The sequence below is a fragment of the Abrus precatorius genome, unplaced genomic scaffold (assembly GCF_003935025.1).
Source record: "Abrus precatorius isolate BTA unplaced genomic scaffold, Abrus_2018 Scaffold3, whole genome shotgun sequence".
Classification (NCBI taxonomy): domain Eukaryota; kingdom Viridiplantae; phylum Streptophyta; class Magnoliopsida; order Fabales; family Fabaceae; genus Abrus; species Abrus precatorius.
The window spans coordinates 12223712-12344310 of record NW_020874373.1 but is presented as its reverse complement, the minus strand read 5'-3'; the positions used below and the strand labels follow the sequence as shown (position 1 = coordinate 12344310).

Below are 120599 nucleotides of genomic sequence, written 5' to 3'. Positions count from 1 at the left end.
AAATGTGAAACGAAACACACACTATATAGTTATTGATTTACATTTATTTCACCATTACTAGTTGTAACTTCTCTTATGGATTTATGTATTTTCATTGGGAATCTAAACACGCACTACATAAGCGGCAGTTTAAGCATTGTGTCTTTTGATTTTGTAAGAGCCATGCCAAAAATAACCTTGGAGCATGGGCATGGGCATGTCATTTTATGCACCATCCATTATAGGTAATCTGAAAATCATGTCACGTGCAAGTGGTCAAATAATTCAAATTATTACAACATTTATAGGAAACTGCATGTGAGGTAGACAAGAGGAAGCAATTTGATAAGGGAATAGCTGATAATACTTTATTACTCTTCTATTGTTCTTATGTCGAAAACAGTTTCAAGGAGTACATTAGATACCAACAAAAGTAGTACTGCTATACATGTATAGAAAACATCCTCCATGATATTTTGCTTTGTCTTTTGCTGTTACCTCATGCCAGGGCCATGAAGCAGAACCATAGCTTCACTTCAGGGATTGCCCACTGACAATTAAGAGCCAATTGTAGTATAGGGATAAATTATCTTTAGCTTCTAAGTTGTGTCAAGCCTCATCAAAACCGGATACACTTGTGGAATTTTACCCTTTAAGGGTTAACACGTGGGTTGAGTCTAGCTGGCCTTCATTCGTTTGGCTTTTATACCTGAAAGTATGGAGCATCCATAATCATATTTTCTTAACTCATATAAGGTTGATCATGGACAGACAATATGGTGACAGAAACCATCATTAGCCTTATTTCTAAAAGTGGTTATAACTCTGCAATGTCAGGATGACCAAACTAGAAGCTTGTTCTTGAAAGGCTAATTTGTGTACCATGATGCTAAATTTAATTTATTGCAGCCAATCTTTCTCTCTTGAATTTTACAAATTAATTGTTGTGTTAATTTAATTATTTTACTATAGCCTTATGGGCTGTACGTACTTATCATATTTTCTCAATTTCTTAATAACAAGATGCCATTACTTTTTCCTGTTGGAATTGCTGGTTTTCAATTTCGTGAATTGGCCATTTTATTATTATTATTACTGTTATCATCATCGTCACTTCTCTATTTGTTATTTTTCTAGTCCATAGACTTGGGGAAGACAGAGAATCATAAACATTCTACACCACAAGCCGTTGAGTGTGATAAGTGCAATGAATGTGTTCAGTAACATTCTACACCACGAGCTGTTGAGCATGTTTCATTTAGGTTTATTATTGGTTTAATAAAAAAAAAATATAGCTTAATTTCCATCATGAATTGAAACATTGAATTTTAGTGAAAGTAGCGTTCATTTATTTAAAATTTTAATAAAATTAATTTTAATTTATTAAGCATAATTAAATATTTTTTTTAAAAAAAAACTCTATCATCCATGATAGTTGAACTCATTCAAACAAAATTATCTTCAATTAAAAATACACTTCCAAATAAATTTTGATCACATCTTTTTTTCATTAAAACATCTATCATAACATGCAAAATTAGTCCTAATTGTATTCGAAACGGAGCTTTAATGTCTGTTAAAACTTTGGAATTTGGAATAACGCTAAAAGCTTAGAAAAGCATCATATAGTTCAGAGGTCGGTGTAGCGATACCATGGCTACACGTATCAACTTGGTTTAGACTGCCCCCGCCCTATGGAATTATTTTGTTTGCAATATCTTGCAAGTAGGCTTAGGCTTCAGTGTAGTATATTCCTCAAGAACCCAAAACCATTGCTTAATATGTAGGAATGCCCAGCAATAATGGTTTATATAAGAAATTCGTACTTAACTTTATATAGCTCATAATTTCTTCAAGATCTCTACGATGCTGTAATGATAAGGATTGATACACGCTGAAAAGGATAAGACATGTATGCTTCCATGTCTTTTAGGTGTAATTGGGACATCCTTTGATATTTCGTACAAGTAAATGTGATTCACATATATATCTCAATTCCTTAGAGACATGTATTAACTAGGTTCAATTTTGGTTTATGTTTAATGGTGTACATTCTTGTAACGATACCCTTCATTTTGACAAACCTTATGGGTGCAAAATAGGATTGTAAAAGTTGAAAATTTATAAATGAAAATCGTTAAGTATGAGGTTTGTAACAGGTTTAATTTAAAACTTGAATGTAGTCTCACTGTCAAGTTGCATCAAGCATGGTCACTATGGATCCGAGCCACAAAGATCGGTAATGAGGTTAGCGTGATCATTGGCTTAAAATTACTCCATTCAAAGAATCTTTGAGAAAAAGAGATGGTTGAAGATCTGCCTCATCATCAATTAATATAGAATCCTTATCACCCATTCTATCTATAGTACACTGTAACATAAGGACATTTCTACCATTACTAGACGATTCCTTGCTCAGTGGTCCTTCGTTCGGTCGATTTAATTGTTCCCCTGCTAATCAACTTTTTAATTGAATTGGGTTCAATAAATTAACTTAAGAACTAAACTTTTTTTTTTTATTCAATTCAATACGTTATTTGCCGCAGGTTAGATAGGTTAGTACAAGAATTTACTGTTCTTTAGTTTTTTTTTTTTTTAATTACTCCATCTTTAAATTAATAATATAATATATTTAACCGGTATATTATATATATATATATATATATATATATATATATGTATAATTTTTTTTTTGTTTTTGCATTCTAGTGTTATTACCATGCATGCAGTTTGTGCTCTCTTTTGTAATATTACGTGTAAATATTTAATATATTTATAACTTGATGAAGCTTACCGATATGATATACCATTAAACTTTTTTAATTATTTTTTTTTCACAGGAAAATATAAAAAAATTAGGCTGAATAATTGAGTGTCCAAAACATAATAATAATAATAATAATAATAATAATAATAATAATAATAAATGTGCTAGCAAGCTGACCCAGCATATTACAAGCTTAACTCACATGCGGGAAGTTTACTTTCCAGCAAGGTTATTGGAATAAATTTAATTGGAATTGAATTTTTGGAATCAAACTCACAACATATCATATATCGGCCTATCCCATCCACTTGAAATTATATAAAATATTAAAATAAAAATTAAAAATCAAAATATTTAAATTATAAAAAAAATATACGTAATTAATTCATTAAAAAATTTAAAATATAAATAATAAGAAATATGTCTAAAATCATATTAAAAATATATGCATAATTTATTTAAAAGAATTTAAGTTTAAAATATAAAGAAAAGAAGTTAAGGACGACATATGTAATTCCCTGTGAAATAGTATGCTAAGAAATTAAGTTACTTTTAGAACAATGTAATTTAATTTCATGTATAAAAAAGAAATTTACTTCAAAATATCTAATACTTGATATAACTAATATAAGTATATGGTTGTCTAGAAAATTTGATATTTGAGTAAAAAACAAATCTTAATATAAAACAACTAGTGATTTAAAAAAAAAAAAATGCTGAATAATAGTAAAACGAAGATGTGCTTAGTTCCAATAATGAGCAATCAAGTTTATAGCATAGGGAAAAAACGAGGAAGTCCTGACTGAATTAGGAGCATATAACTTTGAAGATTTACAAACAAGAGAACAAGAAGAAATGCTGTTTTAAATGAAGAAACTAGCCATGAGTTTTGATCGATGAGATAGAACATGTAAAGTAATTGTCTCATTCTTAAAATTTGAGATTCTAAAATGTTACACAAAGGTAGGCTATTCACGTGGATGATTGATGGAATTTCACTGGAGTGATTAGTAGAGAAGTATATTGAGTTATGTTATTTAGGCAATAACTTTTTTTTCCCTTTTCTATAACTTTTTTATCTTATATTCTCTTTTTTATTATATAATTTTTTGTACAAATTTTTTTTAATATAAATACAAATTCTCATTGTCCGAAAATTATATTGGGCCTTTTGAAATTATTGCAGTGTAAGGAACCGGGAATATTGAAACTTTAAGAGAGATGGAAAATGCCTGGCATCTAGTCTGGTCCTAAATTGGCCGCAAAAGCATAAAGAGAATGTTCTAAATAAATGGAATATTTGGTCAATGGAGAAGGTTCTGTAATAAAGTGGTACGTAGTTTCTTTCTTTGTTTCTTTGTTTTTAACTCTAAGAGGAACATGCATAACATATTCTGCGCATAACCACAAGCAATTTGTTTCGACTAAAAATTTCATGAGAATTAAATTAACAAATTGTTAGAAGCAAATTATGTTGAACTCTGCATGTAACATAGGATCATGAAGAAAAAAAAATGAAGAAAAATAGTTGAGTTTTTTTCTTCTTTCTAATTTATATATAAACACGAATTGCAATTGAGGGTCTCCATGTTGGAATTCATGGGGATAAAATGAAGCCAATGGATGGAAATACCTTAATTTCTTTCTGTACGTAGGGTGCTAGCAGGTTTTTCCCTGTTGGACCCTTTTGATTCTCTTATGCTTGCACTTTTGTCGTTCTTACAAAAGTTGAAGCAAACACTTGGATCCTGTCTCCTTGGTGATTCCCCATAATCAAATGTGCTCTCCAAAATGACTCTTCTGCTTCATCTGTCCTCGTGAATTTCAGGATTGTTATAATCTCTTCTGGTTACTGGGCAGTTGACATCATACTACACCCATCATGAGGCGAGAGTAAGTTTTGGATTCTCTTAAAAGTCCTTTTTTTACATTCAACTAGGGTGGATTTAAAAACATAATTTAATTAAGCCTTTATTAAACTCTTATTACACAAAAGCATGTATCCTATATTTGACCATCAAAATGTAAAAATAAATAAAAATTGATCCAGATACCCATACTAAATAACTTATCAAAATAAGGTGACAAGAGCTCGTAAGAATCATAATCTATTTATAAACTCTTTTAAATAGTGTCTATAATTAATCTCTAGTACTTTATTTAACAATGAAATGAAACTTGGGTTGCTCTTTCAATAATTAAAAGAGAAATATCAACTTACCTATTTTTAATTATTAATTAAAATTTATAAAAAATTATATAAATATGAAAGAAAAATATTAAATTAAAAACAAAACTCATATAATTTTTTTAATTTTTAATAAAATGTAATTATTAACTAAAAATATATTACTAGCGTTTATTAAAGTTAAATTATATAGCTGTGGTTGTGATGCTAACTGTAGTTGGGCCACATGGTGTAACTTAACCACATCCGTAAAACATGGGCCGTTGGGATGGGGTGCATGCCCCCCACAGCAGGGGTCCAATTTAATTAGTTGGGCTATGGGTTGGTGGTACTTTGGTCCAGAACAATAGCGGCTTAAGTAACAAGTGAAAAACAGTCTTTCTCGCAAGTATTAAATAAGAGGTGTTTGGGATTGTTTTTGACAGTTTTTTCATGTAAGCTGTGGGGTTATCAGAGGAATTTTTAGGGGTTCTCTATAAAACTCGTTCGGCCTTAATTAAATACTATAAAGAATCAACATTTCTCGTTTTCAAGTGTTAGACACTTATTTAACATGTGTTGTTGAATATTTTTCAATAAATGTCTAATTAAATAATATTTTTTTGTTAATCTCAACATCTGAGACAACTCTTCAATATAAATAGACACACAACTTAACTTCAAATATAGTGTAATATTAAAATTAATGTTTCTTTTTTTCTTCTCTAAGCCTTGTTATTATAAAAGAAAAAAATTAACTTAATATACTAGTTTGAAAAGATGAATGTGATATACTTTTATTTTTTAATATTTTAAAAAATTAAATTTTTATGTAATAAAATATTATCTTTTAATATGTTTTTGATATTTTATATATATATATATATACATATATATATATATATATAGAGAGAGAGAGAGAGAGAGTAGAGATCAAATATCTACTCTTCTTAATAGCTCTATATAAACAGTAAATTTTGTCATTCCAATTATCAAATTTTGTTATGCTCCATGCTTATGTCTCCAAAAGATCTTGAAATAATTTACTTCTGAGCTATTTTGGCTAAGCACTCTAATTAGGAGGTGGGAAATCTTTGTTATGTATGTGTGGATACTTCTGAAACTTTTCTTAAACGTAATCACTATTGTCAGAATTTCTTCAGGTCTCAATCTACTACTTACTTGTTTGTTAGACAAATTATTTCAACTGGATCTTGACAAATATTCATATATCAGTTGTGATGTAAATGGATCGATTTGATCAATTTGTGAACTAATTGCTCAACCCAGTATGTAGCCTTTACCTAAACAATTTAAAATTTGCAGTACATAATCATGAATTGATGAAGTGGGACCTTATGATTAAATTTTCTAGTACAACAAAATATTCTCGCTATGAAACTCGCCAACATTTCACAAGAGATGTCTACATTGTCCAAAGGAAAGAACATTACACCTATCATTTAATTTTTGTGGGTCTGGCTGATTTTGTGTGTCTACGTCTATGAGACCAAATGCATCAAATGTAGTAACCCTCCCGACGTACAATTATTTTTTCCCACTAAAATTTAATGCTATGATTACACTGGTCTACTAAAAAAACTTTGATTCAGCTAATCTGAAAGAGATCCTATTGTAAATCTCACTGAATTTTGTCTAGGGATCATTATCCAAATTTCTTTAGTATGAGCCAAAGATTGGGTATACCAAGCAAGATAAGTTTTCTGATATGCGGGACAAAATTACCATAATGACCTCTTCTCCTAAGGCATATGTCATCTGAAGTTCAGGGCACTTTTATGATTGGTTATTGAAAATAAAATGGTACCTTTAGGATCAGCTTGGCTAAAAGAATCTATAAAATGGCACGAAAAGTTGGTTTGTGCTTCTGCAAAGTAAGGCACCTTGTCATTGAAATCAAGTCCTTTCACTATCCTTCACAATTAAAAAAGAAAAAACAGAAAAGACCTTCACTATGCCGAAGTATATGCATAGGTGACTCGGGATTCGGTCACTTATTTCTGTTTGTCATGAATTCTAATTTTCAAGGGCATTACAAATTGACAAATCAAAATGTGATTTACTGTATTCATTCGAGTTTCATAGAAGGATAAGCAAGGCAAAAAAACAAAGAAGTTCACATTAAAATAATGTCAACCTTTGTCTTTGAAGCTCAATTTAAGTAACTAATAGTAATAAGTTTTATTAAAAATATATATTTATTATACTTTTATGCAAAAAGAGAATGGCTATCCCACCAACAAAGCATCGGTACTCGATTTCTGCAGAAGCCATGAGAAACCGTAGAATTGAAAGAGGGAGAAAAGGGAAAAGAGAAGGAGTTTGCCGGCGGATGTTAAGTTTAGGGGCATTAGTCGTCATCATCCTTGCGATGCTGGCGCTACCCAATGACATTTGGTGTCTCACTTATTTCACCTCTGTCCTAAGCAAGAGTTGCAGTTCAAGGGTCGCTCTGGGAGACTGGGACTGAGACTCATAATCAACACGCACAAGCTTCTATTCAATGAGAAAGAAGAGGGATGATTATGGTGAATGTCGGCGGGAGCTGTATGGAGTTCGAGAGTAGGCTCAGAGAAGGTAAGGTTCTTATGGAAGAGACTCTCAAGGCTATGAAAGCGGTTTTTAGAGAGAGGCTTTTTGTTCTCAATGTTGGCATTCACAAGGATGATTGCTCTCTTGCTCTTACTGGGATTTACCCCAACTTTGGTACATCGAAGAAGGCCCTTCCTGCTCCTTGGAAATGCTATGTTGATATGTGGAAGCCTTACTCTACTTAGTTTCTCCTTTTTGCTCATCTTTACTTGTTTGTGTTTATTCCTCTCAATTATTTTCTTTTGCTCTTTCACTTTTTCAATACCCTAAGCAAGGAAATAGATTAATCCCATTTTTGCATGGTTAAATCATTCACCATTTAAACATGCATTTTTTTTTTGGGTTGAATTTAGTGTATTATCAGTTGAGTGGTAAGGTTTGCTATAGTAGAAATAGTTTGTGCCCTGGAATCTAGATCTATACATTATGTGCCGATTCTTGAAAGAATCTAAGGTGTTGTGCATTTAGCTGTGTTGCATAATTGGAGGAGAGATGTGTAGAAATGATATAAAATGAGATGATATGAATTAAAATATGTGCGGATAACATTACTCAAACGTAGAATACAGAGTCATTTTGCTTCCTGATTCTTCATCACTGGTTATTCACTGATGTCAATTTAAAATCTAAGTTCACATATTTTTTTTTACAGAGATCAAATATCAAATTGGTTAAAATGCCCTTGTAATTGAAGCGGTTCACAAGCATACACAATTCAGAAAGAGTTCGAGTTCCATCCTAGAATCAGTCCTTTATGATTGAGGAATACGGGCTATGGAGAGGAGAGACTGAGTTTAACCTTTACGCCAAGAATGATGAGTTTGACCATTGCGCTGTCGAACCATAAGAGAGCGAAGGAGGTGGAAGATATTCATGGAATTTTTGGATTAATTATTAATCTTTAAAATAATATAAATATTTTTTAAAATATTAACTTTTAAATAACAAAATATTAAAAATAATATGAACGGGCAAAATAATTTCAAAACGTTCGGGACTAAATTTTAATAATATTGTTATAGAAATTAAATTTCAAAGGTGGAATATTCTTAGAAATAAAAAATAACAGGCACCTTTAATTTTTTTTTATTATTGTTTCTAAAACTTTTTTTTAATTTAATATTGTATCTAACATTTTTTTAATTAAAAAATTCTTAAAATTCTTTTCTAAACTCTAAGAAATGCTTTTAGTTTTTAAAAATATTTACATTTGAGAAGTGTAATAAAAATATTTGTAGTTTAGTCTTTCAGTCTTTTTAAATTTTAATTTTTTTCACTTTTTCACTTTTTTTTTGAGGGATAACATCACAAAATTTCACTTTACTTTTCTTTTTTATCATTCATTTTATTTCAATTATTCTTAAAAATATACAATAACTCTTGAATAATGATTTTCTTTTCTCTTTTCATTACTTCATAAAAGTTTAAAAAACTCATTGTTAATAAAAAATAAATTAAAATATTTAATTATAATTTATTTCATTTATATAACTTTTAAAATTCTTTTTCTTAGGCTTGTTTCACTTATACTTAGTTTGAAGGATGAGTGTGCTACCTGAATTAAAGAATGTCGAGTAAAATATTTATTTAATGTTAAACTTTTTTAGTTTCTTATCCTTCATCTTTAAATATTTGATTTATTTCTTCTTTCAAATTTAAATTTATTTTTATCAAATTGATATTAATTATTATATTATTCTTGAAGTTGAGGTGACAATGAGACAACTATTTTAGAGGATTGAAATAATAGTAAAAATGAATCATTCATTATTCATCTATCATTTGCTTACAAGAGGACTGTAATATATTTAGTAATAGATAAGGTCATTGTTGAGTTGTAGGTGGTAATAAAAACCTGCTGAAAAGAAGACTCATTCTCCCTGTCAAGTTGAACGATGTATATCATGAAGACCCAACTTAATCAAGATAGAATGGACGGAAAAAAAAAAAGGGGTAGATGTTTGGTGAAAACATCTACAAGTTGAGCTAAAGAAGGAAGTGACAGCAAATGGACAAGTCCAAACTTAAACTTTTCGTTAATAATATGAAAATTATTTTGATATGCTTTATGTTCTTAGAATAAAGGATTATGAGTCAAGTATATGGCTGACTTGTCATAGAAAATTAAAGGTAGGCTGAGAGAGAGAGAGGGATATAAAATCTTGCAATAAATATTATAACCATTGAAGTTCACAAAGAAGGCTAACGAAGATCCTATATTCAACCGTAGAGGAGGACTGCTCTGCTTCTTAGATTTTAAAGATATAAGAGAGAATCTAATTAGTACACAGTAGCTAGTGATGAACTTTCTTAAGTCCAAACAACATGTCCAATCTGATTATGCAGCTAGATACCTTAAGAGCAGAATTGCTAAGAAAAAACAACCCTTTTTCCTAGGGAGCCTTTGAGGCATTTAGGAACTCTAGTAGAAACTTGAAAATGGGATTTCATGGGTTGAGACATGTATTAACTAAGTTGTTAGACATAATAGGAAATATCATGTTCAGTAGTACAATATAAGAACTGATTAACTAATATCGTATAAACAGGTACATTAGAACAAGGCTTTCTTTTTGTTAAAGTTAGTTTGATTGGGTTTATGAGCAAGTATAATTGTTGAAAAGTAATAAAAGCTTCTAAAGTAAGTTCTTGAGATATCTTTCTACAAAGATTATTTTTAAGTATCAAGAACATCTTGATTCAATTATTTAAACTAAAAAGATGTGAGGTAAATTAAAACAAGAAAAATTCAAATTCAAAAAGTAATTAAAAAGACAATAATGTAATTCTTGACAGAAATTAGATGAGATGAGTCTAGGGCATATGATTTCACCTATTATACTTATCTATGTTTTTCTTAATTTAATTTCAATATTAGTTTCCCTATATTTACCAACCACTCATACTTATTCTATTAACACTCAATGATCATGCAAGACAAAAGGTTGAGAAAGTATAAGAACATATAAATTTCTTAATTTAATAATGTTTGAAAGAGAAAAATTAAGTTTGATCTGTAACATCCTTATTTTATTCAAAATCATAAGAAAATAAGTTATTAGTTAAAAAAGAATAATTAATTCAAATGCATTTGCGAGTCGAGTATGAAGCATGTAGCTATAGAACATTTCATTTATTTTACCTTATACTTATAAAAATTTAGAAAACAAATCCATGGAAATTAAACAAGTTAAAAAGGAAACATGAAATAACATTAACAAATATATGGTTTTGAAGAGTTTATAGTGGACTAATCTTATCAAATATACATCAAAATACATTAGGACTCATTTTACAAAATACAAAATATGATAAGTTCTATCATCGCGATATTGTCGGAGTTAAGATCATCATCTGTCTTGAGATACAGATCACCAGGGTTCGCAGTAACCTGGGCACCAATGATCCTCTCAAACATCCAATGAGATGGTCTCTCAAGATGATTGTGATCATGGTACATAAACAGGTAGGTCAAAGCTGTTGGGGTCCTCACAGTACCAGGAAAGATATATACACAAAGAGTATGATGGATTCTACTTGAGGAAAAATCAAAAGGGACACTAAAAACTAATTCCTTCCATCATAATAGTATCACTAGGTACATCATTTACATCAATAGTAATATTAAAGAAACAAAGTCTTTGATACTCATTAAATACATAATTCAGTCTATTAGTTATAGAGCTATCTAATAATCTAATCCTTTTGGTAGGTGCTACCATCTGGATTTCCTGAAATGTTTACGTAAGGATGAGTCTCTATTCATATTACCAAGCATACATTCACAATTATTCACACAGTAAAATAAAGATAATACAACAATCAATCATATTATAAAGTCATACTCATATTCATGTAATAATATTTAAGTATTTAACTTATTACTCTTCATCTTTTTCTTAATACTTGAGATTTTCATTTCACTTTTATTGCCCCTTGGATCTCTCGAGGTCTTCCTTAGCATAAATAGTTGCTGGACAACTGCAACTATACGGATACAACGTGTGCTGACCCGACTCCTTTTAGCAAAAGTATAGTCAGAAGTATTAGTCAGGAAATGGGTGTGAGGTCTGTGGTACTTCTACTCTTATTTTTTTTGTGCAATTCAATAGGAGCATTCACCACTCTCATTTCTCCAAGACTTCTCAATCGTCTCCATCTTCCACACTCCCAGTGTACCTCTGAACTATCTATACTCATCCTTATCATATTCCATTCTCATTTCACTTCTCCCATCTCATCTCTATATTTTTCACTATCTGTTTATTAACATATTGTTTGTGCGTTTATCTCTTTCTTTTACTCTGGTTCATTATTATATCACACATTAATCAATCATTGCTGAGAGTTAGTCCCCTCGGACTCAGTCCACCATTTAAATGCATATACAGTCAAAATAAAAAATCATACACATCATCAAACACCACAAAAAAGGCTTCAAACATAATAAAAATATGTTCTCATCCAACATATATTTAAAATCATGTATTTCATCACAACATCTTCATGAATACAAGCATACCACTTCTTTAGTAACAAAATAGAGTTCTCCTTACCTTAAAATGAAAGTTTAATAAAGGATTTTCGAAGGATTTTGCTCAAAAGACTGAGTTCTTCCTAAATATCACTAGAGTTTTTCTTTAGAGGAGGAAGAACAAAAAAATAATCAAAGAAATAGAGAACAAAGCTCCAAAACTTACCAAAGAACAAGGGAAGTGATCTTCTAAACTTTGACCGGTAAAAAGTTGGGGTTTTTCGAAAGATTTGCTGAGAAAATGAGGAGAGAAGTTAGAGAGAATGTATGAGGGTCGTGACTTTAATTATAATCCAAGTTTCTTAACTTATAAACCCTTAAATACCCCTTAATTTGTGATATTTTTGCTACTGCGAGCCAATTCTCGCTATCACAAAAAAATCAGACAAAATTGTACTTTGTTGTTTGTCATTCTAGCTATAACGAGAGCTCCTCGTTACAGCGAGAGCATCCTCGCTACAACAAGAGAGCATTAGAATGCCTAATTTTGGATGTTGATTTCTCGTTACAGCAAAAAATCCTGCAACTTAAACATCTAAAACTCTCCTAATTTCAAGCAATACATTAACAACACATACCAAATACAAAACTAATAAATAATAAAAATAGAGGTGTTACATAATCCACCTAATCATTTGTCTCATTTTATTATTTTTTTTACAAAAATAAAATAAAATAATTGCGTATTACGTATGTATCCTAAAGCTAATTTGTTTACATAAATGTCCTATTTTTTATATGATAAAAGTCAATAAAATTAACTTTCATACAAAATATTTCAGTTGCAGTTATGTCAAATCATACAAAAAGTTGACTAAAATCTTTTTACTTATAAAGTAGAAGTCAATTATAATCAACTTTTGTGTGAAAAAATTTATTCATAAAAAAGTTGATTGTAATTTAATTTAATTTATATATAGAAATTGATTATAATTGACTTTTGTATATGAAAAATTATGTATAAGAAAGTCGATTAAAATTGTTTTACTTATAAAGTTGAAGTTGGTTATAATTGACTTTTGTGTGAAATAATTATGCGGCTTTAATTTATGTACAGATTGATTTTTAAATAGTAAATTTTATTTATCATAATCTTTTGTTAGTGAATCTTGGTGTGGTTCCAGTTACAGTAACACAACAAGTCTAGTATTTTATCATTGTCGCTGTTGTCGCAATTCAGTGGAGGAACAAATAACCTAGTTGCTTGGAAGATAGACCAAGACCCTTGGTCTTGCCCTGGGTGCGATTGCTGTGCCTAGATAGGTTGGGATGAGGAAACACTAATACTTGTGTGCAGGGTGTAGAAGCAAAGGTTTACCATTGATGTTGTCACTGTCACTACCCCAATGATTGATCAAGACCATTAATGGGTTTTTATACATACGATGTGTTGTATTCACATATGCTTAATGAAAGTGATAATCAAATATAAAATTATATGAGTTTGCTGATAATAAAGGCTAGTTAATGGTTCATGAAAGAAAATGGACATTGAATGTCATCCTGAAAAAAATAAAACTTAACATATCAGTGAATTATTTTTGGGTAACATTATACGGATTTGTTGATAATAAAGGCCAATCGATTGTATTTGGGTAGCATTTTCTCAGTGAATTGCATTAAAATGAGCCTTTATTATTTTTCTTTTTGGGCATGATTTTGTGAGTTGTTTAGTTTTGAGGGTGTGAATTGGAAAACATTTTAAGGTAGAAGAGAGTGAAAATATAATAGATTATTTATTTATCCTTACTTGTTGTTCAATTGCATTCTCTGTTTGAAAGAATTATAATTGACTTCTATGCATAAATTAAAGTCAATTATAATCGACTTCCTTGTATACAATTCTACTTTATAAGTGAAACGATTTTAATTGACTTTCTTATATGTAATCTCTCTTACACAAAAGTTGATTATAATCGACTTTTACTTTATAAGTTTAATGATTTTAGTCAACTTTTTACATGATCTGACATAATTGCAATTGAAATATTTTGTACTAAAATTGATTTTAATTAACTTTTATTATATAAAAATAGGATATTTATGTAAACAAATTAGTTTGAGGATATATACCTATTATGAATTTTATTTTATTTTTGTAAAAAAAATTCATTTTATCTTATAATTTCATTAATTACATGTGGTATGATCGTTTAAGATGCAACTAATTATGAAATGTTAAGGTTGATCAATTTTTAACATGTAAAATTCAATTCAATAGGATAAAAATCAAACATTAAAAGAGCCCAACATTGTCATTAAATATAAAATTCATATATAGTATGCAATGAGATTCACCATAACCCTATTTATAAATTTAGTTACTCATAATAAAGTAAACAATAAAAAATATAGTAAATAAATCCATAAAAATTCAAAGGTGTCATATTCTCCCACTTATTATTTGCTGGGTTGTTTGGAATATTCAAAATGAAAAGCGCTTCAATGGGTGTGAATATTCCATGTGGGAGGCCTTGTACCGGGTATGTACTCTGCATGTTGCCATGTTGAGTGCGTTTGCTGCTACGGGTGTTGTTGCGCCACAAATCAACCTTCATGTTGATGCTAGCTCAAGGGAAGAATCGGGTCTTGTTGGGCTTGGAGGTCTTGCGCATGACTCAAATGGTAAATGGCTATGGGGTTAGAGGGGTTGATATCTTGGAGGTGGAGCTTCTTTCCATCCTACATGGACTACGACTTGCTTGGAGGAGGCACATTCAATTTGTGTTATGTATTTCTGATTCAGCCATGGCTGTAGAGTTTATGAAGCAAGATATTTGGAATAATCATTGGCATGTGATGATTCTTTACTCAATTAAAGAGTTGGTGCATAAACCTTGGACAATCTAATTTATGCATTGCTTTTAAGAGGGGAATTAGTGTGTAGATCTTTTGGCTACAATGGGTTGAACACGGAGTTTGGAGGTTGAAGGACTAGTTTCTCCTCTGCTAGAGGTGGAGTCTCAATTGTTAGCTGATGTGGTTGGTATTCTGATCCTTCGGGTGTCAATTTTTTTTTTTGCCATCATTACCCAAAAAAAAAAAAAAACAAAAGAAACCTACAAGGGAAATAGGATACAAGAAGTTCTCATTCTCACTAGATGTTCAATCATTTGTTTAGATTCTAAAGGAACGTCGTCGTCGTTTGTGCCAATGATCTCCCACTCTTTAATAACTCTCAATGGCTAATTAAGTCAAAATTTAGAAGACGACGGTGATGAAGAAGGGATGCCTTTGTCAAGAGCATAAGACTTTTTTATATAAGGTGTGGAATAACCTTCAAAAGATAAGCTTCATCTTTAAGAAAGGAAAATAATTTTGCCAACCTGCAAAAGTCCTAAATGGAATCTTTGAATATTCAGATCTCCATCTAAATTAAAACTCTCACAATTTTTTAAAAATAAAATTTAAATTTTAAACTCAGATTCAATCAACACTGTCGTGCATATCCTACAACCTAGTCGTGCTTTAAGCTATGAAGCACATCCATGATAAGTTGTGAAGCATGACCATGCTTACTCACATATGAGACTTTAATTTCAGCTGAATTTATACAATTTTTGACTGGAATATTTCCATAATACAATGGTAACTGTTTCAAGCTCAACTGCAACAATTAATAAAAAAAATTAGTGTAAAACACAAATAAAATAAGTTTCAAGTATATAAATATAAATCATAAAACATATCAAATATGAACTTATTAGATTGTAGGATTGAAAGAGGTGTCAATTGGATTAAAGCTTTAGATTACCAGTTTCTTCCAACAACTCCAAGGTGTATTTTCATTGATTAAGCATGATTCTAGACTTAGAAAAAGCAATTTTAAACCCCAAAAAGCATCTTAAAAGGCCAAAATATTTTATTTTGAATTGGTCATTTTAAAAAAACTTAACATGTTGAAATTCATCAAAATCATCTCCAACTAAAACAATATCATCAACGCAAACTAATAAGACAGTGAAAGAAGTGGAAGTTACTTTGACAAAAGATGAGTGATGCATAGTTTATTGAGTATAATTAAGTGAAACCAAGGCAACTAATAACTTTGAATATCATTGTCAATTGGCTTGCTTTAAACCATATAAGGACTTGTGTAGTTCGCAAACCTTGGTGGGATCATCACAATGTAGGCTTGGTGGAAGACACATGTATTCTTCTTCATGGAGGTCGCTATGAAAGAATACACTATCAACATCTAATTAGTGTAAGAACAATCCTTGATGGTAGTCAAAGTTAGAAGAACCCTCATTGTAGTTAGTTTAGTATTGTGGATTTTAAACTCTTTAAAAAGTGCAAGTATACATCTTATCTTAATTATAATAAAAGTGAATGTTTTAAACCCTACTATTACCATTATCACAAAAACTATACCCGCAAGTACCTATTACTAATATTCCTTAAATGTTAAGTCATGTAATTGATGATGATATTTAGATTGAAAAATAATTAAAAGAAGTTAAAAAGAAAACAAAATGAAGAGAAGTAATTATCAATCATTTAATAAATTGTTATCATTATCCAATAATCATGCAATAATAATAGTCTTATTATCTATATGTTACCCTAATGACCATAAAAAGTAACAAGATAAATAAGACTATTAAAAATATTAGATTTGTTAAAGTCAATTAATTGATTAGAAGTTTATGTGATAGATTGATCCTTTTTAACTCCTATACTCAAATTACCTCTTAGTTTTGTTAACTTATTAATGGTACATTAATCACTTATTAATTGATTAACAAGGATTTACCCTTGAGTGGTCAATTCAAAAATAATAATAAAATAAAAAAGATAATTATAATAAACAAATAACATCAATATCATAATATCAAATTAGAGTTAAAAAAAATTACATCACAATAATTCACCTCATCCCATGACAAAATGTATTTAATTACATATAGTTATAAAGATGAAAACAAAGGTAACTAAATAGTAAACAATAAGGAAAGAAAAAATTTTATGACCTATATACTTTGATGGAAGCATAACTCTATAATGGAGAAAGACAAAAGAAGATAGAGGGAGGTATTGGTAAATTCTCAAGTGTATAAGACACTTTATATAGAGTGTAGAATCTAAAAGATATGATTTGACCTCCAAAAAAATAGAATTTATCCATAAAAAGATATAATTTTTTGTTGTCAAATTTAAATTTCACTAATCCAAATTTAAATTTCAACTTAAAAATTTAAATTTAGAATTCATTCATTCTTTGTTCATTTCAATAACTTATTTTCATAATTTGGTCTTTTCTTTTTACCAAAGTTGTATTGTTATCACATTGTACAATAAAATCAAGAGAAAATTAGCCAAGTGAAAGTGATAAAATAACAAGTTGAAAGAAAAAATAAGTAAATTTTTCACAAATAAAGCAACATAATAACAATTTATCACTTAGTCATAGTATAATCCATAGTGATTAACCCATTTGTAACTTATTGGGCTTTTGGAGAAGAAAGTCTACAATAAATTAAGTATGATTTTACTCCAAAGTAGCTTATTCAATTTGCATGACCTACCGCTAAAAATTTACTTTGGAAGCTTGTTGATATGTTTTTGTTTCTGTGAGAGTATTTAGAGATGGATTAAAATCATTATAGGAAATGAAGCATTTGGTATAGCTAAGAATACAAGAAAAAAGGTAAGAAATGTTACCTTCAAAAGAATGAAAGAGATAGTTGTAATATCAGAAGTTGAGATAGAATGTGAATTATATTTAAAATTACTAAGAACATAAATGAAATTATCTAAATCTATTTCATTATTGGTTAAAATATGAGGAATCACAAAAACATAGTTTCATAAAAATAACATTTTTGTAAATTAAAAATTAATGTGAATGCAAGTCATAAATGATATAGCCTTTATTTACTTCTTAGTAATCCAAAACACAAGTTTCCTTGTTCACTATTAAAATTTGATTATATAAGTGTGCAAAGTGTTAGCATAGCTTAAACATCCAAAAACTTGTAGGTGAATTAAGCTCGAAGTTTGTTTTTAAAGTAGCTCATAAAGATACTTGTTTTTAAGTAAGAGTGTAAATAGTCTATTAATAATATGTACTATGTGTTGAATTGTAAAATTTTAAATTTTTTTAGCAACTTAGCTTGGTGAAAAAAAGCATGAGCCACATTAAGAATATGTTGATATTTTCTTTTAAAAATATCATTTTGTTGTGGTGTTTCAACACATGTCTCCTTTACTTTTTAGAAAAGAAATAAACTAGTTAAGAGAAACTCAGTTTTATTATCTATACGAATGGATTTTAATTTGGTGTTAAATTAATTTTCACGGAAAGAAACAAAATGAGTTATATGTTGTTTAGTTTCATATTTCATTTTCAAGAGAACAACCTAAGGAAATTGAGAAAAAGTCATTTGGCAAAGTGACAAACTATTTATGTCCAAAAGTAGAGGCAACAAAATATGGTCAATATACACTAGCACATAATAACTCAAAAATTTAATAGGTTTTAGTATTGTTAGGACAATATGGAAATTAATGTTGTTTAACATAATGACATATATCACAAGGAGAGTGATCATTAAAGGAAACAAAGGAAAATTATGCAGAAATGAATTTCATATTTTATGTGGAAGTACAAGGAAAATATATAAAGATAGGTTGTTTCTTATAGGTGCAATAAGTACAAAGAGACCATGTTGCAACTTAGGTGAATCAATCATCCTCTCGATACCATTCTGCGTAATGCAACAATAATTATGAGTAAAAGTTAAGTGACAAGAAATAGTTAGAAAAAGCTTTGCAACTAAAACAAAAATTAACATGAAATTAGGAACATAAATTTTTACATATTTGGACCAAGAAGATTAAACTTGAAAATTGTTAAGCAATGTAATAACAATTGGAGTTATGGTTTGAGAAGTGAGAAAATTAGTAAAATCAAAAGTAATATGATTAGTTGATCTTATGTCTTGAAGTCATAAATTGGAATGTTTACTTGTGGTTACTGGTATAATAGTTCTCACAAAAATTATCCGTGTAAAGATGGGTAGCATTTGATTGTTTAGACTATTGCAGGAGATCAAACAGACATGCATATTGTCCTAGTGTAAAACTAACTCCTTCCTAGGTTAATGTCAATAGGGAATCCATGTATGAAGTAACATGTATTGATGATGTGATTATTTCTGCCACAATATGTGCATGATTTGTTATTTCTTTGTATTCTTCCTTTTGGTCCACAACCCAACTTGTAGTGTGGGGTCCTACGTTGGTAGCAAAAGTGGCTTAGAAAAAAAATAAACTATTATAGAGATTTGTAATTGTCTTTCTTGTTAAATAATCATAAAGAAATATTTGTTGATATTAAGATGAGGATCAATGAGCATGATTTGGATCTTATATGGGAATATTGCTTATTAAATTTCTTTAGAAATTTGAGGACATAATTATGTTCCTTATACCTTCTTATAATATTTACAACCTCACATGAATAGGAAATGAGGCATTTAGATGGTGGTAGGGTCTAAAATTATCAAGTTCATTCCAAATGGTTTTTAACTGAGTAATAAAATTATCAAGTTGATGATTGTCCTCTTGATGTTCAGGTATATGAAATAAATTACTTTATGAAAATCTATCATGGTGATCTACTTCTATAGCATGGTTAATGTAGAATATGACTTGATAATGGATTTTGATATTGAGTGTTAGAGTCAAGATAAGACCATGATGTTGGCATATCTCCTAAGCATAATGATGGGAATTTGTAGTCAATGGCATTGTTATGCTTCCATCTATAAACTTGATTTTGTTCTTGGACTGCAAAGTTAGCTTCATTACTCAAACCTGTGATTGATAATTTCTTTCATCCAAAGAAGGATACACAAGCACTAGAGAAGGATTCTCACTAGGACAAAGATAGTAAGGATTGGAGGGATTTTAGAAATAATCCAAAATATTATAATTCTTACTTTAGCTAAATTAGATAATAATAGTGTACTGCTAAAGGTGGAGAGGTGAGAAATAAGAACCAAAACTTATCTGATACCATCTTAGTATTGACGTGATGATGTGACAATCAATTTAGAGAATTGAGATAAAAGTATATATGTAATGCTACAAACAAATATTTGTTAAATTGTAGGCAATTATAACTATTTGTTAAAAAAAAAAGAATTCATTGAACCTAATATTAGACGTACACAAACAAACAAAATATACTAAACATAATTTATAAAATAAAAAATGAATAATATTATTATGATAAGACTTATTGTTATGATTATAAAATAATCTTTTAAAGAAATAAAATACAATCCGTGCATCAATAGATTTATTTATTAGTTTTCAACTAACTAAGAATGAAATTAAGTGTGTCTAGATTGAATTATTATTTATATTGATTATGTGGAAAAAAAGTAAAAAAAAATTATTTATTTTTGTTTAAAAAATAAAAAAAACTTATTTAAGATAAATAAAATATTAGATCTTATGATTAAAAGCTATCAACTTATTTTCTTTTATTCTTAATAACTAATTATTTCAAATATAAACTAATTATTACACATAATTTCATATATTTGTTTTTTAGTTTTACTTTAAAAAAGGTTTTTATCTTATTCAGTTCCAACAAATTAAATTATTTTACTGATACTTTTCAGGTAAAATATTCAATCATACAACTTATTTTATACAACCAATTACTATAATATTCAATTTATACCCCATAATCAATTATAATTTTTTTTTTACTTTTTTCAACTAATTCAAACACACGAAATTAATAAATTATCAACTAGTAATTAAAATATCTAATGCAAGTCAGCTTAAAAATATATTGATTTGCATATTAGGCCTATCTAAACCAAATTAATAGCTCTATAATTTCATGTCAACAACTTTCACTAATAAATTTTCAATTTAACCATAAATTGTAATAAAAATAAAGGATTGTATAAATTTTTGTCATTGCTTCGTTAACTCAATGAAGTATTTTTGAAATAAACGTAGTTATAAAGAAGGAGGAATGTATAAGATTGCTATGCAATGTAACATCCTATAATCTTCTAATAAATTGCCTACCAGAAATTACCATTAAAAAATCATTTCTTAATAAGTAAAAATTATCAAATATCATAAGAAATTTTATTAATATAAATTTTGCTTGTCAACAAAATTCATTAATATAAATCTTAAAATTTTATATTGACAAATAATACATTATACTAATATACAATATATTGATAGCATGTATTAATATTTTTATTAATAAAATTATTTATTAATATAATATATTATATTGTTAATATTAACTCAATTTCTATGTCAACACTTTAACTATTCTTTTTAAATAAAATTATACTAACTAGCGATAGTTTAGTAAGAAAGTGTTAGTAATAATATATTTTAATATATTTTAGTTGTTATTGTTGTTATTATTAAAAAAAAAATTTGCTTAGTATAAAATATTTTGTGTAAAAATTGTAGGAATGATCTAAATACTGGTTCACTGTAAAAATTACTATTTGTTCAACACAGCTATTTAGTAAAAATTTGATTCCATACTTATGTCGCAAATTAAAATAGATAATTAATAAATTAGATAATATTTAAAATAATAACTATAAGAAACCATTTCCAAAATTCATGCACACTTTTTTTTATTATTATTAAAACTTACCAGTAGTCTATCTTAGTTTGTCCATTATTTTACTTTGGAGGATTTATGTAACATCTTTAAATTTACTTAATTTAACTTCTTTAGTAAATTAATTTAAAAGAGGAATTTTTTTTGACCTAATTTATAAATATATTATTAGAATTAAATTATTAAAAGATTAATAGGATTTTATCGTTGAATTTCTTGAGGAATAGTAGTCTTATATAAATCAAAAGAGGATTTGTCAAATTAATTATACTTTATGTTTTGGCAAGAATTTACAAGAACTAAGGGACAATAAGTAAGTAAAAACAAATTGGAACTAATTGGACGAATAAAGTAAATTAGAAGTAAATGATAATTCTTAATTTTTGTAAACACTATAATTCTTAATTTTTTTCTATCCTTAAAACTTTTTCCTTTTTTTTTTTCAAACCCTAAAAAGCCTAATTAATTAATTTTTTTTTAAAAAAAACCTAAGAGTCCTGATTTTTCTCTAACCCTAAAAATGTTATCATTTTTTAACTCTAAAAAATCCTAATCCTTTAAAAATATTTTTTTTTCAAATCCCAAAAATCCTATTTTTTTTTTAAACCAAAAAATCATTCCTTTTTGCGAGCCCTAAAAAAGTGAATTTTTTCACTCCAAATTTTTTTTTTCTTAACCTAAAAATTAAAATTTTTTAGATCTTAAAAATCAAATCCTTTTCTAACCCTAAAATTATTTCTTTTTTTCCATCTTTATCTATATATATATAATATACATGTTTTTGTTCAGTAAACAAAAAGAGTGAGTTTTCTAAAATAACAAAAATTATTAAAAATATTTTAAATTCACGCAACAACCAATCAATTTTGATAGAGTGGTAAATACACCTTCAACGTTGTTTGGATCGTAAAGATTTATTAAGTAGTCGTGTGCTAACATGAACCCTATACAGGAGTAGATTTACTTAAAAAATAATATAGAAAAATCAAGTTTTTTCTCAACAATAAAGGAAGAAAATCTTTGAAACTTATCTAAAACTCAATTTTTAAAAAAGAACAATGTGGCAGCTTTAATTCATTTGTACTCACGGAGGATACTAGGAATGGGAACCTAACCCATCAAGTCCAAAATTCTTTTTTAATTTTTTCCAAGTTCAAAATTTTTTTAAATTTATTTTAAACTAAGAGTAATTTCAACCATATTTTATTTATAAATAATAAAAACCAAATTTTTTATTTTATTTTATAAAAAATAAAAAAATAAAGTGTCAAGATAAGTTTTTTTTTTTTACAATATGTTTCTTTAATACAAAAATGAAAAAAAATATACTTAATTATGTTTTTGGTCCTTAGAAACATAGGCATTTTTGGTCCTTATAAAATGGGTAAATTAGGAATTGGTCACTATCATTAATTCTCATTCTAGTAAGTGCTGAGCTAGTTAACGGAGAGTCAATTCAACACTCCACGTGGCTTAAAAGAGTCATGGTCAGTTGCCTACATGACTTCATCCTTGCTTAAGTAGTTTGCTGAGATGGATCTGAGGAGGTGGGCCACTTCGTTGTTTTAGAAATAAAAAAATCCCAAATAAAATAAGCTCACTTTGATGTTTTATGTTTAGGATAGACAATGAAAAACCCTAATCTCTTGCTACATGTCGTCTTCTTCCTCTGCAATATCGAAGCCATTGAAAGGATAAAAGGTACAATACAATTTTGGAGCAACAAAATTAATGGCAACAAAATCACGAGCTTCAACATCTTCTTTAGCAGTATCGAAATGACCAGGATAGCCTTTATGTATTTGTGGAGAATTGTTGGTCCTATTTACCTCCAACAGCAAGAAAATTTTGGAAGGGCATTTTGGAGATATCCGAATTGGAAAGTAAGTAATAAATATCCTTCATGAGTAGGTTTTGTATTGTTCATTAAGTTCAAAAATATTTCTTACATTTGGTGTGTGTGAAATGTGCAGTTGAAGGAGTCTTGTAAGTTCTTTGAATGGGTTAATGAAGAAGTTTCTAAGGGAGTGAAATGCCTATGTTCGAATAAGGTTCCAGCAATCATTGAAGAGCATATGCGTAGGATTGTAAAGTTAGAAATGAAACTTGCATGTGAGAAGGCAAAAAGATGGATTCTGTGTTACACAGTTGGAGTTTCTTGGGCCATAATTGTTTTGTTGTTTATGTATTTTGCCATGAGAGGTTAAAATATAGTTTATGTCCACTACAGTAATATAAAATTGCAGTTTTAGAGTTCCGCAATTGTGTTTAGTTTTTGTATTTTTAAGATTTGCACTTGTGTAAATGTGATTAAGTATTATTAATTTAGGTATGTATTTGATGGTGGCTTTAGTCATGTAACCAAATTTATCATAAATGAAATACCTTTTTGTAAATGTCATATTATTGAACAACTGTAGGGGTGTAATGTTTGGATTGTTTAACTGTGGTGTGTAAAATAACCTTATATTCTTTTGTACATTGTTCTTAAATAAAAGTTGTCCCAAAATAACATGTACATCAGGTGTCCAATGTTAATATCTAATTGCAATCTGCTAACAAAATAATTTGTACATTTTAAAAAAGACGTTTCAAAGTTCTGTCAACAGAATACTTGCTATAAGTACATCCAAAATAACCATAATATATTTTGTACATTGTTCTGGGATAACAACTCATCAAAATTACATTCACACCAACAAAATGACATGCAAGTTTGCAATATTATTATCTAACTCTGCAATCTACCAACAGAATAATTTGCACATGTAAACAAAGAGGCTTCTCATAAGTTGTGTCAACATAATATTTTTCATAAGTACATCCAAAATAACCTTAATATATTTTGTACATTGTTCTGGAATAAAAGCTGTCCCAAATAACATCTAATTGTACAAAATAACTTGCAGTAGTCCAGTGTTAACATTTAACTGTGCAAAATAACACTAATTTTGCAATTACATTCAACTGACAACAATATATCATAGATTACATACAACTGTTTTGTACATAATGTTGCATTTGCACATCCAAAAAAAAAATCCTTATTCCCTCTAAGTTAAGCTAGTTGTATCAGGATGTGCAGCAGAAATTGGGTCAGCAACAACAACATTAGATTGGCTTGCAGTAAGGACTAATGATTGTGATCCTTGTGGAGTGTTTTTTGAACCAAGTTGTGCTCCCCTTGGTCTTCCTCTTCCTCTCCCTCTTCTTATTCCTATTCCATACACTTAGTTCAATGGTTCCTATAGGAAAAAAGATAAATTGTTAATAATATGAAAACAAAATATAAAATCATAATGCTATCACTATTAAATTGTTTACCTACCTGCTGAACTGAAGTGTTTGGACAAGCAGTCCTGTTATGTTCAAACATTTGACAATTGCTACATTTATTTTGGGAATGTGTCCTCCTTAGCCTTCTTGGATTTAGTTCTTCAATAGGATCCTTTCTCCTCTACTTTTTTGGCCTGCCTGATCCCCTCTTGTAAGAAGGTGGTAAAATGACACTCTCTTCTATCTGTGGCCATCTGTTTTGACCATTAATTGAACTAATATAATAGTCATAACATCTCATATATGCTTCCTTACTATAATATTGGTGAACATAATGGATTGAATTTTCTTCCTTATAGAAATTTGTAGCACAAGCATGTATACATGGAATGTCAACCAAACTCCAAAAGTTACATGAACAGTAATTTGAGCTGAGGTCAACAACAAATTTTCTATGAATAAAGTAAGTGTGACCTCAAATTTTAACTCTCCAGTCCATGTAGGAAACCGATTTGCACTATGTTCTATTTCCCTTTCAAGCCTTCTCTCTTAGGTTTAGGCATGACACCCTCTTGCAATTTATTGTCTTTCTCTCGTAGAGTGGAGAATATTCCCATTAAATACAACCTAATCCACTCTAACATACTTATAATAGGTTTATCTCTAGCAAGCAAAATAGTGCTATTGAAAGTCTCACATAAGTTGTTTATATTAAGATCACATCTAGAATATGGACTAAAACAATATTTTCACCAACTTTCTTTAGGGATGACAGACAACCACTAATAAGCTCTTAAATCTAATTCTTTTATTTAACTCATTTTCTCCTCCCAAGCTTCTAAGTAGGTTGTTTTAGATGCCCCTATATAATAATACTGTATAAGTGGCTAACATAATACTAATGCTCTACTCCCATTACCAGTTCATCAAAAACTTGGACTAGACCCCAAAAATAATAATAATAGAAAAACAATGTTAGTATTTAGTCCTTCAATAAATAAATATTTTAGAATTTAGTCCATATAGCAGATTGTACATAAAATTGATACTAGAAAATCATTACACTTGCCTTTTGTGCCTTGTCACAACTATACTGGATTTGACTTTCTTTTTAAGACGTTTTTAACTATCATCTTAAAACTTTTTAAGTATGAAGTAAGGAGGGAGTGGAAATTTTGTAGCTTGAGCCAAATTTTGTTTAAACTTTATTTGTAGTTATGGGTATGTTTATATGTTGAAAAGTCATTACTGATTAAATACTCCCAAGAGAAAGACTTAAAGGAATTTTGTTCCCCATTAACTTAAAATATTTATGAAGTTCTATTTTAAAGAAAAAATAATACTGCATGCACATAAAGGTTATCTTGTTTGAAGGAATAATAATAATAAATAAATAAAAACCAAGTTTAATCATAAATGTGCTTTAAAGAGTTGAGTTTGTTTGGATGCTGACACACTAGTAATAACAAACATAAATTTCACTTTTGTAGGACCTCCATGATTATGAAGGAAAACTAATGTTTCTTGAATATTAAAATGGAATTGCATAATTTTTTTTTATTTTAAAGCATACTTTTGATATGTATATATAAGAAGAATAATAAATATATAAATAAAAATAAAAATAATTATATATTAAATTATGTACTATTTTTTTCTATCTAGTTTAATTTGGTCCGATCTAGGTTGGACACCTATATATGGTGGATAAATCTATTACTAGTAAATTTTTTATATATATAAAAACTCAAACTAAAGATATTATTTAAGTGATACTGAGTCACTTGCCATTCAAATTAACTTCTGTTAGTATGTATTGTTATTTTTTAGAATTTATTTAGTTATTCACTAGCATAAATATTTGTATTTTAGGTAGACAAAAAAGTTTATATATTATATTAAAAATTATATTTTTTTATTGAATTTTCCGTTGAAATTCAATTAGTTTTATGAAATAACTTAGATCTCTAATATTCATGTAAATATTGAATAGAATGTTGACAAGAATTTGCAAAAGCTACTGAGCTAGTATAAGACAAGGCCCTCCCTGGCCTCCACTGTTTTTCACACACTACACAGCACTCCACTCTCACCCACCATGTTTCCTCAGCCATGGATGTTGGTAGCTATAATCAGTGCAACCTTATTACCCATGTCCTCAAAGGTTATGTCCTTTCCACAAGCTGATAAGGTGAAAACATTGCCTGACCAGTCACCTGTTTCTTTCCAACAATTTGCTGGCTATGTAGCTGTTGATGACAAGAATCAGAGAGCTCTTTTTTACTACTTTGTTGAAGCTGAAACCAACCCTTCTTCAAAACCTCTAGTTCTCTGGCTAAATGGAGGTCAATCAATATCTATTGTCAAACAACTTTATCTGGGCTTTATCCACAAATTTATTATCAATCTTGATTATTTCGTGTCACCATTTCTTTTTTTACCTAGAGCTTTACATTAAGCATGAAGTTTTAGAATAATTGATTCATGATTTTTCATTAGAACCTTTATGACCATGTAGCCTAAAGTTTATTAGATTAAGCTTTTAGAATAATTGCTTGAACCTTTGAATTGCTTTATTGCTCTTGCAGGGCCTGGGTGTACATCTGTTGGGATTGGAGCTTTTACTGAACATGGTCCTTTTGTTACAAACCAAGGAAAGACTATTGTGAAAAATCAGTATAGTTGGAACAAAGGTGCTGCAAATTTTCCAACCTTATCTCTATGCCACAAACTAAGCTAATTAGCTAGGCTTACTACCTGAGCTTCTTGCTTTTGTAGAGGCAAACATTTTGTACCTTGAATCACCAGCAGGCGTTGGATTCTCTTATTCTGACAACCTGTCATTTTATCAAACACTTAACGACGAGGTCACAGGTTCACTTTCTTATCCCTATGCAACCCATTTAATTTTATTATTTTTTCTTTATTTTCTGTTTTGAGCATTTATAGTCAAATTTTAATAAATACATTAAAAAAAGAAAAGTAAGTCAATTGAAACTAAAAAGCTCATATACTTTGAAACGGTATGTGTCCGTGTGGTATCATGACGAATATGTATTTATGTTCCCTTCATGGATACTTTTATTTATATTTTATATATATATTTTTTTAAAATGAACTTTTATAGCAATAAAGATGAAAATATTATAATAATTATATAAATGATTTAATTTTATTATATCTAAAATGACTTATACTAAAATTTAAATTTTCTTTTCTTAAGATTTGTATTTTTATATTATTTTTTTTTACTGATTTTATGTATTATATTATAGTCAAACAGTCATGTCGTGTCCTATAATTTTTAAAATTTGCTGTATTCTCGTATCCTTGTCATATGTATATGTGTCTAGTATTGTATTCATGCTTCTAAACTGAAAGTACTTTTTTAAAATAATAATGTTTATAAATTTATTTTAACTGACAGGAAGTTTAATTTATTTTAGTTTTGAATTTTTTACAAATATATTTTAAAAAATTATCCAAACTAATCTATCTGTTCTTTGGTGGGTGCACCTTTCGATTTTTCTAGATTCCCTTCACGAGTAGAATAAAAAACTGACATTATGTCTATAATGTTATTTGTTTCTCTAGCCCAAGACAACCTGGTTTTCCTGCAGCGCTGGTTTGCCAAGTTCCCAGAGTACAAAAATAGAGATTTTTATATAATCGGAGAGAGTTATGGAGGTAAAGAGACAATAATTTACACTGAAATTTGCATATAAAATCTATGATTTTTCTATTTCATGTAATATATGTATATAGGTTACGAGAAATTAAACACGTTGTATTAAATGCTTTTTTAATTACTAAAAAAATAATCGTTAAATGATTTTGAATTTCTGATATAGTAAATATTTTCTTTTTCGAAAAAAAGCTTTTTATATCATTCCCTTTACCTCTCATGCATAAGACAGGATAATATCTATAGCTAACACTGACAATGTTGGTTTTGTGGCAGGTCACTATGTACCTCAACTTGCTGCACTCATTATTAAGAGCAAAGTGAATTTCAATCTTAAGGGCATAGCAGTGAGTAATAAATATGAGCCCTTGAGCCTTTAATTTATTCTTTTTTTTCTGATTATTACCCTTGAGCCCTTGAGTGTTTATCTAAGAGCGTGTTTAGATTTACATTTAAATAATAATAGGCTCATATTTTTTTAATGCTACCAACTGTAGCTTCTATATTGAATTCGCCTTCACAGATTTTTGGCCTATTTTAAAACTGAAACTGAGATAATTATCTCAATTCTCTCCTTCCAGATAGGAAACCCTCTTCTGGATTTTGACACTGATATGAATGCAGTTGATGAATATTACTGGTCTCATGGAATTATAACTGATTATGCTTACAAAATCAGGATCTCTCTATGTAATTCGTCTAGAATATTCAGAGAAATCTTGAGTGGCCAAATTTCCAAGGATTGTCTGGTTGCAGCTAGAAAAGTCTCAGAAGAATATTCTTTTACAACTTCCATTGACCCATATTATGTTACTGGAGATAAATGTCTTTCTTACAATGTTTCTCAGGCAGGTTTTCTTAGGGAAATGCTAAATTCAGGAATGTTTCAGTTTAGGAAGTCCCTTAATGTGCAGCAAATTGAAGAACCTGACCAGGTGACATTTCTCTAATAATATAGCTTTTTTATTGCATTCTAACTTTTCCCCAACATCTAAAGAAAATAGTGTCGTATAAAACCAAATCATTCTTATAACTTTTTTAAGACTAGAAAGAAAAAAAGGGGACAAATTTTCATGTACGTACTAAGAACATTTATCAACACACATGCACAAATTTATGTCAAAATTACTTTTAGTTTTAAAATGTCCATGTTTCATTCTAATTGAAATTTGGATGGTGCAGCAAATTGATGAATGTTATCTGAAATATTCAGATATGTACTTGAACAGAAAAGATGTGCAGGAGGCTCTTCATGCCCGGCTGGTGGGAACCACCAATTATCGTTTATGTAGCAAGTAAAACTACTTTTTCAGTCTCTTGATGAATCCACTATGTTTCAGTGTGTTCTAAATTATTTCACCGTTTTCATTCTGCTATTTCAGGATCGTGCAAACGAATTATGACCTATTAAGCCGAGAGATATCAACAATTAATGTTGTAGGCTTCCTTGTAAAATCAGGCCTTCGAGTCATTGTTTACAGGTAATCTATGAATGGCCATTTGATTAAGCAAGTTTCTACTTCATTCATTATTAATTAATCCATGTTTCACATACAACAGTTGTTATCAGTAGTAATTTGAAATTGAATGAAATGTATAGTGGGGATCAAGACTCTGTGATTCCATTTATGGGCACGAGAAGATTGGTTGATAAACTAGCAAAGAATCTGGGACTTAAAACATCAGTGCCTTATAGTGCTTGGTTTGTGGACAAGCAGGTTCATATATTCAATTTTCTTAATTTAAACAATTTTTACAATGTTTAATTCAGCAATAAAGCATATTTGAACATTGTTTATGTTATTTTTACGTGCAGGTTGGAGGATGGACACAAGTTTATGGCAATCATCTGACGTATGCCACAGTAAGAGCAGCTTCACATGCCACTCCAACTACTCAACCAAAGAGATCTTTTATATTGTTTAATGCGTTTCTTCAAGGGAAACCACTCCCTAAAGCATGAAAAATTCAATGCTCAGTGGTAGGGTCACATCCAATAAAACCACCAGGTTATTCTAGAAGGCGTAGGAATTAAAATAAAAATTAAAATAAAGTTTGTTTGTGTATCCAAAATGTAACGTGTAGTTACTGGAGTAGACACTTATATATTTAAAATATAATGTGTAATTTATGCGTAAAGCGTAAAAATAATTATGATAATATTTTTCTTTTTTTTTTTAAGTGGAATCATGATCTATAGGTGTTTCTAAATGTATATGACAATAACATTAATTATTGTATTTATGTGTTTTATTAAAATTTTTATCAACTAATTGATAATGTTCTATTAATTAGTTTGATTTATCATGTCAAATAAGATTACAATATTAAAATTTTGTCTAGAGTTTAGAAAAAAAGAAAAAGAAAGAACTTATAAAACTTAAGAGGTAAGGAGAAGGAAAGAAAATGAGATTAAATCACTCTTTTAGTTGGATGTTTAATATTGAAAGGGAAAGATAAATGGAAGTTTAAGATGTAAATGATATTATTATTTTTCTTATGTTTTTTATTTATATATTTTTTTATCTTTTATTTTTTTTCAAAAAACACATAAATTAAATTTTTTTTTCTCTAAAATTTAATATTTTTAAAATTTCTATTTCTATATTTTATAATTTTTTAAAAATTATCACTAATAAACTAACATTTTTTGAAAAAAATATTTTTTTATTTTTTATTTTCTTGTTATTTTATTTTAGACCTTGTTAAATATTTAATTTAAAAATTAAAAATATAAATAATAAATCTTACTATACGAGTCACTAAAATTCTTTAAAATAATTTTTTTTTAAAAATTAAAAAATTTTAGAGAATTTAAAAAAATTCTTTAACCATTACCCTCATATTTAATTAACTTCTAAATAAGAGTTAATAATTATTAACGCTTTTTTTCTTCTTTCCTCCACTCTTAAACATGAAATTCGAGCTTAAATGGAATTCCTTTAGGGGCCTTGATAGATAATGAGATCAACTACAACTTCGTTCACACAGTGGTGGCTTCAACATTAGAACATGAAATAAATAAAAACAATGAAATAGGGCTGAGGATGAAATTGGGAAGTATGGATATCATCGTGAATGGTTATATTTTAGATTTGAGAGCCATGAGCGTGATTTTAGGTGTGACATAACTTCAAATATTAGGAAAAGTTCTAGTTGATTGGAAAACAAATTGACTATGACTTTCCATCAAGAAGCATAAATGATATAATTACAAGGAGAAATTGGCAAAAAGAAATTTGTACAATGGACACTAGAAACTTTTAAGAGGGTTTTGGAAATTTTAATGTATAAGATTGAAGGCCTTTTACTGAATAAAGAAGGAATAACACTTGAGCAACACGAAAGTACAATAAAGATAAATCAGAATAAAGAATTGAAAGACGTATAATAGAGTTGTTTAGGAGTTTTCAAAGAATTAGAAGGGTATACTGCCACACTAGAATTTAATTCATTCAATTACATTGCAACACGAGACCTGTAAATGTGCGTCCTTATTAATATCCTTGTCATCACAATAATGAAATAGAGCAACAGGTGCAATCTATGCTCAAGCAAGGAATAATTCGTTCTAGTAGAAGTGTTTTTGTCTAGTCTTTTTATTTTGGTACAAATTTTTTTACATGGTTTATGTTCATTAATTACTAATATAATTATCTCAGGATATTACTTTTACTCTATTTTTTCTACAAATAATTTAATCAAAATTATAATATTTTTTAATTAATAATAATTTTAAAATAATTGTTTCTACCTCATATATTGTAATTGAAGCGTCATGGCATTAACTTTGTCTTGAATAGTTATTTTTTCTTCAATAAAACTTCTGTGCATAACCACTCCAATCACATCTATTCATAAAATAAATAATTTTAAGAAACTAATTGATAATTTAAATACAGATTATATAACAAATTTTACTGCAAAATGTCTATTAAGACTTTATTTCCATAATGACTTTTTAGATTTTCAAAGTTCACAAAACTCTAAGGTATAGAAAAGAATGATGTTATCATCATTTAATTCTTTAATAATAGTTGTGACATAGAATTATAATATGAAATGATTATTTTCAACCACAATAAAATCTATCTTTATTATTTGTTACTGAAAATTTTGGTATAAACTATATTTTTCCTTCCTTTAATATATCTTTGAACCTATAAAAAATAACTTGTTCTATAGAAGCATGTGCATAATTGTTCTATAGAAAATAAAAATTAATCAATTAGAAAATTTAAAAATAAATTAAGTTAGTTATCATAGAACAACATATAAAATACAACATAATTATAATTTATTAAAAATAATAAATTCTTAATAAAGAAAATTTAAATCTAATACATTTTCATTAATTAGTACCATATCAGTACTAATTAACTTTTTCTTATGATATATATTTAGTGTATCCCAACGTCATGAGAATCACTTTTATTTTTCAATCATCTATTGTTGAATTTAGATCGTTAAGAAAAATACATTTCTCTTTGTTGAAACTTGTTGTTCTCCTACAAAAGCATGAAAAATATAAAAGTAAATAATTACTTGTGATAAATATAAAAAAGTAATAATAAATTTGATACAAACTAATCAATTAAAAATAAATTTTTTTAGTATAACAAAATAAAAAATATCAAACTCGAAAACACATATACTTACATGAATAGATAATTCTTGATCGTTGACATGATTGCAAAATATAAAAAAAAATTACAATAAAAAGAATGACGAGTAAGTTTTCAAAAGTTATGTAAGCATTACTTATATAATTAGAGATTAAGTCCTACTTGAAAATATGAAAAGTTAGATAATAAAAAATTAATATAATAAAAATTTTCTTTTTATTTGTATTATAGTTTACTTGTCTTTTCATTAAAAATTTAATTTAATAATATATAATATAAAACAATAATTAACATTTAAATATTAAATAGAAGTTAAAATAAATATACATTTTTATTTTTAATTAAAAAATAACTCTAGAACTTCATCAAATTTTTTAAAAATATTTTTATATAATTCAATCAATATTTTTTTCTATTTTTAATATTTGACATTGAAAATCTTGAAATTATTTTGTTTATAATAAATTTTAATAATTTTTTTATTAAATATCATTTAAAGTAGTTTTGTTATTTTTTTTTTAACAATATACAATTATCAATTCTAATAATTTTTTTCTAAATACAATTCAAAAGTAATAAATATGAATTAATTATAATAATAATTCTTAAATTATGCAACTTATTATAATTAATAATTTTTATTTAATATAATTTTAAATTATCTTATCTTATCTTATATATAGTATTTTTATATGTAAATTTATCTTTTTATTAAAAATATAATTTAACAATATATAATATAAACTAATAATTTTGTAAGTATATTTTTTTATTTTAAAATAAATTTTAATTTTTGAAATATATATTAAACTATGTATCATTAAAAACTTAATTTAACAATACATAATATAAATTAATATTTTTATATATATAGTTTTTTTATTCAAATTATATTTTAATATTATATATAAATATTAAAATATAAATTATATTAAACTAATTAATAAAAAATAATATAAACTTTTCTTTTCATTAAAAATTTAATTTTATAAATATAATTTTTAATTTAAATTAAATTTTAATATTTGAAATAAATATTAAAATATAAATTTAAACTATAAAAAATATCATTAATTTTAATTTGTAAATTATAAAAAATATTATAATTAATTTTAATAAATGAAATTTAATAATATAATATAATCATCAATTATAATAAATATTTTTTAATATAATTTAAAGATAATAAATATAAATAAAATATAATTTTAATTTATAAGTTATAAAATTTATAAAATTATTTAATGTGATAAATAAGATTTCATGACAAAATTTATAATGCAATTTGACTTTAAAATTTCATTTATTAATAAAATTCTTATTTTTGAAACTTAGAGTAAATTATTAAAAATTCTTATTTTTAAAAATTTAAATTTTAACTGAATTTAATGACATTATATGATCTATGTAATCGATTTTACTTTGATTGTTGTTGTATGTATTATGTATATATCTGTTTATATGAAACAAGATTTAGTGACATTAACTTAGATATTTATATTAATGGTTTTTTATAAAATAAAATTTATCAATTTAATAATTGAATAATATAATATTATCTTTATGATTCTGTATGATAAATTTTATGTATTTGAGTAGATATGTTATAAAATATTTAGTATTTATTTATATTTTAATATTATATTATGTGTTAAAATAAAATAATATGATAAAATATTTATTGATTTTATTAATAAATAAAATTTTAAAAATAAAATTTACTTAATAAATTTTTTAAACTAATGATTAGATTAATTCATTTCACGTTATATGAAAAGTAAAGTTATATCATTAAATTTAAGTTATATATAATTTTATGTACCATCATATTGATCTGCAAAACAAGCAGGGTGGTCCAATTATAAAAAAGAGAATTAAGATTTGTTAACACTGCTCGTTAAATTTAGCAAAAAGGCCAATCTATTAAGCTCTGTTCTAATATTAATTAAAAAAAATTAATTTAGCCTTAAATTATTTAGGGCATCATAGGTTGGCCCAAATTTTATCCACAGAATTTTTCGTTACTCATTTTAGCATTCTCACTTGTAATATCTCCTGGTGTTGTCACCAAAAACCTTCCCCGATTCTTGAAAAAGCAACTTTCAAGGGCTCGTCGCATCGGTGAATCACTTGAGCCCTGATACTTTTTCGGTGCCATGGAGCTAGACCAGTGAGCTATTACGCTTTCTTCAAAGAAACCCTAATCCCAATTCTCTCAATACTCCCAAATCCGCAGCAGAAGCACTGTATACTCCCAAGGAAAATACGCACCACGTGGGAATGGCGTATTGACGAGGGAGGTGGGATCCGAGTGAAAGTCTCCCGTTTTGGTCTCCTTTATTTTATTTTATTCATAAATCAATTGATGTCCGGATTGGAGTCACTCCTCCTTTTCTTTAAGGAAAGCATTCCGTACCAGTGGCACGAGATCTAGTTCAACAGAGACACGTCAAGATTGTAACCCCTGTTTGACAGGTCCGAGGAAGAGGGAGAAAAAGATGGTCACCGTAATCTACAGTTCCGTTTGAGGTGCCCAGTAGCCACAGCTCCCTCGCATCCAACCCTCCATCGCAACAAGGAAACAGATCCCATCCCCTTCAACGCTGGGAACGTTGCACGACGAGCAGAACCCTGAGCAGCGAACTGCGAGCAGAACCTCCTGCAGCAGCAAATATTGCAAACGAAGCAAACTGCAAGCAGAATCTCAACCAGCGGCACCCGTGACGTTCTGCAAACTGCGATCAGAACCTCCAAGCTTCAACTGGTTTGTGTGAACACAGCTTCCTGCAGCAGCAAATTTTTGCGAACAAAGACAAACAGGTTCGACGTCCAAACTTACTTGTATTTGTGTGTTTTTAACATTGTTATTAAGTTTTGATTCATTATTTTGAAGGGATATTCATGAAATAACCAAGCTATCCTGTAAATAGGTTGGTTACAGCTGGTTGAGTTTGTTGTATTATGTATGTGCATATAATGTCAGCTCTTGAAAAAGGGATCACTAATTCATTGTGAAATTTACAAGCTTATAGACTAAGAATTTTTTTTCTCGATATGAAGTCAGACTTTATTTAAAAAAAAAAAAAGCGAAACTACGACATTTAAGGTTGGCACAGGGAGCCGCTCCGAGTGTGAGAATCCGATGCGGGGTGATGGGAGGGGGGTAAGAGAAGCGATATGATTGTATGCACGAGGAAAGAGGAGATTGTTAATAGAAAGCTAATAAGCTCTTTTTGTTTTTGGGCTTCCCCTTTTTCAATCACCTCCTACCTTATGGAAAGCCCACTATAGGTTTTGGGTATAGAACCATTTCAAGTGAGGATGGTCCTTTGTCACAGAACCAGAATGAATGCCATCATTGATCAGGTTGTAAGCACTGTTTGGGGATATGGGCTCTGTAGATATCATTAGTTTGCTCAGAGGTTATGGTCCCAAGAATGGGAGTGAAGTTCCAGTTCTTCTCAGCATCAATGATGTTAGCAACCATAAGGTTGTTGTTGTTGTTAGTGGCACTGAGTTTACCACCAATCATTAAGGCATGAACAAAAATCTAAAAGGGATCTTTGCATAATCTATTTCAAAGCTTATAGGCATTAACCCATATCTTGGTGTTATGGGTGATTAGTGCGGAAGAGATTGCATAATCTTTGCAAGATTGTATGACTGAAAACTTAAGATGCGGAGAGATGAACTCTCATAAATTATAACAGAAATTTCATGTTTTATTTCAACGGTAAATGGAGCACTGAAGCAATAAAAATACTAGCATAAAGCAAATTGAAGATGCTAAAAACTGCAACAGAAATATTGTAGAATAAAATGAGTGGGGACATTGTTAAAAGCGCACATTTAGCCTTTGTTGATGGTCAAAGAGCCGAACCTGGTCAATGCTTGAATTCAGCGCACGATGTAAAGAAACTATATTTGACTAGGTACAGAGGAAAGATATACAAAATCAATTGCATAAATAAACATGTTAAATAATTAATATACTGAATTGCAGATCATAATGTGCACTTTGAAACAAATTAAAAAAATGAGAATGTATGATGTATATGAGAGATTTTAAAATCAATGAAGTAAACCAAGTTTCTCCTTATTACTAACAGCAAATCATATCATATTTTATTAAGATGACATAAGGGATACTGAGATTTTTAAACTATAGGAACATCTAAAGATCAGAACAGTGTGTGTATAAATATGATAGGGAGAAACTACTTTTTAGTGCATATGCAACTTTTGTTTGGTGACAATCTTCTATTGTCTTGTTGAGAGTAGTAGAATAATTAAAGAGGGGTATAATAAGTGATATAGGGGGCATCAGGGCATGAGCTTAGTGTTAATGAAAAGAGAGAAGCAGACCAAAATGAGGTTTCCTTATGAAGAAGTTTTCAATCTAGCTACTTAGCAAATTAATTATACATGTTATCCACATTAACCATGGTGTCTGATGATATTGTTTTTGCTTACTGCTTGCATGTGTTTGATGCTAACCTCACTAATCAAATGTTACCATTACATATGAACTATAAGACTTACATTACTCTTAACTTTTCCTTTGTTAAAGCTTCATTATATCACTCTTTCCTTCTCAGTTTTGGTTACAAATTAATGCTCATTCAAATAGTACTGAATACACTGCATTTCTTGGTAACTCAGCATAATCATCCATAATCTTTTCCGCACTAATTTTTTTTAAGTTTCCTAATTTATTTTCCTAATGTGATTATGGGAAAATGTCTTGATCTAATTCTCTGTACAAATGGGTATTAGTGCTTCATATTTTACGCCCATCAAATAAATCCAATCGCGTAATATTCAGGGCTATTTTCTCTTGTCTGCAACTTTAACAACTAAACAAAAAGTAGAATTGGCCTAGATATTCAACCTGTTTTAAATTACAATGAAGCAAGGAATTATGGAGTAATGATGTAATCTGATGCACTAAAGTGGACAGCTCCTTAAAATTATTCACTTTTGCTGGTCTACATTGTCTGGCAGGTCTAAGAGATTATATATGCAAAGGATGTAAGTTTCAAAAGTCATGCAGCTTAAGGGACATAAGGCTTAATATCAGCATTATTATTTCTAGGTGATTTGAAAATTAATTTGAGAGGATGGGTTTGGGCTGCTGAACAAAGTTTTTTTTAATCCACAGATCCTTCCATTTTGCTCAATCGGGTTTTGACTGGTTGATCATTTATTTTATGACTTGATGATGAAAAGTAAAGTGCCTACATGTAATAGTTGTTAATCTCGGTTAGCGGGGTGTAGCTGACAACCCTCAAAACGCTATTGTGGGATAGTGCATAGCGGGATTGCCGCTATTTTAAAGTTTTTTATCCATATAAAAGTATATAAATATGCAGATAATTATGTATATAATAATGCTAAACAAATATGCATAAATAGCATAACATAGATGAGTGACTCTACTGGATTGGAGATTGTTGCAAAGCATAACAGAAACAGAGACAGAGACAGAGATGGGAGGAGGGAGTGTCAAACAGAGAAGGGAGAGAAGAAAATCAGGGTAGAAAAAGTGGGGTTTCGTCATGTGTCTCTAGTTGCAAAGCAGAACAGCAATAGAGATGAGAGGAAGGGGTGTTGAAGAGAGAAAAGAAGAAAAAAAAAAACGGAAAAATGAGGTTAGGTCTGAAAACTGAGAAGACTATTTCGCCTTTAAAAAAACCTGAAGATTGTGTCATCATAAGGGCAAAAAGGGAAAATCAGCTTATTTTTAAATATTAAAAGTCTATTTTACCCCTAAAAAACCCTAAAATTCCTTCATTTTGAGGGTAGAAAAGGAAAGTTAATATCTTTCCTTGTGATGGCACTTATGCGCCAAGAATGGCCGCGTTTTGAGCCACAAATACAGCCATTATGCCAGATATGTAGCAGCCAAAGGCTGCTCCGCCATGCACCACCTCCATCTGCAATTGCACGCTATTGACAACTATGCTGTAATAAACTGTCAAAGAGGTTTTAAATATTGATGCTAGTTTTTGTAGCGTTAAAGTCTCACATTGACTACAGATATAGCTAAATAATAGCTTGTAAAGGCTAAAACAATCTTCATTTTATGAGCTAACTTTTGGGTTAAGCTAAGCTTGAAGTCCAAATTCAACAAACATGAAACGTTTGAAGAATTAGTTAACTCCAGAAGTTATGATGATCTTTTAATTAGACAAATTTTATTCTTTGAGAGGATTTGATTGACATACATTAATTACTAGGTATGAATGAAGTGGGTTAAAAATTAGCACTCTACTGCAGTATTCTCTGATTATATATCTAGTCAATTGACATTTAACAAAATAGTTCAAGTTCTGTTTTTTATTAACGGTATTTTAAAAAAATTATGATTTTCCTGAAAGGGACTTGTTTTTGAGCTATTGTATTTGTTCACAAGTAACTTGAAAATTGAAAAGTGTTCCGGTTAACCCTCTATAGGGACTTCAGAATAGTGTGAAAGCTGATGGATGAAAACCAAACTTAAGATTAGTCTAAAGTGATAGTTTCTGTTTCTATAGATTGAAGAAAACTAAAGTGAATGCTAGTTGGTAAATCTTTCTGTGATCATAATATATTTGCAGGAGTTAAACACACTTCAGCTTTGCTTAGATCTTACTACTGCTACTTTTGAAGTTATTCAATTTTCAAATGCTTGATCCAAACATGCCATTGGTTTGTTGTTATATCTGAATCTGTGACCTATGTTCAGCTGTTTTCATTTTTGTGTTACTAGTGAATTGAACTACTCTGCCCCATTATCAGCATAAAACATGGATCCAGAGGCTGCACGAACTGCACGCGAATCTCTTGACCTGGCATTCCATATGTCCAATATCCTCGATACAGGTCTAGATCGTCACACACTTTCTGTTCTTATTGCACTTTGTGACCTTGGAGTCAATCCTGAAGCACTTGCCGCTGTTGTCAAGGAGCTAAGAAAAGAGAAACCCTCATTATCATCGTCGCTTTCTGTGGCTCCTTCTTCCTTGCCATAAATAAATGGATTTTTTATTACTTTTAGATTCCATTCTGTCTATGCTTGCTCAAATTCCTTAATCCACCCTGTTTGTCTTGTTCTTGATCCGGTTAATTGAATTTCTATATCTGCTTTGCTTGTTATTTTGTATGAGCTTCATTTGATGTCTAGTGACGTTCTAGTGCAAAGTTGATGAGAACATGGATTCAATTAGGAACGTGTATGTGATGGCTTATCTTTGAGAGTAAATTTTCACCCAACCTTGTGTTTGGAAGAGGAATTTTAACATTTCAAAGAATTTAAAATACATGAAATCTGAATTGTTTTTAAATATATTCCTTTAATTTTCAAGACACTTTGTACGGATAAAACAAATCAAATTTCTTGTATTTGAAATTCATTTTACACCCATAATTATTCATCTACTGTTCTATCTCTCTATCTTATATATTTTTCATCCAAGTTATCACTTTCTCCCCCTTATCTCTCACTGCTAATAAGTTTAAAATTGTTGTAACATACAAGAAGAAAGAAACACAAATAATATGAAAAAAGCAACAATTTACATGTGGTAAACTGTAATTTATCAAAATATTTATTATTTTGTGCCTATATGATTACCTGTAATGTTTAACATGCAAGGACCCCTACAATTTAGTTAATTTAAGAAAATCATCTTATGCATTCAAATTGGTCAATACAGCTCCCTGAACCAACCAAACTTTAATCATTCATCGATGCTGCTACCTTCCAGACGAAGTTTTACAAGACATATAGGAGGGTTTGCAAGTATTGTGCTTTCCAATTTTTATTTTTTATTTTTTAACAATTGTCCTCTTGCTCCATTTCTTAGTAACCAAAAGTCATAAATCTTATTTGCAAAAAATCAAGTTTTTTTTATCACTTACATTAACAGATATTGATTAGGCCAATTTTTTAACTAGCTAAAAGAAAATATTCAAACTTTGACTTTATATTTAAATTATCTGAAAAAGCTGGCGATTAATATAAAATTTAATTAAAATATAATAATTATAAACAATTTACTATTAATATTATTCACATAGTACCATGTGATTAAAAAGTTCTACATTAATAAAATATCAAAATTAAACTTAAAAGTATATTGATAAAACTACAGCTGATTAATGAAAATTAAAAAAGTCTGACTATTGACTCTTGTTTAGTGGGATAAAGTACTTGTCCCATAAAATTGATAAAAAACCTTGGTCTCCTTTATAGTTTAGTGGGATGTTCATAATTAGTGGTTCTCGACATGCTGTGTTTGAATTGAACTGGTTGATAGATCAGTTCATAATTAACTTTGTCCGGTGACTCCGATCGCTCAATCCAATAATGTTGAAGGTAGTTTTAGATGTAACGTCTTTGATGACGTTAGTTTGAGGTCATGATGTACCTGCCTTCTGGACACTTGCAAACTGCAACTCCTTCTTGGATATCTGCTTTGGCATCATCTTCTACTTCAAATCACATCACCATCCATTACTCAGAAAAACGCAAAAGCACGATCCAGTTCAATACTTCAAATCAGATTCCAACCTTATCATTTTGGGTGGACTCTAATTGCTTGAATGACAGCATAACATTTGTATTTTAAAAAAAATGCTTATATTTGTTTTATATTGTATTGATAGTAATTTTAATTTTTATATTTATTAGATTAAAATATGATCTTTTAATATTTTAATTATATGTATACACTAGTGTAAATAAATGGATATAAATGGCTTTTACTCTCGTATACATATCTATTAAATTTTGCAAACATTTATCTATTCAAATTCAAGCCCTAAACTAATTACATAAAGCGTACAGTTGTTTGAACCAAAATGAAAAACAATTGGAACCAACTTATTTTTGTTAGGTCGTAAAACCTATCATTAACTTCTATGACCCCTAATCTACCATACAAATGATTAATGGTATCTACAATTATGCACCATATATAGTGTGATCAGAGTATGGTAAGGGCAATGGTAAAAATAACGTGCAAGGAAACATTATTGGTTAGGGTTAGGCCCAATTGACGAAGAAGTAGGCAAAACTTGCTTGTCAAATTTCTCTTGAAGTCTCTAATTTTGTTAAAATAAAATTATAATAATTTTGTTATAATAACAAAATATAATATTAAATTAAATATAATAGTACAATATTTAAATACATGTAATACTATTTTCTATGGGAGTAATTTTATCATCCCTAGCTACTCCCCTGGCAACAAGGGTACAAATTCAATTATCCTCATGTGCTTTTGCAAATTTGAAAGCTTCCAAAAAGAATGAAATTGATGGCTTGAAGAGAAAGTTGACAAAAATGCTGTATCTATCAATCATGCACTAGAGCAATTACATAACGTGGTGATGATGATGAAATAAAAATATATTCTAATTCTTCTTAGTCTATCTTCCTCAATAGGATAATTTGGACTACTGAATAAGATAAATTATAAAATAAGTTTATTGTATTAATTTATTTTTTATTAAATTCTTAAATAATATATTAGAATAGGATGCGATTGTGTAATATTTTATTTTAGTTATCAAACAAAATTTTAAACTCAAGAATAAAAGTAGTTAAAGATTTATTGAAGAAAATTTTACTGTTGGATTAAAAAGTTTAACTAGGCTCTTTAACAAAGTCAGAAAATGTAGTCTAGGTTAGTCCTTTTTCTAATTTATTTTTTGCCTCGAAAAGTCTAAAATAGAAACCAAATAAAAAGTAATACCATTCTCTTGGTTCAAGAAAATGAGAAAAAGGATAAAGGGATGGTAATGACCTAAGAATACTAAATTAATACTCATAGCATTATGGAATACACAATTAGTAATATTTAAAATCATAATTATAGAATAATTTGTTCAGAAAAAGATAATGGATGTAGTGTTTTTGTAGTTAGGTTTAGATAGGTTTCCGAGTCAAAACAATATTTTTATTTGATCATAAAAGTATATTGCAATTTAGTTTGATTAATTTGAATAAAATTTTAAAATCCAATCTAATCAAAAGTAGTTTAAATTGGATTAAATAATTTATATTTATATTTTTAATTTAGTTAGTAGATAATAAATATATTAATTAATCAACTCATCTATACTGTTGTAAATAAAACATATTTTTATATAAAATATAAAATTTATATAATATAAAATAGGACACAAGAACAAAATTAAAAATTAATCTAAATTTTATAATTTATAAACACATTAAAATAATAAAAATATTATTTCTAAAATAAATAATAAGATATAACTTTGAAAATATGTAATTGTATATTTAATTTTATAAATATACAATTCTATAAGTATGAAAAGAAGTTAATTTCATAAATAAAAGTGTGCATACATACGTTAGTTCAGTTTGAATTAATTTAGTTTAAAAATTAAATCTAGTTCAATAAAAGAATATTAATATTTACAGTTTTGTTTATTTATTTATTGGCTAATTCAATTTTCGATTTGATTTTTAAGATTTTGCATTAGATTGGATGCATTTATGAAAATATGCATAATCCCTTTATTGAGCTCAAACATAAATTGATATGATTTACGTCCCCAATTCCTTATTTTCACATTTATAAGATCAACTTGAAAGGAAGAACTTTTTCGTTCTTTTTATTAAGAATGTTTATGAGTCGATTTAAACCGTTTTAAACTAATAAACTGATTCAATTCCTTATTTGTACTTTCTATAAGATTAATATTAATTTTCTATTCTTTCTTATATAAAAGTTAACCTATAATATATTTTCATCTTTTTGAAAATTTCTTGTAATTTTTAATTCGGATTAAATTATAGTTGTCCCTTAAAAACAATAATCACTAAAAAAATACCATACTAGCTAGTGTAAGAGTCAATTTAATATTTTTCTTAAAAAATTATTTATTAATAAAAAATTAAAATAGTGTTCCTAAATTTTTCTTAATAAAGTTAATAAGATAAAAATTAAAATAATCGATCAAATCCAAACACTGAAAATTAGTTTAATTTAAATTTTATTATTGTTCTCAAACTAGTTTAAATTAAACTACAAATTCATTTTATAATCAATTAATATTTTTAAAAAAACTTTAAATCAATTTAAATTAAAGTGCTTATTTTTTTCACACTTTATTATTTTAAATTTTTATGGTAAAAAGTGAGAGAAAGAAAACGAGATGCATATTAATTTTATTATTTGAATAATAAAAAATAAAATATAATAGATAATTATTTTTTCTTTTTTATACATTAATCTTTAAAATGCTAAAATATGTCTCATTTTAAATATACTAAAATATTTTTTAATAAAGTATAAAAACTTGTGGTATAAATCACCAAAAATATGTATAAACTTGTAGGAGGTTATTATACTTTATTTTGTAGCTTTGAATTCAAACTTCAATAAATGTAATGTATTAAATACTTAAAAAAATTATTATTCATAATAGTCTCATCTAATGCAAACAATAATGTCTGCTACCATAACATGAAAAATGAAAAGATCATGTTATATTTTGGATAAGATATTTATTAAAAAAATTACATAAAAATGTTAGGATAAATTATATTTTACTCTTTGTAATTTAACAATTAATTTATTTTCTTAAAATTTTCCCTTTTTTATATTGTAAAATCATTTAAAATATTTTATTATAATTAGTTTTAATTTTGATAAATAAGTTTTTTACGTAAAAAACAACAAGAAAAGGCTAAAGCCTTAAGGTAACAAAATTTAACATGTTTTAAATTTTAACTCAAATTTGAAGAAAATTCTAAAATAGGTTTAAAAGTATTAAAATAATAAAAAGGAAAAGGTATAATTTACAAATATGTTAATCATTAACCCATCCTAATTGCAAAACACATTATTGTAATAGAAATAATGATTACATGATTTTTTTTGTTACAATGATTACATATATTAACTTTTCTATGGTATATCCGTCCAAATGAAATGAATTGGGAATATTCAAAGGGAAGTTATGTCTCTTTTGTTTGTATTCAAACTAAACTGTTTTGCATTGTAATGCAATCCTATTCATGATCGTGAATATATGAGAACACTCGTGAAACGATATTTATTTATTTTATTAACCTATTCATAAGTAAATTAATTATATAAGAAAACATGTTGAAGGGACATAGTGTAATGCAATTTTAAAAAACTATTGCAGCCCCTGATAGTCACACCTCACAAATCACGGTAAAGAAAATAACAAAGTCGGCACCTAATACAACCCCAAAAATCCAAGCAAGTTAACCAAAACTAACTTTCAAAAATTATAAAAAGAAAAGAGTTAACCAGTATTCAAAATCCAAGCCTTATTTGTCAAAGCCATCATTAGCTTTCACATAAGGACCACAATATTTCTACTTCCACACTAACTTTAGAATAAAAGGGTAATAATATAATCGTTAATGTCCTTATCATAAAATAAAATGTTGTTCATTTGTATTAAAATAATAATTATTATAATTTATATACTAATGTTATATTAATTTTTAGATGTTTAAATATGAGAACCGTTATCATAATCCTTTGCGCACAAACACTTATGCAAAGGATTAATTATCTTCCCAATTAAACGAACAACAAGTTGTGACACATATCACCATGCTACCTCAGTCATATGCTATGATAACAACAATAATAATTGTTCTTGCACATACCCTTGTGGGGGTGATTTCACTGCCAGAAGCTGATAAGATAAGCACTTTGCCGGGGCAGCCACTAGTCAAATTTCAACAATACTCTGGTTACATTACAGTGGATGAACAGCACCAAAGAGCTTTGTTTTACTACTTTGTTGAAGCTGAAGAAGACCCTGCATCCAAGCCAATAGTCCTATGGTTGAATGGAGGTATATAATATATGTTGTTATGCATAACATACATGATAAACATTTTTTCTTATTTGTATATTTTTGAAGGATAAACTTAGGTGCAGTATTATAGTGCTTTTAGTACTGTTTTTCTAAAGACAGATTGAAGAAACTGAGATGCTTTCTTGGTTTTGACTTTTTAAGGGCCTGGTTGTTCTTCTATTGGAGTTGGAGCTTTTGCTGAGCATGGCCCTTTCAAACCGGGTGACAATAATGTTCTTGTGAAAAATGATTATAGTTGGAACAAAGGTGAACCATAAATCAACAACTCTATAAATTCAATGCTATGTTTTTCTAAGGTTCAAAAACAGAACAAAATTGCTTATTGATTCCTCCTTGTCACAGAGGCAAATGTGCTATACTTGGAATCACCAGCTGGTGTTGGATTCTCTTACTCTAGCAATAAATCTTTCTATGCTTTAGTGACAGATGAAATTACAGGTTCTTTTTCAATTTTTTTGTGCATTTAGATAGTAGCAAAAGAACCATTAGTTTAATAAATTATTAAGATTATAGCATTTTCTTGTCTTTTAGACATTCCTCAACATGCTGATGACGATCTTGTCTTTGTACAGCTAGGGATAATCTTATTTTCCTACAGCGTTGGTTCACTAAATTCTCTGAGTATTCAAATAATGATTTCTTTATTACAGGGGAGAGCTATGGAGGTAAGAATCATCCAAATTAGCCAAATATTAATTAGCCTCCTTAGGGTATTGCTTAATGAATAAAAAGTATAGATTTTTATTAAAAAGTATTAGTAATGTACCCTTGCATCTCTAATGTAATTTTTAAAATAAAAAATTATTTATTAATTTCTTAAAAGACACTTATTAGCAAGACTCCTAAAATAAATAAATAAGGTATTCATTTTGAAACTACATTAGGGTAATGCATACTTGTTTGCAGGTCACTATGTTCCACAACTTGCACAGCTTATTATTCAAACCAAGACCAAATTCAATCTCAAGGGGATAGCAGTGAGTACAAAAGGGAAATTTTGAATAATTATAATATAAAAACCATTTGGTTAATTTGAAAAGTATAACTGGTTATGTGTTGATATTTGCAGATAGGAAATCCTCTTCTGGAGTTTAATACAGACTTCAACTCTAGATCTGAGTTCTTTTGGTCCCATGGGTTGATATCAGATTCAACTTACGAAGTCTTAACTAGGGTTTGCAACTATTCCACAATTAGGAGACAAATTCAAAATGGAAATCTTGGAGGCGTTTGTGCAACATCAAATAATCTATTGTATACTGAAGTTAGTAAATATATTGATGAATATGATGTCACTCTTGATGTGTGTTTGTCATCAGTAAATCAACAAGTTTATGTGCTGAATCAACTGGTGAGCTTCACATCAACATTTTGCTTAGCCATTTTAATTCTTACCTCTCCCCCCCCCCCCCCCCCCCCTTCACATTTGCTATTTGAGAAATGTTAGCAATTTACCTTTTGAACACACTTCATGTGATTGATCATTTCTTCATGAAGTTATAGCATTTATCTCGTAAATTGATCATCTTTTATAAAACTAATCATAAAAGATGCGTTAAAGAGTGTGTTCAAAAGAATGTGTTGTTAGGCTTCTATGTTATTTTCTTCACTTGATTTGGTTGCTTTGATCTCTGGTTCAGGAAGAGACACAAAAGATAGATGTTTGTGTTGGTGATGAAACAACCACATACTTAAACAGGAAAGAAGTCCAAGAAGCTCTGCATGCTAATCTTGTTGGAGTCACTAAATGGTCAACCTGCAGCGGGTAAGTTTTATTGCTTCAAAGATGTGCATTCGAGAGCTTTTGGAGGCAAATGTTTAATTTACCAGAAAATGGAAAAGTAAGATGTGAAATTTAACTTCTTACTAATAATAACTAATAGTCTGTTGGATCTTATAAGCCTACAACATTTTTTTTATATTTATTTTCTTCAAAGTTCCCCATATATAGTAAATAATTTACATGAGCATTAAGCAACACAAGAAAGTTAATTTTAACAATAGATGTAAGAATTGCATGTATTTCCATCTTATTTTTGCTTATTTTGCTCCCAATCATTCTTTAACTACACTCTTTTTTTGTTTCATGCTTCTTTCATTGGTCACATTTTTCTGAGACTTGCAACTCCTGCTGACAATATTTTCCTTATGTTAAGAGTTCTTAATTATGATTATCAGAATCTAGAGATACCAACAATTCCAATTCTAGGGACACTAGTTAAATCTGGCATCAAGGTTCTAGTATACAGGTAATTGAATTCATCCAATCACTCACATATAACTAACTCAACACATTACCTTACTACCGTGGCTCATCAAGGCATAACATTTTTAATGCAAGAAAAGTCATTTCTCTATGCAGTGGAGATCAAGATTCAGTCATTCCATTAACCGGTTCGCGATCTCTAGTGAATGGATTAGCCAAGGAAATTGGACTGAATACAACTGTGTCCTATAGAGCTTGGTTTGAGGAAAAACAGGTTAATACTTGGAATGCAATGTGTCTTGAAAGATTTAATACATCTAAACATTTGCATTATGTTCACTCATCCTTTTATTTTGTATATATATATAGGTAGCAGGATGGACACAAGTATATGGAGACATCTTATCATATGCCACCATAAGAGGAGCATCACATGAAGCTCCCTTTTCTCAACCACAGAGATCACTTGTGCTACTTAAAGCATTTCTGGAAGGGAAGTCACTACCAAGTATTGCATAAAATATCAACAACTTCAATATCCTCAGAGGAGCGTTTCACAGAGCTTACAAAAATAGTTTATGGATTCTATAATCTTTTTATAAGCTTCTAAATATAGTTTATCAGAATAATCTCTTTTCATTTTATTTAATAAATTTTATGGTCAAATTTTTAGGATAAACTTTCATGTAAAAAGAGTTTGTTGAATAAGTTTTTAAATGAACTGTATCTTCAAATGTACTTCATGTGTTCTTATTTACCACAATAAACACTTAGAAGTTGTTTTAAATTAGATTACCAAATTTATTTTTATCTGTGTCATGTTATCTGTGTATCTTTTGGATTGAGTAATCTTATTCTTCAATAACGATCTTTAACAAGATACCTATAATTTAGATAATAGAGAAAGTTATAAAGAGAAAAAAAAAAATACAAGACTTTAATATATTATTAGTCATTACATTTTTGTATTTTTTGTAAAATTTTCATTTTAAGGGTTAATTTTTTTTTTAATTTTAGTGCTTAATTTTTAAAATTTAAAATTTTTGGTCTCTTTTACTAACACAGAACAATAAAAAAAATTGACACAGAATAACTTCTTATTTAGTCACATCATCATTAAAGATTAATGATATTTAGACACTAAAACCAAAAAAATAAATTAAAGATAAAAATCAAAATTTTATTTTATATTTAAACTAAATATAAAATAAAATGAGTGATATAATAGAAAGAAATAAATAAAAAAAAGTAAAAAAAAAATTGTGTAAAAAATTATTACAAAAAGTTGTCTTAAAAGTAACATTGTTTGTCTATATTTTTCTTAGTTTCTTTCGTGACAGTGAGTAATGGTGCAGAGATCGAGGGAAAGGTCAAGGATTAGCAATTTATAATCAACCGAACCGAAATTATTTTAATTAACTCTACCGTATTAGCTGAACATGGATATCCATAAACTCATTTAGCCCAAAAAGAAAAAACTGAATAAAAAAATTAAAATCAAATAAATAAAAAATTTAATACAAAAAAATAGAAAACTGATTTTATTAAAGTAGATCAATTTTCAATTCTTATTTAGAAACTGAATTAATCAAGTTACCATATAAATATACACTTATTAATTTACTGCAATAATTATATCTTTGATTTTCTGATATATATATATATATATATGTATATATATTTAATTTAATTCCTTAACTTTTAAAAATATTTCAAATGAATTCCTTTTAGTTACAAATGTTAACTTTATTAAAAAAAAATTATCTTTTTCTATCTAATTTATTATTCATATTAGTAGTACCTTTAGATGTAAAAAATATATTGAAAACATTTATTAAAAAATATATTTGAAATATTTTTAAACCAAAGAAAATACAGTAAAATAAACACATTGACAGAAAAAGATTGAAAAATTTTTCATCTCCAAACCGGTCTAAGTAATTTATAAACACTCCCCTGAACCACCAGAATGATAAAAATAAATGGAGATATGTCATTAAAGTCATATAGTCTAATCTCATAAATATTCTCAATCTCATTTTCCCCTGCAATAATTTGGTAATAAAAAACTAAAAATTATTAAAAGTTAATTAAACTACAAATTTATAAATATTTAAATTTATTGAACTATTAATATTTAAAAACAGTGAGACTTTTTTAAAAAAAATTAAAGAAATAAGTTAAAAGTATTAAAATGTAAAGAAGGAGGTGTAATTTACCAAAATGTTAGTGATAAAAAAAAGCAACAATCAAACACATCTAAATCTCAACGCTCATTATTGTAATAAAAAAATAAAGAAGTAGAAGTATTTTTTTTCTTGTTACTATGTTAACTTTTGTATCACACGCCCATCCAAATAGTTGAATATTCGAAGGCCTATCATTTTTTTTTTGGTCGTCCAAGGCCAGTTTTGTCTTTTGTGTTTTTGTTCGAATTGTAGAGTTTTGCATTGTAATGCACTCCAATTCATTATTATTTATGTAAATTTTATTAAAATCAATTAAGATTTTCTAACCTACTAGTTAAAAAATTAATATTAATTTTGTAGTTTTAATAACATAAAAAAAAATGAGAATAAAGGATTGAAGTGTAACTTTAATAGCTAGTGAAGAGTGTGAGTGGCAGAGGAAGAAGAAAAGGCGGCACCATATACTGATTAGTGACAGATACAGCCAAAAACATGGAAGGAAGTTAATCGATTCTGAATTCTGAAATTGGAACATTGGTGTCAACGCCAACATTTGTTTCCAGACATGGACTACATAACATAACTTGCACTCTTCCTTTTTCTAAGACGTTTTTATTTAACTTATTTGAATTAATAAAAATAGGTCAAATTAGTTTATAAATTTACTATTTTTTATCAAAAGTATTATTAGTATATTTTATTTAAAAAATTACTTTTTAATACTTTAAAATCAAAAAAACCTTTTTAATAAAAATTTGTAACTTTTAAATATTTTTTTTATTTTATAAAATTAATGAATAATTAATTTTATTCGCAATTTTATCTTTAATAAATAGTGGTCGTTTGATAGAGAATAATTCCTCTGTTTCTTTTTACGAAAAACCTTTAACTTAAATTACATATATTACAAAAAAAATTAATTTACTCGTTTTTAAATAGTTCTTATAAAGAGGATGAAATGGAGCATTAAATATGTTTTATTTTATATATATATATAAAAAGATTAAAAATAGTATTAATTAATATAAATTAAAGGTATAATAGAAAATAAAATTATGTCTTTTATTAAATTTACAATATAAATCATTTTCTTTATTTCTATAGAAAACCAAAAGCATCAAACTGATAAGAAAAAAAAGTAGAGTACGTATGACATATCCTTATTTAATATCATTGAATCTAACCCTACTGTTATTATTTATTTTTATTTATTTTAATTTAAAATATTACTAAGTTTATTTATTAACAACAAATAAACAAATCTTTATAAAATATAAGAATCGCAAAGTATTTTAAAAAATGTCCTATATAAAGGAGCAGAGGAAATGGTAAAAATGGTCTAAGTAGACTATCGTTTATGCCTTTATAATAATCCTTTGTCATCTCAATAAAACTCACAAGTAACTTCTTACACATTACCATGCTACCTAAGTCACTAACTATGATTGCAACAATAATTGTTGTTCTTGCACAAACACTTGTCGGGGTGAGTTCACTTCCTGAAGCTGATAAAATCAGCACTTTGCCGGGTCAGCCACAGGTCAATTTTCAGCAATATTCTGGTTACATTACAGTGGATGAGCAGCAACAAAGAGCTTTGTTTTACTACTTTGTTGAAGCTGAAGAAGACCCTGCTTCCAAGCCATTAGTCCTATGGTTGAATGGAGGTATATATCATGTTATATATAACATACATTATTCTGTTTATTTATCCATTTTGGAATATGCCTTAGACCTTTTAGATTGATGGAAGCAATTAAAATGCTTTCTTGGTTTTTATTTTTGAAGGGCCTGGTTGTTCTTCTGTTGGAGTTGGAGCTTTTGTTGAGCATGGCCCTTTCAAACCGGGTGACAGCAATGTTCTTGTGAAAAATGATTATAGTTGGAACAAAGGTTAACCGTTAACCCAACAACTACGTAAACCCAATGCTTTGTTTTTCTTGGGATCAAAATGTCAAATATGCACTTATTTTCCTTTTTTCAAAAAAATAATTTGCTTATTGATTTCATCCTCATAACAGAGGCAAATATGTTATACTTGGAATCACCGGCCGGTGTTGGATTCTCTTACTCTGGCAATGAATCTTTCTATGCTTTAGTGGATGATGATATTACAGGTTCTTTCTTCAATTTATTTTGTGCATTTAGATAATAACAGAAAATAAATAAATACAATATAATAAAGGATTAAATATGCTTTTATTATCTAAAAATAGATTTAATATAAATCTTAAAAAATTATTTTATCACTTCATAAATTTTAATATTTTTTAAAACTGTCTATCACCTTACGATGATGTAACATACATTTAGTCATACCAGGCTATGTTTAGATGCATATCACTTATAACAAATATTATTTTTAAAATTTATGGAGAACAAAAGTATCTATATAAATAGCGATTAAAAACATATTTTATCCCTTAATAAATGCTTCGGATTTTACCAACTTGTCTTTTAGACACTCCTCAACATGCTGATGATGGTCTAATTCTTGTACAGCGAGGGATAATCTTGTTTTCCTACAGCGTTGGTTCACTGAATTCCCTGAGTATTCAAATAACGACTTCTATATTACAGGGGAGAGTTATGCAGGTAGAAATAATTGAAATAAATGAACAACATATTCATTTTGTAACAACAAAGGTAATGCACACTTATTTGCAGGCCACTATGTTCCACAGCTTGCACAACTTATTGTTCAAACCAAGACCAACTTCAGTCTCAAGGGGATAGCAGTGAGTACATGAGGGAATTTTTGAATAATTAAAACATAAAAAACCATTTCATTTATTTCAAAATCATAACTTGGTTCAAATGTTGATACAGCTAGGAAACCCTCTTCTGGATTTTGATACTGATTTGAACTCTAAAGCTGAATTCCTTTGGTCTCATGGACTGATATCAGATTCAACTTACAACGCCTTCACTACAATCTGCAACTATTCCACATATGTGAGACAATACCAAAATGGGAATCTTAATAGTATTTGTGTAACAATAGCTAATCAAGTGCTTAATGAGATTAGCAAATATATCAATGTGTATGATGTCACTCTTGATGTCTGTTTGTCATCAGCAAATCAACAGGCTTATGTGTTGCATCAAGTGGTAAGTATCATTCTTTAATTTTTTGCATAGCCATCTTGATTCTATGATATTTCTTTTTACACCTAGAGTTGTTATTCCCTTCATTTCTTTTACAAGCCTTCATACTCTGATGCAGCAAGAGACACAGAATATAGATGTTTGTGTGGATGATAAAACGTTCATATACTTAAATAGAAAAGAAGTGCAAGAAGCTCTCCATGCTAAGCTTGTTGGAGTCTCCCATTGGACAGCTTGCAGCACGTAAGTTTATTGCTTAAAAAGTGCAGACATTTAAGTTTGCTTAAGCATTAATCAGCATAAGAAAGTTAATTCTAACAAAAGATATTATATGTATTTCCACCTTATTTTAGGGTCCTGTATTCACCGACAATCTTCAAACTCATTTCCTCTTTAGCTACTTATTTTTTTCCCCGTTCTTACATAATTTATAGGGTTGTTCTATGACTTATATCTCGTGCTAAAACCATCTACCTTATGCTACAGAGTTCTTCATTATGACTATAAGAATGAACAGATACCAACAATTCCTCTTTTAGAGTCACTTGTTAAGTCTGGGATCAGGGTCCTAGTATACAGGTAAGTGAATTTATTCAATCATTGACTTTTAATTTAGCTAATTCCATACATAACATACCTACCGTGATGCGTCAAGGCATAAATTTTTTAAGAAAAGTCATTTCCCTATGTAGTGGAGATCAAGATTCAGTCATTCCATTAACCGGTTCGCGATCTCTGGTGGATGATTTGGCCAAGGAAATTGGACTGAATACAACAGTAGCCTACAGAGTCTGGTTTGAGGAAAAACAGGTTAATACTTGACATGCAATATATCTTGGACAGATTTAATACATGTAAACACTTGGATTAAGTTCACTAATCCTTTTATTTGGTGTATATATATATATATATATATAGGTAGCAGGATGGACCCAAGCATATGGGGACATCTTATCATATGCCACCATAAGAGGAGCAGCTCATGAAGCTCCCTTCACTCAGCCAGGGAGATCACTCGTGTTACTTAAAGCATTTTTGGAAGGAAGGCCATTGCCAAGTATTGAGTAAAATATGGACAGCTTTAACAGCACGAGTGTATGAGCCCACGCAGACAACCCTACACGAACTACACATAGCTATCAACCGAAATGAATAATTCAAGGACCAGTATTTCATTCTCTTTCAATTTAAATTACACTGATTTGTATTACGCATTTTAATTTTGTTTGTAAACCCATGTTTGAGTCAACGTAACAAACTATAATTTGTGTGGGGCTAAAAACTTCATATTAAATTTTACCATAAACTCACTTTTAAGAGACATTAAGCATAAATCATTTCACTTCAAATTCACTTATAATTAAAATCAATTTTACAAATCTAAGTTGGTTCAAAATCAACTTTATAAACACCAAACCAACCACACAGCAAGTTAAATATAAAGTGCATCCAGGAATAAAAACAAAGGGAAGGAGAACATTACTGTAATTCTCAAGGCAAATTAGCAACGAATTCCAAACACATAAACTAGGTATCAACGCCACATTTGTTTCAGGAGTGGACTACAAACATAAACGTTATAGTATGTATTCATTGTTTGTTACCATTTGGATTCCACCTTCATCCCCAATTAAACCAACTACAATATGAAGAACATACTACCACATCCATGTAATAGATAGCAACAATAATATTTGTTCTTGCGCAAACATTTGTGGGGGAGTGTTCACTTCCTAAAGCTTACAAGATAAGCAGTTTGCCGTAAGTAGCAACTAATAACTTTATTTTACGTGCATTACGAGTGTGAATTAAATTTTGAACTTGGTCAAACAAGAATGTAGCATCACCTTTCTTAATCGTGCTTGAACTTTGCAATTTGATATATCCCATAATCCCGATAAGAAAAAAGGTGTCAGAGATTAATTAAAAATACAAAACTTACGTATAATTTCTTAAGTGTTGTTAATATAATTTATCAAATAAAATTAAAATTTTATCTCAGTAATATACAATAATATTAAATATAAATTTTCACTAAAACAAGACTCTTATTTTAATTGGTCAATAACACTAACACTTAACAAACATCACATAATTTGTCCTTACAGAAAGAACATTTCATCACTTTAACAAAATACACATTGGAATCTACACATCCACGGGTATGCAACACAAAACGTGAAAAATAAATAAACACTTTTAACCACGCCACAAGACAGAACTATATAATGTAAGGCGATAAATTTTATCTCACTAACAAAGTGGTGTCCCCAGATGTTGCAGAAAATAGCATTCTTAACTGTTAGCTTAAAATTGAAGGTTTTTTGGTCCAGAACAAAATGTAAATTGTAGACGATACATCATACATAAAAATAAAAATCAGAACAGAAAGAAACTGCTTCACCATAGCACAGCAGAACACCTAGCAAATGAATTGCTACAGCAAGGTCCGCCAATGACTTTGACATCAATCATGCAGTGTTCCCAGTATATCATCATCTCTATATAGATGATACCTACACAAAAAACATTACGATCTAATTAGCTAAGGCTTGAGATACAGCTATTGCAACTAGGATGAGCAACCAACTAATAAATCTGTTCTATTCCCATATAATTCATTCACATAGCAAACCATGTAGTATTTTTGGTGTAGTGTATATTCACTGTCAAAACTAAGGATAGCACAAGAAAAAGGGGGAATTTTCCATAAGAAGTGCAGACAAAATCACCAGCTCAATGTCAATGGAATTTTCCAGAATTAGCATATTACTTAGACCCTGATTTTTGATATTTTGTCTGTCAACCAGCCACTCCCAAATACCAGGATTTGAGAGGGTTTGAGAAGAAGGTAACAAAAAGCAACAAAATCATGTTATTGAATGAAATGCTTAATTTATGATAATAATGCTTTACTTCATTAAAGCTAATAAATTATTGATAAACTAAAATAACAGCTTCAGTCTTGGAAGTTTTATATGATAAAGAAACAGTAGATTAAAATGAAAAACATAAATGGAAAAAGAAAAATAACGCAAGTACTTAAAATGACACAAAATATCAAGCATAACATTTTAAGGGATCAACTTTGTAACAGAAAAAATTAAACTTTCTAAGTATCATGTGGACGAAACTATAAGAGTTCAAGTGCAGCCATCAAATGAAACAAAATCTTTACAAGATATACTCCTCAAGAATAATTATATTCCATTAATTTTATGGGCAGCATATTAAACTTTAGGATCAAGTTGTAGAATTCTGTGAGGGTAAAAAGGAAGCTAGCAAATAAATATATCATAAAGAAACATATACATACTCTTTGTTATCAAGCTTCACCTCAGTTCCCCCATATTCAGGCAAAAGAACAGTGTCACCTTCCTTAACCGCCACAGGAATTAGCTTCCCATCCTTACTGTGAATGCCAGGGCCAACAGCAATAACTTTTCCAGAATTCAGCTAAAGCAAAACACGTAAAATTTTATCAGCTCGGTAAATGTAGTTAAACAAATCAAGGATGTAACACTAAATGCATGAATGCAGGGACAAATTGTCCCTTCGCTTGGTAGCATTATTACCCACCAGCCAGGTAGCGATTTAAATTCCCCCAGACTACTAAAGCAAAATGAAATTTTGAGATGAAAAGCGAATAGTCAAAAGGAGGAAATGAAATGGGTACGAAGGAAAGGGATTGGGAGAATGAACCTGGGAGGATTTCTCGGGTAACAGAATGCCAGTGTTAGTTTTTGATGGAGGGACAATTTTCTCCACCAAAACCCGATTCAACAGTGGAATCAAACGCCGAGCCATTTGGAGCGCACAAGCCTGCACCAGAGGGATGAAATTCTTCAGAAATCTCAAGACACTCTTTTAGGGTTTTACAAAGGTTTATGAAGTATTTTCAATTGTGGTTTTATATTATTTTTCTTCATTCGGGGGTTCTAGAATCTTCCCATCGTTTCATCCTATTTTCAAACTCAAAACTTCAAACTATTTTTCTCATTTAACCAATATTTTTAAGTCAGTAGTTAAAAAATTTAAAATATACTCACTCATATAATTTTTTAATATAATTTTTAATTAAAAATTAGTATTTCTTTGTTGGTGTCTTGGTTTTGTTTTTTGGGTCGGGAACCAGTATCCAAACCCGTATTATTATTATGGGGATGAACTTCTGTCACGCCTATAATAGCTCAATATGTTTTTGGGCTACACTTCTCTTTCTGGTCCATGGGCTTAACTCACAATATTAGGATGTGAAAAGAAAACATAACTAGTTCAATATTACAGACCACAAGCCCATATTTGTTTTATATTTTATATCCCAAAGAAAGATTACTATATCAAGTAATAATGATAACAATAAAATAATTATACTTGTTAATAAAACGAAATACATACGTTTAAAATATAAATATAATAAGAAGCTTCATTTTTATTTGAATTTTATTTTATTTTATTCCACCCGATATTAGTACTACTGTATATGATTTCTAGACATAGAATTAGAATTAAGGACCGGAGAGTTTGAAAACTGAAAATTTCTTATTTTTGTGTGTTTAGCATCACTCATGATTAAGGTTCAATAACCTGTCGTGTTTACTTTTATCAGTTATACGGTTTGGTGAGATTTTGTTTTCATCCAACTTTTAATTTGTAAAGTACCAAATTGACTTTTGAAAATTTCTGTTTAGACCACCCCCACTCCTTACCAGTACCCTTTACTCCAAAAAGTGAAAATTACAAGGAAAAAATTATATTAACAAATGAAAGAATAAGATTGATGATTCTAAACTCATTCTACCACGTTAAAAAAAAAATTGTAAATATGAATTTAACACAAAAATTATAATTAATAATATTAAAATAAACATAAATTTACATGTATTCTAACACGAAATTAAACATACTGTGTATATGCATACATAAATTCATACGCACACAATATTTACACTAATTTTCCGTCAGTAACAATGTTTGCTAAGTAACCATGATAACTTGAACCTAATTGATTTGAGCAAACCATGTTTAAAAATCTTAATAATGATTAATTACGTTATGCAGAAAGACAAATCAAATGATCAAAAAGAAACCCGGAGAAAAGTGGAAGTGGAATAAAATCATAGACAGGTTGGCGATAATCATAGTTCATTTGACCACCTTAAACCTAACTAGTTTTTATTAATGCAAGTTTTTAACGATTCTCTTCGATCATACCATCTTGGCCTTAATCATGTTGTTTCTTGTGTTAGTGGTTGCTGTGCTACGCAAGAAGAGTAAACAGTAAAATGTTTACGTGTACAATCTTGCTGAAAATTTTACTGCAAAAAACAAAACTTGGTGATTATAATTAATGAACACTACTTGAAGCAAAATTATATACCTAGAGAATTGGGAAAAGTATTTCGTTGGCGGTAGAAAGGGGGGAAGAAAAAGAGGTTGCCTTTTATGAACCTTTTGAAGAGTAGTACCATAAATAATACAATGCAATCTATATCAAAAATATTCCTCCAAGATTTAATAGAGAAGCGACATTAATGTGTTTGATTTAGCTTATTTCAGGAAATAGAAAGTTAGTTTGAAAAAGTTTATAGACAGTATATGAAAATTATTTATTATTTTTATAAGAAAATTTAGCTTATTTCAACTTATCTTAAACTAATAAGTTTAATGACTATATTCAAGGCATAAGTCACCATTTTAAAATAATTTAATTAAGTTACATATCTAAACATATTCATAATTATTTCTTTTAACTTGTCAAGAAAGCTTTTAAGAAATAAATAATTATTTTTTAAAAATTAATTTTTACCAAGCATGCTAATGGTTTGTCCCAGTTCAAAACAGGCCTACAAAATGTACATAAACATGTTTCCATAATAACTCTGAGTTAGCAATCTTATATGGTTGTAAATTTGTAACTAAGTCAATTACACAAAGCCAACCAAACAATTAACTGAAACTAATTTTAAGCATTGTGAATTTGTAAGCAAAAAATTCTATCACATCAGTAAGATAACAAAATAATGTGGTAGCTTGCCAAAGTTTCATTTATTAAAAAAAGGGGGGGGGGGGGCGGCAAGCAAAATGGGCTCCTTAAGTATGATTACTGACTAACAAAGAACAATGTTGGCCATTTTTTTAGCGCATAATGAGAAGTTTCATGTAGCAGTTATGTCCCAATGATGATAAGAGGGCCAAAGGGCCATGGCTTTGACTGAAGAGCTAGGTGTAATAGAGCTAAAAAGTAAAATGTAACACCAAAAAGTGGGAAATTCTAGTTGCTTGAGGAGCAAAGAATTCTTTTATCTAATCATGTCGCTTGTCCTCATAACGACATTCCCCATCTATGCATTTCATCTTTGATTGTTTCAACTTTCAATCCAAAGCAGATGCCACTCAATAACACTTCCCTATCCCCCTCTTTTAGCTCATCAAACCCCCCTCTTAGCTAGCACCCAAAATGAGGTGTAGGTGGGTCTTTACATTTAATAAAACAAACACAAAAAGATACCAACTCCAACTCAAAAATAAACTTCAAAATTGGAAAACTATGCTACTTAATCACATGACCTTTCTTCAATTTCATTAAAGGAGAATGCACATCCCCAAACTTTACAATACACACAAAATTATTGGTCTCTAAAATAGCAGTGCTTGTTTTGAATCTTTTATAGAGCAACAATATGCAAATAATGGAGTATAGAATAGAATTGAATTCAGCAACATAATTAATTAGTCTTTGACATAAAAATGGAAACAGCATGCAGCTTCTCATTTTTTTTAATTTCTTTAGCCATGCATTATGGTTCCACTCTATATGGAATGTAGGGAGCATATAATGACATTCTCCCTCATATTTTCACACAAGAAGGAGTTGCAGCCTCATATATTACCTTTTTCTAGCTCATCCTCTTCACTTCCTACACATGAAAGCACTGATATATGTTTGCTTTGTGTCTCTCTTTATCCGATCCCTTCCACGTACGCGCAGACACATAATTAACATGATAGGATCTCATATCAACTTCTAATGGAAGCTTGTACAAAGTGATGATGAAAGGGGCAAAAATATACATGCAGTTCATTCTATATTTTAAGGGAAAATTAAAATATATTCTTTCTTTTTTTTAATAGGAAAAAGTAAAACACTTTATCTAAATTAAATTTATTTACTTTTTTAATCAAAATTCAATTTGGCAAATGCTGCAAAATTTGTTTGAAAAATGGAAAAGCTAGGCTTTTGCGTAGGAAATTGAAGCTTTTTTATTTGGAAGTCAAATGGTACTTTTCGTGTCAATTTTGTGAGAAATTTATCTTTCACATTTTTTTTTGTCAATTACATTATAATATTTCATATACTTCTTTGAGCTACTGTGTTCCAGTACATATGATGGACCCTCTGCGCAAGAATTAAAACATCGTGCGCACGGGTGAATGGAGTAATTTTCCACCTCAAAAATTGTGCAGAACTTACATGTTTAGAAATTATCGTTTCTGAAAAACAAAATTCTTTTAGAAAAACTATTTAAAATGTGGTTATATTTCAATATATATATATATATATATATAGGCACATTTTATATATTTCATTTTTATTAGTTAATTTTTACGTGTGTACATATGTGAGATGAGAAATGAAATATGACATATATGAATATAATTTTTTTTATCATAAAATTATATAGAGGCGGTTAAAATTAAATTTATCTTATATTTAATTTTAATTTTTCACGTTGTCGTGTTATATGCTCTATGTTATGATATGTGTGTATCTTAATAAAAAAAAATATATTATCATTTTTTTTTCGGTTGAACAACATCACTTTTTGTATCTGGAAATGGTTATTATGAAGGAAGGTCCATAAGATAAAATAGGATAAATATAATTTATTTATTATTTCATTCAAAGTTTTAGCAAGTTTAAATTTGATTTAATCAAATTTTAATAATATAAAAAAAAATTAGACCAACTCAATTTATTAACATAATATATAAGTTTTAACATTATATATAACCAAATTATAATTAAAAATATGGAACTAAAATTATAATTTTTTTTATAATATGCATTTGAAAGCAATCATTTTAATATAAGTGTAATACTATATTTTGAATAATGTTATCAATTAAGTTAAAATATATTTATTAATCATATATAATTATTAAAATAAGTATTTGAATAACTATTAAATATATGAATTAACTAGTGAGAGATTATTCTAACTTAACTAATAATCTCGAATTTAAATATTAATAAATGGAATTGTGTTAAATATTTAGATAAAGAACTTTACTTAAGAGAAAATATGTGTAATCTAAGAAAAATTGAGACAATCGAAAGAAAAATAAGAAATTATTAAATCAAAATTTGAAAATCAGGTTATTACCGCACTGATTTTAAATACATGCGTAAAATACTGTTGTTGAAAGATAAGTTTAAGGACACAAGACTTCTCAATTATTTATTAATATCACACAAAAATTAAGGTAATAAATAATAAGGATCAAAAAACAGAAATGAAACCTAAAAAATTGACTGCGTAAAACAGTTAAAGTTTATCAATTTAGTCGACAAATAAAGATACAAGTTTACTTTTAATATATTATCACTGAAAAATGTATATTATGAATTAAAATTATTTTAACATAATTATAATGAAAAATAGAAAAAAATGTATATTAATCAATATATTATAATTAAATTCATCAATATCAATTTCTACATAAGGAATAAAACAAAGAGATAATACTTAATTATTTACCATTTTGTAAAAGATTTTATGCGCTTTCAAATGGTAAGGCTATGGAGGTTGTTCCAATTTGGAGATGGAATTCAAATTGAATCTTCTCTCTAAAAAAATTTGGAAGTATGAAGGGTCCTATAAAGTTAAAATCATTATATGACATGTTGCTCGTGACTCTCTTTTAACTAATTCTTGTAACAAGGCTTCTAAGACAAGTATGCATGTCTTTAGAGACTCTTCTCATGTGCAAGATTTTATTTTATTTTATTTTTCATCGTTTTCTTTAGTCATGGACGTAGCTCTTGGTTCCTTTGGAATATTTCTACTATAAACATGGCTTATGTTCATTGTCAATAGGATATTTTGTTTGGTATACCTATTTGGCCTATTTGAAAAGACAGGAATAATTTAGTGTTTTATTAGAAGATTCATTTTAATTAGATCCATCATTAAGGTAAACCATCAAGTTTAAGATTATTTAACGAAATATATATTTATTTTGACTAAATTCAATGCTTCAACATAACTCTATTATTTCTTAGTGAATCAATATAAATTGTTGAGTGACTTTTTTTATTTTTTTACTCTAAATAATTTTAAAAACAATGTTTTTTTTATTAAAAGATATTTCTTAATGTTTTCAAAGTTAACTAAACTTTAGATACTAAAGCTTTCTGAGAAAATAGATTTGATTTTTTTTCTCTTGATTTTGTATTCTAAACTTCAAAGTTTTGTTTGGCAATTAGTTTTAGAAAAATCAAAAAAAGCAAGATAAAGTTTAGGTAGTAACAATTTTTGTTTCGAGTTTTTAGATGAAACTGAGAATTTTTATAAACCTTCAAAAACTTCATAAACTCATATTTCTTTTGTTTTTTAATTTGAAATTTTTTTTATTAACTCTTCTTTTTCTTTCCTTTTCCATTCTTCCTTTAGTTTTCAAATTATTTTCTTTTACTCTCTCTAAACTTTCAAACAAAGTGTAAAAGTTCTGAAATAAGAGAAATTGAGAAAGAAAGATAAATTTTGTATTTCAAATAAATATATTAAAATTAATATTTTTTCAAAATAAATAATATATTAACATATTAATTATGTATTTACTATCATAAAATAATATATAATTCTTTTAATTTAAAATTAAAAAGTATATCATCTTTCATTTTCCATTTAAAAACTATTTCCCAAACATACTTTAAGATGTTTGTGGGAGTTGATCAAAGTTTTAAAGAGTGAGTTTTTATCAAAAGATTTTATTGCAATTTTAGGCAGCTGTTTGATTTTGCAGGTTATAATTTGGGGTCTTCTCTATGATTTGGGAGTGCTTACCACTCCAAAAGTGGCTAAAGTGATAATTGAAATAAATTCTCATGTTGCAGTTAATATGATTAGATCTTAATGTAAAATAAAGCTCACCAGTATTTTGCGCTCATCAATAGCATCAAATCGTTCTAAAATTAGAATTGAGATGTAATTGAGCATGTTTATTGTGAGGCTGATACAGTTGTTGATTGCCAAGCAAATATAAGTCATCAATCTTAAAATCCTGTTTTATATATCCTCTTAATGCTCTTGTTTCTATACTGGAGGAGGATGCTAATGAAATTTGTTTGTCAAATTAATTGTGTAGTTTGTAATGTTTGGACTTCAAATCTTATTTTGTCATAATTCTGAATTTTGTACATGAAAAAAGTCTTTATTTGAGAGATTATTGTGACTTAGAAATTTAACTCTTTTAAAGTAAATAAATTATTATTAAAAGAGTTAATTTTTTAGTTGTAATTATTTTTAAATTCAAGTATGCTGTGGAGATATACTTGTGGTAGAAAAATAAAATAAAAAGATATATTTACTATTAATTTAAAAATTAAAATTACAAAACATTTTAATAAAAATTTTCACTTTACATATTTATTTATTTTGAAAAATTAATTTATATTACTATTTTTAATTCAAATAAAATTGCTTTAAGCAGAAAGTGAGTATAATCCTAGACTGAAAAATCTCTTTTAACTGCTGAGATTTCCTACAATTTAGGACCTGTGGAGGAGCCAAATGCATAGCCCATATAAAATCCAAAGGCCTAATCATTGGTTGGTTTTGCAATTATAGGATCTAAAATAACCAGGTGAATTAGACTTGCATGTGTGTCCCTCTCCTGGTGGAAAGAGACACGAGAAAGCATGTAGCTTCGTTTATTTTATTAATAAAAAAATATTTCATTTCTTTGAACTTTTTTTTATCAACAAAAATAATTTCAATTCATTCCAATTAATCTTTAAACTTACTACTTTTACTTGAATTCTTTCTATTCAATTTACGTTAAATTAAAATTAAAAATTTATCTCACTTATTTACTTTTAATCTTAATTATTTATTTATTTTATTTTTTCAAAATTAATCATATTAAAAATTATTGATTCAGAAAAAATCAAAGAAGAGAAATAGAGAGAGGATATATCACACTAAATAGGAAACCAGTGTTATTATGCAAGTACTTCTAATTCTTTTATCCTTTCTGAGTTTTTCTAATTTGAAATTTTTGTCATGTTTCAATATTTAAAAATAAAAAATATATATTTATTGAAATTTAAAATAAATGAATAATGGGATCTATTTATCTGTTTACCAAAAAGATAAAGTTTAAGAGGTTGAATACTATTTTCTTTTTATTTATAGGAGAATGTTAACAAGTGCTTTTAAAATATTGATTAAGGTATTAATGTAATTTTTTATGAGAAAATGTTATGGATGGATTTTTATTATTTGTTTCAATGAATTCTCGCTATAATTTTTAATGTTATTTTTTGGTTTTATTAATATTTTAAGATAATTATTATCAATTCCTTTTATATATAGAGATGGATTTGATAATAATTGTAATTTTTCTCTCTTTCTAAATATGATTTCAATTTTCTTACATCTCATTTATTTATATATTTTTATATACTTTTTATTTTTTCCTTTTTTTTCTTATTATTTCTATATCTGCCACGCTCTTTTTTAAGGACGAGAGAAATATTTTAAAATTATAGAAAAATGTATTAATAATATTTTTAATACTTTTTTTAGTTTTAGTTCTTTAACTAGTATCTTTATGACACTAATTAATATTTGTCTAATATTTATAGTTATTATGTAAAATTAATGAATAATTAATGCTTATTTGGTAGAGATATTAAATACTATTTTCATTCTTATTTGCTTAAGTTTAAGATTGTTCTAATTTATCTGTTTATGTAAAATTTTAAGAAATATTAGTTGTTATTCTTCTACTAATGCTCTCTTTTGCATAACCTATTATTTTGTTTAACGTATAATAACAGTAAAATTTTGTTAAAAATTGTAATATTTTATGTTAAATGTATTGAATTATGCGATAAAGAAAAATTTACTGTGTATACATAAGTTGCAGGAAGTTTATCAATTTATTCTAACAATATAATTAGATTCTATGATCTGTATAATATTTTAGACAGTGAAATAAGAATAAAAAATAATATTATGTAATATAAATAAAGAGTATGATAGAAAAGGGAAGGTGCATGGTTTTAGTGCCTGAGATGTGAAGTTGAATAGGGTACTTTATTTGATATTTTGGTTGAGGCAGAAACATGAAAAACTGTTGAAGGACTTTCACGTACACATTCTTAAAATTAAAGTGAGGCAGAACATAATCATATCCAGTGAGAAAGTAGCCACTATATGCATTCTGAAATTCACCCCACCTCTTTAATACCTGCCCCACTTCAACCCTCCCTTCTTCTTCTTCTTCTTCTTCTTCTTCTTCTTTTCATTTTTCAGCTTTCACATTAATTCTCTTCCTCTTTCCATTCTCATCTCTTTCACCCTTCTCTATACTTTTTCTCCCCTCGTTTACTATGAAATGTGTCTTAATTCAATCAGAATATGGGTCCCTAAACTTCTACGATTAAAACCTGTTTATGTATCTTGGTTTTATTCTCTCTCACCCATCATGCATTCAGATAATAACATATTCAATAATTTATCTAAATGATGATTTAGGTTATATATTTAATTATAAAATTAATTGAAATAAGTCAAAAATAATTATTAAAATAAACTAAAAAAATCATAAATTATTGTTATAATTTGTCGATAAACCCTTTTTTAAAGAGATTTTAAATTTTCAATTTTGTTAATTCCAACTTTTATACCGAATTTAAACATCTAATAATAACATTTTTTTTAAAATAAAAAATATGCAATATATTAAAAATATAAAGGTTGATTTTACAATATGTTAGTGCCTGTTTGTGAATAAGAATTTAAATCAAAATAAAAATCAATAAAGATAAAAAATACAACACGAGAAAAGAAAATAAACTTGAATATTGTCATGAAAAGGTTTTAGTGAAAATATTTTGTGTAAACATAGAGTATTTTCAAGAACCCTAAATCCTAATTTTATTTTTTTTAACTTACAAATTTGTCATTGATGAAAAGTGAATTTTTTGAATTTTCTAAATTTTAGCTATTTTGAAAAGAGAAATAAAAAAAATAAAAAAAAAATATCTTAGAAGCTACTTTTTGTTTTTTAGTTTTAAAAATTGAAAATAAAAAATATTTTTAAAAATATATTTTATAAACTTCAATAGACAAACAAATTTTTATTTTTAAAAATGAAAAAAAAAGTGTATGATATTTTGAACTCAAACCGGTGTTTTTTTATGTCATATATACTGGATCTGGTAATTAGATTTGCGGGTGGTACATGATATGATCGATCATATGCATACCACGTCCGCACTGTTATGCAATTAATAGATATCAACTAATTAATTGTGGAAGTGTGATAAACTTTTCTTTACGTAGGAGTGATTATGTTGTTGACTAACGTAGTAACGTATCCAATACACAAGTTTATTCCTCCTTTTTTGACTTAATCATATGCGTTTTCTCTCTTTTTTAGTTTTATTCTTCCTTAAAATAAAGAAAAGAAAATTGTCTCTGTCCAAGTTCAACATGCAGTAGTCAATTTGAGCTACATAAGTACATTTTGTTTTATCAATATGAAAAATCAATAATTAAACTGCAATCAAACCTTTGACTAGTTGGATTGTTGATCACTAACTCTTTGATTTATCTATAGGCATTAATTTAAACATGGGCAATGTCATCTTTCTACTTTCTCTCCCCCCTAATTGTCGACCCCTCATATTTACCTCTGAAAAAAGATCCACTTTTAACTCTAAGAAATCGATCAAATTGATTTTAAAATCTAAAAAAAAAAACGACAAATACTCCATTTGATTCTTTAAAAAAATAGTTTGACCTAACTTAGTTTAAGAAATATTCACCAAATAATCCCTCATGATTATAAATATAAAGCATTTTAATCTTTTATCCATTTAAAATAATATTTAATTTTAGGGATCAATTTGAGTCGCTAACAATTTTTACATATTCATATGGACAAATTTAATATATATTCACTTTTTTATAGGTTAATTATGTTCTTTAAACAGATGAAAAATTATTGAAAAGTTTAAAGTGCCTCAAATTTGTAATTTTAAAATATTATTTGCTAAAAGGATAAAAGTGGGTTCAATAATTTTTTTCAGGAACCGACTTAAGTACTTACTAAAGAAACAAGCATGCTAAAATAAAATTATTTGTAAATTTTGGTAAAAAAGTGGTAAACCATAATGATACTTCTTTTAAAGCTATAATGATATTAATTACAAGCTATATGACAATTAATTATTACGTAAAGTTAATAGGTACGTATATTTATAGCTTGTGACTAATATTTAATTTTATAATATAAAATGTTAATCTTCTTATCTTTTATTTTTATAAATTTTCTTAAGTATTAAATAAAAATATTAAACATTTTTATATTTGTAAGATGATAAATATATATATATATGTATTTTATTTAATATTTATTTTATAAGGCAAAAGAGGATTTTTAAAAGAACAAGTTAAAAGACATAGTAACACATAAAAATAAAATTTATCTACAAAATTTTAAATGCATTTCATGTTATTTTAAAATTAAATTTTATCACATAAACATTTTATATATTTTTTTTTATATTCAATAGAGTTTACAAATCTAAAAATACTAAAAGAAACTTAGAAAACAATTTTATGATACCCAGAATCTATATAATCAAACCTTAATAAAGAGGCTTTAAAGGAGGGTTTCTAATCTAAATATACATTAAAAAAATTCTTAAATAAACAATGAATATAATAAATTATAGGAATATAAATGTGAAAAATATCATTTTTATACATAATATAGTGAATAGTTTTTGAGACTCAATACGCACTTTCTTAGGCTTCTTCTTTTAATTGCAAACTCTTAAAAAGAATTTAAAACTAAGCTCAAAGGAGAAGGGAGGCATTAGAACCCTTCAAAACACCTCGACATATAGTCAAGCTTCTCCTTTGAATAAAGATCTTTTTCAATAAAAACATATCCAACCGTAGGCACCGAACTATTAATGTGGCAATTATAGATGAAGTAAAAGGCATCTCTTACCCACTAAAGGTGTAGTAATCATAGTGAATCCATTGTCAAGGAAGTCAAGCAAATTAACTTTCCTAGTTCCTTCCATTGCTGAATGCTGACATAGCTACAATTTCTACTGAGATTAGGTTCAATTTGAAAGTTTCGCCCATAATTAATCAAAGACGTAACCCATGCTATTTTTCCGAGGGGATAAACTACATGCTTTCCACCTCTTCTAATTCTATCAGCTCAAGAACACGCCAAAATTGGTAAACCCAAAACAAAGCAAAAATAACACCCTTCTTAATCCTATGATTTGGAAGGTAAAAGAATCAGCTTAAATCATGTCATCGTCATATATACGTGTAACTTTAATATGGATCTTAAATAAGTAGACAAGAAAAGTTGCTTTTAAATCATTACTACCTCATCTATTTCTTTTTACTCCTTTTTATTTGTCGTTTAACTTTATTACACAAGACTTTAAAAAGTATAATTAATGCTTATTATTTTAAATATAATTAATGTTAAACAAAATATTATCGATGTACCCTACATGAGAATTCATCTTTAACTAGCCCTCTTCTTGCATTTTCCTTCGACTTCTCCTTCACCGCGTTAGTAACAATTTTAGTTCTTATATTGCTAGCAAGTGATCATAAAGAACATATAATATCATCAAGTCTGGTAAGAGGAACATTGTTATGACATAAGAATGCGAGAAAATATTAATTCAGTAAGCAAAAGAGTTTTACAATTTAAGTATTACGTTAAACTTTTTTATTGTACTCAACGTGTAACTCAGAATAACGTCGTGTCTTTCTGTCTTTTAAATTTATCAACTTAACAAAAGTTTAGCCTGGATAAGTTTTTAAATAAGTTCTTACAGAAGAAAAAAAATATGCAAAATAAATTAAAAAAAATTAGAGTTAAGAGTAACATATATTTCTTAAGTTTTAAAGAAATAAATAATAAAGACTTTTTAAAAAAATAAGAAAAACATAGGTTAATAAAAAAATGATTTATTTTATTAATCAAAACTTTATTTTTTAAGTATTTACTGGAGAAATTATCTAAACTACGCGAAAGTTTTGATTCATGACTTTGAAAGGCTATACCGCAGAAGGCTTCATTTCCTTCAAGACGAGAATTGGTCTAACCATTATGATGGGCAGAGAATAAAGAATATAGATATGAAATTAATGAATTGTGCTTGATACATGAAGAGGATACAGCCTTTAAGAAAAACTTACCCCCACTATTTGTCATTCGTAGGATTATGACAGATTGACCTTAGGAGTAATTCAAGCGCTTCAGATTATCAACCAACAAATTTAATAATCTTACCTCAAGAATAATCTTGGGGTATCTATCATGACCAAAATCACAACGCGTCAACAATCAAAAATAAAATTTAGAGAATGCAGCTACCAATTTTATTTATTTTTGACAATTTTCATGAACATAACTTATCTATAAAGCCCCCGAATCAAAATATATTTACAGGTAATGCAACTTCTAACGTTTAGATTTTGATAGATACTATGTTGTTGGAACAAATACTCTTGTCTTTAACATCTTTCAAATTAATAAAGACTTCAATGTTGTAGGCTATCAATATTTGATCGACACCTGTTTCAATTCTTTCATTCTTAGTTTTTGTTGCATATACTTGTACGTTTATTCTTTGAGAGATTCTCTCTTCAGCTCTCTTAGAACCTTTGTTATTTTGAGAAATAACCTAAAATTAATTTTATGCTCTTTTGAATCTTGGTTAGGGAAAGCTAAAAAGCTTATAACAAAACATACTTAGATTGAAGTCTAGATATGCTAGTGAAAGAATATTTGGCTTAATGAATATTCTTGTGGTAATATACTTATTTTTTCTTAGAGAATATTTTACTTTGATAAAGAATGAATAGATATAATTCTCATGTTTAATAAAATCGAGATAAATCTTATTTTATATTTATCTACTAGTAAGAGTTAAATAACAAGTTTTTGTTGGTATGTTATAGAAACTTCTTTTAAAAAGAATATTAAAAAAATTAATTATGAATAGCCCATCTGACTTCGGCAGACAACTGACAAAATTTAAGCTTATTATATCATGTCATTATTTTAAAACCATCATCCGAACATTTCTATTTGCAAAAAAAAAAAAGTAAAACTTCTTTCATTCTTTTTAAATATCAATCTCCTTATATTTTTCTGTTTACTTACATATCACAATATGATCCAAATTAACCTTATTCAAAGTCTTACTCCTCCCTTTCTTTTAAAGCTTGATTTCCCATTCCAATATGATCCTTTTTATTATCTTCAATTCCCTTGTCTAATATTTTTTTTTCTTCTAGCTAATCCCATTTTTCATCTCCTTCCCTTCCTCTGTATATATATGTGATCTCTTATTCATATCATTCTAAACAATCCTTATTCTTCTCTCTTCTGTAATATCTTATCATTTATCAAATTAACTTACGAGGTCTTATTATTTCCCCTTTCTATTGGTCCTTTCAAACTTCAAATTTCAACCCTTATTTTCTTTTTATTAGTGCCTTGGCTTAAGTGCAGTATTTGCATCATTTAACATAATTGGAACAGTAAAAAAGATTAAAAAATGATTATCTGTCATCCTATGTATAAGCTTTTCTATTCATATTAGAATTCTTGAATGAATATAAATATTGATAAACAATCATTTTAACCATATACCACATCAAATGCTTGCTGAGACTTAAGTAGTAGCTTTTGGTTGGGTGGCTTGGCGCGCCAATAAAGGGCCAATCACGCCACTGCACTGTTTACTACCTAAACAGTGAGCACCTATTGCTTGAGCCAGTGAGGTGGTGGAACCTAAACTAGGATAGAGATTCTGTGCAATAAAAAATTTACTGTACTAACTCCAGTATTGATCGTAGTCATTTATTGTTATATTTATTATTTTATTAAAATAAAAATATTTATTTTAATGACCAAAATTTTCTATAGTGAAAATGTCATTGCAGATATCTTTATCCAACCTAAACTATCATCTTTGTACTCCAATTTAAGTGGTGACAATCTATTCTTAACATTGCCTAATCACCACTTAAGGAATGGGTTAGTAGAACTTTTCTTACTTATGCTAACAAAAAATAGATACAATATATCTTAGAAATACACAAATATCAAATTTTTAATTAAAAATAGTTCCATCATTTTATTGACTATTAGCTTATTAATTATACTTAAAAAAGAAAGAAAGGACTACATCAAAATATCTTCTATTGAAAACATCACAAAGACAAAAGATACTTCATTATCCAAGTTTTGTCCAAAAGTTAAAACCTTTTAACAACTTTTTCTATAGAAAATAGATAAGCTACTTTAAATGTACATTAAATTTGTATTTTGAGAACGTTTAAATAAATTAATTAAATAAGCCTAAAATCATAAATTTGATTATCAAATTTATTGATATAAGTTATAAAAAACTTATGTTATTAAATAATATAAAAAAAGAAAGGAAAAAAAAACACAAGTCTTTTAAATAATCATTTCACATATATTAAATTTTTGTTCTGAAGTGTTTATCACAGTACCATAAATTTTAAAAAATATTGTATATTTTTTTAATTTAATAGTTATGATTCATTTAATATTCTAGAAATTAAAAAGTGTTTACATTTTTTTAAAAATAAATTACTAATATCAATATTTATTAGTATAAAATTAACGGTAATAATTATTTTGTATATGATAGAATATAGAATATCTCATTAATTTACAAAATACTGTAAAAATTATTTTACTATAGCACAAGACAATCCGTTTATCGGTAAAAAAGGACATGTAAAGTATTGTTAACAATATTGGGTCTGCTTGTTTTAACTTTTAAATTTGGTTCTTTGGAATTAAATTTTTGTTACTTTGATAAAAATTGGGTTGAAATGAAAATTTATGTCTGAAAATGGTGTAACTTTCGTTTTCAGTATAAAACAAACAATCTGATTGTCTCATGCCTTAACCTCGCTAATGCTTCATAGATTTTCCTTTTAAATCTTTCAAATCATTCGTGTCCAAAGTAGAAAATTATAATCCAAGTAAACACATATACTCAAATCAACCGCTGCATATCTAGGTGAAACGAATTAATCATCGAATAAGCACTCCATCATCAGGGATAGCTGTTAGATTAGTTAATGATTCATTTGGTAATTCTTATATATAAATATTACAGTGTATCATATTATATTAATACATTGTTTTGTGACAAAAAGTAAAACAGGCATAACGTGATTAATTGAATACAACAAGGTAAGTACAAATTTGTCACAATATGATAAAAAAATTAATTTTAATATATAATAGAGAGAGAGAGATGTATGTATGTATTGACTGTAAAAATACTGAAATTAAATTGACAAATATGTATAACAGGGCGTGAATATAACATCAATTCTCAATCAAGATTTCCCATGCTATTGTGTAAGGTCTCTCATATCTTTTCCTTTTTGGGCATATCTTTTTTACGGGGTATGAGAATAATAGAAGCTAAAAGACATTCTCCCGATAGAGAGCGAACAAGCACAAGTGCATGTAACAAAGGAAAAAAACAAGAAAGTAAATTAACGAATTAAAATGATTCATTTCACATGACCCTCGGTTTAAGAAACTCAAAACGCCACATCTCTCTCCCTCTCACTTCTCTTACTTTTTTTTCCACTTATACTCACTCAACACCAAACCATCTCTCTCTCTCTCTCTCTAGTGCTAGTTTTACTTTCTTTCACTGTGCTGTGGTGTTTGTCTCTGCCTAGAGACTAGAGTTCAGTGTGTTTTATTTTCCTAAGCAAAAACAAAAAAACTTGGCTCTGAAATCTGTACCAAACATTTTCTAAATACTAAGGAAACTGGCAGCAAGTTCTATGCATGCTGGTTCTCTCCTTGCATTGACTTTGCTCCTATTCAAACTCCTAGGCTCCTAAAGAAAGGAAACCCAACCAAAAGGCTTCTTTTCTTGATAACATAACCAAAACCAAAAAGCCTCCATCTCTCAACCACACAGAACAAGCAGCCACAGATAAAATAGAGAAGAAAAACAAGAAGAGTGTGTAGTACTTCACATCCCATGCAATGATTTGTGCAAAGAGCAAAAACCAAAAAATGGGTTTTGTTTTCCTATTTCTACTTCTGGTAGTGCTCTTACTATTGAGCACCACCCCATGTATCGCAGCATCAGGGAAAGCCAGATTTGAGAGATTCAAAAGTGCTTCATCAGCTTCTGAGTTCAAATCCTCTAAATTCCACGGCACTGGCCTTCAAGGAAATAGTGCAAATGAAGAGGGAGACCAAGTTTTTGGTGCAGATAAAAGGAAAGTGTACACAGGTCCTAATCCTCTACACAACAGATAAGTTACCTGCAGAGACATATCCACAATGTTTGGTGTCCTCAATATTCCTAGCTCTCTTAATTTCTTCTCTTCCTCTTTTTTCTCTTTTCTTTCTTTATATTACAATTTGAAAGCATTTTTTGTGCTTTATAAGTCTTTTCCGGTAAGTTTACAGATGTATATGAAAATTTTTAGGTTTGAGATTATATTGGTGATGATGATGAGAGAATATAGTTAAAACTATTTTTGAAGAAATCGTATATATATCTATATATATGATGAGTTTTCAGATATATGAATGTTAGTAAATGTGGATGCCATCAATAGGTTGTTGCTTGTTAGTGCGAGCGAATATTGATTTGCTTTTGGATTTGGTAAGGTAATAATGCCTTAATGGATGTGTTTCTTGCATGCTTCCAGGATTCTCATAGACATCATCGGGTTTTCTATATTTGGCTAAGGTTTTGTTGGCTTATAGAAGATAGTGTGTATGGCTATCCCGCATGTAAATGACAATAATAATACATTATTTAATCACGAGTAAAATTAGCATTAATTGAAAATAAAAAAAGGTAAAGAAAGTAATTTCTTCCAAAAGGTAAAAATAAAACATTTTTTATTCTTACAATTATTCACAAGTTTATCTTAAATTTGACCCGCTTCCTTTGTTAAGATACCCATTTCCTTGCTGATGCAAAGTTTAATCTTAATTTTTTGTCTTCACCTAGAAAACTTTCACCACTAGATTTTATCTTAGTTATATATATATATGGTTCAAGCTTGATTGTTTGGTACATACTTCTACCTCACCCATTTCAGTGTGGCAATGTAGATATGTGTTGTTGGGCCAGGGTTTAATTTAGTCAACATGTAATTTCATTCATAAAGTTAAAAAATAAAGTGTCCTTTGTACAGTGATTCTTGTGAAATCGACCGTGTGATGAGATGAATTCTGAGCCATGGATCTGCATAAATTTTTTCAACCTACAATAACACTTTTAATCATGAAGCTCAGCAAGAATCAAATGTCCATAGCCGTCCAGTCATATTAATTTCTCTTTCGTGATTATGAGCCAGGCCCCACGTAAGCTTCATTTTTTTTTATTCTGCTTATGCCAGCCATATATCCACTTACTGGGAGGATAAAAAAAAAGAAAGATTAATGTTTGTTCAATTGATAAATAAATTTAAAACGAATATTTTAAAAATTTGTTTAGTTAAAGAGAAAAAAATAAAAGAAAACTAAAAAAAATCTTCTAACTTTACTCAAATTTCAATTTTTTTTCTTTCCATTTAAACTAGGATTATATGATACAATAATTTTTTCAGTTTTATTATAATTATAATTAAAAATTTACACCATATATATTTTGTTTGTTTTTATATTCATATATTCCAAAAATTATACTTAGAAAGTAACAAGAAATACAAAGGGTATCTTCCAAAATATTTCAAAAAATATTTTTGTAATTTTATTTTTGGGTACAGAGCATACAATTATTTTGAGGGCAGATATTTTGTCGTTCATCATTCAAACTGTTTTTGTGCAGCATAAACAATTTCTCTTTGGCTGCAAATGCATCGGAATTATGGAGACTCCACAAAAAGCCAAATTTGACATTTAATGCTCACTTTAACATAAATCCGATGTCAATTTCGAGCAGCAATTTGTTTTGAGCTGTAATTTTTTTAATCTAGAGTTCGCCATCAACATTACTCCTTTTCCAATCGTGTTATTTATTAAATAAAGAAAATATTAAATATTTTTTCTATATATTAAAATAATTTTTTAATAAATTTTTAAAATATAAATAAAAAGTCATAATATGTTTTAATAAAAATTAACTGCTGAAAATATGAGAAAAATATATAGACAAATTTTAAAATCATAACCTTTAAATTTTGAAAATCTACTCTTAAAGTCGTTAGAATTTGAATTCTTAATTTCAACAATTTGAACGTTAAATTCACGCGCTCGTCATTTTAAATGAACCCTCATTTAAAAACAAAAAACATAAAAACAAGACAGTATAGGGTGAATGTAACATTCAAAGCTCAGATAATTGTGAATAGCATAACATTAGCATAGGACCTGGATCCTAAAATGGATGCATGAGGCAAAAGAAATATTTGAAAAGTATGTTAAGAAGTCAATTTTTTTAATGTTGCTGTTGAGTAATGTGCTTGGAAAAAATAAAAATGAAATAAAAATAAGGGAACTATATCACAGGGGCAATATTATAGGATTACCTCACGAGCATGTCAAGTCATTTTCCGGGCAACAGAATGTCACAGTAAGCATATATGTACACGACAAGGCTGGCATTTAAAGTAAGGTTCCACATTCAGAGAGACTCATTTGAGTATCTTTAATGAAATGAAACGGCAAACATTAATTATGCATATGGAGAGGACAAGAAATTTTCTATTTCATCTGTGACTATAGCTTAATTTCACTCTCATTTTTATAGGGTCAGTTGGGTAAAATGATTAATATTTTGGGGACTACTAGGACAAATAAGTGCAAAGATTTGCAATGTTAGTAGAACTACAATGGAGAAAGACTAGCCATTTTACCCAATGCACTGACAGAGAGAAAATGAAATGAGGGTCCATGTTGATATTACAAATATGGTAAAGATATCTTTAGTTTCTCCATATGGCATTTGCATGCTGGATTTGTGCTGTGGGCTGGAAAGTACTTGGACATATAATATGCAGAAGAAATTTATTCCTTATTATCTTCATTTAATAAATGTATGAAAAGGGAGGGGGGATTAGGTACCGGTCCTTAAATTGTGACATCAAGGTTTTGTGAATTGAATGGCATCCGATATATAACAATAATGATGAAGTTAAAGTTAATATGAATTTCATTAACACAAATGCCCGTTTGTCTTCAGATAGGATCCCTGACAGAAGATCAATTAAAAAGACCTACAAACAGTTTGATACTGTCCATTATTACAATATAATAAATTTATTTTGACCAAAAACAGTAGGCTAGCAGCAATTTATTTCATGCGAGTGTTGTATATATGAGGTTGGGATAGTCTTTCTTCAAGAAATCGCTTGTGAAATTACAATCATTTATGACTGAGTCTTTTGTTTTTGGTAGAGTTTATCATGATCCAATCTAAACCACAAATAAAAACCCAGAAAAGATTTACAATCTCAGTGATTTGAAAAATCGTCCCGGCTAAAGCCGGTATCACACTGGAAAATGGTGATCCAAGTGTTTTACATTAAAGATGTACTATAAAATAAATCATGTGACTTCATTTAATAGCTTCAACTTTTAACATTGTTGATTCATGAGAATCATGACATGCTATTATTTTAGAGCATATGTGACCGAGTTGTTTTATTATCAGTTCATTTTATTTTATTTTTTTGGTCAAAACTATCACTTCATTTAAGCTTAAGGTTTTGGAATTGTTGGATCATGACGCTTTACAAATAATGAAATACAAAGGTATAGCAGCTAATGTAACTATGAAGTTCTTCTACTTTCCCCTTCGTAAAGTAGATTTTTCTAATTGGATTTTGTATTATGTAGTTAACCAGAAAGTTGTTCACTGTGTATGTCTATGTGATGGTACTCCAAGAAACATGCTAAGGAGACAAACTTTTCAGTGCATTTAAAGGTGGTTTTAATGAAACAGCATAGATTGAAGTTTATGTAATAGAGCAATAACTGTCTGACTTATGCCATCAACAACTCTCTCAACGACTATAATTTTTCAGTTGTCACAGTACACAGATCCTTTCATTGGAAGAAAATCAAGGGAAGAAGAAGACAACACGGAACATCTCTCTTAAATGGATATATATTACTGTGTCAGTTGTAAAAGGGTTGCTTAAAAGCAGGGTGAGGACCAAGATTTTTTCAGACAGGCATGGGATATGGGATATTCAGCTTTCTAGTTTGTTACTAATTTAGCACTTTACTTGTGAGTAGCGGCTCGCCTTAATGAGATTCTTTATGTACTCGAGAAGTAAAGTGTGCAAGATGACATCAATATAAATATTACATACACAATAATTCGCTAGTAGAAACAAACATAAAGGAATAAACAATTTGTCAAGTGGCACGGTAACACAGGAAAATGATAATTCTTTGGTGCCACATGTATAATATATATCATACAGAAAATTGGATAATATTAACTTCACTCAGTTGCAGTAACTTTAGTGGCACCTAAGCTGCTTTAGAATTTAGCTCCCTTTTTTTCGGTAAACTGGTTCAAATATGACAATATTATTGAAATTTATTCATGATTTCATCAAATACTTTATTATAAAAAATGTCAAATCGGACGAACTGTGCATTTTCATAATTTGGTTCCCGATTACCCATGTTCACCATGTAATGTCTCAATAATCAAACTCAACTGACTGAGAACACAAGCAGAACTGAACGGTGTTACATTTGTGTTTGCTGGCTATTTCTACAGGAAGGGCCCACGGCAAGGGAGCACCAACATAACAAATACCCAGAAGTGGGTAAAAATTCTACCCATCGTGCAAACTCTGCATGATCTAGCTTTAGAAACTCACAGTTTGGAGGCATGAGTTGTAACTTTACTTAAAGCAGTTGCTGCTTTAGAACCAGAAGCACGTCCTAAATGCTTGCAGATGAAATCCCCAGCTAGAATTAGCTTTCTAAGGTCCACATTGGTTTTCACTCCAAGTCCATTCAGCATGTAAACAACATCCTCAGTGGCAACATTCCCAGTTGCACCCTTGGCATATGGACAACCTCCAAGACCAGAGACAGATGAATCCACAGTGTTGATCCCCATCTATAAAATAATGACCAGGTTTAACCAGATAGGAATTAATTTGAAGCATACACAGCAGTTGAAAATTTTCATTATTTCTACCAGGCTGTAACAAGATAGTTGTACTTGCACTTGCATGTTTAAGCTTGAAACATAAAAAAAACATAAATCGGTTTTTTAGACTGCTATGTCATGGACGTTAATTCAGTTTCTTCATGTCAGTCAGTGAACAAGTTATAACAAGGGGCAAGTGCACAGGGTTGACCATTTTGATAGAAAAGGTAACCCAAAAATCTTCCATAAGTAGTTAATTTTGCTGTGGTGATTGTGAGGGGACTACCCTTAATATTAAATAAAAAATAAAATCACATGCAAAAAGGCTCTCCAATAAAATATCAGCATGCCGAAAAAGAAATATTTACCTGAAGTGAAATTAAAATATTTGAAAGCGCCTGGCCGTAAGTATCATGAAAGTGGACAGCAAGCTTGTCAGTTGGGACAACATCAAGAACAGCCTCAAGCATCGGAATGACAGTACCTTAAAAGATGAGCATGATTCAGTCAAACTCAGAATATTTGATAAACCAAAACAGTCGGATAGGACAATAAAAGTGAAGTATATTGGATAGTGATGCAAGAACTCATTAAATACTCATTTACTGCATATCAGAAGTACGATAGTCTTGACAGCAGACAATCAGTTATTTGCTAAGAATCCCATATAAAGTAGAATAGAACGTTTAATGTTGTACTTTAAGTCATGAAACTACCATTTAATGGATTAGACTTTTATGATGGGCTCTACTCATGGGCCTTATGTCAAAAGTCATAACATTAATCTTCAAATTGTGTTGTTTATAACTAAAGCTGATATGAAACTGCCCCAAACTATTACTTCCGTTGAAGGTATCAAGATTTAACAAAGACAATGGCTTTTCCAGAAAGAATGATGACCCTTTTTCTCACTTCACAGGTCTCAATCCCCTTGATATTTAATTATATACCTCAGAAAATACTACATTTTAACAAATTCCTTTTTAACATGTCACATAGATACACCAGCACTACAACCAAAGCTGAAAATTGCTTGTGGAACTCAAAGACAACAAATGAGAGAAACATTACCAGGTGTACCAACACCAATTGTATCCCCTAGTGAAATTTCTGAGCATCCCATCTCATAGAGTGATTTTGCCACATAGGCTACTTTAGCTGGAGCAATATTTCCTTCCAAAGGGCATCCCACAACACATGATATATATCTGAATTAGGAACACAGGCACATGATTGATCATATAATTGCTATGATGAAATTGAAATTTAAAGTGAAGATTTAACAAAATACTGCATTAAGATTATTCAAATAATTTCATGGACAAGTTAATAGATTTTAGTAAGGAAAACTAGGATCCAGGACACAATTTACTGTCTGCAAAACAATTTCTGTAATCTCTCATCCAACCAAGTGCAATTCCAATATGGAGAGATTATGGTTGACAATAATCTGATAATGAGAATAGCATCACTTAATTCATTAACATAACAAATCAGCTACGATTTCAATTTCCAATTAAATAGAAATAAAAACCTTTCCTTTGACCAGATATCACTAAAACAATACAAATTCTACATCTAAATGCCATCCTTTTAGACAGCCATATAAAGTTGCTTGTCTTCAAATACATACAGTGCAAAGTGGAAACATTTGATAGCTGACACGTGATGCTTCAAGATTATTAGAAAAATATAATGTCCCTTGTCTTCAAATCAGGATGTGTTCATATATACTAATGTCCTTTCTGTTTCAACTAGAAGAAAATAGAAACACATTTCAGAAAATGAGAAAAATTATCCACTATTTATGGTAGAGATTGACAAGTATTATAGAAAACTATACCCACGAACTGGGATTGAGAAGCTTCTAGCAGCTAAAGTAATGTCACGGCAACGAGCAAGATTATCCTCAATGCCACAATTAAGATTTGCTTTAGAGAATGATTCAGAAGCTGCAGGGAAAACAGCAACCTCTTTAGCTCCAGCAGCAACAGCTGCCTCAAAACCCTAGAATAAAGGGGATCAGATAATCATCTCACAAATTCTGAATAAAATAATTTTTTCACTGTTCACTGTATTCTTACTTTGAGATTCGGAGTTAAGACAGGAAATCTAGCACCCTCAACATTTTGAATTGCTGCTAATACATCCTTTGCATCTGCCAACTGAATTCAGTTAAAAATATGAAAATTAGTTTGTCAGAGGATCCCATTATTCATTAATTTTGAGTCTGAAAGCAATATACAGTTGAAACACAATTCTGAAGAATTGAGGGAGGGAAAAGATCAAGTAGGTTATCAAATTACAATTCAAATCATAAATTGTCAAACTAATTTATGAATCATAAATTGTATTACAGAACCAAGAGTCGTAATTCAGTTTATTTGTAAGATTTTAGGTAAATTTTTAATTATTTAAGCTCAGTAATTGATCTATTTTCACATATTTTTCCTATATTGTAGCAAAAACAAGTAAAGAAACTTAAGGATGCTTTTTAGTCCATAAAAGAATTCAAATATATACCATTTTTAAGAAATTTCGAACCTGCATAGTCATGTTCACCTGAGCAATCCCGTGCTCAGCAAATCATGCATGCCCATGCCTCACTAAAGAAGAATCATCAGCATAGCCATGTTAAAATGAGAATGGCTGTACTGAAATTGAACACAACCATGCTCCTCGCTGGCTCACCCGTACTTCACCAAAGCCTGAATTAAGACACAGTCGTGCTAATTTGAGAACAGCCATACTAATGTGAAGCACATCTAGCATCTCCTTAGCATGTTTGTGCTCAATATTAAGCATGGCTGTGCTCAGTTCAAAATTTGGATTTAAACTGAAATTTGGCCGATCTCGAGGAGCACTTATTTAAAAGGGAAGACATAAGAAAGTGGGAATGTAATGCTCATTAGAATAGTCTATGGGATGACACTAAGGGTTTAAATACTCCTTTTTAAGATTTAGAAACACAATGAAAAATAGCTTAAAATATATCATATAAATTATGTATATTATAAAATTGAACCTAACAAGCTATCTTATAGGAGGAGATTAACTCAAGTCTTATAAGGAATATTCTTAACCAATGTTAAACATCTTAACAATGTATACTACTTAATGTAATCATTTTAAACTTGGAATTTAGAAATCAACTTAACCATAAATCTCACGAAACAAATCATAAGTCACAATTGAGTTTCAATGTCAACTGAAGTCCGTAACATTCTTAGGCTTGTTTATAATGAAAAAAGACCAGCAATGGAGTACATCTATGAAGCAATGGATAAGGTTAAGGAGGCAATTCAAAATGCTTTTAACAGAAACGAAGACACATACAGAAATTTTTTCAATCATTTATACAAGAGGGAGTGCAAACTTCACCATCTTTTGAACGCAATCCAAGAATTGATCCTAATGCCAAAGTGATGAAGAAACTTTATAAATGCATTAAAAGGCTTAGTAAAAATGAAAAAGTTATGAATAAGATTTCGAATGAATTATCAATATACATGAAAACTGGAGATCTCTTTAGTTTAAAAGCAGCAATAGGGCAAAGGAACATAGTAGCTCAAGGTAAGTGAAAGTGTAATTTTTTCTTTTTAAATAAATTTATTTAGATAACAATTACATAATAAGCTATTGCATTACAGCTGAGTAGTGGCAGATGTATGGGGTACTTTCTCCAAGTTTGCAAAATCTTGTTAAATTGTTAAAGTACTAAGCTTCACTTGTAGTTCACCAGAATGCAAGCGTAATTGGAGTACTTTTGAACATGTAAGTTAAATAATTTAAATTTATAGAGTTCATGTGACAACTATGAAACTCATTCATTTTTTGTTAAAAGCTATAACATAGATCAATTAAAACAAGAGACATGCTTGAGCATCAAAAGTTGCAAGACATGATTAGTATTAAGTACCAAGCACTAAAAGAGCACTTTGACTATTGTGTTGTGATTTATCTCATTCTTTTAGATGATATTAATTATAGCAGCGAGTTGCTAAAGAGAGAAATGGGTAGCAGGTAGAAATGATGAAGATGATTTGGTTTTTGATGAAGATAGTCTAACTTGACGAGATATTGCTAATAATATAACCAAAGGGAAGTTTCATCAAGGCCTTCAACCACTAGGGAAAAGGAAAGGAAGTCATTGAAGAAGATGATGAAGTAATAGATACCAATGAAGAAGTTGAAGATGATGGGGAGGAAGAAATCTACCACTTTAGTATTGGTGAAAAGTGATAAAAAAAGAATACTTGGATCTTAAAAGAGGATGATTGATGATTCCCATAAAGGAGAACTTTTTTTGGATCTTCAATGTTTTGTTACTTTAAGCAAACTTGTTTATTTCCTTGACTCTTGTTGCTATATACTTGTATGTTTTGCCTAAGACTAATGATATTTTTTGTTAATTATGAATATATCATGAATTCTAGTATTTATTTTTTTAAATTTTAAACCATATATATATATATATATATATAAGTTATGTAATTTATATAAAATTTTCAAAATAGCAATCATCTTGTTATGTGCTACACCACTATAGCATTTTGGGGTTGACTACTATGTGCTCCTATCTAAGATTGATAATAAAGATATGGAATTGCACAAATTCATGCATGTACCACACATGATACGAATTGATCATGTGATGAATTGTATTGAATCTTGCAACTCAAGCAATTAACTAAAATATATGATTTGTAAAGATATTTCCTCTTTATATGAATGCAAAAAGCTTGAAAATTATTATGAATAGTTATAATAAACTTATTAGGATTAGGGTTTATGTTAGTATTATAGTAACGGGTTTGGCCTATTAGAGTTACATATGTATCCTTATAAATATAAGCGTCTCTACACATTGTAGAGCATTTATCTAATTCTAACACACTAATCTGTCTCTCTTTGTGCTCTCTCTTTCTCTCTTAATTCTATATGGTATCAAAGCCTCCTAAGGTTCCTCCCTCACTGGCACTGCCGCTCAAAAAATAAAAATAAAAAAAATCCAATAGCTTCAGAAAAGGCCGACCATGGCTACTGTGGGGATGAAAATGTTTCCCAATGGCTAGAATATGCAGTAATTCAATGTAGCCATTGAGACGAAAAACCAAGTAGTTCCATCACTATTTGTAGATATATAATCTGAAAGTAATAACCAAGATGCGCAACATAAGGGGGCTGTTACGGAGGTTGTATCTCTATCCAAACTTACTGATGTTAAGCTGGATGAAGACGGTACAAACTATATAGAGTGGAAGTATTTGGTTGAGATTAGCCTAGGTGGAATGGAAAAGGATAGTAATTTGATTGAAATGACACCTGTCAATCCTAAGGATGTTGACACATGAAAAATACGCGACAAAAAGATCCTTGCGTTGCTAGTAAATTATGTTGATAGGCGAATACAAGCGATTATTACCCATTGCAAAACCGTGAAGGAGTTGTGAGACTTCTTGTAATTTATTTTTTGAAAATCTGATAATTAGAATCGGTTGTATGCTCTCTTGCAGGAAATTTATTGACCCAAACAGAATAAGCGAAAGCTAATGAACTATCTTTTGGAGTTTAAGAAGCATATTGAAAAGATACAATCTCTTTTAGCTTGCAAAACTATTGACAAGATGATAGCGCAACAGTAGAAACTCATGACTTTGAGTTGGCTCTCCGAACTTGATAATCCTACTGATGTCTTCTCTAGAGTTACGTAGTCTTCCTTTGAGGAACCTAAGAGCACTACAGAAAATGAGTCTCCTGACCACTCTGTCTTGGTAGCCCAATACGGTAACCGTGGTGGTAGAAGTGGTAGAGGTAGTCATAGCCATGAGTGTAGTGGAGGTCATGGTAATGTACAGTGCTATGACTGTGACAAATTTTGCCATTATCAAAATCAATGCACTCATCCTCCACAGAATTAGTCGTTTTTTCACTTACAAGATAATTCCCGCTTTGCTAACTCGATGTCTCAACCTGATAAAGCTACTCAGGAGAAAGGACGTACTGTGCATATGAGTGCTGAGAAATTTATTCAGTATACTCAGTTTCAGATTTTTCAACAACCGTCTATATCCTCTACAGCCACTTTTGTCCAAAAAAGTAATCCTACTGCATCTTTCCTCTTCTTCCAGGTGTTGGGTCATTGATTTTGGCGCTACTGATCATATGACTAGAGATTCATGTATCATTTCCTCTTTTTGTCTACCCAGTTCTCATTATTCTATAATACTCGCTAATAGTTCTAGTGTCCATATTAAGAGCAGCGGGTATACCACCCCAGTTTCAACCTTACCTTTATCTTTTCCTTTATTGCATATCTTTCAGCTTCTTCCAGGCATTAGATCATTGATTTTGGCACTACTGGTCATATAACTGGGGATTCAGGTATCCTTTCCTCTTTTTGTCTACCCAGTTTTCATTCTTCTGTAACACTCGTTGATAGTTCTAGTGTCCATATTAAGGGCAGCAGATGTACCACCCTAGTTTCAACCTTACCTTTATCTTTTGTTTTATATTTGCCTCAATTCTCCTTAAATTTGTTGTCCATTAGCTAAATTACTTCATCATTAAATTGCTCATTAAAATTCTTTTCTAATTCTTGTATTTTTCAAAATCTGGTGACACAGATGATTATTGGTAGAGGTAGGGTATCTAATGAGTAGTATCTATTAGAAAAAGAAGGACTTCCACAAGCTTCTATTGCTTCTAAGAGCGAAAAAGTGTCTCATTTCCAACTTCATTGTCGTCTGGATCATCCGTCTTTAAGAGTTTTTAGAAAATTATGTCCTAGTATAGAGTCTAATATTTAGTGTGAGTCATGTTAGTTTGCTAAACATTATCTTAATATTTATTTACCTCATTTAAATAGAAGGGCTCATGCCCCATTTGAAATTATTCATTCTGATTTGTGAAGTCCTTGTCCAATTATTTCTAAATCTAGTTTTAAATATTTTATTACCTTTGTGGATAATTATTCTCATGTAACATGGCTGTTTTTGATGAAATTCATATCTAAAGGTTTTTTATATTTTGTAATTTCTGTGCTGAAATTAAAACTCAATTTAATACTTGTGTACACATTTTTAGAAATAATAATGCTACAGAATATTTTTCTGCATCCTTCACTAGTTTTATGAATAAACATGACATACTTCATTAGTCCTCTTATATTGTTACTCCACAACAAAATGGAGTAACTAAAGTAAAAGTCATCTTATGGAGTTAGCCTTTGCTCTAATGTTTAAAATGAAAGTTCCTTAAATTTTTTGGACGAAGTTGTTCTTATTGTTGCATACTTAATTAATCGCATGTCATCATCTATGTTACACGGTGAGATTCCCCACTCTATGCTTTTCCCATCACAATCTCTTTTTTCTTTACCTCCTAAAGTTTTTGGCTGCACTTGTTTTGTATTTGATGTTCGTCCTCAGGTAACTAAATTTGATCCAAAGTCCCAAAAATGTGTTTTTGAATTATTTGAGGTCACAAAAAGGTTATCGTTATTTTTCTCCTGATTTTGGTCCATATTTGTCTTTCTTTGAAAGTCTTCCACTCTTTAAGTCCTCATCTTCTGAGTCCATGTATGAGGTAGATGAATCTTTCTTGACTTATATTATTGTCCAATCTACACATCCTGTTGCACCTCCAGCTCTTGTTGATATAGGTTTCAAGTTTTTTGAGCGAACATACTCTTGCTGGCCAAAACAGCCTTCAGATGATGCGCCTCCCATGCCTAATGATATTTAAGATGGTACTCAACCTCTACCATTATTTCCTCAAGTATCAACAGATCCTATGTCTAACCTTGACCTTCCTATTGTTATCCGTAAGAGTAAGAAATCTTGAACCTATCCTATTTCATCTTATGTGACGTCTGCTCATTTATCCTCTATGTCTAAATCTTTCATGGATGGTGTAGACTCTCTTTCTGTTATTAAGACCCTTGTAGATGCCCTCAGTCATGATGGTTGACGACATGCTATGGAAGAAGAAATGTTGGCTCTTGAGACGAATGATACTTGAGATTTAGTTCCTCTTCCCAAGGAAAAACAGGCTATTAGTTGTAAATGGGTTTACACTGTGAAAGTTAATTCGGATGGTTCTTTGACTCCTTTGAAGGCACGACTTGTTGCAAAATGGTATGCCTAAACTTATGGCGTTGACTACACTAATACGTTTTCTCCAGTTGCTAAACTCTCATCTGTTAGCATCTTCATCTCTCTTGCGGCTATGCATCATTGGCCATTATTCCAATTAGATATCAAGAATGCATTCTTACATGGAGACTTACAGGTAGAGGTGTACATTGATCAACTACCTGGCTTTGTTACTCAAGGAGAGTGTGGAAGAGGGTGTTATTTAAAAAAGTCATTATATGGCTTGAAGCAGTCACCTAGAGTATGATTTGGGAGATTAAGTAGCGTGATTCTAGAATTTGGATTAGTGATGAGTGAGAGTGATCATATAGTGTTTTACAAACAAACTAACCTTGATTGTATTTTACCTGTTGTTTATGTTGATGATATTATTATTACAAGTAGCAACAAAGAAGGAATCAACAACCTAAGAAAATTTCTTCAAACCAAATTTCAGACAAAAAACTTGAGAATTTTGAAATACTTCTTGGGTATTGAAGTTATGTACTCCAAGCAAGGAATCTTCCTTTCACAGAGAAAATGTCTTAAACTTATTGACTGTGACCGAACTAAAAGAAGCTAAATCATGTGAGACACCTATGGAGTCAAGAGTGAAACTGACAGTAGATGGAGTTCTTTTTGCAGATCTACAGAAATACAGAAGATTAGTAGGCAAGCTGAATTTATTGACTATCACAAGGCCGAATATTGCTTTTTCTGTGAGTGTTGTTAACCAGTTTATGATATCTCCAACGGATACTCATTGGGAAGCACTAATCCGCATTTTGAAATATTTGAAAAAAGCACCAGAAAAAGGAATTATGTACAAAGATCATGGACATGCACAGATAGAAGCGTTTTCTGATGCTGATTAGGCAGGATATATGGATAGAAAATCTACTACCGAATAATGTGTATTCTTGGGAGGTAATTTAATTTCATGAAAAAGTAAGAAGTAAAACGTTATATCGAGATCGAGTGCGGAATCAGAATACAAGGCAATGGCTCAGACTTTCTATGAGTTGATGTGGTTGAAACATATGTTGGAAGAGATAGGATTTGGTAGCACTAAGCCTATGAACTTTGGTGTGATAACCAGGCAGCGATATACATCGCCTCAAATCTAATTTTTCATGAACAGATGAAATATATTGAGATAGATTGTCACTTTATTTGAAAAAACGTTCAGCAGAAGCTAATATCCATCTCTCTTGTTAGGACAGGCGACTAACTAACAGATGTGTTTACAAAGGTTTTAAATGGGACATGGAGCAATTATATTTGTAATGAGCTGGGCATGATTAATATCTATGCTCCAGCTTGAAAGGGAGTGTTATGAATAGCTATAATAGACTTACTAGAATTAGGATTTATGTTAGTATTATAATAACAGGCCTAGCCTATTAGGATTACATATGTATCCTTATAAATATAAGAGTCTCTACACATTGTTGACAATATTAATAGAAAATCACAAATGATTGAGTGTTTCTTAGAAAAATAATAGACTCTTACTTGTGGTACCCATTTTGGTGAGACAAAACTTGTTGCCTCAACAATAGACAGCCCAGTAGAAACAAGCAGGTTTATCAACTCAACTTTTACATCAGTAGGAACAATAGCCTTCTCATTTTGCAATCCATCCCTTGCACCAACCTCCACTATCTTTACAAAGTCTGGAATACTTGCAAGAAGCTGAAGCATTGCGTTTATTATTAGTCATAAACTCTCCAGCAATGAAAGATCAGAAGAAAAAATGTTAAAGCAAGGAAATGTTAATCATCAAAACATCATGCTACTTCCATCAGAATTAAATGTATAAAATTGAAATATAAAATAAAAATGAACATACATTTTCATGAAAATAAAATTATAGGTTTGACATAACAGCTATAATTATGTATCAAGTTAAGCATGTGTTCTCTTTCTTGCTTAACAACAACTTCCAAGTTAAAATACATAACAATACGAGGAAAATATAGTATACATAAGATCAACTGCACCTTCCTTGAGAACTCCTTTGTGCATCCATCATTGTGTTCAGATGTAAAATGACGACTTAGCAAATGGCAGGTAGCAAGACTATTATCATTTGGCCTTGAAGTCCAGTTCAGGCATCCAGACAAACTTTTTATATTGTATTTGTCATATGCATTACTAGCTTCTCTTGTGTTTGTAATTTCCCTAGTGCATTCAAGATTGGGAAAATAAAGAACACAATGTTTAAGGTAATGGCCATTATTACCTTGAAAAATTTTAATAAACTGTCATAATTAATTAAATCAGCAAGAAGTATAAAACCAAACCACATATAAGTATATTAGAGTCTTTCTGCAGTGTATACACACACACTTGACCCAAATATTAATTTATTACTAATTAAGAGTTTGGTCTTTGTAAAAGTTAAATAATTTAGACTTAGTCCTTGTAAAAATTTTTGTTGGAATATAATCTTTACTTTTCTACACTATTGTTTTTAGTTCCTCTAGTTGAGGTGGTCTAACTAAAAGCTAACACTTGACAGTATTTCAATGGATCATGTCACCGCTGTAGGAGAGCTATCGTGCAATATTTAATACCTAGCAGCATATTAAACTTTAGGATCAAGTTGCAGGATTCTGTGAGGGTAAAAAGGAGGCAAACAAATAAATATATTATAAAAAAACATATACATACTCTTTGTTACCAAGCTTCACCTCAGTTGCTCCATATTCAGGCAAAAGAACAGTGTCACCTTCCATTATAGCCACAGGAATTACCTTCCCATCCTTACTGTGAATGTCAGAGCCAACAGCAATAGCTTTTCCAGATTTCAGCTAAATTAAAACATGTAAAAATTTATCAGCTCAGTAAATGTATTTCAACGAATCAAGAATGCAACACAAAATGTATGAATGCAGTGACTAATTGTCATTTTTCAGTCCAAAGAAAATGAAACACTAGACTTGAAAACGAATTATGAACCATGAAAACTCAAATTTTCAAATTCAAATAGCGACTGAAAATACACGAAAACAATTACTATACAAAGAACAAAAGTATCACAATACAAACACAATCCCAAAGAACCACTGGCATTTGCTTGGTAGCCTTACATTGCTTATCAAGCAAGATATAATTGGGAGAAAATTTCCATTATCCTATGCATGATCTACACTAAACTTAACTATAGCACATATCTAATGGAACCTGAACGGGCTGAGCACACGATCATTTATTAACATGTCCATCCAAATATGTGGCATAAAGAAACTATTAGTCACAAGAATGTGCTACGATTTATGAGTCCCTATTGAGTAATGAGTACAGCATGCATTATTACCCAGCCAGGTAGCAATTTAAATTCCCTTATACTACCAGCAGCAGAATAAAATTTGAAAGAAAAAAAAAAGTAACAGGGAAGATGGAATAAGCGCAATATGGAAAAACTAAAGCAAATTGAAATTTTGAGATGAAAAGTGAATACCCAAAAGGAGGAAATGAAATGGGTATGAAGGAATAGTTACTGGAAATACACTAGAACAATTACTATACAAAGAACTAGAGTATCACAATCCAAAAACAATTAGAACAACTGGTATTTGCTTGGTAGCATTATTACCCAGCCAGGTAGCAATTTAAATTCCCCCAGACTACTAAAGCAAGATGAAATTTTGAGATGCGAATAGCCAAAAGGAGGAAATGAAATGGGCATGAAGCAAAAGGGATTGGAAGAATGAACCTGGGAAGATTTCTCGGGTACCAAAATGCCAGTGTTGATTTTTGATGGAGGGACGATTTTCTCCCCCAAAACCCGATTCAACAGTGGAATCAAACGCCGAGCCATTTGGAGCGCACAACCCTGGACCAGAGGGACGAACTTCTTCAGAAATCTCAGCACACTTGTTAGAGTTTTACTAAGGTTTATGATGTATTCTAAATTGTGGTTTAATATTATTTTTGTTCATTCAAGAATCTTCACAGAATCCCTTCATCTTATTTTTAAACTCGAAAGTTCAAACTTCAAACCAAGTATGAAAATAAAGAATACAAATTTTAAAACAAATTGGGATAAAAATTAATTTCTTAAAAATAAAGACCTCAATGACACTTTAATTGTTAAAAGATTAATATGATACTTTTCGTCGTGCCTAAACCAATTGAGAGCATCACAGAAAGCGCCAAGCTCAATAATAGCTAAATATGTTGTTCTTGGGGTCCACTTCTCTTTCAGGTCCACAGGCTCAGGTCACAAAATTTTTATGTGAACAAAACTGTACCACTTTTCCATCCCAAAAACCCATAATGAGTTCAATACTACAGGCTAGAAGCCCATATTTGTTGGATATTTAATAGCCCAAAGGAACATACTGTAGCAATTAATTTTAATAACAATAAACTAATTAAAGATGTTAATAAAACGAAATAAATACATTTAAAATATAAATATATTAAGAACCTTCATTTGTATTTGAATTTTTTATTTTATTCCCCACCATAGAAACCATTATTTAATAATCTTTTGTGGACTAACACTACTGTATATGATTTCTAGACTTTGAATCTGAATTAAGGACGAGAGGATTTTTATCGTTTTTGTTTTTATACGTGTTTGGATATAAGACTGTGAATCCTATATGCATGTTTAAAATGCAAAAGCTACTTTAGGGAGCGTCTAATGTGAATATTTCATATTCCCATTCGTTATTAAACATATGATTTGTGTTTAGAATGACATATGATTATGGTTCATTAATATGGTGTGTCAAACTTTTCACCAATTATATAATTTCATGAGATTTTGTTTTTATCCAAAGTTAAATATTTAAATTTGGTCAAACTACTTTTTTACTGTTATCACTCTATTTAAAGTTATCATGAAAAAAATACTCGTTAAATTTATCGTTATTTATTATTATAATTTTATGTTGATTAGAAATCACTTATCTGCTTTAAGTAAATTACGTCTCAGTTCATCTCAAATTTTATTTTATTTTTATTAGATTTATTTTATTTAATCATGTTTGTACTCTTAACAACATTCTCATTTATGCATTTCACCTTTGATTGTTTCAACTTTCAATTCAAAGCACATGACACTTAATAATATTTCACTTATCTTTTAGTTCATCATAACCTCTTAGCTAGCACCCAAAATGAGGTGTAAGTGTGTCTTAACATTTAATAAATACAAACACATAAAAAATACTAACTTCAAACTAAAAATAAACATCAAAATTGGAAAACTATGCTACTTAATTACATGAAAAAATTTCAATTTTTAATCTTAATTATTTGTATTTAATTTATTTTTTTAAAAATTAAACATATAAAAAATTATCAATTAAAAAATAAAGAAAAATTAAACTAAATAGGAAACCAATGTTATTATATGCAAGTACTTTTTATTCATTTGTCCATTTTAAGGTTTTTTAATTCAAAATTTGTATTCTATTTTAATATTTAAAAATATAATAAAAAATAAGCAGTGATTGAATTTTAAAATAAGGCTTAATTATATTTTTGATCTCTATAAATATTAAATATTTTGTGATAAGTCTTTATAAAATTTGTTGTTATGATTTAGTTTTGAAATGTTAAAAAGTTAAAATTTAGTCTTTATTATCAATTCTCTTCTATTAGATGTTGAATTGGTTGATGGAGAACCAACTAAGCACTCCCTCATAACATTACATAAAATTTTCATAATCAGGTCATTCACATATTATCCATACAATTTGAACATTTCAATCAATAGATACACATCACATCCAATACATCTAATATACATCATCATGTTTCCATATAAACACAACATAGTCACCCAACTAACCAATCAAACACATATCACTCAAACATATATTCTCTCAATCATGATCATATAAACATGTCTCCATGAATACAAAATATACATTTAACTAAAATGATAAAATAGAGCTCTCATTATCTCAAGGTGAGTATTCAAAGAGAAATCGATGAAGATTATAGTTCAACAATAGAAGTTTTCCTAGGTATCAAGAGATATCCTTGAGAAATGAAAAACAAGAGAAACGAACAGAGAAAATAGAGTTAAACCTAGAGAAACTTACTTAGAGTTGCTTAGATTTGACGTTCAAGTTCGGATTCGAGGAGTGATTGGAGTTTGATGAGGTTTTATCTGAGAAGAGAGAGGGAGAGTTTAGAGAAAGTTGAGAGAAGATGTAAGATTTGGAGTGAAATAAAATTTTCAGGCTGAAAATCTCTTAAATACCCCTCAGCCCATACATTCTCGCTTGAGCAAGCACCTCTTGCTTGAGCGAGGTCGTTCTTGCCTAAGTGAGACATATTTTGCCTAGCAAGAACACCAAACAATGATCTCTCCAAGCATTTTCTAATATTCTCGCTTGAGCGAGGATCATTTTTGCCTAAGCGAAACAACGTTTAGAGAGTTGGACATTTTTCTTATGAGTCCTTACCTGAGCGACTCAACTCGCTTGGGTAAGAGGGCAGTTAGGCCAACTCCATCATATCTCGCTTAAACAAGGTTATCTTAAAAACATATGGTTTTGAGCGCTCAGTCTCACTTGAGTTAGACCTGCCTCGCCTGAGCGAGATTCTCTGCATCAAAACTCTAATAAACATTATTCCATTCAATGTAAAGCATATTCTAACACTATCCAATATTAGAACATTTATCAAACAAACAAACAAATAAAGAGTTTACAATCACCCTTTTTCTCTTTCCCTTCTCTGCTACTCCACCACCAACCCCTTCCCCTCTCTATACCCCCTCCTCTTCCTCTCCTCATTTACCCCACCTCACCCTAACCTCATTTACACACCTTCCCCTAACCCCCACCCCCTCCTTCTCCCCTTTAAGTCACTCCAACTCCAACCCTCACCCTTCTCCCAACCCCCATTCTCTCTTCATCCCTTTTATCTCACTCCAACCCCAACCCCAACCCTCTCTCAGCCTCATTCTTGCACCCTCCCCTAACCCTTACCTCTCCTCCTTCCCTTTACCTTATTCCAATCCCAATCCTCACTCCTCTTTCAACTTTACTCCTGCATTTTGTCAAATTACATGTAAACTAGAATTGCAACAAAATTAGTAGAAAGATGTATGCTTAAAATACTATGTTTTTCAAGTAGTTTTCTAGAATCCTATGTTTATTTCCTCATATTAAAGAGTTGTTTTTGTATTCTAACATTTTTAATAACAAAAATGTAATTTTTCCCATCATGACCAAGATGGTCACTCTCTTTATTTTATCTAATGAATAATCAAATTAATAGTGCTTAATTAATGCATTATATTCTTGCATATTCGATTATTAGTTTTAGATACAAACTAACATTATTCTATCAAATTTATTATTTTGAAAAGGAACAACACTAATTTTTCTAAAGAATTGACTCATCTTTCATACTTATTTCGTTTTTCTTTTATTTTAATATTTTTAACTCTTATGCTTTATTATAGGAAGATTGTAATACCTTAAATTTAATTTCAATAAATAAGAAATTTTGCAAATTTTTAAAATAATAAAATTTTCATTTTTAATTCAAGTTTCATTAACCATTTCAAATAAAGAAACGGGTTACAAATCATACCAAATAGTTGCTACAGGACTTATTCAAATACAACAGTTTTCCAAAATAAAATCCTAAGTCCTATAGCAGTTCCATCCACCCCTTCACTGAGTCCGGTGCTGATCGTCTTGATTACCTGAAAAATGAATATAAGGGCGAGTACTCTACACTACCAAAAACACGCAATCAAAGTAGAGTCTCACCTCCAGCACATTTTCAATACATTAAACAAACACAATCAAAGGCAGCAATTCACATCCATAAGTACAAAACACAAATTCATGCATACGTATACCAGCCATACTCACTATAGTACTGTGATCACAGATTTACACCATGAATGGTCGCTTGTTACCCCCGTCTCACGGATACCACGTGAGCAGTCACGGGTCGCTCAATAAAGATAGTGGTCAGAGGTCTAATTAGGAAGAGAGTGTGTGGCCTATGGTGCACCTATTCTGCAGTCGATGTCACCACCACTCTCTCCTCCCCAAGGTATTCCTACTGTCCTCATCTTTCACACCCTCAGTGTATTGCTAAACCATTCACAGCACATTACAACGGCGCTAATACGCCCATTTACAAATATATTTCATTCACGCATGCAATAATCATGCTTACACACGGCACACGGCCCATATTGTATTCAAATACACGGCACTAGGCCCATATTCATTTCACATCACACGGCACATAGCCAATATTCATCTATCATGCAACATTTACATACAATCCACATCCATAAAGTTCGGGTCAACACACATAACGTTCACATATCACGGCACATGGCCCACATTACATTTCTCAGCAATTTTCCACCCCCTAACTTGGCCACAACACAATATTAAGCAGAATAATAACAATTCATTGCACAAAATAGTAGGATAGAACCCCTTACCTTGGATCGATGTCCTACACACTAAATCCACTAAGAAGTACTCTCCCTCACGAATTTCATCCTAAACACATGGAGAAACTCCATGAGAACCCAAGGAAACCACGAAAACAGAGAAAGAGAATGAAACATCGAAACCCTAACCATTAAAACTTACCTCCAAGCGTTCCCCACACGGATTCAATCTTCAATCAAGCTCCCAAACAGCTTTGGAGGCAATTTAATTGGTGGAAAAAGGCTTTGGGCATGAGAGGATTGAAGGAAAAGGGAGAAATAACTCTCCCTAAACTTTAACCCCCTTTAAACCCCTTTCTGGTCGCGACACTCTCGCTACAGCGAGATATTCTCGCTGCATCGACACGTCTTCTCGCTACAGCGAAAAAATCAGAGAAAACTACACTCTAGTTTCTGCAGAATCTCAGTACAGCGAGACTGCACCCAGAAATACACCCCAAACTGTCGCTCTGTCGCTACAGCGAGATGTCTCTCCTACAGCGAGAAAGTGAAAGTTCTAGTCCTTCCTCCCAGGGCCCTCTCGCTACAGTAAGAATCCTATCGCTGCAGCGAGAACAGCCGGGTTTACGCCTCGCACTTAGGCACTTAGCCCATTTTTAACCTATCCAGTCATACATACACTTATATACACACATCCATGTACTTAATACACATAAAGCATCATTTTCAGATAAATCAACGCACATATGAATATATATATATATATATATATATATATATATATAAGAATAATAATAATTAATATTACCAAAATTTGGGACGTTACAAAGATAGATTTGATTTAGATATGACATACAATTGTTATGCGATTTCCAGGGGAAAGGGAGAAGGGTTGGGGTAAACGGGAGAGGGAAGGGAAGATGTTGGGATATTAAAAATGGGTTAGGGTAAAGAGAAGAAGACTTATTCACAATTATATAAAATATGCTAAGAAACTCATTTATAAATATTAATTTTAAATAATAAAAAATATAAATTTTAAATAATATGACATGTTGGTAAGTATTTTGTTAGCTAACTCAGTACTTAATAGAAGGAAAGAAAACTTATTCACAATTATATAAAATATACTAAGGGGGACTTATTCGCAACTCTTCTGTCAGCTAACTCAGCACTTAATAGAATAAAGTTGACGGCATAGATTAAATCCTAACTTCTTAATTTTTTAGAAAATTAAATCATAACAAAAAAATATTATAAGAACTTATCACAAAATATCCAATATTTATATGGATTAAAAATATAATTAAGCCTTAAAATAAATAAATATTTTTTTCTTTATTTATAGAAGAATGTTGATAAGTATTTTTAAAATATTGATTAAGTATTAAAAGTAATTTCTTGCAAGAAAATGCTATAGATGCATTTTCATTATGTTTTTCAGTGTATTTTGCTATATGTTTATAATAAAAAAAATTAATTAATATTATAGAACAATTATTATCAATTTTGTAGATGATTGGATAATCATTATAATTTTTTTCTTCCTTTTTAAATAAGAATTCAAGTTTCTTACATCTCATTTATTTATATTTTTTTATATTTTCTTTTTTATTATCTTTTTTACTTATATTACATTATTTATTACATTTTTTCTCTTTTTATGTTTTATTATTTATATATCTACCAAATGTCATAATATGCAAAAAAAGTAAGTTATTAAACTTATGAAACTTATTTTAAAAGAATTAAAACAAAGTAATAAAACAACTAGGTCAAATGCATAAAGTCATAAGACTGAGTATAGGTCAATATAAACTTCCTATTTTAAAAGAGTAAAGACAAAGCACTGAAATAATGAAATATGATTTAATAATGTTCATTTAGTTACTTTTCATCTAAACAATAATTTTTTTAATTCTTTTAATGAGAATTGGTTTAAAAAAAAAACAAATCACAACAACAATAACGTATATTGATTAAAGAAAAGCAAACAAACAAAAAATAGAAAAGAAAATTGCTAAATTATGCAATTCCACTCTTAAAAACACATAAATTACAAACAAGTTTTGTAAGGGTTACTAACAAATTTTAGTATTATAGACGGATTTATGGACAAGTTAGTTGTCTATAATTTTTTCGTGAAAGAAGGAATATAGAAAAATTTTTAAATCCATATGTGAATCATAAACCAAAAAAGCCTCTTATAACATTATAAACAAATTTTGGTGTGATTTATAACCTCAAAAATTATCGGTGGCAAATTTACTAGGCCTAGAACAACTCCCTTCTTCCCTCAACTTTCATGTGACTCAATTGTACACGGTAAAAGTTGTCATTGACAATTTTTCAAATGTCCAAATTAATGTGATTTGATGTGCAATGTACCAATGAATGATTTTCTTAGGGACCAAATATTTTTTGAAAGGTTGGAAGGCTCTGTTCATCCTGCATGAAGTACTATTCATGGTTGCATTCAAACTATTCATCTTTGAGTAAAGAAAAATTGTTAGTGGTGCTTTTTCAAAATCTATATGTGTAAATATGACATAAATCTCATATTAGTGTGATTATATAACTTAAACCCCATATTTAAATTATAGCATTTTAGGGTTTTCAAGTAAAAATGAGAAATTTAAAAAATAGGTTACAAGAAACCATTCAATATTTTCCCATTTTTATGTTTTAATCTTTGTAATTGTTATTCTCATTATGTCCAACAACTTTTAGGTTCTTAAAATTTTTCCAGCCACTTCTTGCATTTTTTTTTTTTATGAATCTAAGTACTCTTCCTCTATTCATTCGACGTTTTCAACTAATTGCTCTATTTTTTTTATTGGTTTATTGGTTGGCTACTTTCCTCAAAAGTTGTCATCTTCTCTTATTTATTCTCTTTTTGTATTTTGTTGGGTTTTGACTATTATATTTTATCTTCCATTTTCATTTTGTCTAATCTCCTTATTCAATTCTATATTTTTTGTTCTCTTTAGTATATTTTTTTTCATGCATCGTCTCTCTAGATGATCCAAAATTATGAACTCCTTTTTTGTCATCTCCCTCACTAGTTAATAGTTATGACATCTTTCACGCGACCAAACAGTACATGCATTAGTCCACTAAAGTTGCTTCTTTTACAACAACATAAATATTAATGGCTTCTTAGAGATTGTTTAAACCCACTAGTGACAACATTGTCATAACAACATAACATGACAATGGAACAATTTTGATAGTAGGAAGAATGTCACATATGATGTGACTTTTATAGAAAACTACTAACAAAAGAGTCATTAGAGTTAAAAGATATTAAATGAGAATAAGAAATGATATAAATGCATGTAAAAAAACTCCACTTGAAGTTAAGATGTTATTGAAAGAAGCCTTTGAGAAGAAATAAAGAAAAAGAACTTAAATATGTTGCAAGAAAATTAAGATAAAAACAAAAGGATGCAAGATATTATACTTCTTTGTCTACTGTCAAGCAGATTAAAAATGTTAAAAGTTTTATGCATTTACTTCTTTTTAAAAATCCATAAAGAACTAAGAAAGTGACAAAATCCAAAAGAAAATATAAACAATGCTTGTGATAAGGAAACAAGAGCTAGATTTATTCAATACATAGTTCGATGATTTTGTAGGAACAAAATTCTTTTTAATATTATCCTATTAGAGCACTTCAAATTAATGGTCTTAATTTAAACATTTCATGCTAGCATGAAATGAGAATTCCACTCCATGAAAAGGAGTTGTAATGCACAAAAGAATTGTTAAGTGTCATTAGGATGATCGAATGACTTATAGATGCACAATTATGTCAAATGCTTCGATTGATAAAATAGCAAAACTTTGTTAAATTTTTTGGTAAATTATCCTTCAAGATCAATGTTTGTTAAGAGTGTAGATGTTTCTACATGCATGAAGATAGAGAAAAATTATTTGAGCTTTTAGATAACTTTGTTGAGGATATTTTGAGAGAAAAAATGTAGTGCAAATATTCATAAACTATAAAAATAATTTTGATAGGCTGATTTCACTTTCACAATTTTAGTTACTTGTTATTTTGTTACTAATTTTAAGTGTTTTGATTTTTGGTCTTAGAAAAATTATTTGTTTTAAATTCCATAAGTTACATATCATTTAGACTTGATATGAAAAGATATTGAGAAGATTGCTAAAGTTAAAATAGTAAAACATATAGGCATCAATCTTGTAGGTTATATTTATAATCATTCTTTATCTTTAAACATAATGAGAAAATACATAGGCAAAATAGAATTGGTTAGACATAAAGTCATGAGGTGATAATGTTTGATGTGATTTGTCATTGTAAAAAGATAAATTTTTACTTTTTATGACACTAATTATTGTATTTGTCTTTTTGTAAGCTCTCACACTTAATGAAGACCTTTTGTCCTTGAAACATAAAAGAAATTATGACCTTTGACTCTCTTTATTTGTTCATTTTTGTATAAAGTTAAACTTTTTTACTTGATAAATCTTGATTCAAATTTGTGACCAAGATCCTAACCATTAGATCTCCTTAGAATTTTCATCCAAAAAATGTATGTAAAGTACATTTTCTCTTTCCTAATCATATCAGACCATGCAAGAAAGTTTCAATAATGCCCTTGGATTTTGGAATCCTACTTCTTTACTCCAAAAGTCGTGAAGTTATTTTATCGAGGTGAAAAGGGTGTAAGTTTTTTTTTTCCTTCTCTTTCCATGTAACTACGACTTATTCTTGTATGTAAGGCAACACTTGCGATTTATATTCTCTCTTCTCTTGCCAAGGAAGAACTGAGACCTCAATAGTTATTTAGAGCTTCCTTACTTTTTCTTCCTCACCATTTCAAGTCGTCACTTTACTTAATTATCCAAACTTCTTTTTTCATTCTCCTTCCTCTATTTTCTCTTTCATTGTCTTCTTTCTCTAGCTTGTTTTTTGCTAGACAGATCTTTAATGTAATAATATCTAAAAGACTCTAACCACATTCCTCTTGAAAGACTTTGATAAAGCACTGAGAAAGCTTTTAAAGTAGGCTTGAACTTTCATTTCAATGGAATTACAAACCTACAAATCTCTTCTTCCTCTATCTTAATTTAACCTGAGACAAGGTAAAGAGGAGATTCTTGTTCTTATGTTTTTGAACAGTTCTCTAAAATGAAATATGAAATTCTTACTAGTGAATTTTCCTTAGATGATCCTTAAGTGCGTGAATGCTTGATTATTAGTTGTTTTTATGATCTTTTTAAACTCTTATTCCCTTTGCACATTGTTGTTGAGTGGAGATAAGTCTTATACTTGCATGCATAACTGGTTACAAGGTGACTTGCATGTGTTATAAGGATATTATAAATGTTATATTAGGTAAGTGTGTATGTGTCTATATATATATTCGATAAAATTTTTAATTAGACACCCATAGTTATATGAAACGTAACGTGGTTTTAGAAAATGATTTTTGGTGTTTTATAAGAAGAAAGTGGTGGAGCCTATGGAAGTGGTCCCCATATGTCATTTACGATTTTTTCTTCGTAAAAAGAAAAAGATGGTGTGAATGGAAGTGGTCTACTTTTTGCATGGTTTTACATTCCTCTATCATGTGTTTGCATTGCTTCAATTGTTTATTTATTTATGTAATATATACTTTAAAAATATTTATGTATTACTTACTTTCAATTTGTTTTACATTTACCACAGAGGCAATTTTATAGAAGAACATGAGAATAAAGAGTACAAAGGGGAAAAAGTTAGAGTTTGGTTTAGTGTTGACGAAGACATGATAGACATTTTCAATTTTATAAACTTTAGTAAGAAAATGTAGTATGAGAAGTTACAAAATATTTTTTGGTTAATCCTCTTAAAGAGTTTAGGGAAGATTTAAAGTCATTGAAATATGATGTTGATGTGTTAGATATGATGGTTGTCGCTATGATGAGTAAAGGAGAACTGCATTTACATTATGAGCATGAAATTATTGAATAATAATTGCTTTGTGAGGATGAAATTAAACTACTAGAAGGGAAAGAAGTAAAAGTTGAAGATACAATAGCAAAAAAAGGCATAGAAGTTAAAGATATAGCAACATAAAAATAAGTAGAAGTTAAATGTACAATAATAGAAGGAATAGAAGTTGGAGTTGAGGAGGAATAACCAAAAGAAAATGGAAAGGGAAAGTAAGTTTAGTAAATCAAAAGGTGAATAGAAGAAAAAAAAGCAAGAGAAAAGGAAAAGGAAAAGGCAAGGTAAGTATGCTAAATCAAAAAGGAAAAAAAAAGTAAGATAAAATGAAAAAGGAAAAAAAAAGGTAACACTACAAGAAAAATAGATTTTATAGCGGCTTAATTTTACATTTGCGACACTTTAAACATCCAGTAAGCTTTTTACGGCTTTTTTGCCCGCATAGGGTTAATGTAGAAACAAATTCTGTTTATGGGACTCTTTCCTAACAAATACTGTGTCTAGGGTGGGGAATGACACGATAGAAGCAGTGTCGGAAAATACATGACCGACACAAGTAATTTTTTTTTAAAATTAATAGTGTCGTCAAACTTTTAACTAACACTTTAAAAAATATTAACAGATGAATTTTGATAATACTGATCAACGGCTGCAAACTATACACGTAGAGGTTCTCCAGTGTGTCGGACGGTTGAGATCCGACTTGAGTGTCAGAACTGCTATTGACGACACCAGTGTCAGGTTGTTCAGGACCGACACACACCGATTGGTCCACGTGGCAAGTTGCAGGAGGCACGCCAGTCAGCCCTCCATCTTCTCCCTTTGTGCTTCTGTTTCTGCTATTCATCTTCTTCGTTGTAAAGGTAAAAAAAATTTGTAAATCGAAAACGCAGAGGAGAAAGCAGGGCGAACGAATTGGACAATTTTAAAACTTTGAAAGGAAAGAATAAAAGATTGTGACGTATATTAGATATAAATATAAAATATTCATTCTTGCATCCGTTTTTGGTCCCAGGAATATTGCAATCAGTGGTGGTCCAGGCTGTTACGATAGGGACTTTCGGTGGTGGTCCAGATTCTTAGCTCAAAAGGTTAGTAAAAATTTACATTTGTTGTTATTTTGTTGTAATTTTGTGCATGTAAAAAAATAAGAATATAGGAATATAGGAAAATAGAAAAATAAGAAAATATTTAAATTAAAATATATAATTTTTTTGTTATTTATGTAAAAAACTGTATTTAAAAATAAAAATAATAATGATATTATTAATGTTATACAAATATTATTATGTTAAAATAAAAAAATAATCCAATAAGAAAAAAATATAAATAAAAGAATCTGAAAATAATCAAATGAGAAATATAAAAGAATTAAATTGAATAAATATATGAGGAAGAATTATGTGTGATTATTATTATAAGGTTAATAAAATATAAAATTATGAATAACAAAATAAAATTGAAATAATAAGAATGAAATATATTAATTAATAAATTTATATTATAAGAATCTGCAGTTATTAAATTTGTAATAATATTTCAACAAATATTATGTCACATAAATAAAAAATAGTAAATAATTTAAAATTGTGAAAGATTAAAATATAGTTATGCATCAAATAATTATAAATTAGATTAATTTAAAAAAATTAGAGTAAAATATAAGGAATTAAGTGAAAAAAAAAGATGAATATATAAGCAATGTAAGTTAAATAAAATTGAAAATGTTATTTTAAAATATAAATGACTGAAAATAAAAATATTAGATAAATATTAATTTAGACATTTGAATATTTTAAAAAGTTTGTAGTTATTTATATGATTTTAATGAATAATAATAAATTACAATTTTATGCATGTAAAAAAAACGAAAATAGAGAAAGAGAAAAATAGGAAAATAATTAAATTAAAATTTATAATTTTCTTTTTATTTATGTAGAAAATTGTATTTAAAAGTAAAAATGATGATGATATTATTATTGTTATACAAATATTATTATGTTAAAATAACAAAATAATATAATCAGAAAAATATATAAATATAAATGATTTGAGAAATATAAAAGAATTAAATTAGATAAATATATGAGGAAGAATTATGTATAATGATATTTTGAAAATATAAATTTTGTTGTAAGTTATTATTTAAACATATGCTGTAAATGTACTAATTGTAGGTAAATTTAGTAAAAGAGTTTTTTTTGTTACTATTTAGTTTGATAGAGTCTATTTGAAGGTACAAATTATTTAATACTAAAATGAAATTGTTTTTATTAAATTTGGTTGCTTATATTGTAAATTTGAAGTTAATAGTTTACTTGTTTATATAGATTTTAGATGGCATCATCTTTGTCTCGTAATAGGGTGTTAAATCCCGGCCCCGAGGATGGTTCATTGCTGCACTATTAGTCTATTCATATTTCAGAGCATATTTGGGATGGTCTTGAACACCCAATATTGAGAGTGAGAAGAGGTCATTTCATACATGTTGGCATGGAGGGAGTACCAATTGAGATTATTCCTCATTTGACAGTAGCAGGATTTGCTGGAGTAGCACAGTTGGCTAGTATTCCTATTGACCGCCAATTGATTACAGCATTGGTAGAAAGATGGAGGCCAGAGACCCATACGTTTCACATGCCCCTGGAGAGTGTGTTATTACTCTTCAAGACATTGCTATTCAAATGGGTCTTCGTATTGATGGAAGACCAGTTATTGCCCCTACAGGAGGTGAAGATTTATTGGGAATTAGACCACCTAGTTTTACATTTATGGGGAGCAGCTTGAAACTTATTTGGTTGGATGAGCATTTTTCCCATGTTGGGTTGCACAACAAAAATTCCATTCAGCTAACTTGTTTTACTAGAGCATATATTTTGAGACTTATTGGTGGGTTTATGTTAGCTGATCATTCTAGTAGCAGGGTCCCAGTTAGGTACCTTCCTTTACTTGAGGATTTAGAGATAACTGGGCAATATAGTTAGGGAAGTGCAGCGTTAGCCTTCCTATACAGAGAGTTATGCATGTCAACGAATATTGATCGATCTGGTATTGGACGATTGACTCCACTTCTGATGCTGTGGGCGTGGGATAGGTTCCGATTTCTCTCTCTGGGTAATCCCCCTTACACACGGAATGATCTTCCTTATGGTGCACGGTATGCCTATAATATTAAAACTTTCATTCAATATTTACACAACAGTATTTTATTACAAACAGTCATGCTGATATTTATGTTTTTATAGGTGGTTAGGATTTCGAAATTTTAGGAAGGGGAGAAAGGATCTAGCATACTTTAGGTTTAAATTTGATCATTTGAAACGTGATGATGTATGCATTATTTGTTTATGATATATGTTATCATCAATTAATAATTATGAATAATTAGATTAATAATTTTTTACACTTGCAGTTTGTGTAGCAACCATATAGTATAGATTTGATGCATACTTTACCTGCCATATGCACTGAGGGCATGCATATTTAGAGAGCAATTGTGCCGCTTATTTGTTTCCAAATATGTGAATGGCACCAGCCCAATCGTACCATGCGTCAATTTGGGATGGTACAACATATTTCTCATACTCCTTATCAGCCAGACCAGCTACATGACATTACTCTTAGAGGGAAGACTGGTGACAATTAGGAGTCAAAGTTCAGGGGCGTACTAGAGCATTGGGACAAAAGATTAGATTAGGTAGTGAGTAATGAACTGCAGATTGGTCTACTAAGTTCGAACTCTGAATACATGCGGTGGTACCATACTTATACTAGAAGGTGGATGAGCAGAGATGCTGCAGTGTTTGCATTACTTGTACGTATAGATCATTCTAGTAAACAATTTTGTTTGTTTAATAGAATCTAATATGAATGTAATGGTTATGCAGGGAGATGCTCATTAGAGGGCCTATTACTTGTGTAATGATGGGAGGGACACATTTTCATTTGAGGAGATGAAGGATTTGTGTGAGACGATGTTAGCCTTGCAAAATGACTAAGAACGCATCTTAGAGCCTTCATCCTCATGTGATCCTCCTACCCAGAGTGAAAATCTAGATGAGCCTGAGATTGACATTGGTATTGGTGAACAACGTCGAAAAGGCAAAGGTTTGCAACGTCGGCGAACGTCAATTCAGGTATTATGACCTTATGCTTGTTTGGCTCATTTTACCTAAATTATAATACTTTATGTTTCATTGAACATAGTTATGTGTTTAAAATTGTAGGGCACAGATTTTACGTTGCCCCCTTTGCCTGAATGAGGAGATGGTGTTTATTATGTCCCACCACCTTTTCTGTTTCAGTAATCACAACGAACATTGTCATCTTATGTTCACTCATCACAGCAATCAAACGTCCTTCCTGCATCTCCATTTTTCAGCGGTGAATTTTATGTTCCTGATGCTAGCCTTTTCATGACACCTCCTCCATATGAGCCGATATTTTTCACATCGAGTGCACCCGGTGTAGGCACTCATCAAACTGGATGTAGGGAGCAAATAACATCATTACGACCCCGGCATGACCGTGGAATTGATCTTAATGTTGAATTCATTGCAGCCTCAGATGCAGCAGGAGCTAATGTGAGATGTAACTCTCACCGTGGAACGCGAGATTGTCGTCGACAGTGCATTCTCACACCTCATGAGGAGGGACCTCACGAGCAGTCCTTGGATTCTGATTGAGACTATGTTATGATACTGTATTTGAAAACTTTAGACGATGTTAGTGAATGATTTATTTGGTTTACATGCACAACTCATTTATAATTTGCCACATTCTACACATTCGACATCAAACAACTTTAATAAGACAACATACATTAATAAAATCTAGCACACTTTTTACAATCATACGATCCTACTCATGATTAATGTTAGCATTGCTTTATTGAGGACAATGACGTTGATTATGACCTGGTTGTCGATACAACCTACATCGTTGTCGCGGTTATGACTCAACCAAATCCATTTCATTTCTAATTCTAGAAGCCTTTGGTTTTCCTTTACCTCGTACTCTATCTTGATCAGGCAACAACTTTCACTCATCATTTTGTAAAATGTTTGCTTCATTTCCAAGCGACTACCACTGAGATGAGTATGCGTTCACAACATACTGCAGAGTATATACAGGATCAACATACTGCCAAAAGTCTATACTTACAGTAACACAAGCGGCTATGACATGTGAACATGGGTATTAGTATGCCTGAAATTTGCCACATTCACATTCATGTGTAGATAATATCACAATCCACTTATGACTCCATTTGTGTCATTGGATTAAAAGTCCCTTCAACCTCGAACCTTGTACTTTGTATGTCGTAACGAAGAACTTGATGTGAAGATGCTTTTTCTTGATTTTTTTTCTATAGCTTCAATTAATTTACGACAATACCTTTTACTATTGTTCATGTCATTGATTGCGCTTTCACCCCGCTTGACAAAATATTCGACCAATCTACTATAAGTTGCTTTGACAAGGGCAGTAATTGGGAGATTTCTTGTCCCTTTTAAAACTTTATTCATTGACTCAGACAAATTAGTTGTCATGTGAACATAACGCCGCCCTTCATGATCATAAGCCAAACTCCACTTTTCTTTTGATATGTTGTCAACCTATGTTTGAACTTCAGGAGAATACGAACGAAACCAGCTTCAAATCTTTGCTTGCAAGGTATATACGCTATATTTAAATAAGTTATACGGTTAATGGTGAAAATAAGAATATATTCATAGATAATGTAAAATGTAATAGTGATAACATACTTACTTAATTTCATAAGCATACTCTTCATTGCGAAATTTTTGAATCTTCTATTGAAATTGCTTACAATGTGACAAATGCAATAAACATGGTAAGCATTAGGAGGTTGCCACCCAATATGTGGGTTAGACACAGCACCTTTAATACTTTGATGGCGATCAGATATTAAACAAATTTCAGTTTTATCAGTAACATTTAGACAGATCATGGCTAAGAACCATTCCTATGCTGATAATGTTTCTCCTTCAACAATGGCAAATGCTATAGGAAACACACTGTTATTGCCATCTTGAGTTATAGCAATAAACAATGTTTGCTTATACTTACCATACAAAAAGGTACCGTCTACTTGTATTATAGGCTTGCAAAACTTAAAAGCTTCACGACATTGCCTAAACGACCAAAATACTCGATAAAAGACTCTGAATCTATTATCCATTACATTACCTCTCACATAATCATTGGTCTCAATTTTGTAAACTGACCCTGGAGCATATAATTGCATGTATTCTAATCATCTTGGTAATGTTGCATAAGATTCATCCCAATCACCAAATATTGTCACAATTGCTTTTTGCTTTGCTTTCCATGCTTTTTTGTATGAAACTGAATACCCAAATTGGCCACTTATTCTCTCTTGGATTAATGAAACGGGAACAGAAGGTTCTTCTTTGACCATACCTGTCAATAAAATTAAACAATACCTCTCAGCTAATGATCATATCAAAATCATTTTAAATAGACAAATAAATATAATCTCAATTAGTTTCACGTACCAATAATGTATGAACAAATAAAATTTGAATCTAACTTTTTGTGATCTTGAGAAATCATAGTATTAACGCTGGTATGCATACCACCCCATCTCGTAATTTTTCACTTATTTGAATTTTTGGGTAACAATATTCTTACTTTCCAATGATACCTGGAAATATGATTCACACACTTGACAAAATGAATTGATGCTTTTGACTCAACCACAAAAAATGTATTTTTACATTTATATTTTTAATAATTACCAAAAAATTAAAATAATATATTTTTACATTTATATTTTTAATAATATTAGATTAACATTAAATAAATTAAATTTATTACTACAAATATTTTTAATTTTATTTATTTATAATAATATTAAAATTATTAATTCAAACTTATTTACAATAATTAAAAATTTTAAAACAGTAAATTAATAACATTCTAACCTAAAGTTTCTTCCAGCGGAACAGCTTGAAAATATCACAATTGCTTCCAATACACCCACTATATATATGCATTTCAATTGGATAAAAATTTCTGGATAAAAGCCTGTCTTTTGTTTTGTTCAGTGGATGTAGGAGTAAACGAGAAATGTGTCGGTGTCAACGAAACCGACACACAGCTAGTGTCGGCATTTTTCAGCCGACACACAAGTGTCGTAAAAATATAACCGACACACATATGTTAGAACACAACCAGCCTATTTACAATTTGTGTCAGCATTTTAATTGTCGAAACTTAACAGTGTGTCGGTATTGTAGTTGTCGAAACTTAACAATGTGTCGCCAACATTTTGTACGACACTTACAAATCACCCTAGAAAAAGAATTTCTTGTCAAATAAACCCATACAGAGAAATAGTTTGTCATTTAACCCCATGCAGGCAAAAAGACCCGCTTTTTACCTACGGCTATCCCTTCCTCCAGAAATGTCAGCGTCACAAAAGTATTATATACGGTTTATAAAAAATGTTGGAAATTTACTTATGATTTTTATAACCGTTGGAAATTTTTGACAATTGAAAACCCCAACAAATTGCTTAACAGTTTAGAACTCCCAGCACATTTATTGGCAGTTTAGAACCCCTGGCAAATTCTCTTGAATGCAAAAAAAAAAAAAAAATCTAATTTAGATACAGGTTGTTTGAAGTGAAACTAGAACATATATTGGAAGTTATATATCAAAAATTACATGTTCAATTTTCTTGCACAGTAAAAACAAATGTGTTTTGGTTCTTTGGTATGGAAGTGATAAGGGATAAGAACACCTAAATTTGCATATGCTGCCAGCAATTAGGTAACGTAGATGAACAAAAACTACATCCACTAACGTAGAAAATGAAAGTTTTGTATTCATGAAAATAAGAAACAAGCATATTTAATTTCTTTGCTTGGTACTCTCTTGAATTCTTATTCCATGACAAATATAAGGGGTCTCCAAGTTGCCTAAAAAGACAGATAGTAAAATAGGTTAGAAACTAACAATAATATCCATTCTAATACCACTTGGCATACAGAACATTAGTTTAACCAACATCTCAAAAATCCTGACCATTAAAATATATAAATCATATCACAAAAGATGATTTTAGTATAGAAACAACGCTTTCATAAACACAAACAACATACAATTCACACTTTATATGACATTTATCATGTACTTAATATGTGGTACTATTGAAGATTTATTAGTCAAATACCTGCAAAAATTAGTTATCCACAACATTAAAAATACATATTGATCACCATTATCATTATTTCACAGAACTTTTTAGTCCTTAGTTATAGAAAGTATTGGATGGACAATAGTAAGAAATACAACATGCTAATTGTAACTATAGATTTAATTTAGAATCTAAATTAATGATTCATCTTACAATGAAAAATCACTAACAAAAAAATAAGAATCTTAAACTGTGTCACGTGAATTGAAAATTTTGAATCTAACGTCTCAAACTTTAATTCAAATATCATAATGCAAAGTTCATTCTAAAATTCTAAACTAAACCTATTCTAAATCACCATAAAAATGTAAATAAAATAAAAGTTATCAAAAAAAATCTAAGTAAAATAAATATTGAATATAATACAACGATGAACGATGATTACAAATCTGAGCAATGTTTCATACAATAGAGCAATGAGATTCAAGCAAAAAGAAAAAAGAAAGAAAGAATTTCAACAATTACCTTCTTAAAAAGTAAAATTAGAGGGAGAAGGAGATGATGCTTCCAAGAGTGTTGGTGATACAGATTTGAGCTCAAAAGTGTATTTGGAATTGCAGAAGAACAAAGAACTTAGATCCACACTTAAGAGAATGAGGAATAGTGAATGGTGAGGATAAGTACCAATTTTAATAGGTTAGGTTTCAATTGAGGTTGCAGAAGAACAAAAATCTGAGTTCAAGAGGAAGAGGAGTAATGAGTGGTGAGAATAAACTCTGATTGTAATTGTAATTTCACCAAGTTCCTATTAAGACTGTGAAAGGAAGAGGATGAGTGTATTTGAGAATAAACTGCGGAGGCATATTTGGGGTAGGGAGAAAAGAAAGCAACGGAGAGAAGAAGCTTTACAATGTTATAAATCTATACAAGTTGCTTACGAACATATTTAATAATATTTAAATAAAAACAAAAACAGTTAAAAATATATAAAATTTACTGTGGTTTATTAAAAGCATAACAAATAATCATTTTTTTTTTATGGTTTTATAAACTATAGTAAATAAACTGAAGCTAGGGAGCACCTAAGACTTCGAGCTGTGGAGCATTGCAAGCAGATTGTCATCAACCGAGGAAAGTTGAGCTAGCGATGAAGTGAACGAAAGAAACAATTTAATATAAAGGTCTCATGTTGAAACCAATTTGAACAGTTTGATGCAAACCCTCTAAACAAAGTTTGTCATAATGTAATAGGTGAGAAGCTAAAAATTATTTAAGAAAATTAAATCTAATTATTTCAAAAGTTAAAATTAACCTCGATTGTCACTGAACCGTGGCAAAATTATTTAGGGTCGTATAAACTGCAACTAATTTTAGTCTCTACAAGGTTTTGAAAACCTTAATTAAAAAACCACAAAAAGAATTCTTTTTCTTTGCAGTGTGAAGGGTAAGACAAAGAAAAAATAACACAATTGTTGAAGGTGATTTAGATGAAGAATATTTTGAAAATGTCATAAAAGATGTAAAAGATACAAGTCATAAGGATTGTTACAAGTTATAAGGATTATTATCAGTCATAAGGGAGATAAAAGCACTTTGAAAATTCCTAGAGGTCTAAGAAATTGATAACTCTACCAAATTTAAATGATAAAGACAAAAACTGAGAAGTTTTTCCCCAACTTAAAGAAGCTGCCAAATTTGAAATGTGAACTTGGAGCTAGAAATGAAATTTGAAAGTTTAAAATCATGCAACCAATGTGTTAATGGTTATACAATTCAGATTGAAAGAGAAATTAAGTGAGTAATGTAACACCTTATTTTTCCTTTTCTCAAATACATGATATTTTATAAAAGAATCAAAAAAATAAAACAAATTCCTTTGAACATTATTGTAATGAGAAAGAAGTGTGAAAATAATAAAAACTATAGTGTAAAAATTTTATTGATTCATAAATACTATAGAAAATAAAGATTCTAAAATTTTCATTTGCAACAAAAAAAAATAGTAGTTTTAAAATTATTCCAAAAGAATACTATAAAACTGTAAGTATTCATTACATAACTCAAAATAACTAAGTTTTATAACAATTCTTATCCATCCATGCACTGTGAGTTTAGTACTATTCATCATATTTTCCTAAAAATGTTGTGTAAAGGTGACCACTCATACATAACACATATTCATCATAACACACATCTTATTACAATTAAAGAAAATATCATGGAATTTTATATCACAATATCACATAAAGTAAGTTCTCATCTCAACACATAAACATATATTACATTCCATAGATTCACAATTTCTTTTCATTATCCACGCTCAACGCGTCCTGTGGCCACAATTATCAGATGTCTCTATCTCAAGGTCTTACACTTCTATGTAAATAGTCGTCAGATGGGCCAATCCAATACGGATACAATGCATGAAATAGACAGCTCCTTAGTAAAGGTAATGGTCAGGAGTCAAGTCAGGAAACGAGTGTGCGGCCATGTTGTGCACTCATACATAATATTCTGTGCACAACCCCGAATGTCACTCATCACCCTACATTTTCCCAAGATATCTCATATTGTCTCCATCTTTCACCTCTCAGTGTATCTCTGTAACTATTTACATCATATTCATTTCCATCTTATACTCTTTTTGAGTATATTCACATGTGAACATATGTCATTTCTCATGTTCACACATATTTTTCATTATATTTCCACATACCATTCCATTATATACATCAAACCATTGTATATTCACAATACATGTCATTTTTTACATGAAGCACAATATATTCAAACATGAAGCACAATATATTCAAACATGAAGCATCCATCTCTTTGTATATTTCATATCATAAAATCATATCAACCATCCTCAATATACCTTATCATGCACTATTTGAACATAATAACACATTTTCACCATATATTCATCATAGAATCACATAAACAACCAATTATTCTCACTTTTCACCGATTATTTTTCACAAAACAAGGATTATACCACATATAATCATATATATGACAAGATCTATGAGAATACAAGTAATAAACATAACAAAATGATAAAGTAAAGTCCCCTTACCTTAAGATAAGAATTTTTCAAAGATTTAACAGAAAATTTTGCTCTAAAATCAAAGTTTATCCTAAAAACCATAAGATACCTATAAGAAATTTGAGATAAAGAGAAATGAATAATAAATCTACATTCAAACTTAGAGAAACTTACTTTGAATCACTTAGAATGAACATACGATCCCATATCTGAAAAGAAATCCAAGTTTGAGGTTTAGGATAAGAGAAAATGATAGTATATGACTTTGGCTTTCTCTAGAACCTTTGAGAAGTGTGAAGAATGAAGATTTCGTGCAAAGTCCCCTATTTATAAGCAAAATCTTGAAAAAAAAATTTCATATTCATCGCCAGAATTATTGTTCACGGCAGAATCATTGTTCATAACCGGAATTACTGTTCACTTTTTTTTCTTTTTCTTTTTCTTTTTAATTTTAATTTCAAACTCCATCTATATCTATTCTAATCACACTTAATATCACATAATTTTTTAATTAATATTTAAAAATATTACGTGTTACAAGTAAAAAATGACAAAGCGAGAGCAAGAGCCAAGTGTAAGAATGATAACTACAAGGAAGAAAAATATTGTGCAAAAAGCAATGTGACATCTAATTCCTATATCAAGGTTTTTTTTAATGAGCATAGTTGTGTCAGAGTTTTTAGAAATAAACAATTAACACAAGATTGAGCTGTAGGAAAGCTTATTAAGAAATTATGAAAATATCCTTTCATGAAACATTTTAAAGTTTTTAAACACATGAAAGTGAAATATGGTGTGCACTTAGAAGATAGCAAAATTTATAGGTCAATAGTTAAGGCAAGAGAGATTGTGGAGGGAAGTGAAAAGGAACAATTTGAGAAATTATGGTACTATTGTGGAGAACTTATGAAGTGTAATTCAAGATAAACTATGAGAATTGATACTATTCCTCAAGTTGAAGGTCCACCACAATATCAGATATTATATATATGTCTTGCTAGATGCAAAAATGGCTTTAAGGCTAGGTGCAAACCAATGATAGGTCTTAAGAGTACATTTCTGAAAGGGTTATTATAGAGGGCAATTGTTATAAGTCTTAAGAGTGCATTTCTGAAAGGGTTATTATAGAGGGCAATTGTTAACAGCAATAAGGCAAGGTGCTAATAGCCATATTTGGATAATAACCTATTCAATTGTTGATGTTGAAAATAAAGAGAAATGACATTGGTTTTTATCATTCTTACATAATGACCTAGGGGACTATAAGCAACATGAATGAATTTTCACATCTAACATGCAAAAGGTAAAGATCTACATAAGACTAAGTTACTAATTATATATGTTTGACAATGTGTATATACATTTTTTCCTTATTACAATTAAATAATGCAAAATGAAAAGTAGGCTTCGTGAAAGGAGGAACAAACAAGCTCCTGCCACCTGTAAACATTCAACCAGAATTGAAGTTACACAAAAAAGGAATACCGTGAATGAACTGAGGTGAAAGGGAGTGGATCAGAGGCAAAAAAATAAATGCACGGAGCATTCAAAAACAGAGTAAAGAACAGAGAAAGAAAAAAAAAAGAGAAAAGAGAGGAAGAACAGAGAAATCAAAAAGAGAACGGAGCAAAGATTGAAGAGGAAAAATTTAAAACTAGAGAAAGGAGGAAATGGGGTCTGTGAGAGAAAAAGATAGCAGTAAAAAAAGAAGGAACTCAAGCAACATTTGAAAGCAAGCTCACAATCAAGTAATTCATTTTAATGTTATAGTTTGTTAGCATCACTTCATGTATAGTAGGTCATCGTTTTTTATCTTTAAATTTATATCTACTTTCAAACTTAGAATGCTTGAAAATTCTCATCATCAACATTTAATATAGTTCTTCTATTTTCAAATATAATGTAAAAAAATAAAATAAAAAATAAAATATCAATTAGTTGAGAAAATTACTTGTACTTTACATTCCTCATCTTTTCTTTTCTCATTTGTCTGTGAATCTTAGATCTTGAAAGTTATATTCATCTTTAAAACCAAATCTGTTAACTTTCACGTTTATCGTCACTTCTCGCTCTGTCTTTGCTCAACCTTTCTTCTCTCTATCCCTCTGCTTTCCCTCTCCTCAAATCTGCACAATAGATACTTCTTAATGTTCGTGATTAGTATGTTTGTATCTTTCAAAGACGTGAGTCTCTGTTTTTTTTTGCATAGTTACTCTCTCTTTATTTTGTTTTTCTTTTTTCAACTTTGTTTCCCATCTTTATTGCAACTGGTCAGTAAAATAAGACTCTAGAACCTTATGGCTACTTTTCAAATCCTTCCTTTTGTTTTATTATAACGAGGCTTGACCCTAGACCCATGAATCTGAGCATATGGACAATATCCCACTGATGTATATACATAATATAGGAAAGATTATTTAGAATTGGAAAATCAACTTAATTTTTAATAAGACTAGGACAATAACATAAATATAAAATATAAATAAAAAGTAAAAACTATTTTCTCTTAATAAATCTTCTTATCTCAAATTTGAAATCCAAATTTACCTTTTAAAATTTAAATTACCCCTTTTTCTTTTTAAATTTTAGTGAATAACTGTAAAATTTATACATTTTTTAGTAAACAATAATATATATTTTGAATATGTTTTTAATAAAATATTCATGTTTCATTATTCATTTTATTTGTTTACTCTTTCGCACTATCATCTTTGTTATTGTTTTATTATTGCATAACATAAATAGAATTTGATATACTTTTTATTTTGTTTTCTTTCAATTTCTGCAAAAATAGTAAATGAATAATAAAATATTCACATCATTTTATAACATTAACATATAGTTTCTCTATCGTTCTATGTTATGAATTAACAAGACCTGTGTGTATCTACATTATCATTAGTCTCTCACAATATAAATTTATCATGTTTTAACTCTAATTAACTAGGTAATTATTTTATTAATTAATCTAAAATATTTCTCTATTTAAATATTATTTTTAATTAATTAAATTTAAATTACTTTATTAATGCAGCAGTTAATAATAGTATTGTGTAGCTACTCTACCTTTATATGTTATCCATTGTCGAGACATATGTATACTTATGTTATCTTATGTCGTACACACTATTAATATACTTTAAAAATATATATAATAAAATTTGACTTCTAAAATTAATAAATTACATATTTATTTAATTTATTATATGTTTGAAAATCTTTCTCACTCATATTATCAAATAATATTAAAAATTTATTATAAAAACAAACAATTTGCGTCTCTGTTTGATTATATAATATATTAATCAATTGAAGTGTTTTTTTCCTTTCTTTCTTTTGTTTATCTCACCTTATTAGGTAATCAAAATATGTCATATTTTTATAAAATAAAAATTAATTTATATAATTAATTCAATGATCTATAATGTTAACATGTACCATCTCTACCTTTATGCATTATAAATCATTGAAGTTAATGTGTACCTACGTTACTGTTTACTAATTATTTTACTTTTCTAAACTATATCCTTTCAAATATTTTATTTTAATTAGCAAATGATCAATTTATTAATTAAGTTAATGATAATAATAATTTTATTAATACAGTAATTTATAAATTAATTAATCTAAATGTATTCTTTTTTTAAAAAATTATCCTTAATCAATAAATAATTAAGGAATTAATTTATTAACTAATTTAATTTAGCGGTTTGTAATGTCATCGTGTAGCGTTTCTATCTTTATATGTTTTAAATCGTTGAGACCTTTGTATACAACGTTATCTTGGTCTCATGCAATACAAACTTGTTAAAAATATATTTTAATTTCTCTCAAATAAGCGTCTATCTTTACTAATCAATTTAAATATATTAATTTGTGCTCTTTAAACAATTTTTATTAAATAAAATTAATTTCATATTTGAAAAATTTTAAATTATATTTCCAACTTAAAAAAAATATTTTTACTAAATTTTAATAAAATGTTCTGCAATATAGATATACGTTTTACATTACCTTTAGTCGACAGATAAGTCATGATATATTTATATATAGCTTATGCTACCTTAAATTTTTTCAATACTAAAGTTTTTGAATTATATTATATATTAAAAATACTTTTTTATAAATTAAAATATTTTGTCTTAATTATTATACTTTTACAATGACTTACAACATGGATGTGTAATCTTCCTTCACCTTTGGTATTGTTTGTCATGGGATAACATGTATAGTTGCGCTATCTTGTCTCCTAAAAAATCTAAACAATTGTTATTTTATTTTTCTAAGAAAATATGATAAATTTTGAAACAAGTTCTTTTAAAATCTTATAAATTAATAAAATAATTTTATCACTTTTATAGAACTACGTGACATTGAGTTCTCTATTGCACTTGAGAATACGTAAGAGTAGAATAATATCTGTCGAGACAAAATAATTTTTAAAAATATTTTTTTCTTTTCTAAGATATAACTTAATGTTTTTAATAAATAAATCTTCTTTCTTTAAAAATAAAAATAGCAACATTTATTTTTTTTAAGGGTTAAATAAATGCTTTTCAAAATTATAATAAATTTGCATAATTAATTTAAGGTAACCATTTTTTAAACGGACATAGTAGGGTGTTAACACCTTCCCTACGTGTAAATGACTCCTGAATCCATTTTTGGTTTGAAAGATCAAAATTTTAACTTTTTCTGAAGTTTTCTTTGATAAACCTTGGCAGCAACTCTACTGATTTTTCTTTAAAACGATTTTGCCATACCGTTGCGACCACCCGATTGCGACAGACAAAAATTGACTTGCATGAATAATATATTTGTTAAGGATAAATTTGTATTTTTGAAATATTTTGATGACTAAAATGCACCTCGTATTTTATTGTAGGGTTTGATACTAGCCTTGCAAGTAGTTATGCTAGGTGCACGTTATTGTTCTATGTGTGACATCTTTAACAAAATTTATGTAAGCAATGGAAGGATAAAGTATCGAAGCACCTTATATGAGAGTGTGCAAGATCAACCACAGTCTCAATTCAACGCAAACATGCATACAATAAAGCCAATGAATGAGAAAGCTTATGACATACCTAGACAGGTGGCCAAAGGATGCATAGACTAGACACACTTTAGAAAATAGCCAAAGGTTAATAACATTTGGAACGATAATTGTGAGGTCTTCAACTCAAAAATCCTAAATTCAAGGTCGAAACCAATATTAAGAATGCTAGAAGAGATCAAATGTTATACCATGACAACAATTAAGGAAAATAAGTTAAAGTTGATTGTCTATGTTAATTATTTACCACCTATATAGCAAAGTAGGCTAAGAAAAATTGCAACAACAAATCATTAAATGGACATTAGTATGGTTAGGTAAACAAAATCTTATGTACTCCCTAATATTTGTCTTAACTAAACTTGTACCATAGATAATAGTAATACTTATAAATTTGAAGTGCAATGTTTGCCAACTAAGGTAATTATCCATTTAAGCACTTATACATGTACTTGTTGATTTTGACAATTAATAGGTTTTGTAAATCTATATATTTTCCTTTCTTTTATATAAACATGCATCATTTTATATATGTTAAATCTATATCATGTTTAATATGTTTTTGGCTACTTTTATAGACATGCCTTGCATGCATGCTATTGCTGCAATAATATATAAGAATGAAAGGCTAGAAAACTACTGGCATGTATTGTTAACAATGGAAGCATGTTATGCAACTTATGATCATTATGTTTAACCATTACAAGGTCAAGAATTTTGGGAGAAAAGTCAGCAAATTCTACCACTACTGTAACATCTCTATTTTTGTATTTATTATAATTGTATTTTATGCTAAATATGCATGCGATTGGATGTTAGAAGAGTTTCAAATGATAGAATTGCAAGGTATTCTTGTTGTAGAAAGATAAGTCTCACTGTAGCGAGAATAAGGTGGTGGAATCAAGCTTTCTCACTGTAGCAAAAAGTGGATAAAACTGCCCTAATCACCTCTCGCTACAACGAGAGATTTTCACTACAACAAGAGAATTCTCACTAGAGTAAAAATATCAGAAAATAGAGAAAACACTTCATCTGATTTTTTTGCTATAGTAAGAAATAGCTCGCTATAGCAAAAGCATTGTAAGATTGAGGGATATTTAAGAGTTTTCCAATATGAAAACTTTATTTTTTTTCACCTCCACCTTAAACTCTCTGAACTCTCATTTATTTTTCTCAAATTAAACCTCTCCAAACTCCAATTTTTTTTTGAATCTAAGAAAAATCTCGATTCTAGGACATTGCACTTCATCAATCTTTCTTTAAATCTTTATTTCAAGGTAAAGGTAGTAAATTCCAAACCCTAACTCCTATTTTGTGTCTTGGCTTAAAAATTTCAATATCCTTGTTTTGAATAGTAAAGCCCTTATGTTTATTAAGATTTTTGTGCTAAAATGGAATTCTTGGATCATGAAAACTCGATGATCTATTTTTGAAAATTCCTAGATGAGATTTTTATAGTAGAAATTATAAGTAAAAGAAGTTTTCTTTTTTAAAGTTTATGATTTTGACATTGATATGTACGTATAACTATTGTTGGAATATGACTTTGAACAATAGGGGATAAAATTTACTAAACCCCATGATAGAAGATTTTATAAAAAGACTGAGAGAATGTAATATTCGATAATGTATCTGTAGTTTAGTTCAATATATGTAAAATGTGCAATTGGTTTGAGCATGAGGGTGACCGACCTTCTGCACACTTTATTGATTTGTATGATATAAAATAGGTGGATGATTTGTCAATATTGGAATTGTGTAGTGTGATGAGTGTAGGTTTGTGTTTGAGAACTGGTGCATTTGGAAATTGGTGAATTCATGTAATTATGAAAAGTATTTGGTTGTCTTGAATGATAAAATGTGTGTCATGTGTAAATGTTGAAGTGCTCACAAAATGAATATAATGAAAAATGCTGAAAATTGAATTGTATATGAAATGCTAAGATACTGTATAAATAGTTATAGAGATACATTAGGGGTATAAAGTTTAGAAAAAATCTGGAAAATTTTGAAGAAATGAGGATGGTGAATGTTATTTGTGAGTGAGTGCACAATGATTTGTTTAAAGTAAAAATATTCACAGGTCACACACTCATCTCCTAACGAGACTACTGACTATACCTTTGCTGAAAGGAACTGAAGGAACACACGTCGTATTTATGTTGTTCGAGCTAACCGACGACTATCTATACTTATGTAAGACCTCAAGGGATCTCAAAGACAATAATTGCGGAATTGTGAGATGTGTAATTGTAACAGATGAGTCATAACTGATTGATTGGTGTAATTATAATATTGTAATACATCGATAGGTATAATTAAATACATGTATTGTAATGCATTAATTAATATAGTTATAATGCACATATTACAACATACTACTTGGTCTGAAAAAGGCATGATATGATATGAAATTAGTGAGTGTTTGAAAGTGCTAATGACATGATTGATTTGCTAAAACACTCGGTAAAATGATGTATGAATCAATATTATCTTAGTGTACAATATAGGATTTAAAATATGAATGATACGACTGTTGTTGCTATGAATTTGTTAATGTAACATTGATACTAATTTACGTTTCCTACGTTATTTTAATTGATTTATAATAAAAAAAATTAGTGAGATGAGAATACTCACCCTTATAAAATATATTTTCAAGAAGTGCTAATTGAAAGAATTAAATAAAGACTTATCCGTTTTAGGATCATATATTTGGC

General features: G+C 29.2%; 7 protein-coding genes across 8 annotated transcripts; 5 read left to right on the top strand and 2 right to left on the bottom strand.

The window, feature by feature from the left end:
• Nucleotides 1-27040: 27040 nt before the first annotated feature.
• On the top strand, nucleotides 27041-30606 carry LOC113861468 (serine carboxypeptidase-like 45). The gene is made up of 10 exons (XM_027494296.1): nucleotides 27041-27303; nucleotides 27547-27651; nucleotides 27737-27832; nucleotides 28553-28645; nucleotides 28920-28990; nucleotides 29225-29578; nucleotides 29826-29938; nucleotides 30026-30124; nucleotides 30244-30361; nucleotides 30460-30606. The coding sequence occupies exons 1-10, from the start codon at nucleotides 27057-27059 to the stop codon at nucleotides 30604-30606; spliced, it is 1443 nt and encodes a 480-aa protein (XP_027350097.1). The 5' UTR covers nucleotides 27041-27056.
• Nucleotides 30607-40019: 9413 nt separating this feature from the next.
• LOC113861469 (mitotic-spindle organizing protein 1B) lies at nucleotides 40020-40488 on the top strand. The gene has a single exon (XM_027494297.1). It carries the CDS (start codon nucleotides 40057-40059, stop codon nucleotides 40279-40281), a length of 225 nt encoding a protein of 74 aa, XP_027350098.1. The 5' UTR covers nucleotides 40020-40056; the 3' UTR covers nucleotides 40282-40488.
• Nucleotides 40489-45818: 5330 nt separating this feature from the next.
• LOC113861292 (serine carboxypeptidase-like 45) lies at nucleotides 45819-48892 on the top strand. 2 transcript variants are annotated; one of them, XM_027494017.1, is made up of 10 exons: nucleotides 45819-46123; nucleotides 46289-46393; nucleotides 46490-46585; nucleotides 46720-46812; nucleotides 47054-47124; nucleotides 47217-47498; nucleotides 47794-47912; nucleotides 48304-48396; nucleotides 48510-48627; nucleotides 48723-48892. In XM_027494017.1, the coding sequence occupies exons 1-10, from the start codon at nucleotides 45877-45879 to the stop codon at nucleotides 48870-48872; spliced, it is 1374 nt and encodes a 457-aa protein (XP_027349818.1). In that variant the 5' UTR covers nucleotides 45819-45876; the 3' UTR covers nucleotides 48873-48892. The 2 variants fall into 2 exon arrangements, with proteins under 2 accessions (XP_027349818.1, XP_027349817.1); XM_027494016.1 differs by having other exon boundaries at nucleotides 47788-47912.
• Nucleotides 48893-51962: 3070 nt separating this feature from the next.
• Nucleotides 51963-54718, top strand: LOC113862189 (serine carboxypeptidase-like 45). Its single transcript, XM_027495305.1, has 10 exons — nucleotides 51963-52209; nucleotides 52331-52435; nucleotides 52564-52659; nucleotides 53045-53137; nucleotides 53210-53280; nucleotides 53372-53653; nucleotides 53769-53893; nucleotides 54137-54229; nucleotides 54343-54460; nucleotides 54569-54718. Exons 1-10 carry the CDS (start codon nucleotides 51963-51965, stop codon nucleotides 54716-54718), a joined length of 1380 nt encoding a protein of 459 aa, XP_027351106.1.
• Nucleotides 54719-55910: 1192 nt separating this feature from the next.
• LOC113863364 (10 kDa chaperonin, mitochondrial-like) lies at nucleotides 55911-57614 on the bottom strand. Its single transcript, XM_027496920.1, has 3 exons — nucleotides 57353-57614; nucleotides 56967-57106; nucleotides 55911-56166 (listed from the first exon to the last, which is right to left on the bottom strand). Exons 1-3 carry the CDS (start codon nucleotides 57455-57457, stop codon nucleotides 56118-56120), a joined length of 294 nt encoding a protein of 97 aa, XP_027352721.1. The 5' UTR covers nucleotides 57458-57614; the 3' UTR covers nucleotides 55911-56117.
• A 20986-nt stretch (nucleotides 57615-78600) lies between these two features.
• LOC113863124 (3-hydroxymethyl-3-methylglutaryl-CoA lyase, cytoplasmic-like) lies at nucleotides 78601-91049 on the bottom strand. The gene is made up of 9 exons (XM_027496555.1): nucleotides 90945-91049; nucleotides 89900-90039; nucleotides 89227-89407; nucleotides 88739-88918; nucleotides 81173-81253; nucleotides 80932-81095; nucleotides 80160-80296; nucleotides 79457-79572; nucleotides 78601-79055 (listed from the first exon to the last, which is right to left on the bottom strand). The coding sequence occupies exons 1-9, from the start codon at nucleotides 91047-91049 to the stop codon at nucleotides 78807-78809; spliced, it is 1353 nt and encodes a 450-aa protein (XP_027352356.1). The 3' UTR covers nucleotides 78601-78806.
• A 13146-nt stretch (nucleotides 91050-104195) lies between these two features.
• Nucleotides 104196-104570, top strand: LOC113862187 (protein MAIN-LIKE 2-like). Its single transcript, XM_027495304.1, has one exon. The coding sequence runs from the start codon at nucleotides 104196-104198 to the stop codon at nucleotides 104568-104570; it is 375 nt and encodes a 124-aa protein (XP_027351105.1).
• The last annotated feature ends 16029 nt before the right edge of the window (nucleotides 104571-120599 follow it).

What these genes read in the sequence shown, in the direction of transcription:
- LOC113863124 (XM_027496555.1), bottom strand. Translation starts at nt 91,049, where the DNA reads ATGGCTCGGCGTTTGATTCCACTGTTGAATCGGGTTTTGGGGGAGAAA. An exon ending in TACCCGAGAAATCTTCCCAG is followed by an intron (nt 90,040 to 90,944) that starts GTTCATTCTTCC and finishes GTTTTAATTTAG; the next exon opens with CTGAAATCTGGAAAAGCTAT. An exon ending in AATTGGTGTTGGTACACCTG is followed by an intron (nt 79,573 to 80,159) that starts GTAATGTTTCTC and finishes TCATCTTTTAAG; the next exon opens with GTACTGTCATTCCGATGCTT.
- LOC113862189 (XM_027495305.1), top strand. Translation starts at nt 51,963, where the DNA reads ATGCTACCTAAGTCACTAACTATGATTGCAACAATAATTGTTGTTCTT. An exon ending in TGATTATAGTTGGAACAAAG is followed by an intron (nt 52,436 to 52,563) that starts GTTAACCGTTAA and finishes TCCTCATAACAG; the next exon opens with AGGCAAATATGTTATACTTG. An exon ending in ATCAGGGTCCTAGTATACAG is followed by an intron (nt 54,230 to 54,342) that starts GTAAGTGAATTT and finishes TTCCCTATGTAG; the next exon opens with TGGAGATCAAGATTCAGTCA.
- LOC113862187 (XM_027495304.1), top strand. Translation starts at nt 104,196, where the DNA reads ATGGAGGCCAGAGACCCATACGTTTCACATGCCCCTGGAGAGTGTGTT.
- LOC113861468 (XM_027494296.1), top strand. Translation starts at nt 27,057, where the DNA reads ATGTTTCCTCAGCCATGGATGTTGGTAGCTATAATCAGTGCAACCTTA. An exon ending in AATCGGAGAGAGTTATGGAG is followed by an intron (nt 28,646 to 28,919) that starts GTAAAGAGACAA and finishes GTTTTGTGGCAG; the next exon opens with GTCACTATGTACCTCAACTT. An exon ending in AAATTGAAGAACCTGACCAG is followed by an intron (nt 29,579 to 29,825) that starts GTGACATTTCTC and finishes TGGATGGTGCAG; the next exon opens with CAAATTGATGAATGTTATCT.
- LOC113861469 (XM_027494297.1), top strand. Translation starts at nt 40,057, where the DNA reads ATGGATCCAGAGGCTGCACGAACTGCACGCGAATCTCTTGACCTGGCA.
- LOC113863364 (XM_027496920.1), bottom strand. Translation starts at nt 57,457, where the DNA reads ATGGCTCGGCGTTTGATTCCACTGTTGAATCGGGTTTTGGTGGAGAAA. An exon ending in TACCCGAGAAATCCTCCCAG is followed by an intron (nt 57,107 to 57,352) that starts GTTCATTCTCCC and finishes GTTTTGCTTTAG; the next exon opens with CTGAATTCTGGAAAAGTTAT. An exon ending in GTGAAGCTTGATAACAAAGA is followed by an intron (nt 56,167 to 56,966) that starts GTATGTATATGT and finishes TTTTTTGTGTAG; the next exon opens with GTATCATCTATATAGAGATG.
- LOC113861292 (XM_027494016.1), top strand. Translation starts at nt 45,877, where the DNA reads ATGCTACCTCAGTCATATGCTATGATAACAACAATAATAATTGTTCTT. An exon ending in AGTCCTATGGTTGAATGGAG is followed by an intron (nt 46,124 to 46,288) that starts GTATATAATATA and finishes TGACTTTTTAAG; the next exon opens with GGCCTGGTTGTTCTTCTATT. An exon ending in CTTGGTTTGAGGAAAAACAG is followed by an intron (nt 48,628 to 48,722) that starts GTTAATACTTGG and finishes ATATATATATAG; the next exon opens with GTAGCAGGATGGACACAAGT.